The sequence below is a fragment of the Juglans microcarpa x Juglans regia genome, chromosome 4S, assembly GCF_004785595.1.
Source record: "Juglans microcarpa x Juglans regia isolate MS1-56 chromosome 4S, Jm3101_v1.0, whole genome shotgun sequence".
Lineage (NCBI taxonomy): Eukaryota > Viridiplantae > Streptophyta > Magnoliopsida > Fagales > Juglandaceae > Juglans > Juglans microcarpa x Juglans regia.
In genome coordinates, this window is record NC_054601.1 from 22,153,653 (window position 1) to 22,297,831 (window position 144,179).

The following is a 144,179-nucleotide window of genomic DNA, read 5'->3' on the forward strand; positions in this document are numbered from 1 at the left end:
CTCATAGAATCATAATTATAATTTAAGCCCATTAAAAACTTAAAGATATAATCTCCTAGTTGGACCTCACCAACAATTTTTAAAGCATCATAGGTACAGTTTCCACAAGAATAACAAGGAAGAGGTCTGTAACTGTGTAACTCTTCCCAAATAGCAATAAGCTGTGTGAAGTGATCACTTACAGAGACATGTCCTTGGACAATGCTACTGAGTTTGTGTTGGAGGTGATAAATTCGAGCTTCATCAGGTTGAGTAAATCTGTCTTTAAGTTTGTCCCAAACCTGTTTAGCTAAAGTCATGAAAAATACATTAGATGCAATATCCTTTGAAACAGAGTTTAAGATCGAAGCAAGTAAGATGCTGTTGCATCTCAGCCATGAACATATGAGGGATCTGACAACTCAGGAGTAGAAATGGTGCCATCTAGGAAGCCTAACTTGTTTTTGATTGAAATGGAAAGCAAAAATGATCTACTCCAAGATATGTAATTCAAACTAGTTAATGGGGGTAAGAGAATGACAGTGTTAGCATTGTCACTATGATGTAGAAAGAAGGGATTGCTTGGGTCCTCAGAAAGGGAAATAGGAGAAGAAGAGCAGGATGATGTCATGGCTTAGAAAATGAAGTTTGTTTGCAAACTTAAGCAAATACAGCAAGACAACTAGCCTGCTCTGATACCATGTTAGAAGTGAAAATAAGAACTCGAAGTGAAGCCATAATGTGGAGAAAATTTGATTTTCATTCAATTTGATAACTGATACAAAGTTCTACTATATATATATACACTACAGAAAATAGAAAAGGAAGAGTCCTAAAGTTAACTTTTTATCTTCTACTGATTTACAAGTAATCTTCTACAGTCAGTTGGATTAGGCATTGCTTTACATGTCTTTCATCACTTTATCTGCTTTTGTGTGCAATCTGTGCAGCCTTTGAGAGTGATTTGTAGCCACATGCTTTTCTTCTGTTCCCTTGCTCTTCTCTGCCATTGCTTTACACCTTTTAGCTGTTGCATTGTGCTTTTCATCAACTTGGTTGTTGCATTGTATTTTCTGCATGCTGTGGTGTGTTTGTTCAGTGTGTTCTCATGTTTCTTTTCCTTGTACTCACATTTTGTTTCGTGAGATTTATACTTGCCTAATTTGAAATCCAACTTCACCACCAATCACTTCAAAATGATAATAAAATAATGAGCTACTCATTTTTACCTCAACCTAAATATGAAAGGACTAAGTAAAACTATGCTTAATATCAATTAGCTTGCCTTTTACAAAGGTGATAGATTTTTCTTACCACCAATATCAGCCTGGGACCTAGCCATGAGTACACATGACATTTGCTCTATCACAATATTAGCCCCTATGCTTAATCTTCTCCAGTAGTATTATAGCTTCATTTTCAAAATCCTACATTAAATCATACAGTGGATGTCAAAGAAATGAGGTAATAGAGACCCCTTCTTGCAAGCAAGTGGAGTGAAGACATTAAACAACATATGCAGATAATGATATACCATTGAGATAACATGAATTTTGCCTCCCACTTCCATGAAATCTTGTATAGTGATGGGCATCTTAACAACCATCAAAATACTAACCAAAATCCATTGCTTAGCCTTTCTACACTTCCCACATTGCCCGACAAAAGATTTTCCCTGGTTGATACTACACACAAAAATTCCCAAAATGTCTGAATTATGTTTTGAACAATGATGCTTAAGCATCTTCTCGAGTCTCTCTCTGAGACTCCCTGTGGGACTCCAACTCTAACATTCTCATGTTCAGTTGTTTCTCATAATCTGAAAAATCTTTCCTAATAGCTACCATATCAGACATTAGTGCCTCGAACTTAGTCTTGTAAATTTCAACATTTGTTTGGTTGTTTTCATTCTTCTCAGCCAAACGTAGAAAATCCTTATTCTTTATAATTGAAGGAGATGATTTGGGAATGATTAAATGCCCTAACCCTTGTGCATAGGCAAATCTATGCCTTCAAACCTCTTTGAAAACTTTTGTAGCTGTATCATCAATATCCTCTTCCTGGTCTTTCTCATTTAACTTCTCAACCATAAGATTCTGAATGCGAAATACATATATGTTAGATTGGACGAATTGCACTTCTAGCAAAATAAATTTCAGTGACACATATAATTATGGTCAGTTGTTGCATTGATAAATTTATCATTCTTCATTGACCAGTGCACTTCTTTTTAAAAAGCAATCAAATTTGATGACGTCTCACGCTTCAAGTGAAAAACAACATTTAAGCAAATCATTTATTACGAGCAAAGAAAATTAAGTTTTAGAGGTGAATTAGAATTTTACTTTCTCTTCCAGCAGTCTGGAAAAGGACTTTCTCCCCTTTGTGTGTTTGACCCTTTGCTTTATCCTATTACTTGTGTTTCTTCAAGTCATATCTTGAAATTTCACTCTATGACCTCATATGTTATAAAAAAGGGCTGGTACAAGTAGATAATTGTAGACTAACATCAGGATACTGTACAAATATTACGTGCCTACCAATTTTGAGTAAACACTAGTGAGCTTACCTTGAAGGTTCTGCTGGCCCACCTTTGACTCAACCATTCCTATACTGGTGGCTCAACCAATGACGTCCCACTAGATATCGCCTCTTCATGTGTGCCATATTTTGAGTACACTTTGTATAGTTCATAGTGAAATGTATTGTACTTATCTGCAAGTGACATTATCACAGTGTCATGATGATTGTGTTTTGTCCAATCTAATACAAAGTCTGTCTGAAATGTGCAAAATTATTAGTGCCCATTTAGTATCATCATATAGAAAAAATGTACAATTAACTAAACATAAACTTCATTAATTCTATGAAACCAAAAATAACTACTCTTGCACGTTTGACCAGCTAATCATTCTCCTTTTCAGGTACATAACTCTGGCTTGCATGCCTCATTTCAACGTGTGTTTTAATAATCCATGTCACTTGACCAGCATAGATCGTCACATTTTCGCACGATGAACCTCTATGGCCATCCTTGATAACTAAAGAAATCTTACCCAACCTTTGTAGAAGTTCAAATTTTGAGCCCTTTGCTAGCCCATGACCACGTTTGTGGGTGGGTGGAACTATATTTAGAAGAAAGAAAAAACATAAATCAATCTTTACAAACCAATGGGTGGAAATAATTTATCTTGACTACAAATGCAAGATATATACAACATAGACACATCAAGCTGAAGTTAGGTGCATTAGCTTCGATAATATTCCCTTCTTGCTCGTGTTCCTCAACAATGGGCTCCATTACGTCCACCTTTGGTGCTGCTTGACTTGAGTCATCACTTCCTACTTCAACCTTGTCTCGTAGGTTCCATCTCTTATGTTGTGCATCTTGGCCTCTACGTAGGGCTTGATGCACCCCTATGGTTCCACCTCGTCCCCTCCTTCCTCCCTTCAGAGTTTGCATCTTACTTGTGTAGATGTTTGCCAAATTCTGAACATGCATAAGCTCAATTTTCTAAAACTTACATGGCTTGTAAATGACATTTGTGAAATTTTCTATTTGTCTGGGCAAACCATAACTGCCAATTAACTAGTTAATAATCTCTATTTGTCTCGACATCTTAAATTCTTTGTCAAAATCTGAATCGATAAGTGTGATTGTGTGAAAAAACGAACGATTCATTGGGAGAAGATAGAAAAAAATATTTCACAGAAAAACTTGAGTTGAAATAAATAAAATTGTTGAGGAAATATTATGTTTTATAGTGGAAGAATACAACTGTTGGAGAAATATAACAGTTAAAAAAAAATATATCCACTGGAAAAATATGACTGTTGAAAAATATATTTGTTGGAAGAATATGACTGTTGTAAAAAGAAGACTATTAAAAAAGTATATCTGGTGGAATAATATGAACGCTAGAAAATTAATGTATACCTTTTTAATAACGAATAAATATTTTAATTACCGTTAGAATTAAAATAAATGAAAATGTCAAAATTAATATTTTAATAGAATATTGATAGATTTAGTGAATTTATTATTTTGTATTGTTAAAAAGTGGCTAGCTAAATCAGAAAAAATGAATTTCCTAATTAAATTTTTATTAAAAAATGCCTAGGCTACTACTAATGCCCTTAGTAACTTAAAAAATAACTAAATTGATATACGTCCTTACATTTGGAAGAGGAAGTGATTCTATGACAGCTGGGAAGAGCTACAACGAAATAGAGCATTAGAATGAGAAAACGTGTCTTTATTCAGCTTATAATTCTTTGAAGATGGACCTCCTGTGTGTAACAAACAGATCTGACCTCTTTACGGTAACAAACAGATATTTCATCCTGATAAAACCACACATGCAAGATCGACCTCTTGTGTGTGTGTGTTTGCAAGTGAATGAAAAAGCTACATATTTCTCTGCATATTTAGTATCTCAACTAGTGCCATTGAAGCCCAGCTGTCCGCGGTTTGTGTTTCCTTATATACGTATGGAATATCCTTTCACAAAGCTCATCTCTTGTTGTTTAGGTGAAGGAAGAACTAAGGGAGTACTGGAATCAATCAAGAATATGGCAAATGCTTTGTAACCCCCCGCTCCCCATATTTAACAATAAATATACTTTTAGAAATTTTCAGGGAAGGCAGAGTGCTACTACTGAATCTGACTTAAAAATATATATTTTTTTAAATCCTAAACGAAGTGCCAGTTACAAAGATTTCTTATAATAAATAGAGTCGTTTTATATTAAAATACTAAAATCATAAATAAGAGTGCACATAAGCATTTATTAAAATTTCTCAAAATCTATGTCATAATTATAACTTAAAATCTCTGTACATGATCTAGGTCACTATTACGCCTCCCTGGACTAAGTCCCGTCTTGAAGCTTTAGTTTCATAAATATTCTGACCTTAGATGATTTAAAAACATAAAAACACACTAAAATGAGTCGATGACTCAATAAGAAATCTATCATAACGTAAACATACTTAAAATTATAAGGTTTTTAATAAAGTTTTCATGCTAAGTAGGGGTGGGTAGCGGGCCCCACCCCCCGCTGCACCGCATTGTTTGCCTTGCCCCACCCCCGCCCAGGCGGGGCGGGGGATCAGTGCCGAAGATGAGGGAGGCGGGGATAGACGGGGCCCAGCCCCGCTATATATATATTGAAAAAAAACTCCCTATTTGCAAAAGGACGGCGTCGTTTTGCCTATGTGGGTTTTGTTTTTTAAAACAACCTAGACGAAACGACTCTGTTTTGTCCTTATAGACAAAACGTCGTCGTTTGGCCTGGGTTAATTAATACCCTCTCTCCCGCGACTCCCCTCCCCCCAGCCTCTTCCCTTTTCGAATATTCTCTCAATTCTTTCTCAGTCTCTCTTCGCTCATCTTCGTCGCTCTCTGTGGTCGCCACCGTCGCCGTCACATCATCTTCGCCAGAGGTAAGCCGCAAATCCCCCTTATTATTTCTGAGGTGGTTGAAGCCCTTATGCTCGTGATCCCCCCTATGGTTTCTTAGGCATTTTCTTCTCCTACCCTGCCAGTCAATGTAGGAAAGGCAAAGGTCCTTACTTCAACTTAGAAGATGTTGGCGTTGAATTTCTACAGGATCTTCTTGGAACACACCTTAAGAGAGTCCAAGATCATTCTCCCCACACCCGAGGTCGATGTCAAGATGATTCCCTCCCAGAGGGAGATGAACGCTTGGTTAGGAGTGAGGGGTCCCCATCTGTTGGGGGGTAGGTACAGGCAGACGAGGGTGTAGACCTCTTCGAGCTTGGCGAAGATAAGGTTTCCATCCCTTAGTCCCCTTTTGACTATTCCCTTGAGCATGAAGTTACTTCGATGGAGATGCCCTTGGCGGTGGCCTTGAAGGGGGGGGGGGGGAGTTTCCTTTGGTGACAAAAATGTGGTTGAGGATGTCTTGGCGGTTTTGCTCGAGGCTGAGATCTTAAAGGTGTCAGTAGAGGCCAATGAGGCTTTGGTGGCCTGCCCTGAGGTTGAAGCCTTGTTGACCTCCATTAACACCATCATGGCCTTCATCGTGGTTCCGTTGAGACCACGATGAGGGTGTCAGCCTAGGTCCCCGTGAAGCTGACAGTGGAGGGGGAAGGAAAGGTCGTTGTTGTCCGCCTAAAGGCTAAGGTGAAGGCTGGTCTAGAAGCAGGAGACAGGGAGAAGGCTATTGAGGTGCCTTAGGATGATGCGACAGGCCGTGCTGGGTCTTTGTCTGGTCCCCCGCCTGAAGGGCTGAGCAGTTCTCCTACCCGGGAGGATTTCCCTTCCCCACACTTGGGGCACATAGGGTTGTCTCATGAGGTATGTGGGAGCAAGGTCCCAAGGGCCGAATCCAGGTTTGAGAGAGCATTTGCCGAGCCCATCCGAGGGATGGTGAGCACACTTAATACATTCTTTTTTGGGGTAAGCTTTGGCTTGTCCTTTACTTTTTCGCTTCCTTTTCTTGTTGTTGACTTGACTTGTGTGTTTGTTTATGGGTAAAACAGTTGGCCACTCTCATCGTGGATGTCCGGGGGGTTTAGAGGAGAAGAACCAAGCCCTCCATTCTCTTTCGAACCTTGTCAAGCTGCATGCCAATTGGCGAGTAAGGAGAAAGAGGAGGTGGTGGAGACCCTTACCAAAGTGGAGTCCAGTTGTCGGCAAAAGCAGAAAAGGATTGACTGGCTCCGTCGTTGGATGACTTGGATGAGGTTTGATCATGAAAAGTCACTAGTAGAGGCCAGCCAACATCGCTTCAAGGCAGCGCTTTGCGGGGAGGCACGAGAGACCCTACAATACTTGTCAAACCGCTAGGCGGAGGAGCTTGATTAACTAAAGGAGGTGGCCTGGGAGCTTCAAGAAGAGAACTTAAAGTTGAGAGGCAACACTACTCCGACATCCAGTCGTACAATTGACGTCACCACCAATACACATCCCTCTCCAAGTCGTTAAAGCTTAAGTCGGATATGCTTGAGTTTAAGGCCCGACAGTTGAAGGACCTAGAGGTCGAGATGGCTGCGACTCGTGCCAAAGTGCAGATGGGGAAATTGTGTGTGGAGGAGTTGGACCTAGAGCATCAGGTTTCCTCTCACGTCTTTATCATCCAGGACTTGAGGTTAGACTTGACCCAGGTCCATTGTTCCTCGACCAAGCTTGGTTCTTAGGTTATCTGAAGGGCTTGGAGAGAATGCAGGACCATGTGTTGGCGAACCTGAAAGATGACCTGAGGTCCCTGAACCTGAAGTTTGTTGCCCCGAACATGGTTGTGCTAAAGCATGGTGCTACTGTGGGCAAGGATCTGATGTCGGATGCCTTCCTTGAAGACCCCTCTGGTTGATCTGTAAGCTTGTGCTCTTTGTACAACATATACAAATGAATGACACTTTTTCTTTTCTTCATGAACTCTTTACCTTCCCCCTCCCTTTGCTACCTTTTCTTTGCTTCCTTTGTAAGGGTGTGCAATGGATTAGGAGTTAAGGCTGGGGTTGTCCCTGCTTCTTGTCTTGTCGTGACCTTTCAATGGAGATGGTCTGTTAGTCAATTGGCTGGACCCGCCCGCTATGTCCAGATGAGGAGTTAGTGTGTCGTAGGGGGGTCGCATAACGATACTTAAATCAACTCAGATTAGTTAACACTGATAATTTCAACCTGCCTCCACCGCGATAGAGGTCGGGCTATCTGGAGACCCATCTTGCCTCTTTGAGTCTCACTGAGAGGTAAATAGAAGACGCTTGACCGTGCCGTAGAAGCAAAACTGTTAGCATAAATAATCTCCAATGACAAGTGTTAGATTTGCAAACCTAAATCGTCTTGCTGGAGTCTGGTGGAGGTCTGAGGCAATGGTTATGGTGCAATTGTATTGTTTGGCAGTGGAAAGACTAGACTCGCACATCACCATGAGAAAGGTCAGGCAACTTGGAGACTAAACCCTCCTTGTTGAGCCCCTCGGGTAAGTAGTTAGGCAATTTGATACTGGACCATCACTTCACCGTGGCGAAGGTCGGGGTAAGCAGTTGGGCGGTCGAGAGGCTAGACCTGCACTCTAACGTGAGGCCTAAAGCAGCCCTAGGGCTAGACTTGCCCTTTTGAGCCTCATGAGAAGGTAAGTTATCGGGCAGTTTCAAACTGGATCTACACCTGCCTGTTGACGCCGTAAGGAAGATAAGTTTTGGGTAGGTTGGAGATGGACCCACTTTTTGCTGCGAGAGAGGCCAAGCTGCCCGTGGACTAGACTTGTCTCCTTACAACTCATGGATAGATAAGTTGTCAGGCAGTTTAAGATTGGACCCGCATCTACCTGTTGACACCTATAGGGAAGGTAAGTTGCAAGCAGCCGATAAACTGGACCATCACTCCACCGTGAGAGAGGTCAAGCAATTCGGGGGCTAGACTTGTCTCTTTGTGCCTCACAAGGAGGGACGCTTTTGAGTAGCCACAAGCTGGACCTGCACTCCATTACGAGAAAGGTCTAGCAGCCTGGAGACTAGGCTTTCCTCTTTGAGCCTCGTAGGGAGGTAAGTTGTTGGGTGAGACAAGACACATTCTTGAGAGAAAATCACAGCTTTATTTATCGTTTGTACATTCCTTAATAAGAAAACATAACTTACACATTAAACAAAAGAATTCCTGCAAGTGCTTAGCATTCCATGGATGTGGCAGCTCTTTTCCTTGGGAGTCTCGGATTCGATAGGAGCCCAAGCGGTTGTTCGAGGTGACTATGTAGGGACCTTTCTATTGTGGCCCTAGCTTTCCTTCCTCTCGGGTAGTCGTCTCTGTCTGTCTCAATACCATGTCTCAATCCTTGAAAGATCTTGGCTGGACTCGCTTGTTGAAGCAACGCTCGGATTTCCTCTTGTTGATCGTCGTCCCTACCCCCGCCTCTAGTCTTCTTTCTTCCAGTAGGTCGAGCTGTTCTTCTAGCCTCTCATAGTTGGAGCCTTGATCAAAGCGCTGGATCCTATAAGTGGGCAATCCTACTTCAACGGGTGCCACTGGTTCATGTCCTTAGGTGAGGGTGAAGGGAGTTTCCCCTATCGGAGTCCTGACCTTGGTTCGGTAGGCCCATAGTACCCCTAGAAATTCTTCTGCCCAGGTACCTATTTTTACATCGAGTCTCTTCTTAAGGATTTCAAGCAGTGTCTTGTTGGTTGCCTCGATTTGTCAGTTAGATTGTGCATGTCCAATGGATGAACACTTGAATTTGATTCCCAAGTCTTTGCACCAGTCACGATAGTGATCCGAGTCAAATTGTCTCTCATTGTCTAATATGAAGAAACGGGAGATGCCGAATCTACAGACAACTATCTTCCACTAGAATCGAGTGATGTTGCTCACTGTTATTATCGCTAGGGCTTCAGCTTCTACCCAATTAGTGAAGTAGTCCACCACCACTAGTACGAACTTTACTCCTCCCTTGTCTGAGGGCAGGTTGACAGCCTATTGTGCAAAGTGTGACAGTGACGTGATTGATGTCAGTTCCTTTGGCGGATAGTGAGGTATTGAAAAGATTTCTTGACATTTTTGACATTTTCAGACAAACTTCTCTTTGTCTTTAAGGGCGTGTGGTCAGTAGTATCTCGCCCTCACTACCTTGCTCGCCAATACTTTTCCTCTAGAGTAGTTACTGCACACTCCCTCGTGTACCTCTGCCAATAAGTATTGTGCTTCCTCGAGCGAGACGCATCTTAGGAAGGGCATGGAGTAACCCCGCCTGTACAAGACTCTGACGATCAGGGTGAAGTGCACTGCTCTGTTATTGATCTTCTTCGCTTCCCACATGTTGTTAGGTACTTGATTATGTCCACAACTCGTTTTGGAGCTCTTGGCCTTACTAATGAGACCTTTGACCCCTATCGCAGGCATTTCCACGGTCCTCACCACTATCTGATCAGATAGGGGGAGTCCTCTTGTCCGGACGTAGCTCGCACCAACTTGTCAACCTTCTGGTTCATGGCTTTTGGTATTTGTTGGATTTGGAAGTATCGGAAGTGGCCGCGCTTATCCCTCACCAATGTCAAGTAATTCTTTAGATTTTTTCTCTTCGTGGTAAACTCCCCCTGCACCTGATTGACGACCACTGGGGAGTCGGCCCTCACTTCCACCTTGTCGGCGCCCAGTGACTCGGTGATTGTTAGATCGACCAACAGTGCCTCAAACTTTGCTTCGTTGTTGGTGGTTTTAAATGCCAATCTGTTTGGGGAGTTGTACTCCTTTTTGGTGTCTGTAAAAATATGCACCTCCACTCCCCTTAGCCCGGCAGGTTGAGCTATTGACGTAGACCTGCCAAAGCTTCACGGGAAGAGCATCTCATACTTCTTCTACGAAGCTAGGGAATGCTGCTACAAAGTCTGCCAATAGTTGGCTCTTAATAGTATTTCTACGTACGTATTCGATATCAAACTCTCTTAGCTCCACCACCCAGTTCATTAGGCGACTTGAGATATCTGGTCGCTGCAAGATCTTCTTTAGGGGGCTTTGATTAGGACTCGTATTGGGTGTGCTTGGAAATACGATCGAAGCTATCGAGCAGTCATTACCAGGGCGAAGGCGAGTTTATCCATGAGGGGATACCTTGCTTATGCTACTAAAAAAGCGTGGCCGATATAGTATACCTACTTTTGGGTCCACTTCAAGTCACGTACCAAGGCCGAGGCAATCACATGCAGAGAGACCGACAGGTACAGATTTAGGGCTTCTCTGTGTTCAAGTTGGCTGAGGAGTCATGGGTTGGTGAGGTATGGCTTAAGAGTCTCGAACGCTTGGTTGCACTCGTTGTCCCAAGCTTGCACCTTCTACAACACTTTAAAGAACAACAGGCACTTGTCCGTCGACCTTGACACAAACCGATTAAAGGCCGCCACTCGACCGGCAACTCGCTAAGCATCGTTAATGTTCTGAGGTGGGGCAAATTGAGTATGGCTTCCACCTTCTCTAGGTTGGCCTCTATTCCCTGCTTTGAGACCATGATACCCAAGAATTTTCCAGACTCGACGTCAAAAGCACGCTGTGAAGGCTTCACGCAAGTCAACTAAGTGATGTTCAAGGATTCTACTCTTGACGCGTAGATCATCCACGGAGACTTCCATGTTTCTCCCTATCTTCTCCTTGAACATGCGGTTGACTAATTGATGGTAGGTGGCCCCTGCATTTTTCACGTTGAAAGGCATGACTGTGTAGCCATATAATCCCCAATCTGTGATGAACAACGTCTCTTTCTCGTCGTCAGGGTTCATACGGATTTAGTTGTACCCTAAGTAAATATCCATGAAGGTCAACATGGGATGGCCTGCGGTGGAGTCCACTACTAAGTCAATACGAGGAAGGTGGAAACTGTCTTTTGGGCAAGACTTGTTCAAATCTGTAAAGTTGACACACATTCTCCACTTACTATTGGTCTTCTTCACCAGTACAACATTGGACAACCAATTCGGATAGTGTGCTTCTCATATAAATCCCGCTGCGAAGAGGCAATCAACTTCTTCAGTGATGGTGGCGCATTTCTCGGCGCTTAAGCTCAGGCACTTCTACCTAATTTTCTTGGTTCCGGGTCCATGCTAAGGTGGTGCTAGATTATGTTAGGATCGATCTCGGGCATGTCCTCGTGGCCTCAGGTAAACACATCCTAGTGTTCTGTGAGGAGTTACTTCATCGCTTACTGCATGTCAAGTGCCTTTCTGCTACCAATTCTGGTTGTGGCCTCGAGGCGACTATGGTCCAAGGAAGCCAACTTGAGTGCTTCATTTGGCTCCACTTTTCGGAGGGCTTGCTCATCCTTGACCTCTTCTTCTGCTATGGCATACTCGGGAGGGGGTGGCAGAATGTGGTCAATGTCTGGGACTTCCACTACATTGATCTCGCCCCATGCTCGCCCCGGACCTCGCTTACTCATGGTAGTTGGGAATTTAATCTTCAGGTGGAAGGCTGATGTCACCGCTTTCATGCTGTTGTGGGTGGGTTGCCTCAGTATGGAGTTGTATGATAAGGGGGCTTGCAGTACTATGAAGTCGGCCATAGTGGAGGATGTGTAAGTGGCTTTGACAACTAAGACTAAGAGGGAAATGGTTCTCACTGACTGAAACATTTCCCCAGAAAACCCTTTCAACAGTATGGGTGTCTGTCGCAAGCGGGTGGGATCAATCCCCATTTGGGTGAAGGCATCCCAAAAGAGAATGTTTGCAGAGCTGCCATTGTTGATGAGGATTCTCCTAGTACTGAAGTTGGTGACCAGAATGGTCACTACCAAGGTGTCATCATGGGGGGTAGAGGACTCATTCCTCATCAGCTTCCCCAAAAGAGATGACCAACGTGGGCTCGCCTATTCTCTATTTGGCTAGGCAGTGATCTGCTAAATAAATCTCCTAGTATCGTGCCCTCTTGACATGTGCTTTCTTACTAAATGAGGTTAAACCACCACTGGCAAACCCCCTGGTGATGGTCTTGATCTCACCCAAAGGAGTGCCCTCACGGGGTGGTGTCCGAGGGCGATTATGAGGAGGCTACCACTCCACCAACCTCCTTGTCAGACTTTTGCCGCTCATTGGCCTACTGAACCTTCCTCGACTCCTCTCCAGTCCTTTTCTCCAATCGGTTTGGTGCTGGGTGCTCCAGCTCCCTCCTTTCTCCTTTGAGTGAAATACTGTCTATTGTGTTATGAGTTGTGCATCGATGGTAAGTGCAATAAAGGTGGCCGCCGCCCCAGCGGTCGGTCCTCCTCCTGTATAGATAGCGTGACTATGTCGAATCGGGGTCCTAGGCTCTTTGAGGGTGTGCTTCCTCCCGCTTGTTGTCTTATCGCCTTCTCATTGTCTTCTCGAGGGCTTTAGCCATGCCTGATGTCTGGGCCTTCTATCGACCTATTCAGTTCTTTCTTCCTAGGCTCAATCAAGGCCTAGTCCATGAATTCCCGTAGCATAGTTAGAGTTCTTCTTGCCAACTCTACCATGAACGGGGTCAGAGGCCATACTCCTCCAGGAGCACCGCCAAAGTGATCTTTTCATCTTGGTCATATGTCATCATCTGCTCCTTGTTGAACCGGGACAGGTATGCCTTTAGAATTTTTTCCTCCCTTTGCTTAATGATTAAGAGGTATGCCGCAGGACGTCTTCTCCTGGCCATGAACTGCATGAGGAATACGTAGGCTTACTCTCCAAAGCTATATATCAACCCAGGTATCAATGACCTAAACCATACTCTCGTAGGTCCCTTTATGGTTAGTGGGAAGGCCCTACAAGTGATTTCCCTAGGAAAGCCATGCTAGGTCATGTGAGCCTTGAAGCTCTCCAGGTGCTTGAGGCGATCCCTAGTCCAACCGTACATCTCCATTGGAGGGACCTTGAACTAGGGTGGTAGCGACATAGCCATAATCCCTACGCTCTAAGGTAGTTCGGTGCTAGTGAGTAGCTGGTCCACCGATGATGATGTGCCCATTTTCTTTACCATCTCCTTGTTCTTGACCTTGAGGTTGCATAGCTTGTTTAGCATGTATTTCCTTTCCTCGTCGCCGACATCCACTCCTTTAGCACTTCTAGATTCAACATGTTTGTTATGGCTCAGCTCGACATTGCTCACTACCTTGTTCGTATCTATTCTCAGGGTCGCATTCTCCTTTTGGAGCGTCTCCTTTTCTACAGTTAGCTTTCCTAACACCTGTGTCATTACTGCAAACATTGCTTCCATATTTGTTGAGGTCACTTCTTGTTGTCAGCGTACGAAAGACATGCACATGAGATGTTGTGCTCATATTCTAAATCTTGTCGTGAATGAGGGTCTTAAGGAGTGTGATGATGCCATTACAATGGTTAGAAATGCTGTTAGATATGTGCGCTCCTTCCCTGCAAGATTAGACAAGTTTAAGAGATGTGCAGAAAAGGAAAAAATTGATTGTAAAAAAATGTTGTGCCTTGATATACAAACCCGATGGAATTCAACTTACATGATGTTGGAGGCTGCTGAGAAATTTGAAAAGGCTTTTAGGCGAATGGAGAGTGAGGACTACAATTTTCTTTCTTACTTTAAGGATGGAAACATTGGGCCTCCTAGAGCTGACGAGTGGGAGACAGTGCGGGTTTTTGTAAAATTTTTGAAAATGTTTTATGATGCCACTTGTCGATTTTCTGGTTCTTTACATGTCACGGCAAACACAAGTTTTTTGGAGATTTGTAGGCTCCAAAAAGAGTTGGTTAGACTGTGTGAGAGTCAGAATACTTGTTTGATGAGCATGGCCATAAGCATGAGAATGAAATTTGATAAGTATTGGGGTTCATTGGATAGACTGAATTTGTTGTTGTTGATTGTAGTTCTCCTTGATCCACGTAGTAAGTTGGGGCTTCTTACTTTTCACTTGAAAAAAATTTATGATCATAATTGGGCTGAAGATTTATTATCGAGGGTGAGACAATTATTATCAGACATGTATGAGGAGTATAATACTACGTTCGGTTCTTCCTCGAGTAGCAGAGAACATGTTTCCCTTCCGTCATCTGCACCTCCAGATGATGTTGAAGACAATCTTGAGTCACAACTTTTTTATGAGTGGTTGCAAGCATCGACTGCCTCTGGATCTACATCTACCAAAACAGAGATTGATCGGTATTTATCAAATGGTTGTGAGGCATTCAGTCAATCTTTTGATTTGTTGAATTGGTGGAAAGTGAATGAGCCTAACTATCCTATACTTGCGAGAATTGCACGAGACGTGTTAGCCATGCCTGTTTCCACGGTTGCATCAGAGTCCGCATTTAGTACGGGAGGTCGGGTACTTGATCATTTTCGGAGTTCCTTGGCTCCAAAAACTGTTGAGACACTTATTTGTACTCAGAATTGGTTGCGACATCCGTCAATGCCAATTGATATTTGAGACTCCATGGATAATGTTGAGAGCTTTGTAGTAGAATCTGGTAATATGTTTTTAACTTTTTCTCATTCAATTCCATATTCATTTATTTTTATTATTTAATTTAATTTGTTTTCATTATCCTAATTTATTAATATTGATAATTTGATTATTTGGTGTTTTCTTATAGAGTTAGGAGCATCATACATCACAACTATTGATAATTGAAGAGTCGAAGACTGCAGACTGAAGAATGAAGATTTTTTGAGTTTTATTCAAAAACAATTGTTATTTGTTGCTTAAGACAATTTAATTTTGTTTGTAATGTGTATTAAACATCTAGTGGAGTTTTTTTTTTTATTTATCTAGTAATTAATAATTTAGTATATAAGATAATAAGACTATAAAATATAAGTAGTATATATGTAGTAGTTACTAGTTAATAGTTATTAGTTACTAATAATATATGCATGGCATGATTAAAATTAAAAAGAAATTGATTTAATTAATTAATTTTAAAAATTATGGGAAAAAAAAGTCTTTGTAGTAGATGATTTTGAATAACAAAATGAGCTCAAAAAGAGGTTGAATTGGGTCTTAAAATGGCCCAAACAGTGCCAAAACAGGCCCAAACACAGTGGCCCAAACCGGCCCAAACCCGACAAACCGACCGTAAACCGGCCGGTAACCGAACCGGTCGGTTTTCATACCCTGATTCGGTCGGTTTCGGCCGGTTTTGAGGCTCTAACAAAACCGACCGGTCGGTCTCGGTTTGGGCTCAAAACCGAACCGACCGGTTGGTTTTTCAGCCTTAACCACGAGCTCCTCAAAGCCGCGGCATTCCTTGCACCGCCGTCGCGCCACCTCCGACCACCATTTCTTCACCACATCATCATCGACCTCCTAACAACATAACCCACACATCCCCAGCTCCGATCCTTCACCGGTGAAGTACATTCAACTTCATTTTTGTTTTGGACATTTTTTGCCTAAAACCGCATCCTACGCCGCCGCCCACGGAAAACCACCACCACCACTAGCTTCACCGACATCTCTAAGTCCTACCCTATCAATTTCGGGTCTTGGTTTGTCTACATTCAAAAGTGAGTTTTTGAGACACATGGCCACAGTGCATTTTGCACTGTTCTGCAGCTGTGTTGCCACTTCTTGCAGCTCTGTGATCCTTCAAAAATTATAATATAGCGCTGTAAGTATTTTCTCAAAGAACTTTCGTGATTTAAATGTATTTTTACACTAACTCATTTTATCTGTGAACTGGTTGGTTATGCCGGACTGAGTCCGAGGAGTTCGGGGGTTGGATGGATTGTGGACGGAGTTGTTGTGTGTTTGGTTTGCATTGTTGGTTGTTATGGCGTTGTTCATGTACAAGGGATATTGCACGCATGATCATGTTTATAAATGAAACTGAGTTTTCGTATACATACATTCATGTTCATGTGTTTATTGAAAACTGTGTTTTTATGTATTTATTTGAAAATTAGATTTTCATGAGAAATGATTTTAAGTGTGTTTGAAACGACTGGATTGACTGGTTTGAGAAAAAAGAAAAAGACTATAGGGATGGTGGTAAGCAGGGATGGTGGTAGAGTCCCGCCTGCGATTCCCGCCTACGGTGCACGCGGTAGGGATGGTGGTTTTGTCCCGCCTGTGATTCTCACCTACGGTGCACGCGGTAGGGATGGTGGTAAGCAGAGATGGTGATATAGTCTCGCCTGTGATTCCCGCCTACAATACTCTGATAAGTATTCATTGTGTGGAAATGAACTGTAGGGATGGTGGTAAACAGGGATGATGGTAAGCAGGGATGATGGTTGTGTCCCGCCTGTGATTCCCGCCTACGGTGCACGCGGTAGGGATGGTGGTATAGTCTCGCCTGCGATATCTGCCTACAATGTCCGATAAATGGTTGATTTTTGTATGAATCATTTTCAGGGAAAATGACGGATTATATTTTTGGGCCAAATTGGGATTTTGGCATATGTTGGAAAATAATCATTTTCGGAAAAATGAGATTTTGGGATGAGTTTGTTGGTTGCATTAATGCGTTTTTATCCTGAGAGTTATTTGGATTATTACTTACCGTGGTACCATTTTATGGTATCGCAACTTTTGATGCAGATGTAGATGACGAGCTTTAGCTTGGCTCCGTTGGAGGAGTGATCTGGGATTACTCCCATATATCGAAATTTGTTTTATCAATTATTTATGTATTTACTTTCGTAAAATATTTTGGGATGACTGTATAACTTTTTAAAGATGATTTGTTTTGAATTTTTGTATTTAAGCTTCTGGTACTTAGATGACTTATTTATACTATCCGCTACGATTTTTATTGTGCACTTTTGTATGTTGCACATACTTGAGCACATTTCATTGGGATGCATGACTCGTGTTGTCATCATCTTGATGTCACGATTCCTGTATTTTTGTACGTGGGAGTTGGAGCGTCACACTATTGGGCTTCTTCACCAATACAACATTGGACAACCAATCTGGATAGTGTGCTTCTCATATGAATCCCGCTGCTAAGAGGCAGTCAACTTCTTTAGTGATGGTGGCACATTTCTCGGCGCTTAAACTCAGGCGCTTCTGCCTGATTTTCTTGGTTCCGGGTCCATGCTAAGGTGGTGCTGGATTACGTTAGGATCGATCCCGGGCATGTCCTCGTGGCCCCAGGTAAACACATCCTAGTTATCTGTGAGAAGTTACTTCATGGCTTACTGCATGTCAGGTGCCCTTCTACTGCTGACTCTGGTCCAGGGAAGCCAACTTGAGTGCTTCATTTGGCTCCACTTTTCAGAGGGCTTGCTCATCCTTGACTTCTTCTTCTGCTATGGCATACTTGGGAGGGTGTGGCAGAATATGGTCAATGTTTGGGACTTCTACTACATGGATCCCGCCCCTTGCTCCCCCCGAACCTTGCCTACTCATGGTAGTTGGGAATTTCATCTTCAGGTGGTAGGCTGATGTCACCGCTTTCATGCTGTTGAGGGTGGGTTGCCTCGGTATGAAGTTGTATGATAAGGGGGCTTGCATTAGTATGAAGTCGGCCATAGTGGAAGATGAGTAAGGGGCTTTGACAACTAAGACTAAGAGGGAGATGGTTCTCACCGGCTGAACCATTTCCCCAGAAAATCCTTTCAACAGTATGGGTGTCGGCCGCAAGCGGGCGGAATCAATCCCCATCTGGGTGAAGGCATCCCAGAAAAGAATGTTCATAGAGCTGCCATTGTCGATGTGAATTCTCCTAGTCGTGAAGTTGGTGACCAGAATGGTCACTACCAAGTCGTCATCATGGGGGTAGAGGACTCCTTCCTCATTAGGTTCCCTAGAAGGGATGACCGACGTCGGCTCGCCTCTTCTCTATTTGGCTAGGTAGTGATCTGATGAATAAATCTCCTAGTATCGTGACCTCTTGACATGTGCTTTCCTACTAAATGAGGTTAAGCCACCACTGGCAAACCCCATGATGATGGTCTTGATCTCGCCCAAAGGAGTGCCTTCACGAGGTGGTGTCTGAGGGTGATTATGGGGAGGCTACCACTCCACCAGCCTCTTCCTCAAACTCTTGCCCTCATTGGCCTACTAAACCTTCCTCGACTCCTCTCCCGTCCTTTTCTCCAATCGTTATGGTGTTGGGTGCTCCAGCTCCCTCCTTTCTCCTTTGAGTGAAATATAGTTTGTTGTGTTTTGAGCTGTGCATTGATGGTAAATGCAATAGCGGTGGCTACCGCCCCAGCAGTCGATCCTCCTCCTGTATAGATAACGTGACTCTGTCGAATCGGGGTCCTAGGCTCCTTGAGGGTGTGCTTCCTCCCCTTGTTGTCTTATCGCCTTCTCATTGTCTTCTCGGGGGCTTTAGCCATGCCTGATGTCTTGGCCTTATGTCGACCTATTCAGTTCTTTCTTGCTAGGCTTGATCAAGGCCTGGTACATGAATTCCTGTAGCGTAGTCGGAGTTCTTCTTGCCAACTTTGCCATGAACGGGGTCGGGGGCCATACTCCTCCAGGAGCACCGCCAAGGTGATATTTTCATCTTGGTCATATATCGTCGTCTGCTCCTTGTTGAACCTGGACAGATATGCTTTTAGACTTCTGTCCTCCCTTTGCTTAATGGTTAGGAGGTATGCTGCAGGACGCCTTCTCCTTCTCCTGGCACTGAACTACTTGAGGAATAGGCAGGCTAACTCTCCAAAGCTATATATCTACCCAGGTATCAATGACCCAAACCATACCCTCGCAAGTTCTTTTAAGGTTTGTGGGAAGGCCCTACAAGCGATTTCCCTAGGGAAGCCATGCTAGGTCATGTGAGCCTTGAAGGTTTCTAGGTGCTTAAGGGGGTCCCTAGTCCAACCGTACATCCCCATTGGAGGGACCTTGAACTAGGGTGGCAACGACATAGCCATCATCCCTACGCTCTGAGGTAGTTCGGTGCTAGTGAGCAACTGGTCCACCGATGATGATGCGCCAATTTTTTTTGTCATCTCCTCGTACTTGACCTTGAGGTTGCATAGCTTGTTTTGCATGTATTTCCTTTCCTTGTCGCCGACATCCACTCCTTCAGCACTCTGAGATTCAACATGTTTGTTATGGCTCAGCTCGGCATTGCCCACTACCTTGTTCGTATCTATTCTCAGGGTCTCATTCTCCTTTTGAAGCGTCTCATTTTTTGCAATTAGCTTTCCTAACACTCGTGTCATTACTGTAAATATTGCTTCCATATTTGTTGAGGTCACTTCTTGTTGTCAGCGTACGAAAGACATGTTGTGTCTAAAGACTATCCTATAGACGACACCACTGTTAACGTTGTGTTTTATATGCTTAGGCAAGGTTCTGGCAACCCAAGTCAAGGTTTTCCTACTTGTAGACACAAAAAAAGAAGAAAAAAAGGTAGCTCGATGGTGATCTGAGATACCTCTGATGCGTAAGTCAATAAATTTTCTTAGCAAATTACGGGAGAATAATAGAGTTCAGATAAAGTTCTTTGTACCTAAGGCGCGGTTTTTATATAAGGTTTCGGGGGACATTTCATACCCTATGTCAGGGGATTCACATCACCCCCACAATAACCTCAGTCAGGGCCTTTAATGTGGTGTGGAGTCTGGAGTGAGACCATTAATGCAACGTGGCTCCCCGGATGGAGCCTCGGCGGTGGATGATCAGTGCTGCCACTTTTCATATCTATCGTCAAAGAATAGAGGTGTATCTATGCTTCCCATTCACTTGCCGGCATAAATCTTTTAATGCTAAGTGTCACAGGGGGACTTCAAGGTTGGCATGTCCCATTTGTCCCTCTCAATTTGGTCTCCCATGCAATTTACTCTCTTTTAACTGGCACAATTCAAGAGCTCATGAACTACTTCGGCTATCCCGAAACCACTAGAGGATGAGGCCTGGGCCGGGAGGGAATCCCCCCTTCCAATATATATATATAAAGATCAATCAATAACAAGATCAATCAATCAATCATGAATTGTCAATGATGATTAACTGATCTATACTTACTTTCCGATCGATATCTAGGCAAACATAAATTAATATAAAAGTCAGCGCGCCAACAATATTAATAAAGCTAGCTCCAATAGTACAAGTTTCATCTCTTAAAAGAACGCACTGTTACCCAGTTATAAATAATAATAAGTACCTATACCTTAAATATCTTCTAATTTTGAGCAAAAAATGAAAGGTAGTAATTAAACTATAGAAATAATAAAAGTTGCATAATTCATATTGGCGATCGATCGAGACTACATTTATAGATAGCACCAATATTATTTTCGACTTTAAACCCTGTACGTGAGGGGATACCAGCTTGACAATGATCGATGTTGTTTAAAACATGATCTCCAACAACAAAAAGAAAACATGAAAAATAATTAACCCAACATAATTATTTATAACTCCCAAAGCTGCTTGTTGAGGAACTTCTGTAAAACTTAATTTGCATAATCTTAATTATCACTTCCTGTGGTTCTCAAGCAATTCAACAAATTTGTCCACGTATCGGTGCTGGAGTTCCATATTCCCAATTATGGTGGCCATTTCCTTGGCTTTGTCCCTGATTATCTGGGCCTTTGCATCCTTCATTGCCAACCTCAAAGTTTGTGCCACCGAGTCCCTGGTAAATGACCCATCTTCTTCATTCCTGGGTATTTCAACTCCTATCTGCTTCTCTTCCAAGAGCCTAGCGTTTAATCCTTGGTCCGCAATGAATGGCAGCATGATAAGTGCACGTCCAAGCTGCAATGCCTCTATTACTGAACTCCAACCACAGTGAGTCACGATGCCCCCAACTGACTCGTGGCCTAATATCTTGGACTGAGGTGCCCAGCCCGACCAAACAATCCCACGACCTTTGGTTCGCTCCTCGAACCCTGCCGGTAGCTCAATCGAATCCCCATTCCCATCAGCTGACAGGTTTCTTATAGCCCAAAAGAATGGCAGCCTCGATTGCTCTAGCCCCAGAGCCAACTCATTGAAGTTTTCTTGACTCGGTCGGACCTCACTTCCGAGTGCTACATATACCACTGACCCTTTCTCTTTCTTGTCCAGCCAATCAGAAATTGTATCCCAAGTGCAATCTTTGCTGCCATTGTCTTCATGTGGCGAGGGTGGCAATAAGCCCACAGGAGCCACAGGTATATGGTGAAGCTCTCCCAAGAGATTCAACCACTCAGCTTCGACTTCCATGCATGTTCTGACAGCCAGTACATCGGTGGCCGAGTACATTGTCATGAAACGAAAGAAAAGGTCTGTAGCACCAGAGTCATTCTTTCCAGCGTTGATATCAAACATTTTTTTTACCTCGTAGCGTCGATATGCTATTTTGGTTGGAAAGGGGACCCATTTGGGAGGGACAAGGAAATGCTCGAGTTCTGTTCGTGTGCTGGGGTCGGGCACTTTTGTTGTATCCGACGACGTTGACAACGGCAACTTTGGTGGGGGATCAGCGAAACATAAGGATGATGAGTTGGAACCAGAGAAGAAAGCCTGCGAGATGCCAAGTCTAGCTGCAATTGGTGGTAACCAGTAAGGGGAAAAGTCATGGATGATCCAATCAGGGCTCGAAGTTTCCAAAAACCTAGACAAAGGTTCTTGGAGACCATCGTGAGCCTTCATAAGATATGGCATTACGTGCTCCGGTACGTCCATGGTCGACTCGGCATTTTCCGGCATGTTGTCAACATGGGGTAAGGGAAGCTTCACCAGTGTTATCAAAGGTGCAACATTTGGAGGGATCTTGGGCAGGCGTTCAATATTTCTAGGTGTTGATATGAACGAAATACGATGACCCTTTTGCCGGGCTATGAGCTTGGCGAGCTCCAGAAATGCGAGTAGGTGACCAAAGGCTAACCATGGGAACATGGCTATGTGAAGCTGCTTCTTGGGCTCGGCCATGGCGACTTGCTACTTTTGAGGTGGTGGTATTCCGAAATATATACACACACATACAAGGGCGTACCTTAACCACTCTAAAATAAATACAAAACTTGCCCGCTCTAAGGGTTGTTTGGGAGATGGGATCTCATCTCGGGTAGGTACGAAGGAATTTTGGTAGGGAAATATTTTAGTCGGAAAACGATTATACAAAAATAAATTAACAAATTGATGTAGATTGATCTAATACATCAGATTATAAAGTTTTTTTTAATATAAAATAGATCAAATGTATCACGTGAATTTACGTCAACTTGTGATTTTTTTTTATATAATCTTTTTGTGTTTGTTGCAGTTCTCATTTAAGTCGTGGATTGGGTAAAATCATTTTTTCCAACCATTGTAGGCAAGAGAGCAATTTTTTTTGGCAAAGTTACACATGTTTTTTCGATAGCTAATTGAACAAGCACGAAAGTGAGAGGGAAAAAAAAAGATACCATATTTAGCGGGAAGTTCTGAGGAAGAGGTCTGCAAGGGATTGAAAAAAGAAAAATGATAAATTAACAATATTGTATATATAATTTGCAAGGGATTGTATAGATAATTTGTAAAACAGGACTAGATTGTTCCAGACCGGATCGAAATTGAAAAAATCAAAAATTTCAGTTTTGGTAGTGAATTGATCCGGTATCAATTCTTAAATTTTAAAAAACAGTGTATACTAATTTAGTTCTAAAAAATATACAAAATCAGATCGAACCGGATCGGTTACACTCCTATCTATTACAATAATTTAGATAATTATGTTTTAAAATTATGGATATATTATAAGAATAACTGTATTTGAAGAATTTTACATCACAAATTATTCATGTTGCATATATAATTTAATTTAAAATATGAATGTTATGTACTGAATCAAAAGTATTGACTACTGTATATTAATGCCACCTGGCCCACTGCTTTATTAGCGGATGCCATTGGGCACCCGTTAACAAGCCCATACAACTGTAAAAATTCTTTATTTTTCTCCTTGTTGGACCGCAAGCCGTTTTAGGTGCATTCACGCGCATTGGGATCCTAAAAAAATATAAATCTCTTTAATTGTTGACCACATGGACGGACCATGCTACAGGCTCCACCATCAGTCACTACTGGGAGTGGCCGGGAGTTATAGTTAGTTATGATTTTATTTTATTTTTTTAAATTTTTTATATATGTATTTTTTAATATTTTTAAAAAATTAAAAAAATCTTAATATTATTAGCGAGGGCTTTCTTAATTACTAAATAAAAAAAATTAAAAATAAAAAAATGAAAACGGTAGAATAGAGCATTTATTTTCTAATTCAGATTCAGAATAGTATTATCCCCACATAGATATTGGCACGATTCGAATTCAGATTCTAATAACACTTGACTATTATTTCACTTAAACCCAATGAGCATTCATATTAGATGGGTCATTCTAATCTTTAAAATTTTAAAAAATATGTAATTTCTTAATTTTTACTTAATACTTAAAATTTAGATTAGATTAACATTACATTCTTTATAATAATAAAATATTATTATTTTTTATTTATATTTCTTTCATTAACTTTTATTTTCAATTACTTTTTCTTATCTTATTTTCATAATCTTCAATAATCTCTAACAATTATATTCATTTTCATTTTCACAATCCAACAACCTATAATATAATAATTTCATATTTATATAAATAAAAATCTCATATATACAATTCATAAAAATGTCATATCTATAATATAAGGATAATACTATTCTTTCCACTCAAATCTACCGCTCCACTCTACTGTTTTCATTTTTTATTTTTTTTATTTTTATTTTTTACTTAGTGATTAAGAAAATAGTTTTTAATAATATTATGATTTTTTTTAAAAATATTTAAAATTATTAAAAAATACATGTATAAAAAAGTAAAAAAAAAATAATAATAAAATCCTATAACTAACAATAGCTCCTAGCGGTGGCCGGGAGCGAGGCCTGTAGCATGGTCCATAATATAATAATCTCAAAATATAACAAAATAACATATGAGAAAATCACATATGCGAAAAGAATATAATAAAAAGAATGATAGAAATTATAGAAATATAATTAAAAAAAGACATTTAGAATTGCTACAGTACTTTTCAAATATGAAGATAATGATAGAATTACTGTAACTCATATTTTAGATAAAATTAGTTTGACTAATTCAATATGGGATAAATGTGGATGATATTAACTAAATTTAAAGATGAAAAGACATTTGGCTACGTCAATACTAGTGCTCGTATTAAGAAAAACACTGTTGAGCCAAATTTTCTCCAAAGAGAGTTGGGCTGGGTCACGAGACCCAAGCCTAATCGAAGGAGGCTAAGATCGTGAACTGCCGAATACGGAAAGGTATAGAATTAAAAAAATAGTTGTCATTAATAGAGGTTTAATGAGGAAACAGCCCAATCCAAATTTGGTTTTTTTTTTTCCAATTTCAATTATTTTTAGCCCATTTCATGTTTTGTACATTTTCAAGCTAAAAAATACTAAAAAAATTTGCTCTTGAAAAAAAGAAATGATAAAAGAAAAATAATCGATATAAAAAAGTAGAAAAAAAAAAGATAATGCAGTTTGCAAAAGTAGATTCCAAGAGTCCAAATAAAAGAAAAAAGAAGTTACAAAAAAAAAAAAAAAAAAAAAAAAAGGTTATTACAAATTACAATCCAAAACACGTTCTCTAAGATACTGTAGTGTCCACATGTAGACACTAATATTAAATAAGATGAGTTAACAACTTAACATAACTAACAACTAAAAAGAATATAATTATAGGATGATGCAAGCAAACTCAAAATGCCAAAAGACAAGTCCCTTAGCAGCCTATTTGCAAAAACCAAGCTAAGTCAGATTCAACGAGTAAAAGAAAAATAAATCTATAAGTAATTTAATTGATCAGATTATATTGGAACCCATCGACTCTTCTTTCTTTCTAATAACCATGCATGATCACTGATAAATGTAAAGTTTCTCTTTCTCCTTTGGGGTGGATGCGCATATCAGACTTATAATTCGGTTTACAATTACATATGTTAATTAATACTGCTGTTGATGATCTTACTATATATGATTGTCAGACAACAGTATAAATAATGATGATTCAATACATATGATTAGAGTTTTAAAACTGGGGATAAAGGTAATCATAATGGATTAGAAAATCAACAATATCATAAACCATAACCAACAATCTTCTCACCTCTTTAGTCTTTAATTAGCATTGGGTGTAGGGCCAGTAGACATTGAATTTGACGCCTCCACAAAACTAGCAAAGTCCTCAACAAGTTCTATCTATAAAAATTTAAAACAAAATAAGTTAAATAAAGTTACATAACATAGAAGATAAAACAAATTAAATCACAAAAGATATCAAAAATAAATTTATTACATACCCACATCCAACTGCTTCTCAAATTCCTCCACTTCATCCATTAAAGTCCTATGACTTATTGGAGTATAAGAAGAATAAAGCTAATTTTGTGCGCATATGAGACCCTCAACCATCATCAGATTTAAACAATTTTGGAAAAGGTCAAATACACGACTTGCAATGCTAAATTTAGATTCAGAGGCTATAGTGGATACCTGTATTGCAAGTACATTGCGTGCACCCTTTAAAAGTACGTGATATCTAACTAAATTCACCTTCCACCAATTTAAAAGGTTAAAACTATCATCTTGATCCTCACATCTTTCATCTAGATATCGATCAACCTTTGATTTGCTTTCCAAATTATCTTCTGACAGCAACTGTTGCTTAAATTGGGCCATCAACTATGCCTCTCCAGATACAAACTTACCAACTGAAAGACTTACATCTTCATGTGGGGAACTTGCACGTTGAGGAGAACTCCCTTCTTCGTTTTCCATGTATGCCTCATACATGCGGATAAATGCATTTTTCACTTTCCAACTCGAATCAATTGTGTTTGTATGATTATGTGCATACATTTTTCCCAACCTAAACTAAAGATATCGCATCTTGTAGGGAGGATCAAGAAGAATCTTAACATACAGCAATATATTCTGCTTATCCAAGTACTTCCAATATTTTTCAAACTTTCTCTTCATATTTTTGGCCATTAATCCTACCATGGAGCTTCCTTCTTCATACTCCATGCTAATGACATTTTTATAGTAACCAACCCCGAAAAGAAAAACATTGCAAGTTACATATTCACCCCTCGAGAAGCATAAAGTTGCATTATGAAATAATTGAAGAAACTTTACAAACAACTTTACATTTTCCCAATCATATGCATTGGAAGGCCCTAACTTCTTTGACTTTCTCTTATTCACCACATCATCTTCATCATCGTCATTTCTAATACTACCAAAGATGCCCGGATCTTCTTCCTCCAACCGATCAAAAGCCTTTCTAAATTTTGAAGCCCTCTTGAAAATAAGATAGGTGGAGTTCCACCTAATCGATATATTTAGTCAAACATGGCTTTTGGATTGAATCTCTTCCAACCCCACACATTTCTTAAATATACTCCACCTTTAAAGGGAGGATTTAACATACTTCCCAATACCTCTCACCTTCGCAATAGACTCCTCATATTCTTTTAACCCCTCACGGACGATTAAGTTTAAAATATGGTCACAACATTGAACATGCAAGAATTCATGTTTCAAGATAGTGTCCCTTCTATACTCTTTTTTTTTTTAAATAAGAAACAACCCCATTATTAGAACTTGCATTATCAGGAGTGAGTGCAAGTAATTTCAGTCACCCCCCAATCATGCAAATAAATCTCTATGCCCTTACCAAGTGTATCACGCTTGTGATTTTCAATCAAAGAAAAAGATATAATCCTCTTGTGTAACTTTTAGTCATCATCAATAAAGTGTGCTATGAGACACATATAGTGAGATTTTGCATGGATGTTCATGTATCCGTGGTGAGGGAAATTCATTGCCCACGAAAAGTATTTGTCAAGCTATTTTTGTCCCTCATAAACATATTAAAACAGTCTTAGGCAATCGTCATACAGGATGTAATCCCTACTCACTTAAGGCAAACCACAGGCATAAACTTATTGAAACCCTCTCCTTCAACAAAACTAAAGGCCAATTCATCAAAATAATGATCTCTACTAAGGCTTGTCGGCAAGCCTCATCATTAAATACAATGAGCACAAGTCCCGCACTACCACTTCCTCTCTCCACCTTTCAACTTAGAGTTGTCTGATATTTATCCGTCTTCTTAAACAGACATTTCTCACATTGCTTCTCAATGTGATATTTCATGAACTTCATACCGTTGGTCTTCATATCACATGTATACGAAGCGCTACAATAATTACATGCAACCCTAGGTTTAATGGGATTGCCTTTTGGTATTCTTGTAAAGTGATCCCAACCCATTGACCTAACTCTACCACTTTGTGACCCACCAACCGGTGATTTATTACTTACCTTGGATGGGAGTGGGAGTGGAGGCATATCTTGACTTTGTGTTGACTCTTGCACATCATTTGTAGAAGACTCCATCTAGAAAAATAAAAAAAATAAACAAGCAACAATTAAATGCTGGGGGTGGCACCTTGGCTGCAAAAAGAGTACTTGGAAAGGGATAAAATTCACAAGAAGTAGCCAATTTATGCAGCCACTACTTGGCACCTAAAAACCTTCTTACAGTACTCAGAAAAAGAAATATTTAATGCATAAGAAAATATTGGAATGTACAAGAACCATTGTCGTGAGTTTTGTGCAAGAACAATTGACAAGTACGTTTCTACCAATTTCAGCTCAGTAGACTTGAGTGTCTCATCTATGAGCCTGATCTTAATTAACAAAACCTATTCCCTTTGACTTAAAAAATTGAATATGTCAAACTTCCTCCAACCCTAACCAAAACTCTATTGTTTTAACACTATCATTTGGTTTTACAAGTATAAATTAACCAACCACATTTATGCCTAAGCTATGTGGGAAGTCTTTTGTCTTCCTAGCCAACCAGATTCACGAATGAAAAAACAAATAAAGTGATTGATACTAAACAATCAGTTTAAAAATACAAAATAGATGTGCCCAAAAAAATCATGAATGGAAAAAAAGATTGAAATGTATAAATAAGCAGATGAAAAAAATACCTAAAAACAATAAAAACTACAAAATAAAATCGAGGCATATGAAGTAATTTTTAGATTGATGCCAGGAAACGACATAGGCACTGGAAAGGGCAACCTGGTAGGGTCTGCGAGTCGTGATGGAGGGGTTGGCTTGTGAAAGGGATGCGACGGAGCAGCTGGTTTATGGGAGGGGATGCGACGGATGGGCTGGAGAGGGGAGGGTATGCAACGGAAGGGTAGAGAGGGGAGTGCATCCGATTGATGAACGGAGGGGCTAGAGAAGGCAGCCTGGCAGCAACAGAGTCATGGAGGGGCTAGGGTTTCAAATCGTTTGAGAGAGGTGATAGGTCTGATTAGGGATTATAGGTTGGAATCAGTTGGGGTTAAAATAACCCGTAACGACGTCGTTTCAACAAAACGTAATTAAAAAATAATAATAAACTGGGTTGCGTGACCTAGTAATAAATTTCCTTCCCACCGGACCTAAACTGCGTCATTTACGTCTGATTTTACCCTAAACTATGTCGTTTTCTGTAATGACTAATATCAATGTGTGATTTTCAATTCTTTTATCTTTTGGCACATAAATTGATAAAAATTTATTTAAATTAATAAAATTAAAATTGAGTAAACTATTTAATGTGGATTATTTAATTAACTCATTAAGAAATAATTAATTAAATTATATTGATGATGTTAATTGCTAATTTATTACTAACATAGTGTATGCCAATGTATTAATGAGTTATATTAAAATTTTTACATTTTGTATATGAAACATAAATAATTGAATTATCCATAGGTCCATAAATGCTTTATATTTACTTCCAACTTAGGTATTTTACAAAAAAATTATCTAGTAACTTTAATTATATCATAGATGTAGATGTTAATAATTAGTTAATGATGAATTGGTAATAGTTTAGTTAGTTGATATTCATATTATACATTAGTTAATTAGATTAATACTCACTTGCTTTATACTCACTTGCAAGTTCCAACTTAGATATTTTACAAAAATTTCTCTAATAAAAATGTGTAAAAATGTATTTATCAAAATTAATATATATTATAATACTAAATAAGTATAGACTATACCAATACTAATACTATATACTATACTAATAGTGATATTAATACTATAACTCTTATATTATATTAATATATACTAATACTATATATTATACTATTATAGTGTTACTACTACATATAGTGTGTGTGTGTATATATATATATATATATATTATAATGATATAGTGATATTAATACTATATGTTATACATTATGGAATATATATTATATATTATATAATAATATATGGTCATAGACTAATAGTGATATAGTCATTAGTCATAATGATATTAGTTATAATTATAGTTATAGTGGTTTAGTTTAGTTATAATTATATTGATGATGTTAATTGTTACTTTGTTACTAACTTAGAGTATGTCAATGTATTATGATAGTTCTAAGTTAATGCATAATGAGCCATATACAACTTTTTACATTTTGTATATGAAACAATAAGTATAAATTATTTAATTATCCATACATCCATAATTGAAAAAGATACATACTTAACATACTATTATAGATAAACATAAATTATTTAATTATCCATACTATTATAAATTTATGAATATATTATAATTAATACTATAACTCTTATAATATGTTAACATATTAATATATACTAGTACTTTATATTATAGTTATATAGTACCAGCTGCCTCTTTTAGAAGGGATTGGAAACTTGATCATAGAATTGTATCATAGCTCTTAACCTTGAGGACAAGGTTTTTTAAAAGAGGGAAAATTGTTATGAACCAAATTGAGATGGCGTCGTTCCTGGAGTTCTGCATGGTGTCGTTTAGTAATTAGGGGACTGGCCAGTCCTTTATAGGCTTCTTTTATTTAGTTGTCATTTTTCTAGTAACTGTATAAAACACAACATTTGGATGTTATAACCAAACGTGCGTTTTGGTGCCTGTTAATCTTGCTAGAGCATAGGTCTATTAGCTAATCAATTACAAGAGTTAATTACAAAGAAATGCCAATATAGCACAGAAAGGGGGAGAGGGAGAGGCATCTGGAAAATATTCTGAATGTTTGTTATTTTCTTTTGGGAGGAATTAGGGACCTCGAATAACTCAAGGCATAGCTACTATCATCATCTTCCTTATTCTTGATTCTTTATATTACTGTTCTTTCACTGGATTTATTACAATTGATATCTAGAGCCACTAATTCTTCCGTGGACGGAATAACCTTCAACAACCAGCAAGTAAATTTGCTGCCATTGATGGAAAAGGCTCTTGAAAAAATGTTGCACATCAGAGAATTACTTGATCGAATACAGGCAAATTACAAGGTTTTCAAGCAACAAGTCGTGGAATCCTTCTTGGTCTAGGAAGACCAAGCTGCGTAGGAGCGAGTAGAAAATGGAGCTATGGATTCAACCAAAGAAATACAAAACTCAGTACTACAGATGGCAAATGAATTGACATATAAAGATGAACTTGTAGGGAGGGGAAAGAGACGGCAGACAAAGGGGAGAAACTAATAGAGTCAATCGATCAAAAAAAAATTTGGGCACAATCAGCCATCGATACATTCCCATACTGCAAAGGTGCCATCGCCACATCACCACCACCTATCTTAGCCATTCACTTTCATCATTTTCTCAGATCGACATTATGTAAGTGTGGATGTGCATGCACAGAATGTCATGGTGTTCAATTTTGAGAAGGAGACAATCCTGAGAGGTAAGAATTTTTTGGCTCAATATTTATTTGATGTATTGCTACTTAAAGTGATTTTTGAACCCTTTGATAGAAGAAGAGATTACCTGGTTGATGTGTGTACGGGAATGAATGTTTTTGTGGCATCTAAGAGAGTAGTTGTTGGGACTCCTTTGTATTTCTGAGGGGAGGAAATGGGAAGTTGTGCATGGGGGTGAGGCGTCTGGCCTGTCAACAGAGCAGCACGCCATCATCTGTGATTTCAAGTCAGAGCATGCACTTTGGAGTGCTTGCAACTACATCTCATGCTGTTGTAACCCAAACTATGTTTGTAGTATCTTACAAGACAAGGACAAGCCAGTTCATAATAAGCTTGAATAAATATTTAGAATTTATAAGTAAACCCAACTTGTAGAACCAAGAACGCGGGGTGAATGGGAAAAGGGAATGTCTGCAGCAACAGACCAGTCAGTCCCAACATTGTCATTTTCTTTCGGTCTTTACCCGTTTAGTAATTAGGGGATTGACCAGTCGTTTATGGGCTTCTTTTATTTAGCTGTCATTTTTCTAGTAACTGTATAAAACGCAATGTTTGGATGTTATAACCAAATGTACGTTTTGGTTCCTATTATCTTGCTAGTGCATAGGCATGTTAGTTTATCAATTACAAGAGTTAGTTACAAAAAAATGCCAATATAGCGCAGAAAGGGGGAGAGGGAGAGGCATCTGGAAAATATTCTAAATGTTTGTTGTTTTCTTTTGGGAGGAATTGGGGACCTCGAATACCTCAAGGTGTAGCCATTATTATCATCTTCCTTGTTCTTGATTCTCTTTTATTGTCTATATTACTGTTCTTTTCATTGGGTTCGTTACAATGAGAGAATATGGATCTGTTGAGCAATGACTGGAATGCTAAAAGGTGCGGCCATTTTCCACAACCCCCTAAAACGAATAATATGTTAGTTTAAAAAATGAGTTTTGCAAATCAAAACCGTAGGAGAAGACCGAAGGCCCCCTCCCTCCTCCAAGATCTGAAACAGACGCTGCGATCACCATTGTCACCAAACAAGAACTCACATATCAGGTAGTTGTATAGAAAACAATACTTGTGAATACAAACAGAGAGATCTGAGAGGTTGTGATGCTTTATAGCAATAGAGAGAGAGAGAGAGAGAGAGAGAGAGAGAGATTTTGCGGAGGATTTTTCTCCACAAATTTTGATTCTGCTGGGTTTTTATGAGTTCTTTGTGCTAAATCCAGTTCTTTTTTTTTTTTTTTTTGTTCACTACTTTTCTGTGAGCTTAAATATTAAATTAAACTGAATAAACAAAAAATTATGCCAAGTCTCGTAATTCTCTCTTTACACTATCTTATCCCTCTGCCCCCTCCTTTTATCATAGAGCACTTTCTATTAATCATCCTTACACCACATATCACACTTAATTTTTTCTTTATTTTATTTTATTTTTATTTTGTTCTTATTTTTATATCAAAGACATTTCATTCAATCAAAATCATTAAATATGTTTATCAATCCATACAACTTGTGAAATAAAGTTTGGAATGTAATTTCACCAAATTGAAATATCCTATACATTCCAAGCATGTTTTGCAAGTCTATGTGTAGCTTCATTCCCTAATCTCAAGTGTGTTGTACTATGTAGAGATGGACCTTCTTCATCAAATCTTTTATTTATTGTATCAGGTTACCCAGTTGTGATAAAGATTCTCTAGCAGCTTGCAATTCCTTCACCATTAACAAAGAGTCACTCTCCAAGATAAGCTCATGTAGGCCCAAAGGAACACACAGTTGCAACCCTCTAAAAATTGCTAAAAGTTCAATCTATGTAGGATCATTGACTTCATTTTATGTTGGCCCACCCCTGCTCTGTGTTGATCACGAAGAACAGCCCCATCCACATTCAGTTTCATCACCCATGGAGAAGGAGGCACCCAACAACACTTTAGTTGATTCCTTTACTTTGGTTTTCCTTGAGCTTCATTACTTTCCTTTTGTAGAGATAAGGCATGTTCCACCACTTGCTTGGGTTTTAGGTCTTTCTCCTCATGAATTCTCTCATTTCTTCAATGCCACATCCCCTAGGCAATGAGAAATAACTTTTACAGATCCTCTTTACTGCCCTTATTCATAACTTGCCTTGCTAAACCCACAAAGTCTTCTTTAGTTTCAGATGGTGGCAGACAAGTTCACTGCTTTTTCCAACACCCGCTTATTGATGGGCAATAATAAAGAGCATGTCCAACATCCTCTGCTTCCTCACTATATAATTGACAGCATTCCTCCAAAGTAGTTTCCTGTTTTTTAAATTATGCAAAGTTGGCAGTCCATTTTCGCAAGCTTTCCATGCAAAAACTTTCACCTTGTTTGGTAGCTATAACTTCCATAGTCCTTTCTAGTTTTCTGCATTAGAGCTCTCTCCTTCTTGTTTGGTTTTTCCAATTCACTGAAACAATCTGTATGCACTCTTCACACTGAATTGACCATTCTTTTCATATTCCCATGTAAGTTTGTCCTCTCGATCTCCTGGTGCTATAATAATTTTCAAAACTTCTGCTGCAACTCTTGGTTGTAGAACGCTTCTAACTTCCTCCACATCTAACCATTTAGTAGTTACATCAATGAGGCTTGCCACTTTTTCCTCATTTTGATTCCTGTGCTCATTCGTACCTTATGGAATGGTTTTATTTTCTGGTAGCCAATAATCTGTCCAGATATTAATCAATTTTTCATTCCCCACCCTCCATCTGAAACCCTGTAACAGTCTTTTCTTAGCCTCCGATATTCCTCTTCAGGCATAGGACGACGAGATGCCTTGCTTGGAATCAAAGAAACTACCTTGTGCAGCAGTGTGGATTCCTCATCAGTATTCCCCATCCCTGTTTAGCAAATAATGCCATATTTAAAGTCTTTAGGTCTCTAAAACTCATTTCCCTCTCTGCTTTTCTTATCACATATTCTTCCAGCTTACCAATCGGATCTTGTTCACATTTTGTCTTTGTTTCTACCAAAACTATGGCATCATATTTTTCAAATCAGAACAAAAATTCCCAGGTAACTTGAAACAACTCATTGTGTGAGTTGGTATTGACATAGCCACTACTTTGATAAGAATTTTCCCTCCTTCCTTGAGAAAGTAATCTTTCTTTCCAACTCTGGAGCTTCTGCCATACTTCGTGTTTCAAATTAGAGAAAGCCTTGTTCTTTGCTTGACCTATCACAGGAGCCAATCCCAAATATTTATCATATTGCTAAAATTTTTTGATACCCCAAAAAGCCTTGATTTCCTCTTGTTGCATTGTGTTTACATTCCTACTGAAGTCCATTGAGGTTTTTCTCTATTTACCTTCTGAACAAAAGCTCTCTCATATGTCTCTAGTAACAGTTGAATTCTTAGACTCACTTGCATACTAGTGTTGCAAAATAAAACATTGTCATTTGCAAACAGTAGGTGATTTATTCTTAGGGCCCCTGTACATTTTTTTAATACCTTCTATCAATTTATCTACACCTACCTACTGTAAAAGAGTTATCAAACCTTTAGTACACAACATAAATAGATAAGGGGATAGTAGATCCCCTTGTCTCAAGCCTCTAGTTGGTATCATGGGTCTTTTTGCTTCACCATTAATCAGTATAGAGAAAGTGGCAGTTTTACACACAACATGATCAACTTCACCCACTTTTCGTGAAAGCCCAACTTTTGTATTACCTTATCTAGAAAACTTCATTCATTTCTACCATAACTCCCACTCATGTCAAATTTCATAGACATATAGCCAGATTTACCCACTCTCTTTTGCCTTAGGAAATGGATCAACTCATAGGCTACTAGAATATTGTCAGTGATGAGCCTACCAGAGACAAAATCACTTTGTGAAAAGGAAATCACACTAGGGAGGATAGCTTTAGTCTATTTGCTAGGACCTTTGAAACCAATTTATACATCACATTACATAAGCTTATGGGCCTATAATCAAAAACTAACTTAGGCTTTTTCTTTTTGAGAATCAAAGTAATAAAAGTATGATTAGTGAAATTTAGGAACGTACCACTGTTTAGAGCAATCAACACTACTGATACCACATCCTTGCCAACATTATCTCAATATTTTTGGAGAAATATGGGTGCCATACCATCAGGTCCAGGTGCTTTTATAGAGTTTATTTGCTGCAAAGCCAAATAGACTTCTTCTGCTGTAAACTCCTAAGTAATCTCCTTATTCATCTATGTAGTAATTCTTCCAACAAGGCATTCCAAGAAATCCGTATTCCCTCTTTGATCTGAGGTAGTGAAAAGATCCTTGAAGCAATCTAGTATCACATTGTCTCTTCCTTCATCTACCTACCAATTTCCTTCTTCATCTCTAACCTCTTTTATGCAATTTTTCCTCTTCCTTTGAGAAGATTTATTGTGAAAAAAAAACTTTGTGTTTAGGTCCCCTTCTTTGAGCCATAGGGCCCTAGATCTTTGCCTCCATATTATTTCTTCTCTTTCCAGCTATTTCTATACCTCAGTTCAAGCTTCTTTGTGTTCTTTAGTCCTTAAGCAGAGAGGGTCATTGTTTTACAATAGTTGAAGGTTTGTTCTAGAGTTTTGTATATTCTTTCTCATTGTTCCAAAACTTATTTTGTTCCACACCTCTAATTTCTCATTGCATTGTTGAATTTTACCCATCACAGTGTTTAATTCTTTGTTTCCTGAAACTCTTTTCCATGCTTCATTGATAACTCTTTTACAATCTGTCGACTCTACCCACATGGGCTTGAATCTAAACAGTCTTTTTCCCCTTCCTTGATAATTACCACTATGTAGAATCAACTTGATTGGAAGGTGATCTAAGTAAGTTGCTACCCCATGGGTGACACTTGCTATTGGAAAAAGAGCACATTGCTTCGGGTTTGCTAAGTATCTATCAAGTCTTTCACTAATGCTATGCTAAATATGGCATCTATTGCACCATGTATACTGAGCTCTTATATACCCCAAATCAAGCATTTCACAATCATCTAGTATAGATCTAAAATCAGTCAGTTGTCTTTATGGTCTAGCCCTTCTTCCCATCTTCTCTTGATTACTCAAAATCTGATTGAAATCACCAAATATTAACAAGGTGGATTGTTGGGCACTTGTAAGGATCTAATAAGATTCCACGTTTCATACCTTTTAGTAGAGTCAGGATGTCCGTAAACTCCTATTAGGATCCATACATCATCAGCTCCTCCTTCTCCATTTACACTAGCATGTATATAGAATTTAGAGAAACTTATTACTATGACCATAATGTTCTTCTTCCATAGTCAATACCCTCACTCCTCCCTTCACATCTCATAGCCATATAACGTTCCAAACTCAAACGAAATTTGAGATGTTCCATTCTTTTCACTACCAGTTTTGTTTCTTGTAAGAACATAATCTCGGGACCTTCCTTTTTGACTATGTCATGGGGAGCTCGAATTCCCTGTGGGTTCCCAAGTCCACAGGAATTCAAACTTAATATTTTCATTGGTTCCTGTAAGGCTGGTGACTCCCTTTCTCTATACTTCTTAACCCCATTAGACCGAGAGTTCAAAATGCTCTTTTCTACTAGAGCCCTTTTCTTTCCTATTGCTTTAGAGTGGGAAGTAGAATTCCTTCCTGTAGCTCGAGCATTCTTCTTCCAGTTTCCTCGGGGCTTAGTGCCTGGGCTTTTCTGGTGTTGCATGAATCCTTGATCATCTTTGAGTTGAAAGTCACAATTATTCAGCAACATCAGTTGATTGAGATGAAATCGACTCCCAGATGCCAATAAATGGGTTGGACCACTTTGGTTAGGCCTAGTAGACTTAAGCCCAACAAGGTGCTGGCCCTCAATAGAAGAGTGTTGTCCCATGGATCCAGATATAACGTACCCTTCTTGTACATGACTTTCAAATGCCCTTGGATCTCTACCTCTGTTTCTTCTCGAGCATTTTCCATAGTTTGAAATTCATTAATTTCCTTTTTGAGAATTTCCTTCCTGAGCTTCCTTCATCATCGTAGATTCCTTGTGAATTTCTCCCTTTCCACTATCACCTCCTGATTCCTACATAGTCAAAGTTTGACTAGTGCTCTTGTTGCCACAGTCTGCAATCATGTTCTGATGGCTCTCCCTCATACTGCTCCTTCCCTCTGTATTGCTTCTCCATTTATGGTTATCCAAACATCGTCCTCCACCTGATTATGCTCGAAGCCATGGCCCAAATTGACCCGCCTTTGTATTCTGTTGAGCATTGTGCTGCCATCCTTTCACTTCATGGAGGATTCGACCACATTTGAAGAAAAGCCGAGACAATTTTTCATATTTCAATGGTATCCTGAACTTTAAGCCATTAACCATAGTGTGGCCTCTCACAATTGCTTTTATCAGATCCAATAAAATTTTCACCCATAGAAAGTTGCCCCAACCCACATCATTGTCTTCCACATCCACCTCTTTCATAACACCGATTGATCTTCCAAATCTCTCCACCATCTTGATTCATGCCAACTAAAGGCATATTGTGCAGTTGAACCCATAAAGAGGCTTTATAAAATTTCATCATTCTGGGTTGTCTGAACCCATCAAAAGGTTTGATGATAAACAGATTATTGTAAAAAAAAAAAACATGGTCGGCCCTGTTCTACTCTCTATTTGGTTGCATGAGTGGGAAAAGTGATGATAAAAATGGTCAGCCCCACTTCTTTGAAAATTTTTTCCTTACTCAATCTCCAAATTTTTGCCAATGTGGATCTAAGATTGCCCTGCCTATCGATTGTTCAAGGTAGACTTTCCCAATCAAACACCTTTTCCCTTTTCGTTGAACATCTTCCACTATCTCCCCCTCCAGATCTATCTGAACATCCACTTCTTCTGTAAGTTTCGGTTTCACCACAATTCTTCAATCCTTTCCATTGCTATCAATTGGAAAAGCTTTAATCTTCTAACACTGTTTTAGACTAAACCACACGACTTCCTTACAGTATCATTATTCTCTCCATTGAGAGAAAGAGAGGAGACTAAGATTTCTTAATAAATATTATAGGTTGAAATTTGAAAAATATAGTTTATTTTTATTTTTATTTTATTCTTGTTAAACTAAATGAATTATTCTACTCATTTTTCATATACTACACATTTGGAAAGGGAAAAAATAAAACTAAAAATAAAAAATAAAAAATCATTTATGGTGTGTGGTGTAGATATAATGAGTAAAATTTTTCTTTTTCTCAAAACCATTTTTTGTATATATTTCCATTATTTAAAGGGAAAAAAAACAGGAGGTTCCGGTTCAAAATTTTACCAATTAGTTGCCTTCCCATATCCCAAAACTACATTGATTGTTTCGAGATTCATGAATAAAATGTTTGGTCTATAAAAAATAAATTTTATACTAGCATAATTTAATATGATTTATAATTAATTTGCTCTAATATTGGGAAAGCTTTATTAACACTACAACAAATACTACTTTTTTTTTTTTGGAGGGATAGTGGTCGGAAAAGATATTACCCTAGTGGAGAAAACTCTTTTCTCACCAAATTCTACTGTGGGAGCCTCGTGGCATATTATTGGTGACATAAGGAGTTTTTTTGACCAAAATATTAACTTGTGGGAAAAAATCACCCTTTACCCACTATCAACTTGGCAGAGAAATCATCTATATTTGGCTACAAATAATTCATGATCTACACTAGTCTCGTGGAAAATAAACTTTTTCCGATAAAATGAGGTGGTGGATTCCTGTTATTCCCATGATCAATTTCCGTGGAAAAAATTATTTTCCAACAAATATTACACATCCATAAAGGTGTGTGAAACATCTATTCACACTAACCTTATTCGTTGGAAAAGTCTTTTTCCATGAACCTATGTTCGGCGAAAAACTTCCTACCCATTGTAGATGAAACTTATTTCTGAACACATCAACTCATGGTAAAAAGTTTGTTCTCACAAACAATGCACATAGAAAAAGCTTGATTCACAACACTTTTCCCCTAAAGTGTTACAATCAGAAATATTGAATTAAAAAGTAAGTGACTGTCAGAAAGATTGCAGAAAAAACTATCAACTAATTGGAAAACATTCTTTGAAATATTGTTCTAAAGGCCATTCTTGAAATTGTACAATAAATGACCCTTCTTGCACAAACCAGCACCTGAAGAACTTCAACCAAAAATATAGTTCACCTATATATATAACAGATCAATTAATACTAGTTTTACACATCTTAATTTTCCTTGGGTTAACAAGTCAATCAAGGCCATGGAAACACACTTGCAATGTTTACAAATAGGGAAGTACTATAGGAAGGAAGCCTATATGGCCTTCAGAATGTTCATAACAAACCGTTGTTCCTAACTACATCATGTGTACATATTTTTAGTTCTAGACACATTACTAAAAACAATTCCATGCTGCTTTAAATTTCTCCATTTCATCTCCCCAAAATCTAGAAGAAAAGCCTCTTCATCCACAAATACTAGAGGCTCATAATTACCTGACAAAACTATGTAGTTAACTGTATTAGCCAATAATAAACATTTTTTACCTAGCTACTAGGACATTACTACATATGTTGAATCAAAGGCTTAAACAAACAAGGTATATGGGACATTATAATGGCTAATTAAAACTTCCCCATATCCAATCACTTTGATTTGACCAGTTTAACACCTCCCAAAACACATGCATATATTTTTTGTTCACATATTTGAGACTAAGCATTGCCATGTGGTTTAAACCACAACTTAGGAGCTATTGAACAAGATTAGCTAAGACCTCAAACTAAAACTCTAGTATCATTTTTCACATAAAACATACAAGACCACAATAACCAACCATATGAAGTCTAGACAGCTTCTAATTCATACAAAGCCATCTGAAAAAATACATACTTGTAGCCGTATAATTTCCGTAGGAAAATAAAACTATACATACCTGAAACAATAACTAGTGATATACATTCTTACTGCATCTATCTAAGGTGCACCATAAGTTTTTAATCCAAGCATACTCCAACCACTACATGCTATATATATATATATATATTATATATATATAGCTATTTATATTTATAACAAAACTACATAGAAAATTAACACCTTCTTGAGTAAGTCATAACTATCTAAGGTGCACCATCAGTTTTTATGTGCAAACAAAGACATAGTAGGATAATTAAGCTCATAACTTTGTATTTTTTTAATAACTAGAATGTGTGCAAAGCCATGTTTTATGCTTACTCCTGTCCAAGGAATCTGCTGGTCCATTATCTCCACCAACTCTCAACAAATGACTTCGATGATGACCCCTAATTAGTTTGTTGAAACCACGGTCATCCTTTCCTGTTACATGCATGTTGGTTATTGCAGTGTGGAACCTGCATAGGATGAATGATGCTAAATTTAGAGACTTAAAGTATGTCATAATACACAAAGTCTACAAACCAATAAGTGGAAATGTGTCCTAGAAGTGTTGATGCATGAGAGGCCATTTTTTGAGGATTTTAAGGACTCTTTTTTGGAGATGGTTTTGGGGTATTCCGACTGTTTTGGAGTTGCTGTTTTTGGCAAACAACCATAGGTTTGGTAGGGTTTGGCCATAGGGGCCCCGCCCACTCCTCCATTGGCAGGAGTTGCTTCGGTGGTGCAGGCTATGAAATCGTTTTCTCAAGCGGTTTCTAATTCGATGGTGCAATCTTCTTTTAGGCTGCCGATGAGATATCTTGTGGAGGTTAATGGAGAGTAAGGTTTTCTCTTTTCGGAGGTGGAAATATCTAAGGCTGCAGAGGATTTCAAGTTTGCTTTGGTGCTCAAGTTCTCATATACGAGACCGTCTATTGATGATGCGCGATCGCATGTTACAAAATCGTGGGGTTTGTTAGAGGTTCTGGTGGTTAGCTTTATGGATGATCTGTATGTTCTTGTCCAGACAAGAAGTGAATGCGATTTTTTGCATGGATGGGCCAAGGAAGGGCGTATGATAGGTGGTTCGACTTTTCAGTTGTTTAGATGGACGGAGGATTTTGACCTGTTGAAGGAATCTCCATTAGCGCCTCAGTGGATTTTCCTGTCGGGACTACCACTGGATCTATACCGAACGGACTGTTTGTAGATTCTAGCATCTCAATTTGGCCTATCTGGGAACCGATAATGCTATGATTGATAGAACAAGGGCGTTTGGGGCTAGGATGTGCATCGAAGTAGATTTATCGTAGGAGATGGCGCAGGGATTTCCTATTGTTCTATCTGCGACAAGGAAGATATGGCAGAGGGTGAGATATGAGAAGCATGGTTTCTATTACACTAAGTGTCACCAGCAGGGCCACACGCCAATGGTGTGTAGGATGGGTAGGGAAAAAACAGAGGAAACCAAAAAGGAGAAGTGAGTCCCAAAGCTAACTTGGAAAGGGAAGAATAAAAAAAAGGAGGTGGATGTCGTGAAGAATGATGGAGGGGTTTCGAAGAAGCCAGGGGATTAGATGGGGATAGTGCAGAATCTGAATGGCATAGGTTCTTCTATGGTTGTTGTTGTTGATACCGGTCAAAGTCAGAGGATGAGTTGGTAAATGAGATTCGGTTGGGTGAGAAGGAGTTAGAGATGAGGAGGTTTTTGAGGAAATGGAGGGTGATGCTAGCCAGATAGATAGTGAGCATGTGGGAGGTGTGCTGATGGAAAATACTACGATGGTTATTGCTGGGGACAGGGCTGAAGCAGTATCGATTCCTGAGTTAAGGGAAGCCAGCAACAGGGAGGTGTAAATCAGTGAAGACCAGGTGGGCGTGCAAGTGGCTCATGCATGTCGGGGGACTCTGTCTAGACTGAGAGGGAGTGCGATTTGCAGGCAACGATGGTGCTGATGGAACCTGTTGATGTTTTACTGAGTACTAGTGAACATGAGATGGAGCACTTGGCAATGGTAAATGAAACTCTGGCATTGGAATGTTAGTTGCATGTGAGACCAGTAGCAAAGTCCCTGGGATAGCACTGGATTATATATCTGAACAAGAGCATGAAGGACCTTTGAAGTCGCTATTTGGCAACAAGTTGTATTATTCGGACACTGAGGTGCTGGTGAGCACCAAAAAATCCAAAGAAAAAACTAAATAGGGAACTAGGTAGTCCATGCGGGTGTCCACCTATACATCCAAACTTAATTAATGATTGATACAATTTTAGTGTGGAATGTGAGAGGGTTGGGTAGGTCTTATAAAAGGTTGAGAAGGTTGGTCCGGAGGAAGAATTCTTTTTTGGCTGCTGTTTCGAAACCATTTACAAATGTCGATCGAATGCTTAGGTTAGCATCTTTCTTGAACCTACCGTTGTATTCCTCGAATGTGGATATAGGTGGGAAGCTTTGGTTGTTTTGGAAGGAGAATACGGTCTTTGATGTTGTGAAGAAAATGGCTCAAATGATAACCAGGTGGTTTTTCCTTCTCGGAGTTGAAAGTTCTGGTGACTTTCATATATGCTAAGTGTACCCAAGTGGAGCAACGTGATCTGTAGCAATCTTAAGTGGACATCGAAGTCGGTAATTGTCCTTGGTTGGTTGTAACTGATTTTAATATCATCAGAAATGATGACGAGCGGATTGGTGGCCTCCCGAGAGCCCTTTCGGTAATGGAGGAGTTCAATTCTTGTTTGGAATCCTGTGATTTGTTGGATCTTCCGTGCACTGGCGCTAGAGTGTTTTGGTGTAACGGCCAAGAGGGAGCTTCTTGGAGCTGGGCTAAATTGGACATAGTTGTTAGCAACTCTGGTTTCTCTAATGTATTTCTGGATGCTTGGTATGAGTACTTGCCAAGAAAAACATCGGACCAATGTCCAATAGTTCTTCGGTTACGTAGGGATTGGCAGTGGTATGACCCTTCTCCCTTTAGATTTTAGAATATGCGGTGTGAACATGACTCCTTCAGGTAGTGTGTAGAGATGGTTTGGCGTGCACCAGTACAGGGTTCTGGCCTTATAAAGCTAATAGCCAAGTTGAAGAAGTTGAAGGTGGCTTTGCGCACGAGGAATAGATCGGTGTTTGGCCAGGTGGGGGTTCACATAAAGGATTTAGAGGGCTGGTTGGATGAGCTGGAAAGGCAATTACAGGATGGCTTTTCTATAGAATTGCAGGCTGTTTGCTTGGTGACGAAGGTCCAGTTGGACGATTGGGTTACACAGAAGAGTTGCGACTTGCTCAAATTGCTAAGAAGGCCTAGATGGTTAATGGTGCTCAAAACTCCAAGTTCTTTCAGCTTTTATAAACCAATGAAGAAAGTCTAATTTTATTTCTTCTATGACATTGGTGGATGGCATGGTCCTTAGTACTTCGGAACAAGTTCATGATGGTGCGGTTTGCTATTTTCAAAATTTTTTGTCGGGGGTGGCTGCTTGTGAGGAAGCCAATCTCTCATCTCTCTTGGATAAGGTAATTGAGGAAGATGATAATTTTTTTCTTTGTAAAGAGCCCACGAAATTAGAGGTCATGGAGACTTTAATGTTTATCCTGAAGCACAGTAGTCCCAAACACAATGGTTTTGGTTTTGGTTTTTTAGTAGTTGTTGGGAGCTGGTAAATGACGATTTGGTTAAGGCAGCAAAGGAGTTTTTCTCAAGGTCCTTTGCCCCGGTTTTATACGTCGTCATACATTGTCCTTATTCCAAAGATCCAAGAGCCAAAAAGTTTTGATAAATTTCGACCTATTAGTTTATGTTCTGTCACTTATAAAATTTTTTCTAAGATCTTGGTTTGTCGATTGATAAAGTTTCTACCGTTGATGGTCTTGTAAGAGCAAGGTGCCTTTATTCCGGGGAGAAGTATTTTTTAGAACATCACTGGCGCATGAGATGGTTCATTCATTGAATAAAAAAACAAATGGTGGCAACCTCATAGTAAAGATGGATATGTCCAAAGCATATGATCGGGTTGATTGAAATTTTATTTTACATGTTCTTGAGTGCTTCGGATTTTCTTCTCATGTTCGTGGATTGATGGGTAATTGTATGTGTTCACAATGGTTTTTGATTATGATGAATGATTCATACAAGGGTTATTTTCAGTCAACCCGGGGGCTTTGACATGGAGATCCTCTATCTCCATATTTATTTATCATCATGGAGAAAGTTTTTTCACAGCTTCTGAGAAGAAATTTCGAGAGTGGAAGGATTAAGGCTTTTTCTCACCCATCGAGGGCGCCTTTGATTTCTCACCTCCTTTATGCTAATGATCTTTTGATCTTTCTTAATGGGGAGAAACGGTCTTTACAAAGGCTTATTGAGGTATTGGGATGCTATGAGAGGTGGTCGGGTTAGTTGATAAATAAGGAAAAATCAGTGTTGTTCTTCTTTGACCATATCACGAGGGAAGAAGAATTGCATTGAAGAGATTATCGGGTTTTGTACAGGGAAAATTCCCGGTGGTTTATCTTAGTGTTCCCCTAGTGGTGGGGTGGCTAAAGGTGCAGGACTTGGAGCCTTTGTTAGATAAAATCAGGAGCAAAGTGGCTAGTTGGAAGTATAAGTTGCTTTCACAAGGGATTGTCTTATGCTCCTTAGACACGTTCTATCGAGTATGGCTATGCATCTTCTACCAATGCTCAATATTTCGAAAGCAATGCATCACAAGATCAATTCTATGTTATCATATTTCTTTTTGGGGAGGGACATCGCGTTCTTGGGATCATTTATGTAAACCAACCAGAGAAGGGGTTTGAGTTTGCGGAACTCGTCGGAGGTTCAAAGGGCCTTTCATATGAAATTTGCATGGCGTTTATTGTCTGGAGACAGTCTGTGGATTAATTTTTTCCGAGCTAAATACGTCAAAAAGGGTCATGTTGTGCTGGCTAGTAATAATGGTTCTCGTTTCTAGAAATCTGCATTAGGAGTTTTGCCAGAGGTACTGGACAACATTCGACTGATGGTTAAGAAGGGTAAGGGGTCATTCTGGTATGATTGGTGGATAGCTAGTGGACCGTTAGTCTACCTGATAACTTGGATAGGAATCCAGCTCTACGTATCAAGGATTTATGGGTTGAGAACAGATGGGACCGAGACAGGTTGGTGGAGTTAGTGGGTGTTGCCAAAACAAAGGAGATAATGACTAAAGCAGTTTGTAGATGCGGCAAGGATGTCCTAGTATGGATGCCGAGTAAAGATGGGAAGTTCTCTTTAGCATCTGTTTGGGAACATATCAGAGTCAAAGCCCTTAAAGCTCCTAAAAAGGCATGGATTTGGCATGGTTTGCTACCTAAGAAAGTATCAGTTTGTGTTAGGAAAGCTCGGTACAATTGTTTGCTGGTTGATGAAAATATTTGTCGTATAGGTATCCCACTTGCCTCCAAATGTAATTGCTGTGTTTCAGGGCAAGAGCGAACGCGGTACCATGTGTTGAGCTCCAGTGAGTTTGCAGGTCAGTTGTGGGCACTTGCAGAGGCAACGTTGGGGATTCAGATAGTGCCGCATTCTTGGTGGTCGAGAGTTTCTCAATGGTGGGCTTGTGCGAAAAAGTCTTCTACATAAGGCATTCTCCTGGGAATCATACCTTGCGTGATCACATGGAGGCTTTGGATACATAGATGTAAGGCACGAATGGAAGGAAGACAAGAGATCGTGGAAGGTGTTTGGCTTACAGTAAAGACTTGGTTTAGAAGCATTTCAGAAAGAATGAAGAAAGGGGGAGCGGTTTCTAGTGTGGGTTTGGGATGTTTGAAGTAGGGGTGTGCAAAATTCTGAAAATTCCGACTCCGTCCGACTTCCGCTCTGACTCCGACTCCGACTTCGTCGGATTCATCGGAATTTAGAGTCGGAATTCGGAGTAGCTCCGAATATCTATTAGGAGTCGGAGTCGGAGCTCCAAGAAGCTCCGATTCCGACTCTGAAATTTTTTTTATTGTACACTTGAGCTCGAGCGAGGTGTCAAGTGCAAGTCGAGCACACGTTGTATTGAATATTGGCTCGATCGACATGTCGAGTGGAAGTCGAGCAAACCTCTTCCAGAGAGGTTCGCTCGAGTGACATGTCGAGCGGAAGTCGAGCGAACCTCTCTGAAAGAGTTCCGCTCGAGCGCCACGTCGAGCGTACGTCGAGCGTCGATCTTATGTCGGAGCTCCTATAGGAGGTCGGAGCTCCGACCTCCGATCAGAGTTGGACTCCGACTCCAATTCGGAGTCGGAGTCGGAGCTCCAATTTGGCTCCGACTCTTGTCGGAGTCGGAGGTCGGAAATGAGCACTCCGACTCCGTCGGAGTCGGAGCCCAGCCCTAGTTTGAAGCACTGGAGGTTAATTGTACTTGGGTTGCTACACGTAATCCTCAGCTGGTAAAATGGAGGAGACCTATGGCAGGCAGAGTGAAGTTAAATGCAAATGGCAGCTGCAGAGGGAACTTGGGGAGGATGGGTGGGGGGGGGGGGGGGGGGGAGTTATTCGTGATTCCAATGGCCATTTTTTAGCCGCATTCTCGAAATAGTTCGGTCACGACACTAACAATGAAGCCGAGCTAAGGGCATTGACGGAAGGAGTGAAGCTCTGCATGGAGCTAGATTTTACGAATGTTGAGATTGAATTTGATTCAAAAATTGTGGTTGAGTGGGTACAAGCCAAGCATTGTACACTTTAGTATTTGTGGGATTTTTGGAAGGAGTTAATTGCTGTAGCTAATGGCATTTCCTTCTCTATCTCTCACCAATTTAGAGAAGTGAATATGGTAGCCAATTTTCTGGCATAGGGTGGAGAGGCAGGGTATTGTAGGAGGTATGAGGTATATGACTTGCTTCCTAGAGAGGTAAAGGGAATTTTGTGGTTGGAAAGGTTGGGTTTGCCACATATTTATGAATAGGCTGGGAGGGTTCTTATTGTTTTTTATGATTTAGTACTAAGGTGCTTTGGGGATTGAGTAGTGCTATTTTTTCATTTGTTTACACAATTTTCCTCTGCCAAAAGTGAGAGTTTTTAATAAATTGAGATGGGTCACTATTGAACAAGTGACTGCTTGCTATATTTTCATTTGTTTACACAATTTTCCTCTGCCAAAAGTGAGAGTTTTTAATAAATTGAGATGGGTCACTATTGAACAAGTGACTGCTTGCTATTTTTTTTTTTAAAAAAAAAAAAGTGGAAATGTATAAGATAATCACCCCTTCATAATATCCATAAGTCTACAAATCTTTCAATATATTAATGCAATATATAGTCCAACAAAAATTAAATCAAATCCAATTAAACTCACATAATTGTGTTCAGTTGTGGCATTGATAAATTTGCCCTTCTGCCTTGACCAGTGTGTTTTTTTATAGTAAATTTGGTGTTGTCTCCTGCTGCCACACATCATTAACAGTTAAGGCTTAAACAACAGAGTTTTACTATATATATTATACACCAAAAATGCTCTTACCTTCTCTTCCAAAATACTAACAAAAGATTTCCTCCTGCCTGTATGTTTTACCTTTAGTTTTTTCCTATTCATACTATTTGTTCGAGACTTCTCCTGAATTATTATAGAAGATATGAATGGACCATTTATTCACTTACTGCTAGGAATTAAAAGGGCAGCAAAATAAATTTAATAGCATCTACAGATATATAGAAACAAATGCCAAGTGAAAAGCCATAATGGTTGCTTAACACTATTACCCATTTACCTTGAATGTTCCGCTAGCCTACCTTTCACATAGCCACTGCCAAACAAGTTTGTGTAGTTCATAGTGATATACATTGTACTTATCGGATAGATAAGTTATCACCATTTCACGATGGTTGTCTTTTGTCCAATCCAACCAACGTCTACCTGCAAGTTGACAATTTAATCCCCACATATTGTCATCAACTGCACATTAAGATAAATGAAGTAAACTACGACAGTTGAATATGCATATATAATAAACCCTTACCCTAACATGGTCAACGAACTCTTACTTCTCCTCCTTAGGTACAGAACTCTAGCTTGCATGCCTCATTTCGGCATATACTTTTTAATGATCCACGTCACTCGACCAATAAAGATGAAGGCATTCTCGCATGATGGACCTCTATGACCATCCTTTATAACCAAAGGAATCTTACCCACCTTTTGGAGGTGTTCAAATTGTGTGCCCTGCGTAGGCCCTCAGCCTCGTTTCTTAATGGGGGGACCTATATCTCTACAAACAAGGGGCAATGAGTCAGGAAAATACTGTGCAATGAAAGAAATAAATGTTCCAAGTTTACTTGTATAAATGATGTATAACATTTATAAGAATAGCTACCATACCCGTAGTAATATTTCCCTCTCCACCCTATTCTACATCCATTGAGTCTTGTAAGCCTACACCTGCTACTGCTTGAGTCGAGTCATTTGAAAGTGGGTCCTGCTCATTTCTTAAATTCCAATTATGAGGCAATCCTTGTGCATCTGGGCCGCTACGTGCAGATGATGGTGCTCTACTGTGTCCACCTCGCCCCTCCTTCCCCCTTTACAGATTGTCACATCCTTTCCTATACTAAAATTCAAGAATGGTGTATAAGTTAAAAATTATGCAAACTTTGTAAAATAGTGTCTAAATGTAGTTACCATAACTCCCTCATGGTTGAATAGAGTAATTGTTATTGCTTTCAGAAATGAGTAAGCATATCATTCTCAGTATGTGTAAAACCATGAAGAATTTTCCTCAGTTGAAAAGTTAGAGAAAACTTACCTAAAAAAGCCTTTGAAGGAAAATAAATAGTGAAGTGATGTCTGCAGTTATATTTTCAGATAGCTCAAAGTGGTGAAACTAGTGATTGAATCTGGTTTTCCCACGACTCACAAGACTTATCACATGTAGAGTATAAGTACCTTGAAAATAGAGTTCAAACCTCTACTTAAGTCTCTGCATAATCATTAAACCATGTCAGAAAATAGTAGTTGTTGTATTGAACCCAACTAAAGAGATCATTCATTTTGTGAATAAATTTACTTATGCATGATGTGTGGTTGTCTCTTTGCGAGAGCTGTGAAGCACTGATTAACCAACAACTTGATTAATTGATCATATATTATCCATCAAGGTGTATAGGTTTGAGTAACTACCAGCTGTGAAGCATGATTGATTGTTTGCAAGAGCTATGAAAGCACTGAATTATACTATCTTTGCAAAAGCTAGCCTTTTTTAAACTTAATATTAAACTCACAAAAAACATAAATACAAGCAATTCTCTTGACCATGCAAACATAAGTTCATCATCAAGTTCTCAACATTTTCCTCAGTGTCTTTTGCCCATATGATTGTAATTTTAAATAAACATAGTCCCCCACTTCAAAAACAACCACACGTCTTCTCTCATCATAATATTTCTTCATTCTCTCTAGCTCATTCTTTACCTTCACCAGGACTTCATCCCTAGTAATCAACTCTCTCTCAACTTCATCATTCCTTGTCGTTCCCCTTTCATAATTTACCAATATTGGTGGAAGTCGTCCATAAACCACCTCAAATAGACTTTTTTGAATGGAATCATGAAAAGAAGTGTTATACCAATATTTGGCCCATATAAGATAGTCCCCCCATTTTACTTGTTATTCATGACAATAGCACCTCAAGTATTGTTCAAGAGTCCTATTAACCACCTTGGTTTGCCCATTGGTTTATGGGTGGTAAAAGGAGCTTGCTTTCAACTTGCTCCCTTGCAATTCAAAGAACTCTTTCCAAAAGGTGCTCAGGAACACCCTATCACGATCCTTCACAATACTCTTGGGAAACCCATGTAGCTTCACCACATTATCAATAAAAGCTTTGGCCACACTCTTGGCCGTATATAGGTGTTTGAGAGGAATAAAGTGTGCATACTTGCTAAGCCGATCAACAACCACCAATATCACCTCATATCCTCCACCAGTCAGCAATCATTCTACAAAATTCATTGTCAAATCCTCCCAAATTTTGTTTTGAATTGGCAATGGTTGCAACAACCCAGAGGGTGGTCTTGTGTCATATTTGAATTTTTTACACATATTACACTCGGTTACTAACTTCTTTACGGCCTAATTCCTTCCTAATAGAAAAAATGTTTCACTCTAATGTAGGTTCTCAACCAACCCGAATGACCACCTTCTTTGCTATTGTGAAAGTGGTCAAGGATCTTTCTTCTCAAATTTGGCACATTTGGTACATAGATATAATCTTTGTAATAGATTAGGCCATCTCTTTGAAGCCCACTTCTCATCCTCCTTTAGCTTCTAGTAATTCAATGATCTCCAAGGCCTGAGCATCAATAAGTGTAGCTTTCCAGATTCTATATCACACTCTCCATTCGGCCTCACCCAAGACCATCATAGTGGAATCATCTTCTTCATGTACTATCCACAAAAGTGAACTCCCCTCATGCCTACTCAATGCATCCACAACCTTATTCTCTTTATCCTATTGGTAGATAATGTCATATTCAAAACCAAGTAACTTCACAAGGAATTTTGTTGCTTGGGAGTCACAATTTTTTGTTGCAACAAGTGTCTCAAGGCTTGTTGGTCGATTACAATGACAAACTTGCGGCCTAAAAGGTAAGGCTGCCACACTTTCATCACATAAACAACCGCCAACATTTGTATAGCATAAGTGTTCCAAGCCTTCTTCATTGGCCCAAAAGCTTTAGAAATAAAATCCAATGGTCTCTTTCCTTGAACCAAAACAGCCCCTATACCTTCTCCCACTTGCATCGGTATAAATTTTAAATGGCTTCTCAAAGTTGGGCAAAGTAAGCACGAGTGTTAGGGTCATGGCTCTCATCAAGTCTTCAAATGCTTCTTTTGCTTCTTGGGTCCATTCAAAATTGTCTTTCTTGAGTAGAGAAGTAAGTGGCTTAGCTATAAGCCCATAATTATTCACAAATCTTCTATAGTGGCTCGTCAAACCCAAGAAACCCCTTAGAGCTAAAATATCTTTAGGTAATGGCCAATCAACCATTGCTTCAATTTTTCTTTGGTCCATCTTCACCCCTTCACCCCAAATGAAATGCCCCAAGTATTCAAGTTATTTTTCCATAAAGACACATTTAGAAGCCTTTATGAAAAAATGGTGCTCTACCAAGATTCTCATCACAATTTTCAAATGCTCCTTATGTGCTTCCACAGATTTGGAATAAATCAAATGTCATAGAAAAAACACAAGTACAAACCTCGTCAAAAGCGGCTTAAATATGATATTCATAGCGGCTTGAAATGTAGAAGGAGTATTACAAAACCCAAACAGCATCACTAGGTACTCATAATGCCTGGAGTGAGTTCCAAAACTCCGTCTTGTGCACATCATCTTCTCTCATCTTTATTTGGTGGTACCCGACCCTCAAATCAAGTTTAGAAAATACCCTTGCCCCATGTAGCTAATCAAGCATCTTATCAATCGTAGGGATAGGGAATCTATCTTCAACCGTTGCCATTTTTCTTTCTCACCAACAAGACCGGTGAAGAAAAAGGACTAGTACTCGGCCTTATCAAACCACCTTTCAACATGTCATCAACTTGTCTCTCAATCTCATCTTTTTGGAAGTGGGCATACCTATATGGAGGTACATTAACCAGCTTGTACTTATCAATCAACACAATTTGATGGTCGAAGGGCAGCACCTCTAGAACCCCTTGATGGTCCTTCAAGACCTCTTGAACTTCCATAGGCAGCAAGGAGAAGTCATCATGCTTGCTCCCATCTTTTACCTTTTCAACCTCAAAAACCAAATCTTCTTTGGCTAGAACAATGGCAAAGCAATGAGCTCCACCCTTACACAATTTCTCGAACATCAAAGCCTCACAAGACTTCACTTCTTTTGATGTCAATGCCGTCCATGTCCTCTTCTTAGACCTAAGCTTAAACTCCATGGTCATTTTGTGATAGTCTAGCACTACTTTCCCAACGCCTCTAAGCCAAGCGTTGCCCAACACTACATAAAGTCTCACTAGTGAAAGGACATGTAAATCCGCCACTATACGCACTTCTTGAATGTTCATCTTGACTTTCTTTATAAGCCCCTCACACTTTAACTTGTCTCCATTAGCAACTTTAACCTCAAGAGGGTTTAATGACATTCAGCTTCAACCTTACTTTGGTGACAATATTGGAGTTAATGAAGTTGTAGGTAGAACTACTATTTACCAACAAAGTGATCTCAAATTTTCCAATTCATGCCATAACTCTCATGGAAGTGAGTTTTTGTACTCCTGACATGGCATTGAGAGAAAGTTCGGCATCTTCATCTTCTTCACTAGGTTCAGCCTCCTTGTTTGGACTCATGACTTGACGACTCATCATGATCATCCTCCTCAATCATCACATAGGCTTTACCCGCCTTACACGTATGTTCTTTATTCCACTTTTCCCCACACTTAAAGCATAAGCCTTTCTTAATCCTCTCTTGGACTTCCTCCCGTGAGAGCTTCTTCACTTCATATGGCTTGGGTTTAGAAGCCCCAACTTCAACCTCTTTACCTTTCCAAGGAGTTTTGGTTTGCAAAGTTTTATTGAACTTGCTCCCTATATCTCTAGATTGGCATTTCTCAAAAGAGGTACTTTCTTCTAAAATCTCAGTCATTCTCATCACTTCTTGAATCATGGTGGGTTGCTTCAATTGGATTTCCTTGGCTAACCAAGGCTTCAATCCGTCAATAAAAGTGCCCACAAGGTCCACCTCGGACCAACCTCTCACGAGTGTTTGAAGTTGTCTAAATTCTTCAATGTAGACATGCACCTTTCCTTCTTGTCTCAACTTGGCAAGTTAGCCATGATGGTTAATAGTAGGGGATGGCCCAAATTGCATAAGAAATTCTTTCTCAAAAGTCGTCCATCCCATTCTCTTTCTTTCTTTCTCATATTGGTCCCTTATTCATCTCCATCACTTACTTGCTTTTCCTTCTAAGTAAAAACAAGTCGTCGATACTCTCTCATGTCTTGGCACTTAATATGCATGAAAAAGAATGATCCACTTTGTCAAGCCACTCATATGGATCCCCCCATTGAATTTTGAGAAATCCACCTTAGTCTCTTTAGTCCCCAGTCATAAGCCCGGTTTCCTCTTCTATCATCATAATGGACATCTTCATACCTTTGGCCACGGTGGCCTCTCTCTCTATCATGGTGATGGTGCCTTCTACCAACATGGTCATCATGACCATTTGGTTTCTCATGATCATACACATACTCGACCTCTTGGTACTCTTCACATGTTGGTGGTTCAAACCTCACGTCTTGAGGTTCTCTCAACATACTCAGACTTCTAGAGTAGTTGCCTTTGTCACGGATCCATCTCTCCACGGTCACATGGTTATTCTCAGCACAACCTCCTCTTCTATATTCGGCCCTTGGTGGTTCATGCATGGAGCCCGTCACACTTGTCTTGGCTCCATCAACGAAAACATCATGCCTTTTCATATTTGGACTAGGTGGTGGCCTTTGCCCATTATTCTCCACAACTCTTCTCTCAAGCCTCTCAAGGCTTGCATTTGTGTCTCGTCTCATGGCATCCACAATCCTTTTATTCTCTTCCGTCTCACGGCATGTGGCATTTAAGGCTACCCTTAACTTGGCCAATCTAGTGGTGACCTCGCCAAGGATATTGTTGAACCTTGTGGTTTGCCCTTCCAAGGTTTCAAGGCGTTCCTAGTTGGAACCACCTTGTTCTTCGGCTTCTAACACGTCATGGTTCATGATTCTTCAAATCTTGCAACTGGTTGCAAATTGGGTTTCGGTCTATCACTTGCAAACTATCTTGCAAACTGAGCTTGCACACGTCAAACTTGGATAGCAACTTGGCTTGTGGAGCTTGTTCACGACTTCACAAATCCAACCTTGGGTCCCCCACCTTCAAAGATGGTCGACTCCTCTTGCACAGTTGTCTAATCTCGGATCCCCTACCTTCAAGGGTGGTAGAACGATGAGAATTAAGATTCTGCAAAGAATTTTTTCTTATATATAGAGATAAATGTCTGGTCGGCACTATATATATGCAAGCACTCCCAAAGTCAAATTTGGACTTTATTTTAAGAAAAATTGTTCTTACCATCTCATAGAAATGATATCTACACTCATAAAATCCGTAAGTGTCGCACAGCTCTTTTAAAAAATATGAGTTAATATTACATTCACAAAAAAAAAATAAATTTTTTTAATTATCGTTGTTGGACTGCAAGCCTTTTTTAAGTGCATTAACGTGGACTAATATTATGCGTACAGAGTCCGGCCTGATAATATTCCCTTCCAATCCAAACCATGAACTTCCAATATTGACCTTCCTAACGCCAATAATAAATATAATTGTATTAAGAAACATATCTACATTCAAGATCTTTTTTTATAAAGATTAATTGAATCATACCACGCAAGCCTATTTTGTAAACGGTTGCAACGACATACTCAGGTACATGAACTATTTTACATTTTTAAGGGTGACTTTCAAAAAATTAATATTTTTTTCTAAATTTAAAATATCCATTAAATTTAAAAAAATTCAAATAAATAGAAGGCGGCTTGAAGCCGATTTCTTTCCTTAATATGTTGTGCCGCGGTTGGAGCTCAACAGTAGAAGGCGGCCATTGTGGCACGGACGCACGTGCTGTTATTTTATGTTGCCCTTCCTTTGAGAACAAGGGTTAAAAACTTGGCTTCATTTGGTTCTTAAACACATCACAATTTATCTTTACAATTTTTTTAAATTTCAATACAAAATATAATAAACAATTCAACTTTTTTAAATTTTAAAATAGTAATAATATTAAAAAATAATATTCTAACAATATTTTATCATCTCAACTTAATTTAGTTCAACATTCAAAACTCAATCTAAATGTCTAGGTCTTCAAGGAGAAAAGTATTGGACGTTGAATGCATCCAGCTGCATGCTAGCTATAGCTACGTGACATCTTCAGCCAAGAGAGTCTTCAATGGAAACATATATACATCTAGGGGTGCTACTCGCACCATACCGTGCGGGGTAGTCCCCACCCCCTTGCATGGGGTGGGGGGTGGAGTTTTCTCCCTGCACCCCCGCACCCACCTACGAGACGGATTTCCAATTCGCCCCGCCTCATGTTTACTTAAAAAATGAACTATATTTCACTAGATTTAAAAATTATTTCTAGGTCTAAAAGTGATTAAAAATACATTTTTGAATCCAAATTGTAAATTTAAATTTTATAGATATAACTATAATTTAAAAATTATGTAGTTTTAAAATTTGCTGGTATATACTTTGTTAAAAAATCTAATAAATTATAATATATATTTATATATGTACACCTTTTGTAAAGTATAAATATATTTTTATGTTTATATACATATATATATTTACAAATATATAAGCGGAGGTGGGAGAAATGCGGGACGGGGTTAGGCCCTCTCTGCTACCTGCCCCCGCTAGGGGTGCTAGATGCTGGGTAGGGGCTCCCACCCTTGCATGGGTGGAGTGAGGTTGCCCGCCCCACCATGCTGGGCGAGGCGGACGGGGTGCGAGGCTCCGCTACCCACACCTACATACATCCGCCTGTGCACAGTTTAGTACCAGCTAAAAAAATGCATGCAAGAGAAACTATATATGTACATACGTTTTTCATTTTAGAAAACAGTAATTCTATATATAATTTAATTAGATTGTGCAACTTCCGTATATTTTCTTTAAAAAGAGTGAAGTCTATTATTTAAAAAATAATTTTTTCATATGAGTCTTAAATTTACTTACTTTTTTTTTTTCAAAATAAGTATGCAGATTAGCTTATACACTATGATTTTTCTTTGAAATATATATAATTAGAATATAGATTATATATATAAGTGGCACAAATAATAATGGCGATGCAGGCTATTAATAATATGTAAAAGATAAAAAAATTGAATCGGTTACCATTTAGTCTATATATTGTGAGTTAGAGTATGCAGCATGCTGCATGCTGCATGCATTTTCCCTGAGACCATGTCCCTTTCGTTGCTTATAAAAATAAGATCAAACGTCGCATGCATGCAATTTATATACAGGATCAGAATATTTAATACGACGTTTGTAATTATTCCTTTCGTTGCTTATATAAACAATAAACGCAAGTCGACAGATCATGATCAGCTGATAGCGTCATTGCTAACGCTATAGAAAGAGAATTATATATAATTTTATAATAAATTGATCTAATTTATCATTTGAATATTTACTGTATTGTTTTAGGGAATTTTATTAGCTAGGGATCATATGCACTAGAACAAAAACTGCCTTTTGGCGCCGAAGATTTTGGCAGCAAAAACCCCAAATCCGGCTGGGAAAAACACATTTCCAACAAAATCTCCTCTATTTACTGCCGAAAATAACTCATTGTAAAAAGTAATATTTCCTACAAATCGCACGTGTTGTGTCCGTAGAAAAAAAATATGTAGATTCGTGGGAATAGTAGATCCGATTGGTCATGTTTCGCGGGTAAAAATGATTAATTTCGACCATCATATAATTGTTGCTCATTATTTGTGATACACTTCATTGGTGCGAAACAAGCTTTTGCTGCGACTTGTTTTGGCCACAATTGTAAAAGCATTGTCTATGGATTAAAGCCTCAGAAAATAACAATTTGTAGAATAGACGGCTTTATAATGATCGAATTTTCTAATTGTTCAAATTATAATACTTTTAAGCCTTTTTCTCAAAGCTTACTACCAACAGCAATTGCTACCATAGATTATAATCTCTTTTATTGCAATTCCTAGGAGTTTATCGCTTAAAAATCAATGGTGTTCTATTTTTTTTTTCCCACGGAAATTCACATAAGAATATAAAAATTTAATTTGGTGGACCTTATAAGTTTATAAATAATGACTCTATACGATCCAGAGATTTTTAGTGCCATACATATATATATATATATATATATATATGTACACATGATCACCCTAATTCTGTGAGCAATCCCACTTACTTTATACTTACCTAATTTGAAATCCAAGTTCACCACCAATTAACACTTGATCAGAATGATAATCAAATAAAAAGCCACTCATTTTTACCTCAACCTAAATATAAAAGGACCAAGTAAAACTATGTTTAACATCAGTTAGCTTGCCTTTTACTAAAATGGAGAGATTTTACTTACCACCAATATCAGCCTGGCCCATGGCCATGAATATGCTGACATTTGCTCTATCACAATATTAGCCCCTTTGCTTAATCTTCTCGGGTAGTATTACAACTTCAATTTCAGAATCCTGCATTAAATCATACAATGGATGTCAAAGAAATGAGGTAACAGAGACCCCTTCATGCAAGCAAGTGGAGTGAAGACATTACATATAACATGTGCATGCAGATAATGATATACCAACGAGATAATATGAACTTCGTCGGCCTCCGACTTCCATGAAATCTCGTATACTGACGGGCATCTTAACAACCAAAAAAATACTAACCAAAATCCACTTCTTAGCCCCCTCTACACTTCCCACATTGCCCGACAAAAGATTTTCCCCTGTTGATACTACACAAAAAACCCCAAAATTTCCAAATTATGTTTTCAACAATGATGCCTAAGCATTGTTCGAACGCTGATTTACGCTTTTGAACTAAGTTCATATTGTTCAAACCAAACACTTCCGTTTGAACAATATCGATTCAAATTCTCGCCAATTTTTTTTTTTTTTATTTATAATTTCCCACCAAACAAATCGTTTGAATGAATAAATGTGGTGTTCGAATTAGCTCAAACCCAATTTTTTTTTTGCGTTCGAACTGTCTTGCAACCATTCCACCAGATTTCTCTACCAAAAAACTCTCATTCAAACATAAAATTTCAGTTCGAATAGATTTGAACTTCTCCCGGCAAGATTATATGTACTTTCCCGCCAAGACTATTATTTGAACAAAGACTAAACCATTCGAACAGACGTTAACTCTCTGTTCGAACATATATTTACCCGTTCGAACGTATTTCTATTTTTGAGACCAAATATTTCATCACAGAAGAAATAGTTCAAACATCTTGAGACTCTCATCCATGATTTGAGACGAAATTTAAATTTCTTCCTAAATAAGTACTTTTAAGTATGAAATTAAATTCATCCCTAATAAATTTCGTCTCCAAAAATTAAATTTGTTGTAGTGATAGAAAGCTGCAATATTATTTTCGACTTTAAACCCCGTGAGGGGATACCAGCTTTACAATGATCGATGTTGTTTAAAACATCTCCAACAAGAAAGAGAAAACAAGGAAAATAATTAATTACCCAACATAATTATTACTCCCAAGCTGCTTGTTGAGGAACTTCTGTAAAACTTAATTTGCATAATCTTAATTATCACTTCCTGTGGTTCTCAAGCAATTCAACAAATTTGTCCACGTATCGGTGCTGGAGTTCCATATTCCCAATTACGGTGGTCATTTCCTTGGCTTTGTCCCTGATTATCTGGCCCTTTGCATCCTTCATTGCCAACCTCAAAGTTTGTGCCACTGAGTCCCTGGTAAATGCCCCATCTTCTTCATTCCTGGGAATTTCAACTCCTGCTTGTTTCTCTTCCAAGAATCTAGCAATTAATCCTTGTTCCACAATGAAAGGCAACATGATAAGTGCACGCCCAAGCCGCAATGCCTCCGTTACTGAACCCCAACCACAGTGAGTCACGATGCCCCCAACTGACTCGTGGCCTAATATCTTGGACTGAGGTGCCCAGCCCGTCCAAACAATCCCACGACCTTTGGTTCGCTCCTCGAACCCTGCCGGTAGCTTAATCGAATCCCCATTCCCATCAGCTGACAGGTTTCTTATAGCCCAAAAGAATGGCAGCCTCGATTGCTCTAGCCCCAGAGCCAACTCATTGAAGTTTTCTTGACTCAGTCGGACCTCACTTCCGAGTGCTACATATACCACTGACCCTTTCTCTTTCTTGTCCAGCCAATCAGAAATTGTATCCCAAGTGCTATCTTTTCTGTCTCTGTCTTCTTGTGGCGAGGGTGGCAATAAGCCCACAGGAGCCACAGGTATACGGAGAAGCTCTCCCAAGAGATTCAACCACTCAGCTTCGACTTCCATGCATGTTTTAACTGCCAGTACATCGGTGGCCGAGTACATTGTATTGAATCGAACGAAAAGGTCTGTATCACCAGAGTCATTCTTTCCAGCGTTCATATCAAACATTTTTTTTACCTGGAAGCGTCGATATGCTATTTTGGTTGGAAAAGGGATCCATTTGGGAGGGACAAGGAAGTCCTCGAGTTCTGTTCGTGTGCTGGGGTCGGGCTCGTTTGTTGTTTCCGACGACGTTGACAACGGCAACTTTGTTGGGGGGCCAGCGAAACACAAGGATGATGCGCTGGATACATAGAAGAAAGCTTGCAAGATGCCAAGTCTAGCTGCAATTGGAGGTAACCAGTAAGGGGAAAAGTCATGAATGATCCAATCAGGGCTCGAAGTTTCCAAAAACCTAGACAAAGGTTCTTGGAGACCATCGTGAGCCTTCATAAGATATGGCATTACGTACTGCTCTGGTAAGTCCATGGTCGACTCTGCATTTTCCGGCATGTTGTCAACATGGGGTAAGGGAAGCTTCACCAGGGTTATCAAAGGTGCAACATTTGGAGGGATCTTGGGGAGGCGTTCAATATTTCTAGGTGTTGATATGAACGAAATACGATGACCCTTTCGCCTGGCTATGAGCTTGGCGAGCTCCAAAGATGGGAGTAGGTGACCAAAGGCTAACCATGGGAACATGGCTATGTGAAGCTGCTTCTTGGGCTCAGCCATGGCGGCTTGCTACTTTTGAGGTGGTGGTATTCCGATATTACTTTTATCTTGGCCTGCAGTACTACTTTCGTCTATTGGATACACATATATATACACACACGCACATGCGAAGGCGTATGTTAACCACTCTAAAATAAATACAAAACTTACCTGCCGGCCTAAGGGTTTGGGAGATGGAGTCACATCTCACGTAGGTACGATGGAATTTAGGAAACGGCTAGAGTAAAGTCGTTTTTTCTGCCCATTGTAAGTAAGAGATCAATTTATTTTCGCTAATTAAACCTGCACGTAAGGGAGGGGGAAAAAAAAAAGTTACCATATTTAGCGGAATAGTTCAAAGAAAGAGGTAGGGATTAAAAAAAGAAAAATGATAAATACACAATATTTTTTACTAGGGGTGTAAAAAAAATCAAAAAATCGGTTGAATCAGATTGAACCGATTTGTAAGTAGTCCGGTACGTTACCGATTCTTAAAAATCAAAACCGACCCTAAATCGGTACGGTACCATTTTTCATATTTTGAAAACCAGATTAAACCAAACCGAACCAGTATATATTTTATAATTGTTTATATTATATTGTGTTAAATTGCTAATTAATATAACATGGAATTCTAACGTTATTATTCAAGTCTATTATTCTTATAACATAAAATTAATATCACATGTCATATAATATAAAATTAATCTTATAATTTTTTATATAACATAAAGTTTTAACCTTAAACATAAATATTAATATTAAGTTATTAATATAAACTTACTTTTGATATATATATAAAATGTATTTATACTATAATATAAATAGACTGATAATTTATTATATGTAAACATCATATTATTACTAACATGTAGGTAATCCATAAAACCAAAAAAATCTGGCCAGACAGGATCAAAACTGGAAAAACCAGAAGTTTAAGTTTTAATAATGAATCTGTCCGGTATCGATTCTTAAATTTTTAAAACCGGTGTATACCAGTTTGATTCTAAAAAATATACAAAATCAGACTGAATTGGACTAGTTACACTCCTATTTCTTACAATAATTTAGATAATTAAGTTTTAAAATGATGGATATATTATAAGAATAATTGTTTTTGAAGACCTTTACACCATATATCATTCATATGACATATATAATTTGATTTGAAAAATAAATTTTAAAATTTGAATCTTACATACCAAATTATAGCAATTCTTGTTAAAAAAAGAAAAAGAAAAAGAAAAAGAAAAAGAAAAAGGAAAACTAAGTGGATAAGGTTTACAAGAAAGTAATTTTTCTATTTCCCTGTATTGCGTACTGTATATTAATGCCGCACGGCCCATTGCTTTATTAGCGGATGCCCTAAGGCACCCGTTAACAAGCCATTATTAATTAAAATTCTTAATTTAATTATTTATTGTATTATAGCCATAGACATGTCCAAGAACTATCAAAATTCTTTATTTTTGTTCTTGTTGGACTGCAAGCCGTTTTAGATGCATTCACGCACATGATTGGGACCCTATAAAATATAAGAATAATGCTACTTTGTCCTCACATTTTGATTACTCATGTATTTAATTTTTTTTTAATTATTGATTAAAACATAAATGTCTTTAATTGTTGGGCACCTCAATACAGGCACAATTCAGATTTGATGAACTATTAACTATTATTTCACTTAAACCCACTTAGTATTAGGAAAGACACTAGTGGGCCGAATATTCTCCAGAGAGCTGGGCTGGGTCACGAGACCCAAGTGCCCATGGGCTCAAAAATCACAAGCCTGACCGAAGAAGGCTAAGATCGCGAGCTGCCGAATACACAAAGGTATAAAATTAAAAAATAGCTGTCATTAATAGAGATTTAGTGAGGAAATAGGCAATGAGGGGTGTCAATGATACTCGCCTACAATATTCGCCCGCTGGATTAATGTCTCCAATACATGGGCGGCTCTCTCGCATAAGAAGCATTAAAGTCTTAACAATTTGCATCCCAAGAAGGATCATAGGAAAACATGCCGAAAGGCAAGCTTAACTAAAGTAGAACACTCATCTCATATAAATAAAGATCGAGGTAGGTACTAAAAGAACTGACTTGACAAGAAATTCTTGAGAATCAACTACACATTCCAATATCGCTTACTTAGGCATCGAATGTATCCCTCACCACTCCAAGTCACCTTCATCCTATGGTTCAAGTTGCGAAGGACTCGCATTCCCTAGAGTATGAAACACATCCACAATAGCGCGTTCAATTTTTATTTTTATTTTTTTGAAAAATTGGACCTTGCAAACCCTTTTTATGAATGGTTGCAGCCAGACACAACTATATGTTTATAATTTTTGCGCAACTTTTTATTAAATTATTACTATTTTTTAAATTTATATCTATCAAGTTAAATAATATTCAATTAAATCCAGAAACCGTGTAAAAGCTGTAAAATAGTTATATTTCAATGTTTTGTTACTATCTTGGACTCCAAAATTGATAGCTTAGATGTAATAATTATTCTCGTCATTGAATGAGAGTATTACGTATACGTATTATTTGTATTGGTAAGAGCTTCCGAGGAGGAAATTAGAGGATGTTTAGATGTATCCAAAAACAATTCTAGACGGGTGATCTCAATATTCACAAAGCACGGACAACTTTTTGCTTATCTATGACACCACAAACGTAGTAAAGGGCAGTAAGTCCGGTATATATGTACTTAAAAGAATAATTAAGTGACAAAAAATGTCAAATATACTGAAGAAAAACTTTCAAAAAACTTATACTACAAAAAAAAAATGACATTTGGGACCGATTAGCTTCGACGAGAATGATCATTTCGGATAAAAACAAACTCATTTTAACAGGAAATAGCCAAAAACAAATAAACAATTTTCTTGTATTATTACTTTTTCACATGTCAGTTATTGATAAAATTTGAAATTCTAAATTTGAATTTACAAAAAAATAAAATTAACAAAATGAGAGTTATAAGTAAAATTATAAGTACATATAACACTACTCTTAAGTTAATTAATCAAAATTAATGTCATTAACAGCTCTCAAAGTTTTGATTTTAATGAGTTTTCCGGCCATCATCACTTGTGTCTTGGCAGGATATAGTTTCACACACCTTTTAAGACCGTTTTACATTTTACTTTAATATTTTCTTGTCACATCGTTGTGTTTCACATTCTTTTAATGGAAATTAATCTTTTTATTAATACACCTAATACAATTATATTATATTATATAAAATATTAATATTTTGATTTTTTTGGTAAATATAACGGGTCCTACCTAAATAAGTAGTGTGTTGCACTATATGCTTGTAAATGATATAATTACTTTAATATATATTATTTTGACTTTAATGTTTTGAATTGGTAATGTGTTTTCATCCTAACTCAAGTAGAAGTAAAGCAACAAGAAATATGAGTTTTTGCCATGAGTTTTATTTCCAACACTAGTGGTGGGAAATAGCAACCTTGTGCCACAACACAAGCGCCGAAATAATATTATGCAATTACTACTAGATTTTGAGCGTGGAGTGAAACACGGCGGAGAAAAACATGTATTACGACAAGAAAACAGTTGTGATAAAAGGATTTTGAAAAAATAAATTATTTATTATATTTTGTGTTGAAATTTAAAAAAATTATAATAATGAGTTGAGATGAATAAAAATGAGTTTGTTTTCGAAACGAAGCCTTAATTTCTCATCACCGCTGTTTTCTTGTGCTTTCTATTTTCAAACAAGAACCACTCAATTGTTCGCCGTCCTTCGAGGCCCAGTCATTGTCGCTAGGTGCCACCACGTTCAACCTCACCAGACTGCCAATTAACTCCAATACCAAGTAAGGTAAATCTCTTTCAAATCTCTGCCTATTGGTCATACTGTCTTCTGAAATCTCTCTCTCTCCCTCTCCCTGTTGGTATATCTTTGGCCTATTGGAGTACTAGAGACAATGGACAGAAGGATTTGAGATAGATGAGAGAACAGGGACCTGTTGAGCAATGACCAGAATGCTAAAAGGTGCGGCCATTTTCCGCAACCCCCTAAAATGACTAATATGTTAGTTTAAAATAGGATCTTTCCGAATCAAAACCATAGGAGAAGACCCAAGGCCCCCTCTCTCCTCCAAGATCTAAAACAGACGATGTTGCCACCATCGTCACCAAACAAGACCTCACATATCATGTAGCTACTCGCAAATAGAGCATGTATAGAAAACAATACTTATGACTACAAACAGAGAGATCTGAGAGGTGGTGGTGCTTTATATATATATATATATAGAGAGAGAGAGAGAGAGAGAGATTTTGTGGAGGATTTTTCTCCACAAATTTTGATTATGCTGAGTTTTTGTGAATTCTTTGTGCTAAATCCAGTTCTTTTTTTTTTTTCATTATTTTCCTGCGAGCTTAAATATTAAATTAAACTGAATAAATCAAAAATTATGCCAACTCTCGTAATTCCCTCTTTACACTATCTTATCCCTCTGCCACTCCTTTTATCGTAGATCACTTTCTACTCATTATTCTTAAACAACATATCACACTTAATTTTTTATTTATTTTATTTTATTTACTTTTATTTTATCATTTATTTTATTTATATAAATAAAAAAAGTTGCAATATTCATATTGGCGATCGATCGAGACTATATTTATAGATAGCTCCAATATTATTTTCGACTTTAAATCCCGTGAGGGGATACGAGCTAGGCTTGACAATGATCGATGTTGTTTAAAATATGATCTCCAACAACAACAAGAAAAACAAGGAAAATAATTAACCCAACATAATTATTAATTACTCCAGTCCAAGCTGCAGCTTGTTGAGGATCACTAACTTCTGAAAACGTAATTTGCATAATCCTAATTATCACTTTCCTTGGTAATCTTCCTGTGATTCTCAAGCAATTCAACAAATCTGTCCACGTATCCGTGCTGGAGTTCCATATTCCCAATTGTGGTGGTCATTTCCTTGGCTTTGTCCCTGAATATCTGGCCCTTTGCATCCTTCATTGCCAACCTCAAAGTTTGTGCCACTGAGTCCCTGGTAAATGACCCATCTTCTTCTTTCCTGGGAATTTCAACTCCTATCTGCTTCTCTTCCAAGAGCTTAGCGTTTAATCCTTGGTCCAAAATGAATGGCAACATGATAAGTGCGCGTCCAAGCTGCAATGCTTCTATTACTGAACTCCAACCACAGTGAGTCACGATGCCCCCAACTGACTCGTGGCCTAATATCTTGGACTGAGGTGCCCAGCCCGACCAAACAATCCCACGACCTTTGGTTCGCTCCTCGAACCCTGCCGGAAGCTCAATCGAATCTCCATTCCCATCAGCTGACAGGTTTCTTATAGCCCAAAAGAATGGCAGCCTCGATTGCTCTAGCCCCAGAGCCAACTCATTGAAGTTTTCTTGACTCGGTCGGACCTCACTTCCGAGTGCTACATATACCACTGACCCTTTCTCTTTCTTGTCCAGCCAATCAGAAATTGTATCCCAAGTGCTATCTTTGCTGTCATTGTCTTCTTGTGGCGAGGGTGGCAATAAGCCCACAGGAGCCACAGGTATATGGTGAAGCTCTCCCATGAGATTCAACCACTCAGCTTCGACTTCCTTGCATGTTCTGACAGCCAGTACATCGGTGGCCGAGGACATTGTCATGAAACGAAAGACAAGGTCTGTAGCACCAGATTCATTCCTTCCAGCGTAAATATCAAACATTTTTTTTACCTCGTAGCGTCGAAATGCTATTTTGGTTGGAAAGGGGACCCATTGGGGGGGGACAAGGAAATGCTCGAGTTCTGTTCGTGTGCTGGGGTCGGGTTCGTTTGTTGTCTCCGACGACGTTGACAACGGCAACTTTGGTGGGGGGCCAGCGAAACACAGGGATGATGCGTTGAAAATAGAGAAGAAAGCCTGCGAGATGCCAAGTCTAGCTGCAATTGGTGGTAACCAGTATTGGGAAAAGTCATGAATGATCCAATCAGGGCTCGTAGTTTCCAAAAACCTAGACAAAGGTTCTTGGAGACCATCGTGAGCCTTCATAAGATATGGCATTACGTGCTCCGGTACGTCCATGGTCGACTCTGCATTTTCCGGCATGTTGTCAACATGGGGTAAGGGAAGCTTAACCAGGGTTATCAAAGGTGCAACATTTGGAGGGATCTTGGGGAGGTGTTCAATATTTCTAGGTGTTGATATGAACGAAATACGATGACCCTTTCGCCGGGCTATGAGCTTGGCGAGCTCCAAAAATGGGAGTAGGTGACCAAAGGCTAACCATGGGATCATGGCTATGTGAAGCTGCCTCTTGGGCTCGGCCATGGCGGCTTGCTACTTTTGAGGTGGTGGTATTCCGATATTACTTTTATCTTGGCCTGCAGGACTACTTTCGTCTCTTGGATATATATATACACACACAAGGGCGTACCTTAACCACTCTAAAATAAATACAGAACTTACCCGCTCTAAGGGTTATTTGGGAGATGGGATCTCAATTCTTAATTCTTTATTAATTAAAATTCTTAATTTTATTATTTATTGTGTTAGAGCCATAGATATGTACAACAACTGTAAAAATTTTTTATTTTTCTTCTCGTTGGACCGCAACATTCACGCGCATTGGGATCCTAAAAAAATATAAATCACTTTAATTGCTGACCACATAGATACTGGCACGATTCGAATTCATATTCTGATAACAATTAACTATTAGAAAAATGATAATTGTATTGAGTGCGTAACAGGGTAAGCGTTGCATAATTACTATGTAATTATTTTAAAAAAACAAATAAATACGAGATTATGTGAAAAGAATAATTTTTTAATAATAGATTATATTTTTTTTTAAAGTGACTGCATGATAGTTGCACTTTTCACGACTGTATCTAACATTACTCTTGTTTAACTTTTAGATAATCACTTAATATTTAAAATCTATTTAGGATAAACATCATATTCTCTATAATAATAAAATATTATTATTTTTTATTATTTATATTTCTTTAATTAATTTTATTTTTTAATTATTTTTTTATTTTATTTTTATAATCTTCAATAACCTCCAACAATCATATTCATTTTCATTTTCACAATCTAACAATCTATAATATAATAATTTCATATTTACATATTTGTGCATTATCTCATATGTAAATAAAAATCTCATATATACAATTCATAAAAATGTCATATTTATAATATAATAATCTCAAAATATAACTAAATAACATATGAGAAAATCACATATGTGAAAAGAGTATAATAAAAAAATTATAGAAATATAATAAAAAAAGATATTTAGACTTTCTACAGTACTTTTCAAATATGAAAATAATGATAGAATTACTGCAGCTCATATTTTAGATAAAATCAGTTTGACAAATTCAATATGGGCCAAATGTGTATGATATTAGCTAAATTTAAAGATAAAAAGAGATTTGGCTAAACTAATGTCAATGCTCGTATTAGGAAAGACACTGGTGGGCCTAATATTCTCCAAAGAGAGCTGGGCTCGAAAATCAGTTTGACTAATTCAAGTGCTCATGGGCTCGAAAATCACAAGTTGGCCTGATCGAAGAAGGTTAAGATTGTGAACTGCTGAATAAGCAATGGTATAGAATTAAAATAAAAAAATAGCTGTCATTAATAGAGACTTAATGAGAATACAGGCAATGAGGGGTGTCAATGACCCCTAATGTAATACTCGCCTACAATATTTGTCTGCTGGATTAATGTCTCCAATACATGGGTGGCTCTGTTGCATAAGAAACGTTAAAGACTTAACAATATGCATTGCTGGAAGAATCATAGGGAATCACGCCATTCCAGTATCGCTTACTTAGGCATTGAAGGTGTCTCTCACTATCCTAAGTCACTTTTACCCTCTGGTTGCAGGTTACTAAAGACGTTCCCTGGAGTATGAAATACGTCAACAATAAACACATTCGATTTTTTTTTTTTGTTTGAAAAGTTGACCTTGCAAACCCTTTTTATGAATGTTTGCAGCGAGACACAACTATTTTTTAAATTGATGTCTATCAAATTAAATAATATTCAATTATATCCAAAAACCTTGTAAAAGATGTAACATAGTTATATTTCAATGTTTTGTTACCATCTTGGACTGCAACAACTCTCTTGCCAAGAGTTTCACCAAATCTAGAAATTGATGGCTCAGATGTAATAATTATTCTAGTCATAGAATGAGAGTAATATTACAATATATCGGTATTATTAATTTGTATTGGTCAGAGCTTACGAGGAGGAAATTAAAGGATGTTTAGATGTATCCAAAAACAATTCTAGACGGGTGATCACAAACGTAGTAAACGGCAGTAAGTCCGCTTGCACGTACAATAACTAAAAATAATCAAGTGAATTACTCAAAATTAATGTCATTAACCACTCTCAAAGTTTTGATCGTAAATTGTAATGAGTTTTCCGGCCATCGACCACTTGTGTCTTGGCTGGATATGGTTTGATACACCTTTTAAGACCATTTAATTTACATTTTTGGCTCTGTTTTGATTCGGAAAGGATTTCATCTATCTTATTACATCATTATAACTTTTATAAAATCTCACATGAATTATAATAAACAATTCAATTTTTTCAAATTTCAACTCAAATTTTTTAAATTTTAAAACAATAATAATATTAAAAAATAATTTTCTAACAATATTTTTTTTAACTTCATATTTCATTTAGATCTATTTGATCTAATCTCTGAATCCAAACTAGCCTATTTAATATTTTCTTGTCACTTCCTTGTGTTTCAAATTCTTTTAATAGAAATTAATCTTTTTATTAATTAATACACCAAATACATTACGACACGAAAATCTATTATATTATATTATATAAAAATATTAATATTTTTATTTGTTTGGTAAATATAACGGGTCCTACCTAAATAAGTAGTGTGTTGCACTATATGCTTGTAAATGATATAATTACTTTAATATATATTCTTTTGACTTTAATGTTTTGAATTGGTAATGTCTTTTCATCCTAACTCAAGTACAAGTAAAGCAACAAGAAATATGGATTTTTGCCATGAGTTTTATTTCTAACACTACTGGTGGGAAATGGCAGCCTTGAGCCACACAACACAGGTGTAACGTCTCGTTCTCGGAGGTCTGGAGAGTTAATTCTTACTATCTAAAATCAACTTAAATAACACAATTATAAAATCCAGAAAATTTCATAAAAATTAATCCATTTAATAAATCCAAATATCTAAGTTCCTTTATACAGACAATAAAAAAAATCTCAATAGCATAAATTAAAAACTCTCCAAAGCTCGAAATTATCCTTAATTCATCAAATCAAAATACCCGAAAAATAAAATTAGTTTACTAACTACGACTCTCAAATAAGCATTTGTACCTTCAGGCACTTATTCCACTTCGATCATCACACCTTGCAAAAACTTCCTACTCTTGTTCTTCAGCTGAACCATCAAAATTATCTGAAAAATATATGGAGATAAGGGGTGAGTTATCAACAACTCAGTAAGCAGATGACATATACTAGTGTGTAAACATGAGCATTTACAGAAATCAGAATGCAGAACAAAACATTTTTATTTTCAGAGTGCGGAAGCAAAACATGTTATCAAAATATCAGAGTGAAGATTTAGAAATAATTTCATTCAAAAATATCCTTTTTGGCATAGCATAAATGATCATCATCATCATCAGAACATCATATCAAAACAGAAACCATGTATAACCCCCCGTGGTAGGGTTGTGTAATCTGTGGATAGCCAAGCAGAACATAAATCACTCTGTCACCAAGGTGTACACTCAAAACAGAGACCACTACTATAACCCGTGGCAGGGCCGTATCCACTATTATAACCAGTGGTTGGGCCGTATCCACTATTATTACCCGTGGTTGGGCCGTATCCACTATTATAACCCGTGGCAGGGCCGTACTAAACAGAACGGAAACATAATCAAATTCAGAATCAAAGAGTCATGCCAAAGGTTTTCAGATATCATATCTTATCCAAACAGAGTACTAAACAAAATCATATTATCTTCGTAATCAAAACAGATCCAAAGCATATTTACAATGTTTATGCACAAATTTTTATATTCGCTCTCTTTTTCAAAGTTCAGAAACAGAATGTCAAAAATAAGCTCATGTCTACACCAGTCATAAAAGAAAATACTTTCTTCTTAAATAGAATCTCATGAGTAGTGCAAAATAAATAACTGAAGTCGCCTCAGATTTCTTTTCGTAACAATACATGCACATTTTCCAAAAAGGACCTCAGTTCATTTTATTTCAATGCAAAGTCTAGCATAGGAACCCTACTTACCTGAACTTCTTAGTTTTTTTGGAATTTTCCTCAAAAATGTCGAACAATAATTAATCGTCACCTATAAAATAATCACATACTTCTCGTAAATTTTCAATTAATCTCATATTTCGATATTCAATCCTAGGCTTCTAAAATAGCCTATTAAATTCCTCAAAACCTAAAATTAAAAAAAAAATCACTTTCTAAAATCGTCACTGTTGATTTAATAACAATGATTAAAACATTTAAAAGTTTGATCTATTTATTATTGAAAACAAACTATAAAGTTTAATACTAGATAATATAATTATCCCAAAATATTTTAAAAAAAACATAACTATTTTTAAATAGACTAAATCATATCTAAAGTGTAAAAATAACATTACTCCAATATTATTTACTCTTAAAATAAATCTCTACCTAATACATGTTAAAAATATACTTAAGTGATTTTCTGTAATCATAAATATATAAGAGTGTACTAATACGTAAATAAAAAAAAATTAAAAGCACCTTAATAAAACATTTAGTAAAAGGGCACTCATGTAATTTCCTTCATTTCTTTGAAAACCAACCATGACCTACGTAAACAGATGCCATGACCTACGTAAACAGATATCTTGCATGGTAGGGGCTTACACACGGAGGAATCACGCGGCAGCAGCGAGGGGCTAGAGGCTTAGCAATGTAGCGGCGGTGATCTCGGCGGAGAACTGGAAGTGAGAGAGAGTGAGAGATAGAAACACAGTGAAGGTGTGAGTGAGGGACGGAGAGACTATGGCGTTCGGAAGGGGAGAGAACTCACCGAGGGACAGCGAGAAGGCGTGCGACTGGTTGGGAGTTACGTGCGGTGGTTTCCGTCATGTAACGTGGCTGAAAAACCGAGTGGCACAGGGAGAGGGAGAGGCTGGCAGAGGAGCTCAGTGGAATGGACTGCTCTGTTTTTCAGACCCAAAACAGAGGAGTTTCAGATCACTCCGTAGATGGTTATTCTCGACACTCTGGTGGTGGTGCAGCGGTGTACGGCGGAGAAGCTGGACTACCAGTGATGGTCAAGTGGAGGTGACGCACGGCGAGGTGGAGTTGCGATCGTGGAGATGCAATGTATGCACGGTTTTGTTGATATTTGTATGGTGGGCAGCGTGAAATCTGGTCAGTGCACGGTGAAGATGGGTTGGTTGATCAGAGGCTTACGAGGGGGGTGCATTGGTGGCGGCAGTATGGACGACGGAGGGCTGGCTTATGTGGGGTGACTATCGGTATGGAGTTGCATGAGGCCGAAGGGATGGAGGCTGGGCTTGCGATTCTAAGGTGGTGCGGCGGCTAGCGTTTGGGTGGTTTTTATAGCATAGAAAAACATATGCATCTATATATATGTGAGGTGAAACCCTAGAGAGACGAGAGAGACGTGTGTGTGCATGGAGCTTCTGTGCGTGCGGAAACTAAGTCGTGCGTGTATATGCATGCCGTGAACGAATCAAACACTTACGGGTGAAAAAGAAATATAGACGGAAAGAAAGAAAAAATAAATAAATAAAACATGCGGAAAAAAATATTTTACGTGTGAAGAAAATAAAACAAAATAAAATGAACAAAATAAATAAATAACAAAATCAATAAATAAAAAAAATAAGTTTGATTGGGTCCGGGTGTTACAACAGGTGCTGAAATTAGGGGTGATTTTGGTCTAGTCCAATCAGTCCCCAGGGGGTTTTGTGGACTGGACCAGACCTATTCGATTCAGGGTTTTTCCACTCTGGGCCGGACTGAGTACTACATAGGATTGGACCAGACCGGACCAAAAGACTGGTCCCTTTTGGTCCAGGTCCACTCGGTCTGGACCCTGCCCAAAGTGGGCCACTCAGCCCAATCCAAATCTAGTTTATTTTTTGGCCCAATTTTAATTATTTTCGGCCCACTTCACAGTTTGTACATTTTTAAGCTAAAAAATACTAAAAAAATCGCTCTTAAAAAAAATTGATAAAAGAAAAATAATCGATATAAAAAAGAAGTAGAAAAAAAAAAGATAATACAGTTTACAAGAGTAGATTCCAAGAGTCCAAATAAAAGAAAAAAGAAGTTACAAAACCAAAAAAAAAAAAAGTTATTACAAATTACAATCTAAAACACTCTCTCTAGGATACTGCAGTGTCCACATATTGACACTAATATTAAAGACACTAATATTAAATAAGATGAGTTAACAACTTAACATAACTAACAACTAAGAAGAACATAATTATAGGATGATCCAAGCAAACTCAAAATGCCAAAAGACAAATCCCTTAGCAGCCTATCTGCAAAAACCAAGCCAAGTCAGATTCAATGAGTATAAAAAAATTAAATCTATACGTTGTTTAATTGATCAAATTATATTGGAAACCATCGACTCTTCTTTCTTTCTAATAACCATGCATGATCATTGATAAATGTAAAGTTTCTCTTTCTCCTTTGGGGTGGATGCGTGAAGATCATACCTATAATTGGGTTTACAATTACATATGTTAATTAGTACTGCTGATGATGATCTTACTATATATGATTGTCAGACAACAATATAAATAATGATGATTCAATACATATGATTAGAGTTTTAAAACCGGGGATAAAGGTAATCATAATGTATTAAAAAATCGACAATATCAGAAATCATAACCAACAATCTTCTCATATCTTTAGTCTTTAATTAACATTGGGTGTAGGGCCAGTAGACATTGAATTTGATGCCTCCATAGAATTAGCAAAGTCCCTAACAAGTTCTATCCATAAACATTTAAAACAAAACAAGTTAAATAAAGTTACATAACATAGATGATAAAACAAACTAATCCACAAAATATATCAAAAAAAATTTATTACATACCCACATCCAACTGCATCTCAAATTCCTCCACTTCATCCATTAAAGTCCTAAGGCTTATTGGAGTAAAAGAAGAACAAAGCCAATTTTGTGCGCATATGAGACCCTCAACCATCATCGGATTTAAACTATTTCTGAAAGGGTTAAGTATACGACTCGCACTACTAAATTTACATTTAGAGGCTACAGTAGATACCGGAATTGCAAGTACATTGCGTGCAACCTTTGAAAGTACGCGATATCTAACTAAATTCACCTTCCACCAATTTAGAAGGTTAAAACTATCATCTTGACCCTCACATCTTTCAGCTAGATATCGATCAACCTTTGATTTGCTTTCCAAATTGTCTTCTGATTGTAACTGTTGCTTAAATTAGGCCATTAACTATGCCTTTCTAGATGCAAACTTATCAACTGAAGGACTTACATCTTCATGTGGGGAACTTGAGCGCTAAGAAGAACTCGCTTCTTCATTTTCCATGTATGCCTCATACATGCGGATAAATGCATTTTTCACCTTCCAACTCGAATCAATTGTTTTTGTATGATCATGTGCATACATTTTTTCCAACCTAAACTCAAGATATCGCATCTTGTAGGGAGAATGAAGAAGAATCCCAACATACAACAACATATTCTAATTATCCAAGTTCTCCCAATACTTTTCAAACTTTCTCCATATTTTTGGCCATTAATCCTACCATGGGGCTTCCTTCTTCACACTCCATATTAATGGCGTCTTTAATAGTAACCAACTCCGAAAAGAAAAACATTACAAGTTACATATTCATCCCCGAGAAGTGTAAAGTTGTATCATGAAATAATTGAAGAAACTTCACAACAATTTTATCTTCTCCCAATAAGATGCATTGGGAAACTCTATTCATAAGAACCACTAGGGAAAAAGGAAAGTCTGCAGCAACAGACCAGTTAGTCTCAACATTATCATTTTCCGATCTTTATCCATTGAAGAACAACCAAAGCAAATTATTGTGACTCGTAAAGGAATGCTGGATCCTTTGGAGGTTCACTTGTTTAACTTTCCCAACATAGTTATTAAAGGAAGTGAGCCACAGCTTCCTTTCCAGGCATGCTTGAAGATTGAGAAGTTTGGTGACTTGATTTTGAAGGCTACAGAGCCACAAATGGTTCTTTTCAACATTTATGTTGATTGGTTGAAAAGTGTTTCATCATACACTGCATTCTTCCAACTCATTATGATCTTGCGTGCACTTCATGTGAATAATGAGAAGGCAAAGATGTTACTAAAGCCCGACATAACATTCCTTACCAAGCCTCCCCACAAATGGTCTTCTCTCAATGATGATGCAAGGTACACTTCTCTTGCAAAAGTAACTGAGTGTGGGAAGGTGGGTAGAGTAGAGAATCTGTTTGAGGAAATGCTTGAGAAAGGGTTAAGAACTGACAAGGTCATCTTATCAATCTTACTTGGGTTATCTGTTTGGACAATTGTCGGTAGCTTTGTAAAATGGGACACAACAGATGATAATGTTGAGAAGGGGTACATGGACCCAATGACATTCTCGACACTGATTACAATGTATTGTGACTGGAACACTGATGAGGTGCTGGAAGTTAATGAATTCTCTATATTTCATTGTTCAAGTTTGAGACCAAATGGAGAAGCCAAAGGAGAGGTAGAAGACTCTGCAAATGAGAAGGTAAGTGAAGATGAAGTAGACAAGCTTGGAAAGTCTGCTCTGGATAAATTGGAGAAAGCTAGTGAGGATTCATTCTTTGGTCAAGGTTGGAAGGGTCTTGATAATTATGTGGAAAACTTACCATAAGAACATAAATTTGTCGTGGATGGGAAGCTAAAACAGGTCCAACAATTTTTCAGTTTGAGTACTGAAAGGGATGGAAGTGAGTCAAATGAAAAGGGTTGCTACTGAAGAAGTACTTACGAAAGTCCTTGTAGATGTTGATAAGCTTAAAAGTTATATTAGCTTACTTACAAAAGTGTAAGAATATCTCATTAATTTTGAGAAGATAACTGATGTGTCATCTGCTGCACAACCTAATACAACCTTTTATGGGCAAGGTGGGTCTTTAAAGTCAAATTGTCCTCTCTATCAATATCCACATTTTCAAGCATGGGAAATTGGATACCACATAAGTCAAGCATTGTCAGACATGGTAATAATGTTGTCCCACCAGCTTTGGGACACCTTGGTAGCTTATCAACAAATAATGTTAGGAAGGAATGGACCTCGAGTTATGTTCTCCTCGGCTCCACTAGCTGCCTCTTTTAGAAGGGATTGGAAATTTGATCATAGAATTGTATCACAGCTCTTAACCTTGAGGACAAGGTTTTTTAAAGGAGGAAAAATTGTTATGAACCCAACTGAGATGGCGTCGTTCCTAGAGATCTGCATGGTGCCTTTTAGTAATTAGGGGATTGGCCAGTCGTTTATGGGCTTATTTTATTTAGCTATCGTTTTTCTAGTAACTATATAAAACACAACGTTTGGATGTTATAATCAAATGTGCACTTTGGTGCTTGTTATCTTGCTAGTGCATGGGCATGTTAGTTTATCAATTACAAGACTTGGTTACAAAGAAATGCCAACATAGTGCAAAAGGGGGGAGAGGGAGAGGCATCTGGAAAATATTCTGAATGTTTGTTGTTTTCTTTTAGGAGGAATTAGGGACCTTGAATACCTCAAGGTGTAGCCATTATCATCATCTTCCTTGTTCTTGATTTTCTTTTATTGTATATTTTACTGTTCTTTTCACGGGGTTCATTACAATGAGAGAATAGGGACCTGTTGAGCAATGACTGGAATGCTAAAAGGTGCAGCCATTTTCCGCAACCCCTTAAAATGACTAATATGTTAGTTTTAAAAATGAGCTTTGCAAATCAAAACCGTAGGAGAAGACCCAAGGCCCCCTTCCTCCTACAAGATCTGAAACAGACGTTGAGGCCACCATTGTCACCAAACAAGAACTCACATATTGGGTAGTTACTCGTAAACAAAGCATGTATAGAAAATAATACTTGTGAATATAAACAGAGAGATATGAGAGGTCGTGATGCTTTATAGCGAGAGAGAGAGAGAGAGAGAGAGAGAGAGAGAGAGATTTTGCAGAGGATTTTTCTCCACAAATTTTGATTTTGCTGGGTTTTTGTGAGTTCTTTGTGCTAAATCCAGTTTTATTTTATTTTTGTTCACTACTTTTCTGTGAGCTTAAATATTAAATTAAACTGAATAAACAAAAAATTATGCCAACTCTCGTAATTCCCTCTTTACACTATCTTATCCCTCTACCCCCTCCTTTTATCGTAGAGCACTTTCTACTCATCATCCCTACACCACATATCACACTTAATTTTTTCTTAATTTTATTTTATTTTATTTTTATTTTGTTCTTATTTTTATATCAAAGACATTTCATTCAATCAAAACCATTACATATGTTTATCAGTCCATACAGCTTGTGAAATAAAGTTTGGAAAGGAATTCCACCAAATTTAAATATCCTATACATTCCAAGCATGTTTTGCAAGTCTATGTGCAGCTTCATTCCCTAGGCGTCTTGTGTGTTGTACTATGTAGAGATGGATCTTCTTCATCAAATCTTTTATTTCTTGTATCAGGTTACCCAATTGTGATAAAGATTCTCCAACAGCTTGCAATTCTTTCACCATTAACAAAGAGTCACTCTCCAAGATAAGCTCATGTAGGCCCAAAGGAACACACAGTTGCAACCTTCTAAAAATTGTTAAAAGTTCAATCTATGTAGGATCATTGACTTCATTTTCTGTTGGCCCACCCTTACCCTGTGTTGATTATGAAAAACAACCTCATCTACATTCAGTTTCATCACCCCTGGAGGAGGAGGCACCCAGTAGCACTTCAGTTGATTCCTTTGCTTTAGTTTTCCTTGAGCTTCATTACGTTCCTTTTGTAAAGATAGGGCATGTTCCACCACTTGCTTAGGTTTTAGGTCTTTCTCCTCATGAATTCTCTCATTTCTTCTATACCACACCACCTAGGCAATGAGAAATAACTTTTACAGATCCTCTTTACTGCCTTTGTTCATGACTTGCCTTGCTAAATCAACAAATTCTTCTTTAGTTTCAGATGGTGGCAAAAAAGTTAACTGCTTTTTCCAACACACCCTTATTGATGGGCAATAATAAAGAGCTTGTCCAACATCCTCTACTTCCTCACTGTATAATTGAAAACATTCCTCCAAAAGTAGTTTCCTTTTTTTTAAATTATGCAGAGTTGGCAGTCCATTTTTGCAAGCTTTCCATGCAAAAACTTTCACCTTGTTTGATAGCTGTAACTTCTATAGTCTCTTCTAGATACACTTCTAGATTTTTGCATTAGAGCTCTCTCCTTCTTGTTTTGTTTTTCCAATTCAATGAAACAATTTGTATGCACTCTTCACACTGAATTGACCATTCCTTTCATGTTCCCATATAAGTTTGTCCTCTCGATCTCTTAGAGCTATAATAATTTTCAAAACTTTAGCTGCAACTCTTGGTTGTAGAAGGTTTCTAACTTTCTCCAAGTCCCACCATTTAGTAGTTACATCAATGAGGCTTACCACTTTTTCCTCCTTTTGATTCCTCTGCTCATTCATACTTTGTGGAATGGTTTTATTTTCTGGTAGCCAATAATCTGTCCAAATATTAATCGATTTTCCATTCCCACCCTCCATCTGAAACCTTGTAGCAGTCTTTTCTTAGCCTCCCATATTCCTCTCCAGGCATAGGATGGCGAGATGCCTAACTTGGAATAAAAGAAACTACCTTGTGCAACAGTGTGGATTCCTCATCAGTATTCTGCATCACTGTTTAGCCAGAAACGTCGCACCTGGCGTCGGCAGAGGGCTCCCCAGTGGCATGTGAGAGCGAAGCACCGAACGTCCCAAGGAACTTCAACCCCCTAGGGAACTTCAACCAACGCGTGTGGGCTACTTGCTGCTCCCTTTGGAGCCGCATTCGCTGGTCTTGAAGATCGACTGCTGGGCAACACCATGGAGGGGCGCGTGCTGTCCTATGGTCAGCGAAAGGACCCAGATATGCGATTCTCTCTTATTTGGCCTGAAAAAACACAAAATACAAAACAAAACACTATACAGAGGAGGAGGAATGGGGAAGGGAGCCGAAACTCCCAGCCCCTCTAGCCGAATTTGTGGAGAAATTTTAGAGAGAAGGGAGAGTGTTTTGGTCTAGAGAGAGAAGGGTCAAGGTTATTCTAGTTAAAACAGCATTGGGTGAGAATAAAGGCAAGTCCATATAGAAATGAGTAATGTTGTTGGACTCGAAATGAAGGAATGAAATGGGATAATCATTCTACTTCAATTATGATTTTGAAATACAATAAATGTGGTCGTACATTGGGGGTCACACACGTCCTTGTATTTCTACAATACCTTTAATATAATAGCCATCATTTCTCAAGTGTGCCCCTGTTTAATTTACTTGTAAAAAAACAGTGAGATATACTTCCTCAAAAGGAGTCAATCATTTTGCATATCTTCGAGACTATGCTTTAAAAAAGATATTCAGGTGCACAAATTATAACTTCTCGATGCCATTACTTTATGCAGAGTGAACCTGTTGGCACATCTCATTAACAAAATCATACAACACCAAAATATTCAACGAAAGGATTGAAATTTTGTTTAAGTTCAGCTACCTAACCTACATACACTTGCTCTGGATCTGCAAGTAAATATAATGTTCTACACTAAAATCATATGGCTCTGGCATCAAACTAAAAAAAAAGGCCAATAGAAGTAGGTAAACTCGCACGATGACAATTAGGAAAGTAAGAGACAAAAGTAGACCAATCAATGCAACTATGGGGGAAGAACAAAGCCATGACCCTTTATCTGATACATCAAAGAAACCATGTTCTATAATTCCACATCATCTGAATACATCACAAGTAGTCCAGTCAAAGACTAAACTCACATGCATTTCCAAGGTTCTCAAGGACTGTCACCAAAACATACACAAAACCCAACACATTGAACAACCCCTTAAAGCAAAACCCCATCCTGACAAATACCCAAACTATAAAAGACATTGAGCTGAAAGGATCCGTCCACACTAACCTTTGTACAACTAACCAAATGGTTAGATACTTTAGAATTATGATAACAAATGACACCATCTGGCCAATGCATAGGAAAATTGAACATTTGCCCCCACAAACAACCATATATAATTTCAAACATATAACCATGAAGCACCTGCAATGCTTCATGGCCCAACTGGAATAGGGTTCGAGACGATACCTACTGATGTAAACATGCATGCATGCTTCACATTTGGCATGTCATGATTTAAATCCTAGATAAGTCAAGAAATTTTAGTTCCGGTCTCAAGTTTACACGACAACAAATTAGCATTTTTCCCACGAGTAATTTTGTCGCAATTAGTCTATATTTTTGTCCAAAATAATTTTTTTCCCACCATTTCAAGTTGTAGCTGACTCTTCAGAAATGCGTGGCAACTTATAGTACTTAAAGCTATGAGCGAAATATATGTCAGAAATACTCTTTTTTCTAGCGATTCTTTTCCTTGCAAAAAGTATGTCAACTTTGGTTAACTGGGGTTAGAAATACTTATCTGTCGCGGTTGAAATTGTGGGAAATATGCATTTGTGACCAAAAAAATATTTCCGGCAGTTATGTTTGCCGGAAATAGTATTTTATGAAATAAAAAAAAATACTAGTAGAACAGTATCAAAACCTTATACCTAAAATACAAAAAATGTGAATAATATATTACCAATACACTAACGTCAGTAATAATATGCAAAATTTTTCTGATGATTTTAATTGGTTGAAAAAAGTCTTTAATTTTCATAAATTAAAACTCATGACAAATAAAATTTGGTCCAATATAATTATTTGCGGTGAGAATTTTCTAACAACATGAATTTGGTGGCAAAATATAATTATTTGCTACTAAATAGTATTTGCAGGAGCTATAAATTTTTTGTCACCAACCAGTTCCTTCACGAATGAATGCATATGTTATCGCAAAAAAATATTACCTGAAAACTTTTTTATGATGAGCTTAATTTTGTGGGAAAAAGTCTTTAATTTTCACAGATTGTAACTCGTGACAAATAAAATAGTCTAATATAATTATTTACGGCGAGAATCTTCTGACGACGTGAATTTGGTGGTAAAACGTAATTATTTGTTACCAAATAGTATTCACGGGAAAAATTTCTGTCTCAAAAGCCACAATTTGTTGTAGTGTTATTAGTGGGAGTCAATTACCAGAATATGCCTTTGGATTGAATCTGCCTTTGAATTATGTTGAGCACATCACATGATTAGTGGAGATAAACTGCATGGCAAAAATAACTCGGTTAAATTAGTTCACAAAAATAATACATGTAACTAAGTAAACACACCTCGAGCCATCATATATACAATAAATATAATCTTTAAAAGTGTCCCAATGCTAATACTTGCATCCATTTCAGAAATTAATTTAGTTGAGCAATAGACTTTTCTTTTTGTTAATTAGTTATAAACATGTCTTTTGTGTTACACATGGACAACCATGTAAACATGTACGAAACGATCATATATACTAGTAGAAATGAAATTTGAATTTGGACAGCATTATTGCATTCATAAGTACTATATGCTACCTATGTCTATATATATATATATATAGATCATGACTTGAACCATATATAGTTTGCATTTGTTCAATAATATGTGGTATTATTAGTGATGGTGGAACACTTAGAACTAGAGAGCTTATAACTTGGATCACTACTAATTTAAAAAAATATATATGTGTGTATATATATATATATATATAATATCTTTCAGCTAGTTATAAGTAACTTGTAGCATCGATCTAGAACTAGAACATCTTTCAGCTATCTATATATATGATTGTTCATGAAAATGTTATGGCTAACTTGTGACCCCCCCCCTCTCTCTCTCTCTCTCTCTCTCTCTCTCTCTAAGAAAAAATAGATTATATATAGTATGTTGAAAAAGTTTCAAAAGAATAAAACAAATTAATTCAATGGAAGCTAGGTAAGTTTTTTTTAGCGACAATGCCCTTACTTAAAGATGTTGCATTGATCTTATGCTATTATACTTTGGACATATAACAAGAAATCCTGGAGGAATCACAAAAACTATATTATGTCATAATTCACAATTAGATGACCAACTTAATTTCCTTCAAAGGTCGACTCGAAACAGAATCTCTCATCAGTTGCACACGGCCAATATTTCTCGTCAATGGACATTAATGGTATAACTTACACCAGTGCTAAACTAAAGCCATCCCCATAGTTATAGACATATATATATATATATATATATATAGCCTTTAATTTTGTTATAATATTCCAAGTACAAAAAGTGGTGATTCAACCCCATACCTATACATCATTTTTCTTTTCATTTTATTACTCCTACCTACCTTCACCCCTCTCTATCTTAATTACCTACTCACTTCTACAACATCACCCCCTACTACTATTACCATTATCAGCCTTCAAATTCATAACTTCCACGGCTCTCAAGCAAACTCAAGATGTTAAAACACATAGATTTTACACAAACTCATCAATTGCAACATCCATCCTATTATAGTTACACATATTTTACACAAACTCATTTACACAAAATTATACAGATTTTACACAAACTCGTCAGCACAAAATTACACAGATTTTACACAACCATATCATCACAACATTATACAGATTTTACACAATCATATCATCACAAAATCACAAAATTTTTACACAATCATATCACCACAAATTACATAGATTCACATTTTCTATTTTCCATTTTCACTACCAAATTTCATAGAAATAAACTCAGATATAGAGAAAAACAGTGTCTAAAACAGACAGAAGACGAAAGGAGAAGAGAGAGAGGCTTATCGTGTCTCCATAATTTTGAGAGAATGTGTACTGGACTGCGGCCTGTGGAGGTGGTTGGGGAAGGGTGGCTGACTGGGTGAGGTCGTGTGGGGGGGGGGGGGGGGGGGGGAGGCTCGTAGTTGCCAGGAGAAAGAGGTGAGGTCACGGCGAGGGGGAGAAGCTCGCAGTCGCAGGGAGAGAGAGGTGAGGTCACGGCGAGGGGGACAGTTAACTCGCAGTCACCGAGAGAGAGAGAGGGAGAGAGAGAACAGAGACGAGAGTATCGCGGGGTGAGGGAAGAAATGAATAAGGGGAAAACACAAGTTTTATTTTATTAGCTTTTGCGACGGGTTGTTATTGCCGCAAAAGCGGAACAAGTCGCTGCAAAAAAAAAAATAACCTAGGAAACTAAAAAGAATTCAGGTAAAGGACAATTTGCGGTGAGAAAAAGTCGCCACAAAAATCTAATAACGTCATCGCTAAAACTAATAACTCACGAGAAGTTAATATTTCGGATAAGACTATTTGTGGCGAGAAAATGTCACCACAAAAAACAATTTTTTCGCCGCAAAAATATTTTTCACAAAGTTTTACTTACCAACGTGATCTCTTGGTAAAAAGCTAGTTTTTTTTTTCTTCTTTTTTTTTCCTACGAACAGTTTCATGCCATGAGCAAATTATTTGCCACGAATTTATATCTTGGAAAAAAATTTGTGGGAAAAGATCATATTTGTTATAGTGATTTTGGCATTAGTTCAAAACATTGTGAGGGGATTTTGTTCCAAGGTGGTCCCAACTCTAATATCTTTCCCACATGGCTACACATGGGGTTGAAAACCGTAGAGGAAAGAAAGAGATTTTTCATTTTCTGGTATGTTGGAGTTAGCCTTGAACTTAATTCGAACATCAATGGAATATACAACCATTATCAAATACTCTCCGTTTCCTCTGTACTTAAATCAAATAAATTTGTGAAACTAGTACTGCTGGAACAACAAACATATAACTCTTATAAGGAAAATGATTAATTGTGTAGTTTTAGAAAGTGCAAGACCCTTGTATTTCATTTGAACAAAATTGTGAAATTTAAAACTCACAAAAAAAAAAAAAAAAATCAACTTTTAATTGGCATGTTTTTTTTTTTTTTCAATGGAGTGACTTATACGTCCCTTCCTCCTTTCTTGTAACTCGCAAGGACTGAGACACCGAATTGGTGGCGCTTTTGTTCTTGACAAACTTGCTGAAGGCAGCGGGGGTGGCGTAGGTTCCATGGCCACAAATCATTTGGCTTCCATTATCAATGGCCTATTCGCGTGCCTTGCTTCAAAAAGTCAGAACAGTCCTATAGCATATGTGATGGACACTAGTCTTGCAGCCTGCACATCCGTGCATATGGGCCCCTTGAGTCTACTGATAAAGCACCCCAGTTGGTGAGTGGAAGCCAGACCTCCAACTCGACTTAGAAGCTACTCAACTTGTAATTGGTATTCTCGAACTGTTCCATTTTGGCGCAGCTTGCTCAAAGTGCCGAAGTGATCTTCAAACAAGGTGGGTTCGTAACGAATACGGAGTCCCCTTTTTAGTGCCTTCCAGGATATGATTTCTTTGGTATCTTTAAATAATTGGTACCACATCTGCACCTCTCCCTCCAAGTGATACACGACTAACGGTAATTTTTCATCCTTGTTCGTTTGTTGATAGTCGAAAAACTGCTCCACTCGATAGATCCAACTGGTCAGATTGTCCAGGCCATTGTACCTCAGAAAGTCCAACTTGGCCAATTTGGGGCTTCCTTGGTCAAGAATCCACCTTTGTACTTGTCTCCTCAAATTTTTTCATTAGGTGCTTCATAATGCTCTCAACGTTAGCCATCTATTGTTCGTAACACTCAACTCGAGAGTTCGCCATGACCTGCTTAATTTGATGCCAAAATTTTACGAATTCTAGTGACGGAACGTGTGACTGGCAAGTCGATTGGGAAAGACGCCGGATTGTGTTTGCGTGCTTTTCCTATGTTGAGAAATTGTAAGAGTAAAACGTGGGTTTTTAGGATGAACTCGCCTCTACAAACAATAATTTGCAAATAATTCACTGATGGCTTTATTGATAGCAAAGATTACATACTTATAGTCAACTTGTTTCATACAACGAAACATGTAAAATAAATGATGAAATAAAAGCTAATTTATTGTCCGAAATAAGGCAAGTCTGCCTCTTCACCCAATTATTCTCTAGCCAAAAATACCCATAGTACTTGCCAGAGACGTTCCTTCCAAATAAGTTCTTTCCAAGTTGGCCGTTAGACTTCCGTATCTCATCACTTTCTAACCCTTGGTAATGATGTGCCTGTTGTTCTCAAACAATTCAACAAACTTGTCGACGTATCGGTGCTGCAGTTCCTTATTCCCAAATATGGTGGTCATTTCCTTGGCTTTGTCCCTGTATATCTGACCCTTTGCATTCTTCATTGCCAACCTCAAAGTTTGTGTCACTGAGTCCCTCGTAAATGACCCATCTTCCCCTTTCCTGGGAATCTCAATTCCTGCCTGCCTCTCTTCCAAGAACCTAGAAACTAATCCTTGATCCCCATTGAAAGGCAGCATGATAAGTACACGTCCAAACTGAAATGCCTCTGTTACTGAACTCCAACCACAGTGAGTCACGAAACCCCCAACTGACTCGTGGCCTAATATCTTGAACTGAGGTGCCCAACCCTTCCAAACAATCCCACGACCTTTGGTTCGCTCCTCGAACCCTTCCGGTAGCTCAATCGATTCCCCACCTGCTGACTTTCTTAAAGCCCAAAAGAATGGCAGCCTTGATTGCTCTAGCCCCAGAGCCAACTCATTGAAGTCTTCTTGACTCGGTCGGATTTCACTTCCGAGTGCTACATAAACCACTGACCCTTTCTCTTGCTTGTCTAGCCACTCAGCAATTGCATCCCAAGTGCTATCTTTATTGTCGTTGCCTTCTTGTGGCGAGGGTGACAATAAGCCGACGGGAACTACGGGTATATGGAGAAGCTCTCCGAAGAGATTCAACCACTCGGCTTCGACTTCGATGCATGTTTTAATAGCCACGACTTCGGTGCCTAAGTACACTGTCATGGCACGAAACAAGTCCGAAACACCAAAGGTATTAACTTCAGTGATTTTGAAGAGCTTTTCGCCTCATAAGGCCGATAAACTATTCCGGATGGAAAAGGGATCCATTTGGGAGGGACAATGAAATGCTCGACTTCTGTTCGTGTGCTGGGGTCTGGCTCGTCTGTTGTTTCTGACGACACCGACAACGGGAACTTTGGTGGGCCAAAGAAACATAAGGTTGATGCGTTGAAAACACTGAAGAAAGCCCGCGAGATGCCAAGTCTAGCTGCAATTGGTGGTAACCAGTATGGGGCAAAATCATGAATGATCCAATCAGGGTTCGAAGTTTCTAAAAAGTTAGACAAGGGTTCTTGAAGACCATCATGAGCTATCTTAAGGTATGGAATTATGTGGTGTGGTACGTCCATGGTGGCCTCTGCATTCTCAGGCAGGTTCTCAACATGGGGTAAGGGAAGCTTCACCAAAGTTATCAAAGGCGCAACATTTGGAGGGATCTTGGGGAGGCGATCAATGTTTCTAGGCGTGGATATGAAGGAAATACGATGACCCTTTCGTCGGGCTATGAGCTTGCCGAGCTCTAAAGATGGGATTATGTGACCAAAGGCTAACCATGGGAACATGGCTATGTGAAGCTGCTTCTTAGGTTCAGCCATGGCGGCTACTTTCAGAGGATCGTGTTCCAAGATTACTTTTATCTTTGCCTTCACTTTCGTCTCTTGGATATTTATATTATTTCCAAGTCAATTGTGGTGTTGAAATCATAGTAATTTTCCTTGCTTGTAAAAGAGCATGTACGATTTGAGCTTTTGGTTTAGATTTGGAGAAATGTTTTACTGATTTCATAAATATAAATTATTTGGTATAAAACATTAAATTATAAATTTTATTATAAAATAAATCTAACGTATCATATTAAATTATGTCAATTTATAAATTTATTTTAGTGAAATTCTTTTATCACTTTATCACTTTTCCAATAATGTCAATAGTTTAGAATGCGTGCAGCTCACGTGCATGGTTAAAAACCAAAATTTAAAAAATATGATTTATAGTGAACAATTAGATTTTTTTTACATAAATCTTAGATTTTCAGAACTTTTTTAAAAAGAAATACAACTTAAGTACCTAGTCTAAAACATTTTACATGTTGAGTAGTGCTACTATGCTTTTTTAATTTGCTGGTGTGCTAGCTTCCAGTATAAATTGTGTTTTTTTTATTTTTTTTTCTTTTTATTTTAAATATTTTTTAAACATGTTTAAATATTTTTAAAAAATAAAATAAAAAATATCAATATACTAATAGTCACTAATTTAATTATAAAAAAATTAAATACATAAGCAATTAAAATAAAAAAATAAAATAAAAAACATAATACCATTATTTTTTTAGAGCTCATTCATTTTGAGTGCTAGTTGTTTTTGTAATTTTTTTTATTTTTTTATTAACAATTTTTGATATATTTAAATATTTCAAAAAATAAAAAATACACTAATATATTTAAATTACTTTTTTAATCATTAAATAAAATAAATAAATTCTAAACGGTATAGAGCGGTAAGAAGTGTTGGACAAATTTTCCTTACTCTTTACATATCGACACATGTAACGTACACCATCAATTTCTGAAAATAAAAAGAAAAGTAATAAAAGACACTGGTCCAGCAAGTTATGTCAGTTGGAAGAAATCGCGCCATGCCCACCCGCCTAAGTGACGAAACACGTGGTGTTGGACCTACGCCCGTACGTCACATTACTTTCAACTGAGAAGCCAATGAGAGCACAGATGCTTCCAGTACTACTTAATTCCAGTCTAAAACGTTACCAAGTTGCCTTCTCATATACCAAGACTAGAATTAATGATTTTTACGATCGGCATTCAAAAGGAAAGCATTTATGAATACTTCAATGTACTAATTGAATATTCTATGAAAAATGCTTCTTGCAATGGACTGTGCAATAGGTGAAAAATCTCCACGTCATTAATAAAATGCAGTATTTCATTTTTACATTACAGTGGATAGCAAGAAGAAAATCTAGCTAACACTGCAAAATTTCATATTTCAAGTAAAATTTTATTTTAAATTTTACAATATCTAGGATGTGGCCGTATTTTTCATGCTAGACAAAATTTCAAAGTGCACTCATAACCCATGATCTAGTTGGATTTATTTTGCAACCATTCGGGTTTGTTGTAATTTCCAGCTAAGTATAACTCATGATATATTATTTTTTAATATTATTCTTATTTTGAGATTTGAAAAAATTGAATTATTTGTGTTGAAATTTGAAAAAGTTGTAATGATTAAATAAGATGAATTGAGATGGATTTTAGATCCAACCGGGCCTAAGTTTAAAACCATCAACTTACTTAGACCATGCATAAACATGTCGCATTTTGTGATGCTAACATTACAATAGCCCTTTGATTAGGCTAATTAACACAAAAAGGATGCAATATGTAGAGGTAAAGATACATGTACACTGGATACATAAATAGTTATCTGGTGCTTGTTGAATATTTGGAGTCTGGTCCACGCCGCTTGAGCGGCGCATCTAGCCGCTCGAGCGAATACAAGTCAGAGAGCTTCGCTCAAAGATAGCTCGACAGACCGTTCGAGCAAAGGTAAGTCAGAGAGTTTCGCTCGACACTACTCGACACATAGCTCGAGCAGAGGGAAGTCAGAGAGCTTCGTTTGAGGAGCCGCTCGACACATGGCTCGAGCAATTGCGGGAAACAGGTTTGCTCGATGCGGGCTCGACACACCGCTTGAGCGAACATCACTAATTCTGCTAAATTTAGGGTTTCCGCCGCATAACATATATATATAATATTATTTGACTTATACTGTAACAGAGTGAACAATAGCCATCCTACACACATTGTATTGTGATTCCTCAAGTAATAAAAATCTTCTGCAGCTCCCGTGGACGTAGACAATTTGCCGAACCACGTAAATACTGTGTCGTGTGTGATTGCTTATTTTCCCGAGGTCGAATTTACTTTATTGTCATCGTTTTACATAACAGTGCTAACCAAAAAAAGTGTTTTCGGATATAATATCGCCATTTACAAGAACAAGCAGCATGTCTAAATGAAAATGATCCCATCCGCTTGTGGAAAAATGCAAGACCCCAGTTGATGGGTGATTAATGGATGCATGGACGTATTGGAGGACAGTTAAGGTATGAAATCCATTTCTGAAACTAGGTTGAGTGGGGATTTTTGTAGTAGGAAGAGCAATACCTTACACAAAAGGTAAGATTAATGGGACGTCGTTAAAGATTGAGCACCAAATCAATTGCAAAAAGGGAATGGTCATCACAGATTTCATAACAGAGCCCTTCCCCCAACTCTTTTTCTTTCATTCACATGAATCTTCATATATGAATAAATTATATATAAATTATATTCTAAACTAATAGTCTATATATTAATAAATTATATATAAGTTATAAACAATCTGGACTAAATTGGAGGTCAAAAAATGAGCTTGCAGTTTGAAGAAATGGAAAACAAAAGAAGAAAAAAGTAAAGGCCGAAATATAGGCCAGGGCCTAAATAGCTAAAATTCTAACTGGAAACTATATCCTTCTCTGTACCAACTACACCACAAATGGTATATTTCGACTGTATCGGCTAGTATAGTACGAAATTCAAAACTTTGGACCCTTTTACGTATTCACTCCCACACAAGTTTACCAAGACCAATATACTTGGGGCTTTGACAAGTATTCACATACGATAAACGTCTTCTTTTTTTCCTGATAGCATCTTCATTGATTCAATCTCGAGTGACTTATTATTAGTCTCTTTTTACAACTATTTCAGTCTACTCTTTTTACATAACTACCTCTATTTAAAATAAAATTATAAAAGGAGTTTAAAAAAGTAATAAACTTACCTATCAGCTTCCTATCAAATGACAAGAATGAATAATCTTGTCCTTTTCATGGATTAATAGTTTATTTTTCCATAAGATGATGCATGTGCCGTCATATCTCATTCATACTCTTCAGTTTGAACAAAATGGAAACCTCGAACCAATCTAGAAAGGAAAAGTCTAAATGCAAGCGTATTGGCACACCCTTGCGCACCAAAACGAACCTCTTGCACATGCATCACTACCACACGTTGTAGAGAAAGGATAGAGCAAGAGAGACATAAGTAACCATGGCGGATTATCATGGGGAAGAAGTGAAGAACAAACAGGTGTTGGCTAGAGAATCGGGCATGTACTTTAGCACTAATACCATATGAGGCATAAAGGAAAAAAACCTAGATCGCCTCTTTAATTCCTTCGCCCCAGATTCAGTAAGCCCCGCAATTATGTTGGTCTCTCTTTTTCTCTTGAATGTATACACATCATCTTCAATGATTCTAGAAACTATTTGCAGACGAACCCTGCCGAATGGTCCTTGTTTATGAAGTTTTTACCTTCATATTTTCTAGTGTTTCTTTTTTATGGGTCTTGCGCGGAGGAGACTGGCCAAGCTACAGTAGAGGGAGGAATGACTAATGAGAGAGCACTACCATGGAATCTTGGGCTTTGTACGAAGGGGAAGTCTTCTTCGGAGGAGGGGAAATGGAGCGCAAACTTCTTCTCTTTATTTTCTTTCTTTCTTTTTATCTTTATCTTTATCTTTTTAAATAACTCTGACAGCAGCAGTCCACGTGAGCTTCGTCTCCCAATTCGTCCACCAACTAGCTTGTACCTAGAAGAACTGATCTAGAAAGTGTTTTACAAAACGAAAAAAATGGGGTATAAATATACATGATGGTCGAGTTTGCATGCATGGACACAAATAAACATCAAGATCAGTTTTCTTCACTATCACGCCCTATCAGACAGGACCTCAGAATTGGGAGTGCTGAAGTACTACATGAAGAACCACATGATTATTTCTAATTTATTGACTGATTTCGTAATAAGTACGTTAGTATTCTAGGCCATTTGATGATCTTTAACATCACAACACTACAAGTAAATGACCAAGCTAGTTTATAGCCAGTAGTTAATTAGAATTAATTTAGTTTTACCAAAATGATTTTTTTCTCTATATTCTAAATTTTTATTATCTCTAAACTGCTGGCTGAGAGCCTATATAGGCTCCGTGGTGTGGATATTTTTGTGGAAATTTTTGTGGAAATTTCACAAAAATATTTTGCATTTTGGGGTTCATTGGTTTTTCTTCTAGTTATAATGTCATGAAACCTATCTTGGTTAATATCATAACAACATTTTTTCGTTTTCCTTAATGTTGTGCAGTTTGTTGATATTGTCAAATACATGGATGGAGAGTATGAGAAGTAACGTGAGATTTACCCCTTCGTGTTTGCTACCTTTCTTGATCGAAGACTTGATGCAGAACTGTGGGTGCTAATGTCGATGATACGGTCCCACTTAAATAGACTTGTTATAATCGTGATAGTTATTTATTTTTCCAGATGTAGCTCAGTTTGTATTTGATATGAGAATATAATACACCACCCCAGTGTAATATTACACCTATATTTAAAGATTTTATTTGAATCATGTGTTTTCGATGTTCAACTTGAATGAATGAAGCAGAAATTTTGTGAATGTTGCAATTAGGAACAATCAAAATCCAGGTCTAGCAAAAAAATTGGTCATTGACTGAATTTAATATTTACAGGCGAATTTTAGGTCTCTAGCGGCGATAATTTTTTCGCCGGTAAATAAATTAAAACGAAATACGCCAATGCCGGCGATGAACAAATCGCTGCTAGAATAATAATATTAGCGATTTCAAAATCGCCGCTATTTAATTAACAAATTAATCGCAAATTACGGAGATTGTTAAATCGCTGCATATTGTTCCCCAAGCAACAACTCAGTTGCAGCCATATAAAATCGCTGTGAATGATCCTATAGCGGCGCTTTTGTAATCGCTGTTAAAAATAATTCTACAATGAAACACTAATTAACAGCGATTTTATAATCGCCGTAAGACAAGTTTTGCATCGAGGTAATGATCGCTGCGAAAATGTTTGACAAACCGATACGCTAATTGACGGCGACTAAATAATCGTCGTTATTTAGTATATCCCAGCGATTTTTTGTTCGCTACAAAATAGTATAACTCAATTGCAGCGATTCTAAATTCGCTGCTATATATAGAATACCAGCGAATGATAATCGCCGTCAAACTTCTTTCAATACCGTTAATTATATTGCAACGATTATAAAACATCGCTGGAATATTTTTAACCCGGCGATTGTATCTATTTTAGCGGCGGAAATTATTCGCCGTTATTAATCTTTCCCAACGTTTAATAACTGACTCCGTTCTTATTCTGCGGCGATTAAATGTGTATATTGCGGCGAATAAAATGCGCCGGTAAAGTTAATACTTACCGGCGATTTTTGGCTTCCGTTGGAGTATATCTAAAGTGGGGCTTTAATACCGGTGAAACGGCGGCAATTTATAAATCGCTGGTATAGATGTTTGCCAGCCAAATCGCTGGTTTTACCAGCGATAATGAATCGCTGGTAAATGTCTTTCCCTTTGTAGTGTATACACCCTTAGTATTAGTCAAAACGATGTTCCTGGACACCCGATGCGGAAAAAAAAAAAAAATATTAGTATCTGATCTATCTTTATCGGTAATATGACATTTAAAGTGGCTCATATTTGAGTGGTTAATAAAAAAAATTACTTGAAATGTTCCAAGTCACCATGTGTGACGAGGGATGTAAGAAAAAATTAAGAATCAAGAATTACTCTATTATTATTAAAGCTATCTAGATGTTTGATATGATTAATTTATTCAAGTAAAAACTTGTAATAATATGCATGGTAAAAACTTGTAATAATATGCATGGTAAAAACTTGTAATAATATGCATGGTAGCTATAATAGAAATCTTAAACGAGTGATCTTGATCACTTTGCACGTTGCATATTGTAGGATTGACGAACCTAAATCCATGCCTTGAAATTCAAATTGACGAACCATCGATTAATCTTGCATGCAAATCTCCATGGTGTTGTAAAAATGTAAAATATAATGATAGGCTTACTTACTACCTTATAGTGAATTTAAAATTTTTATTATTTTAAAATATTTTTTTAACATTCTTAATAATTAAGAAAAAATTAAAAAAATATATAAGTTCACTACGAAAAAATCTACACGCCGCCTCCTACTATTCACACCACCTCTACACACCACACTTTTTTTAATTTTTATTATTTTTTTTATCAAAAATTTAATATATGAATAATGAATAAAAGAATTAAATTAGTTTAAAAAGAATCAACTCAAAAAAAAATTTAAAAAAATATTAAAAATTAAAAAATTAAAAACAAATGTGGTGTGTAGAGGTTGGAGAGGTTGTGTAGCATTGTTCTTTCACTAATAATTACTTTTTTAATTATTAAATAAAAAAATTAAAAAAATAATAATAAATGAGTGGTAGGAATTAATAAGCATAAAAGCAACTGATCAATACTCTCAGGGTTGCGCTAGCTGAATAGACAATATATATGAAGGCGCTATTACCATTCATTCATGGTTGGGTAGATGTAGATTAATGGCACGTGCCCAAGCCCAAACATTCAAGGACCCCCAATACTGATGTGAACCCAATAATCGCATCAACTTTAAACGAGAGGAGAAATCAGAGGTTGATGAGAATCCCGTACGTAACATTTATATGAATGCATTTTAAATATAATCTGCAGAGAAGAAAGAGTGTAGAGAGAAACTCAGAAGACCACGGCTGAACATAAGAAGCTTCACATAGCCATGTTCCCATGGCTAGCCTTTGGTCACATAATCCCTTTCTTAGAACTCGGCAAGCTCATAGCCCGAAACGGTCATCGCGTTTCATTCATATCCAGTCCGAAAAACATAGAACGTCTTCCAAAGATCCCTCCAGATATAGCAACTTTGATAACTTTAGTGAAACTTCCCTTACCTCACGTAGAGAATCTGCCAGAAAATGCAGAGGCCACCATGGACGTACCATACCACATAGTTCCTTACCATAAGATAGCTCATGATTGAAAGTTCGACTCCTGATTGGATTATTCACGACTTTGCACCTAATTGGTTACCACCAATTGCCACTAAGTTAGGCATCCCACGAGTGTTCTTCAGCATATTCAGGGCATCATCCTTATGTTTCTTTGGACCATTAAAGGGCAGCACAGATACTACTGCACGAACTGAGCCAGAGCAATTCACCGTCCCTCCAAAATGGGTACCTTTCCCATCAAAAATAGTGTTTCGGGTCTTTGAGGCAAAGAAACTTCTTGACAACTTTGATGAAAACCCTTCAGGTGTTTCAGATTGGGCTCGTTTGGTGTCAGCAGCCTCAGGCGCTGAAGCCGTGGCAACTAAAACGTGCATGGAGATCGAAGGTGAGTGGGTGAAGCTCCTTAGTGACCTTTATGAAATGGATGTAATTCCAGTAGGCTTACTGTCTCCCTCGACGGAAGAAAGCAGAAACGACAGAGATAGCACTTGGGATAGTACGGTCGTTGAGTGGTTAGAAAACAAGAGAAAGGGTCAGTGGTTTTCATAGCACTCGGAACGGAAGCCCAACCAAGTCATCAAGACTTTATCGAGTTGGCTCTCGGGATAGACAAAGTGACTCAGTTGGTGGGGACTCAGTTGAGCTACCAGAAGGGTTTGAGGTCTGAACCAAAGGTCGTGGGGATGTTTGGATGAGTTGGGCACCCCAGCCAAGGATATTAGCTCACGATTCAGTTGGGGGATTTCTTACCCATTGTGGTTGGAGCTCAGTATCAGAGGCACTCCAATTTGGACTTGCACTTATTATGTTGCCCTTTTGGATCGACCAAGGATTAATTGCAAGATTTTTGGAAGAGTGGCAGCCCAGAATTGAGGTACCAAGAAATGAGCAAGATGGGTCATTTACTAGGGACTCAGTGGCTCAAACATTGAAGTTGGTGATGACAGATGTGGAGGGACAAATTTAGAGGGATAAAGCCAAGGAAATTAGCACTGTTCATCCGGGCCCGATTTTTTCGCAGCCTGGTCCGAAACCAGGACAACCAGATTCCGGTTCCGGGTTCTGGCCCGGATCAAAACGGATCCGAAATTCGGATTGCAAAACCCGAACCAACAAGGTCCGGGTACGGGTTGGGGACCCGGGTACCGGGTTTAAACTCGGTACTCGGGTCTTTTTAAAAAGAATCCCATGTGATTGCCCCCCGACTCACCTCTCTCTCTCTAGTCTCTGGTTCTCTCTCTCATTGCACCGCGGCAGAAGCATAAACCCTAGGTCCCTAGCCACCGCCATCGTGACCCCGTCGTCGCATCTCCTTCTTCATCTTCGCATCTCTGTCGTCGTAGACCTTTGCCTCTAGGTCGTTATTCCAGTACTCTCACTCTCTCGCTCACGCTCTCTCTCTCTCTCTCTCTCTCTCTCTCTCTCTCTCTCTCACTCACTCAATCTGAAGAAACCCTAGCCTCCCTCCCTCTGTGCCGACGAAGAAACCCTAGCCTACCTCCCTCAGTGCTGATGAAGAAACCCTAGCCTACCTCCCTCAGTGCTGACGAAGAAACCCTTGCCTTCACCCTCAGTACCGATCGAAGAAACCCCGTCATCCTCGTGACCCCCATCATCGTCGTTACCGACTCGTCTCATCCTCGTGACCCAAGGTTTGCTCTCTTCAATTTGGGTCTGTTTTATTCCAATTTGGGTTTGTTTTATTAGCTTGGAATGATGACGATGAAATGCTACGGCATGTGTAGCTTTTGTTCATGTAAGATCTGGGCTTTTTTTTTTTTTTGTGTTAAACATGGGTATAAAGTATATGCTGTATGTTTGATAGATCTGAGTTTTTTTGTTATTTTGCTAGTAAAATGGCTTAGATAATGTGTCCTTTCTATAGAAGATTACAGTTTCTCATTTGGCCTTAGATCTTTTTAATGGCCACTGTTAAGAGAGTTAACAAGTTAATTAGTTGTTTATAGCCTTATCACATATAGGAATACTTTTATGTCGACTTATCAAAAAGAAAAAGGAATACATTTCTGTCAAATTAACAAGTTATTCTTTTGATCCCTTGAGTCAATTTCTATATTTTGTGGTGTTGGTAATTCTTGGAATACATGGCATACACAAATTCCTATTATGCCTGCAAGCAAGTTGTTTATAAAATGGAATCACAATTTTTTCTTTGCATTTATGCACAAAAGAATCTCATAATCTCCATACACTTGCCCATATCGTCATTTATAAGAGTTTATTTGTCTTAATGTTGTTTGAAAGCAAACTTTTGTTTTTAATTTATCTGTCTTTTAGGCTTTTGCCAATGGTGATATTGTTTTGGTGTTTGCAGTTAAGTTGCCTGAGCTTTTGGCATATGTGAATATTGAAGAAGAAACGCTGACTCACATGCAGCAAAATTACTTGATTTTATCAAGTATCAACTCAATCCTTACTCTATTGCATTGAAATATTGTATTTGACAGATATAAGTTAATGTAATGTATTATTTATAAAATTTTAAATTTTTTCATGTTTCACTGAAGTTTAAAATTGAACAATTGCATCATCCTACTCATCTTCACAATTTTAAGCAAGACATAGCTCATATCAAGTGTTAGAAAAAAAGTGTCTCAAATCACATTGCATTTTAGTTTCTATAAAAGATGAACAAGTACATTTAGTAACTAATTAATTTTCTTTTTTGGTTCAATTTTGCATTGTCTCATCATTGCTCGGATTGTTGGGTGGGAAGGATGTGGTTTGTATCCCACAAGTCTTGTAAAAACAGTTGGGTGGGTTTGTCGGAGTCATGGGATTGAATTGTGACATTTTCCCTTCCATGATTTGTCATTGTTTTTCAGCTAACATTAGCTTCTTCATTTTTGCTTATAGAATGTTCAGGATCTCTCCGTCAGATCACTTGAAGTTCTACTTGCCGGAATTATTTTGTAAATCATATCTTGTAGTTTTGTATTTTGCAATGTAATGTAATGTGTAAATAACAAAATAGTGTAATATGTAGTGGATTGCAAGCATTTTAGTTTTTCATTTTTATATATTTTTATTATTCTACAAAATGTTAGTACTATGCTTTTTAATGATGACTCTAAAATTGCTTTCATAAAATATTATGCTTTTATAAAAAATTATGATTTTCAACACTTTTTTAAAATTTTTTTTAATAAGTATAGAAGACTTATGCTTTTCAACATTTTAATTATAGGGCTCTATAAAATTAAAAAAAAAATGCTTCTAAACACTTTACATGAAAAAAAAAAAGGGATACAACCCGGAACCCAGATTTTTCGATTTTAAAAATCCGGATTCACACAGGTTCCGACCCGAAACAACCCGATCTGGGTTCCGGCCTGGGTTTGAAACCCGGGTTCCGGTTCGGGTATACCTGGGTTCCCGGGTCGGAACCAGGATGAACACCCCTAAAGAAAATGACCACCATATTTGGGGACAAGGACCTCCAGCACCAATATGTAGACAAATTTGTTGATTTTCTTGAGAAAAATGGGCATGTCTCTTAATCATATTAGATTGTATGGATATCTGTTTGTATTTTAATCACCTTATAACATCAGGTGTTAATGTCTGTTTCAATACTCAATTTATAACGGATCAATGCATTATATATATGGTTTGTATATCTAGCACCTGTCTTTTTTTTAATACGCTGACTTATGCTAACATGATCCGTACTGCCACATTGGTGCGAAAATGACCTTTTGAAAATTAAATTTCCATGTAGCAACTCTCCTTTACATGTCTCACGGATTGCCTTCTATAAGATTACAATTTACAACTTGATCAAGTGTTAGAAACCGAAAAAACACTATATCGATCGATTGCTAGGATAACAAAGTTGAACTTTAATGATTTGCGACATCATGATTATCATATAACATGGTATAATATTATTCAAAAGATAAAGATTGACATGATAACGACGTTGAACTTGAGAATCTACAAATTATCATATATATGCACACTGCACACATGCGAGAAGAATCAGATTAGGATGGTTGATTAAGAAACATGCCTCTTGTTCTCAAGAAACTCTACAAATTTATCAACGTATTGGTGTTGAAGGTCCTTGTCCCCAAATATGGTGGCCATTTCCTTGGCTTTGTCCCTATAAATTTGTCCCGCCGCATCCTGCATCACCAACTTCCGTTTCTTAGCCACCGAGTCCCTCGTAAATGTCCCATCTTGCTCATTTCTTGGTACTTCAATTCCTACTTGCATCTCTTCCAAGGACCGAGCGATTAATCCTCGGTCCACAAAGAAGGGCAACATAATAACTGCATGTCCAAAATTGAGTGCCTCTGATACTGAGCTCCAGCCATAGTGGGTCAGAAATCCCCCTACTGAATCATGAGCTAATATCCTTAACTAAGGCACCCAACTCGTCCAAACAACACCACGATCTTTGGTTTGAACCTCGAACCATTCTGGTAGTTCAACAAAGTCCCCTGCAACTGAGTAACTTTGTTTGCTTAGAACCCAAAAGAAGGGCAATCTCGATTGCTCTATCCCAAGAGCCAACTCGATAAAGTCTTGTTGACTTGGTTGGACTTCGCTTCCAAATGCTATGAAAACCACTGACCCTTTCTCTTGTTTGTCTAACCACACAACAATCATATCCCAAGGGCTATCTCTCTCGTTTCCACTTTCTTAGGTTGAGGGCGGCAACAAGCCCACTCGAATTATAAGCATTTCGTAAAGGTCACCAAGGATCTTCAACCACTCAGCTTCGATCTCCATGCAGGTTTTAGTAACCACAGCTTCAGCACCCGAGGCTACTGTGATGACACGAAACCAATCTAAAACACCTAAAGCATTAATTTCATCGAAGCCGTCAAGGATTTCCTTTGCCTCAAAGATCCAAATTGCTAGTTTTTATGGGAAAGGGACCCATTTGGGGGTGACGGTGAAATGCTCAGGCTCCGTCCGTGGATAACCTTTACTAAGATTTAATGGTCGAAAGAAAGTTCTACGGTATTTACAAGGAACCAAGGATTACAGATTGACCTACAGACACATTGACCGATCAAAGGTGGTTGGTTATTTAGAATCGGATTTTGCCGGATGTGTAGACACTAGAAAATCTACTTCAGGATATTTTTTCTACTTGTTGCGGGTGTTATTTTCTGGAGGAGTTGTAAGCAAACTATTTTGCTACGTCTACTATGGAGGCAGAGTTCATAGCATGCTATGAAACTACTACTCAGGCATTATGGTTGAGGGATTTCTTCAGTGGTCTTTAGATTGTTGATTGAGTAGAGAGGCCACTAAAGATCTTCTGTGATAGTACTGCTACATTTTTCTTTTCCAATAACAATAAAAGTAGTACCAAAAGTAAGCATAGTGACCTCAAGTACCTCAATGTTAGAGAGAGAGCATTAAAAGGAAAGAGGTGTTTATTGAGCACATAAGTACTGAGTTGATGATTGCAGATCCCATGACCAAAGGCTTATCGGTACTGCAGTTCAAGAGTCATGTGGACAATATGGGACTTGTCAACTTATTTTATGTTTACTTTCTCTTTTTTTGGTCTATAGACATACAATATTTATTTTAGTTTTATTTTAGAGAATAAAGTTGTTTTGCGCATATTATTTTTATCCATTAGATAATATAAGTAGGACCCGAATGACTTATTGGAAATTCATTCATAAAGTTATTTGCTCATATCGTACTTATTTATGGGGTATTGTACATGTGATACGTGGAAGGAATGGCTTGACTTTATAAAGGCTTTACTGCCATGATTCGTTTTATGATATTCTTTATCTGAGTAAGAGTGTTCAATAACTAGTTGAAATAAACAATGTTTGGCCATATTTATTTTTTCTATCACCCTATATGGAAACTTGTGTGACAGGAGGGTCAAGTGGGAGAATTTTAGAGCTCTATCAAGAGTGACACTCTTGCCTATCAAGTTTGTTAAGATTTTATCTGTTAGGAAGTTTAATTTAATTTGAACTTGGGTGTTAAGAGTGTCATTTTGAAAAACTAGTAATGGATAAGCCCTATCCTATTCCTTGATGGGAGGAATAGTTCAAGTCTAACTCTGTTAGAGGGTTCTTAGCCTAGCCTAGCCTATAAATAAAAAACATGTGTACACCATCAGTACGACAATCAAAAGGCATAGATTAGAAGATTCTCTTCCTACTCAAATATTTCTCTCTTAAGTAGATTTTGTTTTAGACTCTTGCTCGTTCTTGAATCATCATGGCAGGAGGTATATTCTGTATTTTATGTTATGTATAATACATAGCATATAACGTTGCCAGTGTGCCAAACAATTTGCTTTGATATGCCTCATATCATTATCTGTGAGTACCGGCCGTACGTGTCCATGCTTCAGCCAAATCTTCAGTAGATTGCAACTTTATGAGCTCATCTAACCTAGCGTTATAAAATATTATTCTTTCAATCACATGGGCGTTATGAAACTACCGGCCCAAGTAACTCGTACCAAAGGAAAATCAGCATGTATTGATAATATAATTATAAAGAATCAATAACGGGATATAATCTCATGATCTTTTGATTCTGCTTTGGTAAATAAGAAAAATTCATTTTTACATACAGACAATTCTCAATGATGACGAAGGTGCTGTTTGAAATTTTGAATGTTGAGATGGTCTTAACCCATCTCATATTATTTTATCTGAATATTCGAACATCTAAACATTACTCAAATACAAATATTTTTTAATTTTAAATTTTTAAATTTTTAATTTTTTCATCTCATTATTACAAAAAAAAATCAACTTTTTTAAAATCGCAAAACGAAAATTATATTAAAAAGTTATATTCTAATAATATTTTAACTTTATAATTTTTTTATTCAATTTTTTCTCTCTTTTTTCAAAACTCCATAAAATCTTAACTTAAACTATTTCACTACTATTCATATGATATTTCATTATTATTTATAATTTTCTCATCTAAACATCTCATTTCATCTCATCTTATTTCAACATCCAAACGTGACCTAAACGAACTTTCCGATTGATTGTGCAAAATAATAACTATTTGTACCTTTTCTTTTGAGCAAAAATGGAAAGGTAATATAATATATAAATAATAGTAGGGGCACAAATCATATTGATCGAGACTATTATATATATGTATATATATATATATATACATATCTCCGTTATTTTCTACTATAACCCGTGTGAGGAATACCTTGACAATAAAAAAGAAAAGAAGCAAAATATAAGTGATAAAGTCGAAAATAATGGAGCGCTCATTAGGGTTCGCAGCGGGGCCCTGCCCCGTGGGGAGGGGTGGATTACCCCATCCACCGATGCGAGGTGCAGGGGGACCCCGCCTGCATCTAGGGCTTCAAGCGGAGGTTGGGGCGAGGGCGAGATGGGGTGGAACCCCGCCCCACTCCGCCCGTTAATAATATATATGTATATATTATATATAATACATATTATATAAATAAAATACCCAGGCACAAAACGATGGTATTTCTTTTAGTACCACTACCCATAATCAAAATGACGGCGTTTTGATTATGGGTTAATACCCAGTCGAAGAACCCATCGGCCCTTGCTTCTCTTCTTCCTCGCGATTCCTCTTCTCCTCTCTCTCTCTCTCTCTCTGCGATTCTTGGTTCTCTCCAGTTCGTCGCTTGCCTCACCAGTCACCACCGTCATCTAGAGTCGTCGTCGTGGTCGCAGATTGCCATCGCAGTCTCTTGTAAGCCTCAGCACTGGGCCAATGTAAGTAAGGCTCACTCCCGAATCTCTTCACGAATCGCCCCCAATTTTTTAATTTTTTATTATTATTTGTGAATGGAGATTTGAGGATGAGATTAAAGGAATATGAGATTGTGAATTGTGGAGGATTTGATTGTGCATGTGGTTTCGTGAATTGTTTGATTGTGTTCAATGTGCTGTGAATTGATGCGGAGATTGGAGGGGCAAGGGCGAACGGTTGGAGGTCCAGCCTTGCACTCCCGTCAATAGACGAGGTACATGGATGGGGGTGGAGCCCGGGGGAAAAATACCAACCCCCGTCCATGTTGGGGCAGGGGACAGGATAGGGGTGGCCCACCCCATAGGGCGGGGTAGCACCCCTAGCGCTCATGTAATAGTACAACAGAAAAACAACAAACCAACATGAGAGACACGGCCTTGATGATGATCACATTGTTAAAACATGATCTTCAACAACATTTCCCAACCAATGTTAAAGAACTCAATCCTAAAAATTAATATTAATACTTAATGTTACGAGCTCTAGTAACGGAACGTGTGACTGGCAGGTTGAGTGGGAAAGATGCCAGATTGTGTTCGCGTGCGTTTCCTATGTTGAAAAATTGTAAGAGATAAACGTGGATTTTTAGGAGGAACCCGCCTCTACAAACAATAGTTTGCAAATAATTCCCTGAAGGCTTTATTGATAGCATGGATTACATACTTATAGTCAACTTGTTTCATACAAGGAAACATGTAAAATAAATGATGAAATAAATGCTAATTGATTGTTCGAAATAAGGAGTCTTTACACAATTATTCTCTAGCCAAAAGTACCCATAGTTGCCAAAGACGTTCCTTCCAAATAAGTTATTTCCAAGTTTGACGTTAGACTTTCTTCATTCCTTCCCTCTTCAAAGAAAAATTCTGAAAATTGCGTCTTGATTACTGCTTGGTTTTCCCAGGTAGCTTCTGTTGGGTTGCTGCTGCTCCAATGGACAAGGATCACCGCTTTATTCCCTTGCCCACGATATGATAGGACAGCTTGTGATGCGATGGGTGTTGAGCTGAATACTGGCTCTAGAAGCTCTGTTGAAGTCGTCGCCTTGTTGCCTAATTTTATTTTGAGGAGAGACACGTGAAACACAGGGTGGATGCGTTAACCTGGATGAAATTGTAGTCGATAGGCCATATGCCCAAGACGCTCTAGAACCTTGAATGGCCCATAGTACCTGGCTGAAAGCTTCATATTAGTCCTTCTCTCCACTATATTCTACCTATAGGGCTATAGTCGCACATAAACTAGATCGCCTGGCTGAAAGCTCCTCTCCTGATGGCCCCGATCATACTGAAGTTTCATTCAGTTTTGAGCTTATTGAAGCTTGAGGCGCACCTCTTTGATAAGTTGATCTATGTCCGTAAGTGTTCGAGATACTGCTTACACCTTAGTTGTGCCTTGCACATATGAAGAAGGGCTGAGGTGTTCGGCCATAAACCACTTCATAAGGGGTTCGACCAGTGCTGGAGTGTGCGCAGGTGCTGTAGACGTACTCGACCCTTGGCAACCATTTAACCCACGCAGTTGGGGTGTCTCTGGTGAAGCACGTAAGTACATTTCCAGCGTGCGGCTAACCACTTCGGTTTGCCCATCTGTTTACGGATGATAAGAAGAGCTAAAATTGAACTTGATGCCTTGTAATTGGAAAAGCTCAAGCCAAGATCTGCTAGTAAAAGTTGGATCATGATCACACAAAATTGATGTTGGAAGTCCATATAACTTGAACACATTTTCAAAAAACAATTGAGCCACCATTGTTGCAGTAAAGGGGTTCTTGAGAGGCACAAAATGAGCAAATTTCAACAATCGATCCACCACAACAAAAATAACAGTTTTTCCATGTGAATTGAGGAGCCCAGTTATGAAATCTTTGGATATGTTCAACCACACAACAACCAAAATGGACAATGGTTGGAGGAGACCTACGGGTTTGGTGTGTTCACTCTTGTGTCATTGACATACATCACACTCTCTTATGAATGCCTTCACATGAGTTCTTGCCCCGGGTAAAAAAAAAAACGACCTTGAGCCGCTGCCACATTTTGTGAAATCCCTCATGAGTGCTGGTGTGGAATTCGCTAAGGATTGGTTGTATGAGGGAAGAGTTGGCCTTTAAGTAGATCCGATCCTTGTAAAAAATGAGTCTCGAATAACTCACTTGTCCCTACCCAAACTGACATTTATATTTCCTTACAAACAATTTGTTAGATTGCAATATGCCTAATACAACCTTGAGGTGTGATAAATGGTCCTCCCAATTTCGACTATATATTAATATGTCGTCGAAAAAAACCAGCAAATACCTTCGCAATACAAGCTTGAAAATTTCATTCATGAGAGACTGAAATGTTGATAGGGCGTTGGTGAGTCTGAATGGCATAACGAGAAATTTGTAATGCCCATTGTGCGTGCGGAACACTGTTTTCTCAATGTCCGAAGTGTGCATCTTGATCTGGTGATAGCTCAAGTGAAGATCCAACTTCGAAAAAATTTTGGCCCCATTTAATTCGTCCAATAGCTTGTCAAGGATGGGTATCGGAAGTTTATCCTCTATCGTGATTTCGTTGAGGGCCCTGTAGTCCACTAGAAGCCGCCATGATCCATCCTTTTTTTTTTACCATTAACACCGGCGATGAGTACAGGCTGTTATTGGGTCATACCATTCCCGACTGTAGCAAGCTGGTGATTAACTTCTCAACTTCTCCCTTGATATAGTGCGGATAGCGATAAGGCCTCACATTCACTGGTCTCGAGCCTGGTTCTCCCTCGCTGCTACTCTCCCTTCCACCACCTGATGCGTCAGCCCATTAATCCCCTTCAGTTCCATTCGACTTCCCATGTATTCAAAACTCATCACTAGTTTTGTAAAATCCCACCAAATTGGCCCCAACATGCCTAACCACTGAGTGCCTAGGACAATGTCACACCCTTGAATGGCTAGCAAAAAAAATCAATGGGAAACATAATAACATGGAAAAATATTTGGACCCCATCACAATAACCGTTACAGTCCAGCTTCTCCCCATTTGCAACCATTACCTTCACCCACGCCGCTGCGAAAGAGGTGTTCAAGAAATTTTGGGAACTTCCTGCGTCTAGAAGAGCGGTGATGCCATGTCCTTTTATTACAACTCTAATTCTCATGGTTTATGGTAACGTGGTTCCCACAATGGCGTGCAGCGAGATCACAGGTTCATCCTTGTAATTTGCCGTCTCCACTTCCTCTGCTTTGCCCTTCATTACTTCCTCATCCATATAAATTCCTTCGATAAAAAATGATTTTTTACAATGATGGCCAGGTACAAAATTCTTGTCATAATTAAAGCAGAATCCCTTCCTCCTTTCTTGTAACTCGCAAGGACTGAGGCACCGAATTGGTGGTACTTTTGTTCTTGACAAACTTGCTGAAGGCAGTGGGGGTGGCTTAGGTTCTAGGGCAACAAATCATTTGGCCTCCATTATCAATGGCCTCTTCGCGTGCCTTGCTTCAAAAAGTCAGAACAACCCTATAGCATATGTGATGGACACTAGTTTTGCAGCCTGCACATCCATGCATATGGGCTCCTTGAGTCTACTAATAAAGCACCCCAGTTGGTGAGTGGAAGCCAGACCTCCAACTCGACTTAGAAGCTGCTCAAATTGTAATTGGTATTCTCGAACTGTTCCATTTTGGCGCAGCTTGCTCAAAGTGCCGAAGTGATCTTCAAACTTGGTGGGTCCATAGCAAATACGGAGTCCCCTTTTTAGTGCCTTCCTGGATATGATTTCTTCAGTATCTTTAAATAATTGGTACCACATCTGCACCTCTCCCTCCAAGTGATATGCAACTAACGGTAATTTTTCAACCTTGTTCGTTTGTTGGATGTTGAAAAACTGCTCCACCCGGTAGATCCAACTGATCAAATCGTCCAGGCCATTGTACCTTGGAAAGTCCAACTTGGCCAATTTGGGTCTTCCTTGGTCAAGAATCCACCTTTGCACTTGTCTCCTTAAATTTTTTCATTAGGTGCTTCATAATGCTCTCAAAGTTAGCCATCTGTTGTTCAAAACGCTCAAGTCGAGAGTACCATGACCTGCTCTGATGCCAAAATGTTACGAATTCTAGTGGCGGAATGTGTTACTGGCAGGTCGATTGGGACAGATGCCGGATTGTGTTTGCATGCGTTTCCTATGTTGAGAAATTGTAAGAGTAAAACGTGAGTTTTTAGGAAGAACTCGTCTCTACAAACAATAATTTGCAAATAATTCACTGATGGCTTTATTGATAGCAAGGATTACATATTATAGTAAACTTGTTTCGTACAAGGAAACTTGTAAAATAAATGATGAAATAAAAGCTAATTTATTGTCCGAAATAAGGCATGTCTGCCTCTTCACACAATTATTCTCTAGCCAAAAATACCCATAGTACTTGCCAAAGACGTTCCTTCCAAATAAGTTCTTTCCAAGTTGGACGTTAGACTTTCGTATCTCATCACTTTCTAACCCTTGGTAATGATCTGCCTGTTGTTCTCAAGCAATTCAACAAACTTGTCGACGTATCGGTGCTGGAGTTCCTTATTCCCAAATATGGTGGTCATTTCCTTGGCTTTGTCCCTGTATATCTGACCCTTTGCATCCTTCATTGCCAACCTCAAAGTTTGTGTCACTGAGTCCCTCGTAAATGATCCATCTTCCTCCTTCCTGGGAATCTCAACTCCTGCCTGCTTCTCTTCCAAGAACCTAGCTACTAATCCTTGATCCCCATTGAAAGGCAGCATGATAAGTACACGTCCATATTGAAATGCCTCTGTTACTGAACTCCAACCACAGTGAGTCAGGAAACCCCCAACTGACTCGTGGCCTAATATCTTCAACTGAGGTGCCCAACCCATCCAAACAATCCCACGACCTTTGGTTCGATCCTCGAACCCTTCCGGTAGCTCAATCGATTCCCCACCTGCTGACTTTCTTAAAGCCCAAAAGAATGGCAACCTCGATTGCTCTAGCCCCAGAGCCAACTCATTGAAGTCTTCTTGACTCGGTCGGATTTCACTTCCTAGTGCTACATAAACCACTGACCCTTTCTCTTGCTTGTCTAGCCACTCAGCAATTGCATCCCAAGTGCCGTCTTTATTGTCGTTGCCTTCTTGTGGCAAGGGTGGCAATAAGCCGACGGGAACTACGGGTATATGGAGAAGCTCTCCGAAGAGATTCAACCACTCAGCTTCGACTTCGATGCATGTTTTAATAGCCACGACTTCGGTGCCTGAGTACACCGTCATGAGACGAAACAAGTCCGAAACACCGGAGGCATTGACGTCAGTGTTTTTTAAGAGCTTTCTCACCTCATAAGGCCGATACACTATTTTGGATGGAAAGGGGATCCATTTGGGAGGAACAATGAAATGCTCGAGTTCTGTTCGTGTGCTGGGGTCGGGCTCGTCTGTTGTTTCCGACGAAGCCGAGAACGGCAACTTTGGTGGACCAAAGAAACACAAGGATGATGCGTTGAAAACACTGAAGAAAGCCCGCGAGATGCCAAGTCTAGCTGCAATTGGTAGTAACCAGTAAGGGGCAAAGTCATGAATGATCCAATCAGGGCTCGAACTTTCCAGAAACCTAGACAAAGGTTCTTGGAGACCATCGTGAGCTATCTTAAGAAATGGAATTACGTTGTGCGGTACGTCCATGGTAGCCTCTGCATTTTCTGGCAGGTTGTCAACGTGGGGTAAGGGAAGCTTCACTAAAGTTATCAAAGGTGCAACATTTGGAGGGATGTTGGGGAGGCGATCAATGTTTCTTGCTGTTGATATGAAGGAAATACGATGGCCCTTTCGCCGGGCAATGAGTTTGCCGAGCTCCAAAAATGGGATAATGTGACCAAAGGCTAACCATGGGAATATGGCTATATGAAGCTGCTTCTTGGGCTCGGCCATGGCGTCTACTTTCAGAGGTATATAGTGGTGGTCCAAGATTACTTTTATCTTCGCCTACACTTTCGTCTCTAGGATATTTATATTATTTCAAGTCAATTGTGGTGTTGCACCGAAATCACAGTAATTTTCCTCACTCCCTCATTAGTTATTATACATAGTTAACACTCCACACTCTATAAAACACTACAAAAAAAATAGATTTTTGTAACTAATTTATTGCAACTAGAAGACTATTCATAATCAATTTTAATTACAAATAATCATTTCACTAGAATTAACTGGTCGCAAATAAGTAATTTTTTTATAATAAAAAAGTCGTCATATCTTATAAAAAACATACTTACACCTTATAAAAAAGATATAAGTGTAAGATGTGAAAGTAAATAATAGTTAATACATAATAAATTTCAATTTCCTTGCTTGCAAAAGAGCATGTACGATTTGAGTTTTTGGTTTAGATTTGGAGAAATGTTTTACTGATTTCATAAATTAATATAAATTAATCCAAAACTGAAGTGAAATGATACAGAACGTTAGATTGTAAATTTTAATATAAAATAAATCTAATATATTATATTAAATTATATTAATTTATAAATTTATTTTAATAAAAGCTTTTTATAACTGCATCACTCTTCGAATAATGTCAATAGTTTAGAATGCGTGCAGCTCATGTACAGTTAAAAACCAAAAAATAAAAATAAAAATGATTTATGGTGAAGAATTGGATTTTTTTACATAAATCTTTGATTTTCGAAACCTTTTTTCAAAAAGAAATACAAGTTACCTAGTCTAAATTTTTAGTATTAAATTACGAAATTTTTAGTTAACATATAGTTAGTATAAAATTTAATTTAATACAATAATTTAAATATTAAATTAAATTTTTAGTTAACATATAGTTAGTATAATTGTAAAATACGAAAAAAATAAATTAAAAATATTATTATTAAAAAAATAATATTATATTATTATTTTAACTAATCTAATGTGGAATTATGGTTAGGAAGGTTTTGCATTTATAAAAAATATATACTTTTGATCAAATTTGATGAAACTAATGTCAATGGTCTAAGTTACGCCACCATTGAGATCTCAAAGAAATTTGTTTCTTGATGTCAAGCTTGCTCAGGCCGTGGCTGCACTCAAAGCTATCATCGTTTGTAAACAGTTAAGTATACACAGCGTAATTCATGAAGGGGATACACTCAATGTGGTTCAAGATCTTAATAGAGAGACAAGGGACTCGAGCACAACAGGTTTGATCCTCCAAGACATCAAAGCCGAGCTCAAGAACAGGCCAACTTGGTGATCTGTCATGCATGTCTTCTACATTATGCTTGGATTGTGAGATAAGAAATTTTGGTTTGTGATGAAAGTTTAAAATATTATTTTGTAATATTATTGTTGTTTGGGGATTTTGAAAAAGTTGAATTGAGATTCGAAAAAGTTGAATTGTTTATTATATTTTATGTTAGAATTTAAAAAAATTATAATGATAAAATGAGAATTTTATATCTCATCTTACTGACCAAAAGAAAATGATAGGCTTACTACCCTCCTACTACTTATTTACTATTTATTTTTGTATTTGATTTTTTTTTAATTTTTTATTTTACTTAATGGTTAAAGAAGTGAATATTAATAAAATTATATATATTTTTATTTTTTTTAATGATTAAGAATGTGAAAAAAAAAATACTTAAAAGAAAATGATAAAAAATAAATATATTATAAGTAATAATAAACAATTAACAATCATTACAAATTTTTCAAATTTTAATATAAAATATAATAAATAATTTAATTTTTTTAAATTTTAATATAATAATATTATTATTTTTTCATTTCAATTTAACTTAATTCAGTTTAATATCTAAACCAATATTTTGAATACCGTACCGGATGCCGTACTGATCAAAATACTGGAACAAAATATTTCGATATCGATACCGTTTCGGAATAGTCGATATATGAATAAATTATATATATAAATATATTTATATAAATTATATTTCAAAATAATAGTCTATATATGAATAAATTATATATAAATACATATATATCTAAATTATAAATAACCTAATCTAAATTGAGGGTCAAAAATGACCTTATAATGTAAAAAAAAAAAATTACGATCAAAATATTAATCGGTACATACCGAAATATTAATCGATACTAATCGGTATTTGAATCGATATAGAAATATATATTGCCTGTACTGACTTAATAGCCAGTATTGTAAATATCGACCGTACCAACTGGTACAGTACTGTATTAATAACAGTGGCCTAAACGCAGTCTTAGTAGGTTAAAATTGAATAAGATTGGCTATTCTTTTCAAAAACAGTTACCCCACCAGACGGGAAATAAATCTTTGACCAAAAAAAGAAAAATAATAAAGGACACTGGTCCAGCAAGAATAGTAAGTTGGGAGAAATCGCGCCATGCCACCCACGTAAGTGACGAAACGCTTGGTGTTGGACCCACGCCACGTACGTCTCATTTCTTTCAAGTTTCAACCGAGACGCCAATGAGAGGAGCACATAAGCTTCCGTAATACTTAATTCAAGTAAAAAACGTTACCAAGTTGCCTTCTCATATCCCAAGACTAGAATTAATGATTTTTACGATCGACATTCCAAAGCAAGGCATTCATGAATAATTCAATTTACTAATTGAATATTCTATATGTTTGTCCAAACAATTGAATAATTGAATGCCAAAAATTTAATTAAATTCTGTGTGAATAAGTTCTAAGGGCTTGTTTGAATAAAATTATCAAAATTCTCAAATCTTATCATAATTTTATTTTCAAACTTCACCCAAATATAAAATACTTTTCAATTTTTTATTTTTTATTTTTTTATCTAATTATTACCTAATCATTATTTAAACATAAAAAATTAATATAACTTTTACAAATTTTAAAACAAGATTTATATTAAAAAATCATATTCAATTTTTAGCTTTATAACATTTTTATTCAATTTTTTTCTCCTCATTTTTGAAAACAGAATAAAATATCTTCACTCAAACTATTTCTACTTACAAAAAGATGAGATACTCGAAGGCCCCGTTTGGTTTCACATATGTTCGCAATTCATCTCATCTCAATATTCAAATACTATTCAAACGTAAACACTTTTTAATTTAAAATTTTAACTTTTTCAACTAGTTATTATCTAGTCATTACAAATTTTCCAAATAGAACACAAAAAACAATTCATTCTTTTCAAATCTTAAAAAAAATTATATTCTAACAATATTTTAATTTTATAATATTTTTATTCAACTTTTCTCTCTCATTTCTAAAATCTCGTAAAACATCTTAACTCAAATCATTTCATTACTATTTACAAACTATTTTATTACTATTTCTAGATTTTTTATCTCATCTAATCTCATCTATATAACCAAACGAAATCCAAGTATCCAAGTATAACTTGTTGTATGTAGGGGTGTAACCTAACCAGTCCGGTTCGGTCCGGTTTTAGATAAAATCTATAACCGAACCGGTATGTACCAGTTTTACATTTTTCAAAACAGATTATGCTCCGGTTATCCTCTTAAACCGGTATCTCCGATTTTACCGATTTCTGGTCCGGTCCGGTCCGATCCGATTTTTTGATTTTTTTAAAATGTAAAAAACATATAATAAAGTGTTACTTTTTATGATAAAATGTTATTAGTAATTTAATATTTATATTATGTTTAAAGCATATGATCAATTAAATTTTTATCTTTAAGATTAAATTTGATTTTATAAATTATAATAACTTTATTTTATATATAATTATATTAATAACATATGATCAAACAAATTACAAATGTTCATATTTAAAATTAATATTTTATGTTATGATTTATAAATTATAATATGAAATTATTTGATATATGATATATAATTATATTTAAAAATTTAATATATAATTATATATTATACATAAAACTTATATATATATATAAATATTTTGTATAATATATAAAATTAATTTTTATATATATATTTTTTCCAACCGATTCGGTCCTGGAAACTACGGATCCAAAACCGGACGGGATCCGGCCAGCTTTCATAATATAGGAACCGGTTCAAAATTGAACCAACTGATCCGGTTTGGTCGGGTCCAGACTGATTTTTCGATTTAAATTTACACCTCTAATTGTATGTTTCTTAGAATTAAGCACGTTTTAGTTGAAGGCAATTACTAGTATTCAAGGACTTAGTACTTTCTACTCAAATGTAGTTGTTAATACTCGAGCAATTATAATATAAGATAAGTTTTTGGTCTATATTAGGACTGTTTATCCAGGTTGTGTTCTTTTCTGGCCAGGTTCAAAACCTAGAAAACCGGATTTTGGTTCGGGGCGGGAACCCTTTTTTATTTTCTTCATCTCAATCCAGACTACATACTATGATCTCTTTTGCCAACTCCATTGTACGTTTTAAATCTAAATATGAAATTCAATGGCAATAAAAGAAAAATGAAGCAGAATAAATACGAGAACTTGCTGGTTTGAATTAAGGTAGTCTACGAGTATGGCAGCAAAGCTTACGCATGCGGTTCAGTACTTTGGCTATTAACCTTATTTTGAGATGGGTTGAATTGAGTTTTGAATAATTATATTTTATATATCTTATTAAGATGGGTTTAACTTTTTTAAATTTAAATAATTTTAACATTTTAGATTGAAATATATAGAATAAATTATAATGAATTTAACTTTTTTATAAGAAATTGAAAAAGTAATAGATTTCATCAATAATTGATTTAAAATGAATTAAAATAAATTAAATTGAATTTAATAACCAAACATAGTCTTACCCAACTGTGCAGGCTTCCAAAATGCCTTGGATGTATTTAATAGCAGCAAGGTATATATGAATATGAGCTAAAGAAAATTGTAAAGTTTTTGACTTTCAGAACCATTTACTCAGTTGCAGGCCGATGGTGCCGACCTAGAAATTTCAGAAAGTTGTAAAGGTCCAAAATTCATGGATACCAACTTTCATAGCATTTCGGAAAAATCTAAAGCTGCTTCTCATAGCTACGGAATAAATTTCTTCAAAATCAATAAATATTGTAGAATAAACTCTAAAAGTTCATCGCTCGCTACCTTTGATGATTAGTTCTACTGGCATTTGGAGGCTTTATAGTACCTAGCTAGAGGTTCCCTCTCTACGACGCAAATTCACGAAGGGGAGGGTCTGGAGACAAGTTGAAGCCTGTGCTCAGCCATAAATAAATACAAGCAATAAAAACGATAGAGAATTGTTATAGATATAAAAAAATTACATAAAATTAAATTTATAAACTAACATAGTTTTATGAGATCTATTAGATCTATCTTACAATAAAAATAATTTTATAATATGATATATCACATCAAATCATGTCAGTTTATAAATTTATTTTTGTGTAATGACTTTGTTGTTAAAATATTTCTCAAAATGATAACTTGTGCGTTGCACCTCTATTTTTCAGAGAACTGCTACAGATACAAAAAGATTATATAAAATAAACTCACAAAATGATGTGTCTTCATAGAATTCGTTAGATCTATTTTATAATAAAAGTAATTTTACGATTTGATATATCGCATCAAGCCATATCAATTTATAGATTTATTTTATATAATTATTTTATAACTAAAGTATTTTCCATTTCTTCAACATTCCTGTTGTAATGTGCATTTATGAACAAAATTCAGGTTTTTTTTTTAACAAGTACGTCCCTAGTTCTCTAAACTCTCGAGAGCAGAGGTGGGCCTCGCCTCCCTACATAGATTGAATTCATGAATTCAGATCCAACCCCCGTGGGCACGGCAGGCCCTTTAAGAGGAGTAATTGAGGCCCACCCTCATTAGGCATCCCGTTGAAATAATTTTATATTTTACAAAATCATTTTTTAATAATATAATATTTTATCCAATTTAATGGTCAAAATTAGGAGGGGCAAGGGGGAAAAAAATAAATTAATTAAAATTAGGAAACGAATTTCGTATTGAGTATAGCTTTGGGAAATAATTGACAATAAAATGTTAGTTTGAGAGGAAAATACGTTAATATTACCTTCATTTAAACCTTATAACATAAGCCGGTCTGCAGAAGGGCAATACTAAAATCAAGACCTAAGGTAGGCCAACTAATTCTAATGACTATTCAATCTAAGAAATTAATTATTTTAAAGAAAAAATATATAAAATGTAGTGAAAAATCACACCTATAGATTATAGAAGAAAAATTCTTCTCATCAGTTACTATTTACTATCCCACACCTCTATAGTATCCTATGAAAAACACATTTACATTCTATGAAAAATACCTCCATACTTTATAAAAAAGTTATAAGTATAGAGTGTGAAAGTGAATAGTAACGAATGCATATCAATCCTTAAGGACTTAATTGTGCTAAATTAATTGAGTAATGTTAAATATTCATTATAATGGAAGCACAAGAAGTAGAAAATTTCATCAATCGCATGTACGATCACTGCACAAGTTGAAGAGTTTGGTACAAATTGACAAAATTCCTTTAATGTGGGTTGACTTTTTGGTCAAGATTCTAATGTTATAACCTCCTAAGAAATTGAGGGGACTTTGTTTCAAGGTGGACCCAACTCCATCTTCATACGCATGGGGTTGAAAACTGTGAAAGAAAGAATCAGAATTTGAAAAAATTATAATGATAAGATGAGTTGAGGTGAGTTTTTAATTCAAATTGAGGCTAAATCTTTTCAGAATTTTGTGTTAAGGTTAGAATAAGCACTCTCTCAGTTGTTATTTTCATGATCAGATTCTCCTATTTGGATAGACAATTCAGATGAGATGAGATGAGATCATAAGATATTTTGAATAGTAGGTGAATAAAATATTATTAGATATAATTTTTTAGTATTATTTTTGTCTTGAGATTTAAAAAAGTTGAATTATTTATTATATTTTTATATGAAAATTTAAAAAAATTATAATGATGAGATAAGATAAGATGAGATAAGAAAATTTGTGTATCCAAACCGAGCCTTAATCTCTGTATGTTTATATTTCTTGGAATTGGCTATCTTCTTTTATTTCAACTTATCATGATTACACGTTTTGGACTTTTAATATTTTTGACTTCTTCATTTGTTCACAACTTTATATAATTTTTTTAGCATTGAAAATGGAGTAAATTATCCGAATATGAACCATATTAAACTATTAATATTACCCAACCTATAGATTTATTGAATTTTGTAATGGGGTTAGGGTATTTAAGTTATGACTCAAACTCGATTTGAAGAAGCGTATGCTGCTTCCCATAGCTTAGGGTCATTAATCTATATGGTTCTTAGAATATAGGGTGCTAATAGTCATGTTTATGTTAGAAAAGTTACCTTGGTCGCCCCTCCTACCTACGCTTTTAATTGAGCAAAATATCAGAAGAAAAAAAGAAAAGAAAAAGAAAATAGAGATTTTAATGAAAGAATTTATTTTTAAGTCAATAATATGAAAGACACCCTTCCATATCACTGACATGTCAAAATAAAAAATTTAATATTTTAATTTTTGAAATTTTATTAATTTCCAGTAAAATTTTACAATATTTAGGATGTAGTCATATTAAGTTGAACTGAGTTGAATTGATTTGAGTTGAAATGATAAAATATTATTAGAATATTATTTTTAAATATTATTATTATTTTAAGATCTGAAAAAGTTGAATTGTTTATTATATTTTATGTTAAAATTTAAAAAAATTGTATAAATGAGTTGAATTTGATTTGGTTTCCAAACATACCAACCATTAGGGTTTATGGTAATTTGCAGCTAAGTTTAAGTTCCAAATGCACGACGTTGAAAAAGATCAAGGCTGTACTATTCGGACTAATGGAATCAGAAACAGAAATAAAAAAAAAAAATCTACCCAACCTTCTACTATAAGTATGAAAGGGACTAAACTTTATTTATAACATGTAGACATATGTTTATTTTAAAAATATATGTACCTCAACGAATAAATTATATGAAATTATACTATTTCTCAGGTTAGGATTCCAATTAATTTATGTTTTAAAAAAATATATAATTTATATATATTGTAATAAAAATTATACTATATTTTTAAAAATGAAAATCAAAATAGGAGGGAGAAGGGGAAGGGGGCATGGCCCACACAGACCCCGATTATTTCTGGAGTAATGCTACACAACCTCCCAACCTTCACATGCTATATTTTTTTAAAATTTTTAATATTTTTTTAAAATTCTTTTTTGAGTTTATTCTTTTTAAATTAATTCAGTTCTTCTATTCATTATTTATATATTAAATATTTGATAAAAGAAAAAAGTAATAAGAATTAAAAAAAGTGTGGTGTGTGAAGGTTGTGTAAATAGTAAGAGGTTGTATAGATTTTTTCTAATTATAAGCTAGGATTGGACCAAAAATATTAACTCCAAGTCAGATTTCGTTTTTCAACTCATAACTCATTTATTATATATTCCATATCGAAAAATTTTCTATCTTTGAAATTGATGTATACATTCTCGCAAGTCTACGACTAGTTTTTATTATGGATGCTGCTACTCAGCTCCATGATTTTGTCCCCTCAAATTTATTATCAGTGTAAATTGCTCTTTTTTATTTATTTTTATTCTTTTCAAATAGTTTTAACATTTTTAAATACTTTTTAAAAATTAAAAAAAATACATAACTTCATTAATTGTTGTTATTCTAAGGGGTGTGATTACTAAACGGTGTATTACTTGGAATGACACCATCTAACATGGTGATGGTTCCCATGAGAGATGATGTTTAAGAAAGTGTCAAGAGATACAACCTTTTAATTTAGTCAAAAGATTGTGTCACTTCTTAAAGTTATGATTTTGGATTACCATTGGATTACCAATTGTTATGTCATTTGCCAACCGGTGCATAATGGCCTATAAATAGGGGTCATTGGTGCACAAATGAGATCACTCAATTTCCTTTATTCATCACTAACTTATGGGACAAAAACCCTCACAGAAGTGTCACCACATTGTCAAATTTCGCTTCTTGTTGTTTTTCATTATTCTACAATAGTCACTTACTTAACCATTAAGAAAAAATAAAATAAAATACCTAAGCGATAATTTTTAGAGAGCAAACTCATGAGGCCAAGTATCATTTTTCTTTTATTATTATATATATGGCTTTAAAAATTGAAAAATATATGGTCTTGTTCATAGCTAGAATTTTTATGGGAAATGAAATGATGGAAAGAGGAGAGGAGAATGCAATGACTGTTGTACCTCCACCCCAAAAATAAAAGGGAACAGGAAAATCATTTGGTTGAGATAGAGAATAAAATAACAAAAAAATGTAAAATGTTCATTCCAACTTTGCAGCTTCCTCAATTAGGGCTAAACAAAAATTCTAAAATCTTGTTGGAGTCAGAGTCGGAGTTTTTTCTAGTTGGAAAGTCAGACTAGGACTCGAATTCTGCTTCGATCCGACTCTGACATTCTGACTCCAGCTTTGTCTTTCGACTCTGACTCCGATATTGTATATATTTTATAAAAATATATATGTTTTTCAATATGTTAATCATATAAATTTTATATAACTATATCTTATATAGTTTGTTAAATTTAATACTATACTATAAAATAATATAACCGTTGTAACACTATTAAAATATTAAGATATATTAATAAGATATAGTTATATAAGATATATTAATATCATACTATTACAATATTACTACCATATAACACTAATGTATAATAATATGTGGTAAAAATGCTAATTTATAAATTTTATAGCAATGTATAATAACTAAATTATAATAATATATAACAGTAATATATAATAACCAATATATAATAACATGTAATACTAATGGCACTACATGGAAATCGACTTTTACCAGCGCAGTAAAGTCCCCGCAACAACATATATAACTGTTGCAAATACTTTCAACCGACGATTTTTGCCTCGCTTCACGATGGTTGCCAAAAATTCGATGCAGCAAAATATTACCATCGATTGTACATTTTCGACACAAAAAATAGTATTAGCAGCGCTACAAATTAAGTCGCACCAATAAAGCGCCGTAAATAATGCTTCCACTTGATGATCTACGGTGCTGCAAATGCAACTATGTATTAATCGCCGGTGATATTGATGAGTTTATTTGGCGATGACAAGAACCGACGAAATAGATGCTTAATACCCTCGTATAAGTTTGCCTTAAAAGCTTTTGGAATCGCTGGAAAAGCTTTTTATTTTCCAGCAATATAGGATTTTTTGCTGGTAAAGGTTTCTCCAAATGCTGCAAATATGTTTGATTATTTGCAGCATTCTTGAGATGCCGCTGAAAATAATGTATATCACTGACGATTTTGTTCATCGTCTAGATACATAGCAGTTGGCTTCTAATTGTACACTACACACGGATCTTTTGTAGCGAAATTGATATAAATCGCTGCAAATAAAAAATTTCCTGTACTGTGTAAATTACATGCGACTGCTTGATTAATATGGGTGGCCATCCTGTTATGATCATTCCTAATTACCCCTGATTTGGCAACCATCCTGTTACCTTACTGCTCAAAGTGGACCTTGAGCCTAATTAATAACACAAAAAACTCCCACCACAGTAGCATAACTCCATTTATACTTAACACCATTTTTAATAACTGCTACTATATATCTTTGATATAAACATTCCAATATGAGGAAATTTACTCAATTAATTGGATCCACAATAAAAATAATGTAAGTAAACCAAACATTAATTCATCAACTGTTAAAAAACCTTGATCAGTTTTGTCTAGCATAATCTTATCAAGGATTTTTAGTAGGGAGTTCCAAATTTAAAATATACAAAGTTAAGCCATCTATACTAGCAAATTCCACACAAAATACATGGTTAAGTATTACATCTAAGTTAGCCTCCTATATCTATTGGAGATCCCGACCGGTTAGCCCTCACATGGGCCTGGGCCTTTACTATAACCCAAAGCATGTCCCATTACCGAAGAGCCCACTTATATCAGGAGGACTCGATCCATTGCCAATACCGATTGAGTAACCACTCAGCGGTGGTAAAGGATAAAAACGATTATTATTTGAATCTGATAAATGATAAACCTCCATCTCCATATTTGAATTCAAATAATGGATAACTATTATCGTCCAAAGAATGAGGACGGTTCAAAAAGCTCTATATACGGAAAGAAGCCAGGTACATAAAAGGGATCCGATTCTTGAGAATTACACTATTATTATTCCAGTAACTGACTTAAGTATCAGAGGCGTTTCATCGAATCCCTAATTGCCTATTCTTTGGTTGCAATTGATCGTGAAGTGGTGGCGGTGAAATACGTCCACAACAGTTGACGCCGCCTGTGGGATCTTCAAGTCTCACACTTAGCGTGCTTTTCACATGCCCATCACCACACGGTCTCAGGCAACTATAGATCAGGGAGAAATTTCACAAAACATGGAGGAGAGACTTGCAAAAATGAGGGAGATAATAAAAAATCTTACCACAGAGGTTGACTCACTGCGAAAGGAGAATGAGGCTCTCAAGTCACAAAGCGGGCCGTCAGGAGAGGACGCGACACTCAATCAGGTTGACAGGATAGAGATGGAGGCAAATAGTGTGGGTGTTGGCAAAGGTGTAACACCAGAGCCCAGTCAAACCGCTTTACAAAATTGTTTTTTGAGCTTTAGTTATGAAAGAAAAAAAAAATCATTTGGAATTGCAAGTAAAAAATTTTTAGAAGAGAGTTTGGGTTTAAGATATTATTTTAGGCGGAATAAATTTTTTTTTTAGTGGGTTTGATAATTAGGTTTAAAATCTTTTAACGGACCAAGTAGATTTTCACCCGAAATTTATGGGACAAGTATTTTTTTAGGTTGAGTCGAGGCTCAAAATTTAGAGAAAAAACCCATGCAATAATCCCAAACCTGATTTAGTCATGGGCCAAATATTTTTTTTTTTTTAGCTAAAGAGCCCAGGCCTGTGAAAAACAGGTCCAGACTTCATGTCTCGAAGCTTCAAGCCGTTTCCATTTTCATGCACGTCCCTCCCTTCTTCTTCTTTAGGTTTTATCTGTTTCCTCTTATAGCTCTTATATATGTTAAGCATTCTCAACCCTAGATTAAGTGTTGCTGCCCTCTTTTCACGCCTTCAGCCATACAAACTTCTATGAGCATCCATCCTCCTCTGTGAACCACAGCTACCACTTCAACTAAGATACAATCAATCGAAAATCACTCGGTTCCTGCAACTCAAATCAGAGCACCTATTTTCCTCCCCGTCGAACCACAACCCAGCCACCATGGAGCCAGCTCTCTTTGCTTCTTCATTACCACCCCAGCTCACACGAAACTGTCGTCACCTTGCACCAAGCACAACCAACGCCAACCACTGAAAAACCACCAACGGAAACACTTTGTTCTACTTCTCCGAAAACAGAAAAATCCCACATCTTGAACCCGCCACCTCCACACCTCGGGAGAGCCACCTACACGCACGGACGCACCACCAACGAACTCCCCTGTTTTACTGCACCCAAAATAGAGTCAAGTGTCTAACCTCCGCAGCCGACGACCGAAACTTCCCATCCTTTTACCGTTGTGCACCATAGCTCAGCCGCGAGGCACTTCCAGGTCAATCACATTCACTATCGTAAGCCTTTGTTTCCCTTCTCGTGTTCTTTCTTTCCCTCACTCTCTATCTCCCTCACGGTGCCCCCATACCTTTTTCTCTCTCGCTCATCGATTACTCCCGCTCAGTGCGCCTCCATCGGGACAACTCTCATCCACTGCATCCGCCCAGCTCGCTGCCAGCGTGGCTCTATCTCTCTGTAAGTGCTGCTACCGCCGTTCACGCCTTAGCTCACCTCTGTTTTGTTGATAGTTTTCTTAAAAAGGATAACTTATGTTATATATCAGTTAACCTAGTAGGAATGAGAGTGTGTGTTGGTTTTTACCTTTCTACCCCCTTTTTTATTTAAAACATGCTTAAATTTTTGGAAAGGTTTTGTTTTAATGGGCTACAAGACTTATACGTATGGGCTTAGTTTTAACTGGTTGGTGTATTTAGTGAGCTACCTTTCTTTTCTTTTCTTTTTTCTAGTTGGTTGGGCTTGAGATTAATTAGATATACATCATTTTGATAAACTTGTGTATATTTTTTTTCATTTGGCTTGATTTTATTATGTTTAATAAACTGTTTTAGTAATTTTATTGGGCAGAGATTTTTTTTTTTTTTTTTTTTATCAAGCTAAAGTTTCACTGTTATAAATATGAATATTTGGACTCAAATATTTTTGTAATTATATTATCTAGTATTAGATTTTATAGTTGCACTTTGATAGTAAATAAGTTAGATTTTTAATGCTTAAGTCGAAGTTATTAAAGGGACGTTGATGATTTTAGAAAGTGATGATATATTTTGAGGTTATGAGAATTTCAGGTTTTGAGGAATTAAAATAAGTTATTTGAGAAGTTTAGGCTTAAATATTGAAATACATGTTCAATTGAAATTTACGGGAACTACGTGATTATTTTATAGGTGACGATTAATATTTGTTTGGAATTGCTGAAGAGAATTTCTTGGAAAGCTAAGAAGTCTAGGTAAGTGGGGTTTCTATGCTAGACTTTGCAAAAAAATAAAATGGGCTGAGGTTGATTTTTGAAAAATATGCTTGTTTGGTTATGAAAAGAAATTTGAACTACCTCAATTATTTGTTCTGCACTACTCATGAGATTCTATTTAAGAATAAAATATTTTATGGCATAACTGGGGTAGACATGAGCTATTTTAGCATTCTGTTTCTGAACTGTGCAAAATAGAGTGAATATAAGATTTTGTGCATAAATTATATTTTTGTGATCTGACTCTATTCTGTTTTGAAAAATGTTCTGTACTTTGATATGATATGATGTGCTTTTTGAAACCTCTGGCATGACATTCTGTTTCTGTTCTGTTCTGACCTTACCACGAGTGTAAAACCGTGGCCTCTATTTGGGTTGCTACCAACTTTTCTATTTCTTGTGCACCCACTTTGGAAACAAAGCGGTTTTCTGCGTGGTCTTTCCTATGTGTACACTCGGGGCTCCGAGAATGATAATGGGAAGATTCACATTCTGTTTCTGCTCGGTTGGCCACCGGGGTTTGTACAACCCTATCACGGGGGTTAAACATGGAATTCTATTCTGATTTGATGTTTTCAGTTATGTTGTGCCAAGGGAATTTTTAATAAGAATATATTTTTTTTGAAACTTCCGCTCTGATATTTTTTTTATAAGATGCTCTGACTCTGCATTCTGAAAATAAAAAATGTTTTGTTCTGCATTCTAAACTCTGTAAATGTTCATATTTGCATACTAGTTTATGTTCTCTGTTTACTGATTTGTTGATAACTCACCCCTTATCTCCATAATATGTTTCAGATAATTTTGATGCAATAGCTGGAAGTCAGGAATAGGAAGTACTTGCAAGTTTTATTGATCATAGAAGATTATGTACCTTAGGGTACAAGGGCTTTTGGAGAGTCTGTTGGTAGTGTTGATATTTTATGTTGTTTTGATATTTTGAGTAGTGGATATTCCTAGTCTTGGTGGAAATGTTTATGTATATTATTGAGACACCTCTGATGTGCCATTATGTAGGAACATGAATATTTGTGTTGGACAAATAGATTATTGTTATGGAGACTCTAGTTTATTTTTAAAAGTGTTATTGGAGCTTTTGGAAGTATATTAGCAGTGTTGGAGTCGACTATCAGGTAACATAAGTTAACTCTTCGGACCCTTAGGGAAGGGGCGTTACAAAAGGCCACCAGGAGGACGAGGAAAGGAAGAAACCGCACCATGACGTGCACAGCCTGATTGATAAATATGAGGAGATGGCCAAGAAGATAGGAACGTCCTCTTTGGTCGATCAGTTGCTGTCCAGCACAAATCTATCATTTTCTGCGGAAATTATGGCGATGCCTTTGCCTCCAAAATTCAAGGTCCCGTCAATAGACCTATATGATGGCTTAAAAGATCCTGTGAAGCATATTGAGACTTTGAAAACCCATATGACGCTTCAAAGATTCTCGGGAGAAATTGAGTGTAGGGCTTTCCCTTTAGCTCTAAAGGGATTGGCGAGAGGATGGTTCGGTACACTACAACCAAATTCCATAGAAAGTTTCAAAGAGCCAGGCCAACAGTTTTTGACCCAGTTCATGGCGAGTAGAAGACACTAGAGGCCAACTGCGTGCCTACTATGTGACGCCCCGACTCCCACGTACAAAAAAATATGGGAATCGTGACGTCAGGATGATGACAACGCGGTCACGCATCCCAATGATAGTGCCAAGTATATGTACATGCAACAGTGTACAATAAACAACGCAGCGGATAATTTAACAAGTCAACTAAGTACCAAAATTTTAATACAAATATTCAAAACAAAGCATCTTTAAAAAGTTATACAGTCATCCCAAATAAAATATATACAAGTCTCAAACCAAAATAAGTGATCCCGGATCACTTCTCGGGCGGAACCGAATTCTCAGGCTCACCCTCATCCTCCTCTGCATCAAAATCTGTGTTACTAGAGAACGGTACCACAGGTAAGTATAAACCAAACAACCACGAGATAAAAACATATTGATGCCACCAACATGCATGCATATGATGAAATATGCATCAAATCCAAAATATCATTTTCCCCAAAAATGGATATTTTTCCAACACATGCCAAAATCTCATTTTGGCCAAAAAATAGTAATCCGTCATTTTTTCAGAAAATGATCCAAATCAATAAAACCTCATTTTTCCAGAAAATAAATCACATAAAATCTTTTTATTCAACACACGCTATTTTTCCAGAAAACAGCCCATCAATCCATTAACCATATGCACCATGATCTCCCCTAGGGATCATCCGCACGTCCTGGCTTCGTAGCGATGCTCAATTCCGCGCCCAGCGCATTAGTGGCCAAGCACTTACTACGCAACAAGCGATGCCCAGTTCCGCGCCCAGCACGTTCGTGGCCAAGCATCCTCTAGCCCCCGCCAGCAGAGGGGCCACAGAGTCGGCACGAGACCATCTCGTTCGATCCCGTTGTCGCCTAGTTACAACCCAGGGGACGTCACTCAATATATTCCGCTCCCGAGTGACCAGAGGAGCTCCACTGAGATAATACCCCATCTTGGCTTGAGATGGTGAGACACACGCACCCAAAATCCTTTAACACATGAAAACCTAATTTTCATGAAACACATGAACATGAATGCATGTACACGAAAACCCAGTTTCCTTTACAAATATGATCATGCGTGCAATATGCCATGTACATGAACAACACCATACCAACAACCAACATTTCACAATACCAACCAAACACACAACTCCGTCCACAATCCATCCGACCCCCGAACTCCTCGGACTCAGTTCGGCATGTCCAACCAGATCAATAATATGAGTTAGTGTAAAAATATATTTAAATCACGATAGTTCTTTGGTAAAATACTTACAGTGCTATAATATAATTTCTGAAGGATCACGAAGCTGCAAGAAGTGGCAACACAGCTGCAGAACAGTGTAAAACGCACTGTGGCCGTGGGTCTCAAAAACTCACTTTTCAACGGGGATAAACCAAGACCCGAAATTGATAGGGTAGGGCTTAGGGATGTCGGTGAAGCTAGTGGTAGTGGTGGTTTGCCGTGGGTGGCTGCGTAGAGGGCGGTTTTAGGCCAAAAATGCCGAAAATGAAATTGTGGATGGATGTGCTTCACCGGTGGTAGATCGGAGCTAAGGATGGGTGCGTTAGGTTGCTATGAGGTCAAGGATGAAGTGGTGAATAAATGGTGGCCGGAGGTGGCGCGATGGTGGCGCTGGAGTGAAGAGAGCGCCGTGGCTTGGTGTGGTGCGTGGGGGCTATCGACGGCGAGTTAGGGGCTGAGATTGGTGGGGTGGTGTCGCCGGCCGGTGGGGGAGCTGAAGGGAGGGGCGGTGTCGCGCACGGCGGCGCAACGACGGTGGGCTGGGAGAGGCGATGCGGACGCACGGGGAAGGGGAGAGAGGCTGTCGCACGCGCTAGGGAAAAAGCAGAGAAAAGAAAAAAGAAAATGGGAGAAAGAAAAGAAAAGGAAAAGAAAAAGAGAGAAAGAAAAGCAAGGGGAAAGAAATGAGATCCAATCCTCACATCTTGGGTCACAAAAATGATCAAACGAAAATAATTTCAAAACAGTAAGTTAAATAAAATAATTTAAACGTAATCATAAAATGAAGATAAAATAATTAAATCTAAAAATCAATTAATTGAAAATAAAGAACAATTTAAATGCATCACAATAATAAATATTAAGAAAATATAACAAATTAATTTTCACAATTTAAAGATCATAAAATAAACTATTTAAAAATATCCGATAATTTTAAAACAAGAGAATAAATTTTTGAAAAGAGGTCACATGAACCTCGTGACTGGAGATCGAAAACAAATGACGCCCGCAGAAACCCACCCCTAAGTGAAATACATACGGTCGTTGGTAGGTATGCAGGAGGTGGCCCAATTTCTTCAGGAAGGAAGGTGTATGCTAGGTGGGCGAGATACGAGGAAGTTTTTAATGTGGAGCAACCCCGAGTGCAGATATCCCCCACTATATCTTTTAGCCAAGGGGTCGTATATCCTCATGATGATGCCTTGATGGTAACAATGCTAGTGGCAAATTTTACCACAAGGAGAATATTAATTGACAACGGAGGTTCAACAGACATTCTATTATGGGATGTTTTCAACAAGATGGGAATCAGTGCAGATCGATTGAAACTAGCACCAACTACATTAAAAGGGTTCATTGGAGATGCAGTACAGCCAATGGAGTCCATTACATTACTAGTATCTGTAGGCACAGACCCTCATGTTGCCATGGCTATGACTGAGTTTTTAGTGGTGAAAACTCAGTCAGCATATAATGCAATCATTGGGCAACCCACGTTGAATGCTTAAAAGGCTATTACCTCGACCTATCATCTGAAAATGAAGTTTCCAACGAAAGCTAGAATCGGCGAGGTACACGGCGAGTAGGTCCTAGCCAGAAAATGTTATGTGCAGGAGCTCTGGCCAGGGCAAGGAAAAGTCAGTGTTGTGGACACTAAGGAGGAGACAATCTTCCCGCTAGCACCCCAGATAATGATGACGGAACTGAAAACTAGAGATGAAAGTACTTTAAAGCAAAGGGAGGCAGATGAGCCCCTAGAGTTGGCCACCCTCGAAAAGGGTCATCCTGAGAGCCATGTGAAGATAGAGACCAAACTATTAAGGGAAGAAAGGCAGCTATTGATAGATTTTCTCCTAGACCATAAAGACGTGTTCACATGGAGTAATAAAGATATGCTAGGAATAGGCGAGGAGATCATCGAACACAAGTTGAGTCTAGACCTAAAGGTGCGCCCAATTAAGCAAAAGAAAAAGAAACTTTAGTACCAAGAAATACAAGGCAATCGCGGAGGAAGTGGACCATTTACTGGTAGAAGGATTCATCAGAGAAGCACAATATACGGAGTGGCTATCCAACGTAGTGCTTGTGAAGAAAGCCAACGGGAAGTGGCATATGTGCATGGTTTTCACCGACCTCAACAAGGCTTGCCCGAAAGAGAGTTTTTCGTTACCACGCATAGATCTAATAGTAGACGCAACAGCAGGGCATAAAATGTTAAGTTTTATTAATGCCTACTCAGGATACAATCAAATCAGGATGAATGAGGCAGATCAGGAGAAAACCGCTTTTATAACTGACCGAGGGTTATATTGCTATAAGGTGATGCCCTTTGGCTTGAAGAACGCTGGGGCAACTTACCAGAAGTTGGTGAACAAAATGTTTGAAGACCAGATAGGAAAAAACATGGAAGTATACGTTGACGATCTGCTGGTAAAAAATATGGAGTTTGCCTAGCATGTGGAGGACCTTAGGGAGGCTTTTTAGGTCTTGCGACGATATCGAATGAAGCTCAACCCAACGAAGTGTACATTCGGAGTGCAATTAGGAAAGTTCCTCAGTTTTATTGTGTCAGGGAGAGGAATCAAAGCAAATTCCGAGAAATTAAGAGCAATAATAGAAGTGAGGTTGTCCACAAACCCGAACGAGGTGCAGAAGCTGGTAGGAAAGATAGCCGCTCTTAATAGGTTCATATCCCAATCAACAGATAAATGTCTTACATTCTTTCAGGTGCTTAAGAAAGCACAAGATTGGGATGCCAAGTGAGAAGAAGTGTTCACCCAGTTGAAGAAGTATTTGGCTAACCCACCATTGCTCAGCCACACCAAGGGGAGCTGTTGTCATTATACCTGGTAGTGACCCCGGACGCTATGTCAGCAACCTTGGTGCGAGAGGAAGAGAAGGAACAAAAGTGGGTATATTACGTAAGCAGGGCCTTGAGAGGAGCTGAAATCAGGTACCCACAAGTAGAGTTAGTCGCCTTCGCCGTAGTGGTAGTAGCAAAGCGATTACGACCATATTTCCAAGCCCATCCAATAAAGGTCATTACATCATCACCCTTACAAAAGGTGTTGCAAAAACAGGACACCTTGGGGCGGTTGGTCGAATGGTCAATTGAATTAAGTGAGTATGATATCAGTTACATACCAAGGAGTGCCGTGAAGTGATAGATCTTGGCCGACTTCATAGCAGAGTTTTCAAATTTTCGGGAAGAAGCCCATAAATCACTAGAGAAGAATCTATGGTAAGTGTATGTGGATGGATCATCCTATCGAACAGGGGGAGGAGTTGGTTTGTACGTGGTGAAAAGTGAAGGGGGAGAGTCGTACCATGCAGTACGATTAGACTTCAAAGTAACAAACAACGAAGCAGTGCTCGCCAGTTTAGCAATAACAAGATGTTAGGGGGAGGAGATTGAAATGAAAGCATACTCGCAGGTAGTGGTCGGGCAGATCACAGGGGAATACTTGGCGAGAGGGATCAAACTCATACAATATCTCCACTAGGTTCAGGAACAATGCAAATACCTCAAGTGCTTTCAAATCAAGAAAATACCTCAAGAAGATAATTTCAAGGCTAATCGATCAACACGAGCGGCCTCAGCAAGGCAGGAAGAGTCGTTACCATGGAAGGTTGATCTATGAAGAATAGCCAATCCAGCAGTAGGAGAGGAAAGTTTGCAGACTTTGTGCTAAAAGAAACCGGTGTCACCACGAGAGAAGAAGGGAAATTAGGCCCTCGATGGGAAAACCCTTATGTTCTAGTAGCAAGCCACAGACCGGGAGCTTATCACCTCAAGGATGCCGCAGGGTGTGAGCTACCCCACACATGGAATGTAGAACATTTACAAAAGTACTACATCTAAGGGAAAGATATGTAGCTTCTTTCATTTGTTGATTTACTTATTAATCTTATTTTTTCAATAATAAATACCTGCACATTTTTCCCACATTTCTTTGGCTTTTTTTGACAAACTCAAATAATATGGCCAAAACCTGAAGACAAAAGGTGATGTGGTCAAGGGATCTCCTACTAGCCTAATAATTAATGGTAAAAAGGTCGACGGATCTCCGACTAGCCTAATAAATAAGGGTAAAATGATCGAGGGATCTCCCATTAACACCTTCTCACCAAAAGGTGACGTGGTCAAGAGATCTCCCACTAGCTTAATAATTGAGGGTAAAACGGTCGAGGAATCTCCCGTTAAAACCTTCTCATCAAAAGGTGACATAGTCGAGAAATCTCCTACTAGCCTAATAATTAAAAGTAAAACGATCGAGGGATCTCTCGCTAACACCTTCTCGTCAAAAGGTGACGTGGTCGAGGAATCTCCCACTAGCCTAATAATTAAAGGTAAAACGGTCGAGGGATCTCTCGTCAATCCTCATCGCCAAAAGGTGACGTGGTTGAGGGATCTCCCACTAGCCTAATAAATAAGGATAAAACGATCGAGGGATCTCCCGTTTACACCTTCTCGCCAAAAAGGTGACGTGGTCGAGGGACTCTCCCACTAGCCTAATACTTAAAGGTAAAACGGTCGAGAGATCTCCCGTTAACACATTCTCGCCAAAAAGTGACATGGTCGAGGATTTCTTACTAGCCTAATAAATAAAGGTAAAACGGTCGAGGGATCTCCCGTTAACACCTTCTCGCCTAAAGGTGACGTGGTCGAGGAACTCTCCCACGAGCCTAATAATTAAAGGTAAAACGGTCAAGGGATCTCCTGTTAACACCTTCTCGCCAAAAAGTGACATGGTCGAGGAACTCTCCCACTAGCCTCAAAATCAAAGGTAAAACGATCGAAGGTTCTCTCGTTAACACCTTCTCGCCCAAAAGGGACGTGTTTGAGGGGCCGTCCCACTGGCATAACACTCAAGTTGTGAATGACATAGCCTAATACTTAAGGTATGGATAACATACGTTGATATCTTGATGCGGGTCACCAAGAAACAACAATAAATAACTTAATAACTGATAAACAAAGTTCAATAGCCTCAAAGCGGCTTACAAAATTCAAGAGCCTCAAAATGACTTTCGAAGTTCTGTTGTGTACAAAGCTTCAGAAAAAGTTAAAGCAAATCCTTCATGGGGTGCAAAAACTTCAAAATATACAATTGCTAGGATGGAAGAGGGGAAGCGTCAGGCTTCTCAACTCGGCTGAAGGAGTCACAGAAATGAAGGGCAGCCTCACTAGCCCGAATAGACTTCCACTCCAGAGTATGCAGATTCGTTGTGGGTTCCCGAAAAAGAAGCTCACGGAGCTGTTTGACAACCAACTTGAATCCTATACCCCAAGCTCGTAATCGAACGTTGGGGCAGTAGCTAGTTGGGGGAGAACCCGATTGAGATTATTCTAAGAACTCTCCAAAGCAGGGGCCAACTCGGCCAAATTTTTCTCCAGGGTAGCAATCTTTTTCTTGGCAGACTTCACAACTTCATCAAGCTGAAGATATTGATGGTCGCTGTTTTTGAGAAGGCTCTTCACCTCGGCCAAGTTTTTCTCAACTTCAGCTTTCATCCCTTTGGCCACCCCCAGCTTTATGAGTAGCTATCATTGTTCATTTCCGAGAGAGGCCAGGTGAGAAGCGTAGTCGGACTTGGACTTGGTTAATTCTTCAATCTCTACGTTTGCACGATCAAAGCTGGCGGCCAAGTCATCCCGCTCTTTTAAGGCAAGCTCCACCCGAGCAGCCAACTCATCTCATTCTTTGTTAAAAGCATCTACCTGAGCAGTTAAGTTGTTCCTTTCTTACACAATTCCCTATGTTTGATTTAGGCAAGTGGCAAGATCATCTCGCTCTTTCCCGATTGTTGCTACTTTTTGACGATAGTAATTGGCATCTGCGGTAGAATTCGCCAACTCCTCCTAGAATGAAGCAACTTGGGCATAAAGGATAACCAACTCGCCCTCGAATGAGTGAAAACGAGCCTTAAGCTGGGTCAACTCGTTGGCGAGTTGGTTCTTCTCATCCTCCAATTGTAGCCTGTCGTCCACCAAGTCCGCGGCAAGGCGATCGACTCCCTAAAAAAAAAAGGGGAAATGCATTTAAGATATGCTCTTTAGAACTGATGATCAAAGCATTAAGAAAAAGGAAAACGAGTACGAAGGGAGTACTGGCGCAAAAACACTACGAAGCTGTTGAACGAAAGCATTGATAAGATCCACTCAGTGAGTATGTAGGGATGCCAAGAAAATTAATGGATGAGAACTTGAGGAACCTCTCGGGTTGATGGCTGGCGATAAGGCAGTAGCAAAACACCCTTGAGGAAAAGTAGCTTCAGTCAAGACAAATGAAGGAATGCTGACAGGTGGATCAACATGAAGACCAGAGTAGGTTTCAGCATCATTTCTCGCCCAAGTTTCATCTTGAAGGGGAACAACCCGATCAGTTCCAAGATCCTCCTCGGGAGCTGTCAAAAATGGCTTGCCGCTTCCTCCGGGAGAAACGCTGAATGGTGAAAAAGGAATCGAAACCCTATTGGTACTGGCGAGGGAGAGTGCTGGAAACATGAAGGGCTAGTCAGGGGTAACCCCACCTAAGATTGTCGAGGCGAAGGGGAACTAGACGCCGCTGCTATCTCTTCAACACTCCCCTCCTTGCCATGTTCCAACCCAGGAAACATTAGAGGGCCTGTCAATGACTAGTGGGGGCAAAATCAATAAAGGCATAGAAGCCTCAAAGGGTTGGAAGTTCGCAGAAGTAGATGGAGGTGTTGTAAGGAGGTCGGGATTCAAAATCACAATGTCCTCTTCCATGTTCCAACCCATGTTCAAAATCACATTATCACCTCTCTGCTGCAAATCTTCAAATGGTGCCAATGAAGGCTCAGTAGCAACTTCGGCGGGACTCAAAATCACAATGTCCTCTTTCGATGGAGTGTTATCACCTTTTTGCTGCAAATCTTCCACTGGTGCAGATGAAGGCTCAGCAGCAGCTTCGGCGGCCATCTCCGCCGTGATTATGTCTTCAAGACCTTTTTCGGCGTAGGACATGACTTCATTTAGAGAAAGAGTCAGTGGATCCACAAAAGTGGCCATAACACTCGTTTTCTCTCGAGAAATAGCCAGCTTGGTGCTTCCACCTGCGTGAGAAGTTGTTTTACCCTGTGTTTCCTGAGAAGAAGTTAACTTAACATTAGCTACCTGAGATGCTGCCCCACTTAGTTTTTCTTGAGGAGTTGCTAATTTTATACCACCAATTGGCTCAAATGGACGTAAAGAACCACACCCTTGGAGGATATGGACTAGTTTGAGCGAGGCGAGATACGAGCCCTCTTAAGTTTTCTTTTCTTTTGCCCACCTATGCCAAGACAGTTTTTCCTCTTCAAATTGGCCGCGGGCGAGGGGGCATCCAAAAACTCCCGAGCGGATATATGGGCCCAGCTAGGAACCATCAAATACTTCTCAATATTACTAGGTGTTAAAAGGGCATTCGAGAAGCATAACTTGAAATGAGCTTGAGCCCAAGACTCTACTAGTTTCACATGGGCTCCTTCACGTGGGGGAAAGGATAACCTCAATATCATCTCCGTTGGGAACAGGAGACCAACAGGCCTTAACAGAAAATTCCTGAGTGGAGGCTTTGTCAGTAGGGAATTCCCAGCCTGAGCCAGAAAGAAGGAAAAATTTGTTGGTCCAATCTTTTGCATGAGAGTACTTATGCTCTAGCTCAACCAATTTACTACGAGATGTAAAGCTGCAAAGGTTCCCCTCCAAACGCCTAAACCCGTGTAGGGACAAAAATTCTCAAGCTGTTAGGTTAGAGTATTCATCGCCCACAGATTCTAATACCCTTCACCACAGGACACAACAGACCATCAAAATTCTCCAGGTATTGAGCACCAACTGAGTAGGGCAAGCCCTAACACGTCGCAAACTGGTCACACAAAGGGCAATCAAAGCCCCATTGTAAACATGGCAAAGTAGAGGGTAACAGAGATAGTCATACCTTTTGCATCAACAACTCTTTGGTTTGGAGTAGGGGCCCTCAATTCTACAGAATCTGGGATGTTGAAGTTATTTCGAGCATTCTCTAGTTCGCGAGGAGAAATAGCTAAAGACCAATGAGAACCAGCGAATATGGACGCCGGAGGAGCAACGACAACTCAAAGAGGAGAGCCACCGGGTGGTGAAGAACCACGAGCAGAAATCACAGCTTTGCCTTTAGGAGAACAAGAAGTCATGAAGGAAGGAAGGAGATTGCAAGAACTCGGAAATGAGAGCAAGAAACGCGAAAGAAACAAGAGTGCAAAAGATGAGGGAAAAGCAAGAACTCGATGGGCATTAAGTAGAAAACGAAGTGAGATGACGGTTGGCATGCCTAAGGAATATAAATGAAACGGCATCCTGACACACCTCAAAGAATGAAGCGACGTTCAGATTCAAGTCTCATCACACCGTGATGAGACTTCATGGGGGTGATTGGAGAGGATGTCCCGACCGGTTAGCCTCACATGGCCTAGGCCATTACTATAACCCAAAGCATGTTCCATTACCGAAGAGCCCACTTATATCAGGAGGACCCAGTCCACTGCCAATACCGACTAGGTAACCACTTAGCAGTGGCAAATGATAAAAACGATTATTATTTGAATCTGATAAAGGATAAACCTCCATCTCTAGATTTGAATTTAAATAATGGATAACCATTATCGTCCAAAGAATGAGGACGGTTCAAAAAACTCTATATAAGAAGAGAACTCAGGTACGTAAAAAGGATCCGATTCTTGAGAATTATACTATTATTATTCCAGTAACTGACTTAGGCATCGGAGACGTTCCATCGAACTCCCTAGCCGCCTATTCTTTGGTTGAAGGTGATCATGAAGTGGTGGCGGTGAAACACGTCCACAACACCCATATTTTATGAATATAATACGACCACAAAATGGCTATAATCACTTGTACTGTAAAAGGTAATAGCAATGTATAGAATGCAAGTGCAAATACCAAAAATGATCCCAGAGTATCAACCGTGGGATACATTTTCTGAATGTGGTGTTAACAATGACCAACAACCCTTCAAGCAATTCATATAAATGTAACTTGTTCTGAAACAAAAATGCATGCAACGGTAGCATGTTTGTTAGCCTTTTTTCCCAACAAAATGTGTAAATTTTATTCATATCCCCAAGCATTAATGTTCTACAAAATTTGATTTCTAATAATAAAAGAACCTTCACAAACACGTCATAGCGAAAGACAATTAAATCGACAAAAATTTAACAAAGAGGCATAGGTTGCCTGAAGAACTTGGGCCCAAATATTATGACACTGATGAACTGCTTCAAACAGTCTAAGTTTATGGTTTTAAAACCATCAACTTAGACCATGAAAAAACATGTCGCATTCTATGATGCTAACATTACAATAGCCCTTTGATTAGGCTAATTAACACAAAAAGGATGCAATATGTAGAGGTAAAGATACACACTGGATACATAAACAGTTATCTGGTGCTAACCAAAAAAAGTGTTTTTGGATATAATATCGCCATTTACAGGAACAAACAGCATGTCTAAATGAAAATGATCCCATCCGCTTGTGGAAAAATGCAAGACCAGTTGATGGGTGATTAATAGATGCATGGACGTATTGGAGGACAATTAAGGTATGAAATCCATTTTTGAAACTAGGTTGGGTGGGGATTTTTGTAGTAGGAAGAGCAATACCTTACATGAAAGGTAAGATCAGTGGGACATTGTTAAAGATTGAGCACCAAATCAATTGCAAAAAGGGAATGGTCATCACAGATTTCATAACAGAGCCCTTCCTCCAACTCTTTTTCTTTCATTCACATGAATCTTCATATATGAATAAATTATATATAAATTATATTTCAAAATAATAGTTTATATATGAATAAATTATATATAATTTATAAATAGTCTGGACTAAATTAGGGGTCAAAAAATGAGCTTACAATTTGAAGAAATGAAAAACAAAAGAAGAAAAAAGTAAAGGCTGAAAAATAGGCCGATACAGGCCGAAATATCGGCCAGTACGAGCCGAAACAACTGAAATTCTAACCGAAAACTATATCCTTCTCTGTACCGGCTACGCCACAAAAAGGGTATATTTTGACTATATCAGCCGATACGGTACGAAATTCAAAACTTTGGACCCTTCTGCATATTCACTCTCACATGCACAAGATTACCAAGACCAATATACTTAGGGCTTTGACAAGTATTCACATACGATAAACGTCTTCTAGGATTTTAAAAAAGTTATAAACTTACCTATCTTCCTATCAAATGTTAAAATAGTAAAATAACTATTTATAACTAAAATTGATTGCAAATAATTTTTTAGTTGCAATAAATTAGTCATAAAAATCGGTTTTTCTTGCAATGAAAACGAAAAAAAATGGGGTATAAATATACACGATGGTCAAGTTTGCATGCATAGACACAAATACACGTCAAGATATGTTTTCATCACTATCACGCCCTATGATGCCCCGATTCTCACGTACGAAAATATGAGAATCCTGATGTTGGAATGATGACAACACGGGTCACACATCCCAATGATAAGTACTCAAGTGGGTGTACATATAACAGTGTACAACAAAAGTCTCAACGGATAATTTAAATAAGTCAACTAAGTACCATAATTTTTAATACAAATTAACATACGTAAAATGATTAAAAATAATTATACAGTTATCCCAAGATAAAAATATAATACAAGTCTAAATATAAAAACGAGTGATCCCATATCACTCATCGGGCGGAGCCGAATCCTCAGACTCACCCTCAACTTCATCTACATCAAAATCTGTGTTACCATAAAACGGTATCGCATGTAAGTATAACCCAAACAATCACGAGATAAAAAATATATTAATGCAACCAACATGCATGCATATGATGAAATATGCGTCAGACCCAAAATATCATTTTTTTCCGAAAATGGATATTTTCCAATACACGCCAAAATCTCATTTGGCCCAAAAATAATAATCCGTCACTTTCCCAGAAAATGACCCACACGAAACCATTTTATCAAACACACGCTATTTTTCCAGAAAATAGCTCAAATAACCATTTATCCAAAAACTCGCCATTTTTGCAAAAAATGACCCATTAACCAATTTTACCGTATGCACTATGATCTCTCCTAGGAATCATCCGCACACCCTAGCTCTCATCGTCATACCACAGGTAATGAACATGCGAGTAACTTCGTAACGAGCGATGCCCAGTTCCGCGCCCAGAGCGCTCGTGGCCAAACATCCTCTAACCCCCGCAAGCAGAGGGCCATGGAGTCGGTACGAGAGCGTTACCATCCCGTCCGATTCCGTTGTCACCCAGCGACAACCCAGGGAACGTCACTCAGTATATTCCACTTCTGAATGACTAGAAGAGCTCCACCGAGATAATACCTCATCTTGGCTTGGGGTCGTGATACGCACGCACCCAAAAATCCTTTATCACATGTAAACTCAGTTTTCAATAAACACATGAACATGAATGCAATTACACGAAAATTCAGTTTTATTTACAAACATGATCATGCGAGCAAATATGCAATGTACATGAAACGACGCATTATCCAACAACCAACAACTCACAACACAAACCAAAGACACAAACAACTCCGTCCTCCAATCCATCCGACCCTCTTACTCCTTGGACTCAGTCCGGCATAACCAACCAGATCACATTAAAATGAGTTAGTGTAACAATACATTTAAATCACGAAAGTTCTTTGGAAAAATACTTACAGTGCTATAATATAATTTTTGAAAGATCACAGAGGTGCAAAATGTGACGACACAGCAGCGTAACAGTGCAAAATGCACTGTGGCCGTGGGTCTCAAAATGTAAGATTTCGAACGGGGACAAACGAAGACTCGTGATTGCTAGGGAAGGGATTAGGGATGTTGGTGAAACTAGTGGTGGTGGTGGTTGGCCGTGGGTGGTGGCTAGAGGGTGGTTGAAGGCTAAAATATCCAAAATGAAAATATTGATGTGGAGTTTCACCGGTGGCGGATCGGGGTTAAGGATGAGTGCATTAGGTTACTAGAAGGTCAAGGAAGATGTGGTAAAGAGATGGTGGCCGGAGGTGGCGCGACGGCGGTGCAAAGACTCAAAGAATTCCGCTGCTTGAGGCTGTGCGCGGGGGCTAATGGCGGCGTGGGAGGAGCTGGAAATGGAGGGGGGTGATCGCCGGCCGGTGAGGAAGAAAATGGGAGGAGCAGTGAGGCACACGACGGCGCGTGGCAGTGGCTGGGTGGAGAAGAAGAAAACGCACGGGGAGAGAGAGAGAGAGAGAAAGAGAGAGAGAGGGAGGAAGCAGGAGAGGAAGGAAGAAAGATAAGAAAAAAAAAGAAGAAAAAGAGGAAAGAGAAAAAGAAGAGGAAAAAGAAAAATGATGATGTTCAATTCTTACATCTTGGGTCACAAAAATGATCCAACGAAAAAGATTTCAAAACAGTAAATTAAATAAAATAATTTAAACGTAGTGATTAAAATAAAAATAAAATAATTAAATCTAACAACACAATAATTTTAAAACCTACAAACAACTAATTTAAATTAAAGAACAATTTAAATAATAAATAATTATTAATAACAAAAAAATATATTGAATTAACAATTAAAGGTCATAAAATAATATAACGTAAATCATCTAAAATTTAAAATAAGAAAGTTTATAATCTTAATAAATATAATAATTTACTTAATTAAAATAAACGTAAATACGGTATATCGTACGCCCTATCAGAGACAGGACCTCAGAATTGGGAGTCCTGAAGTTCTTACATGAAGAACCACGTGATTATTTCTAATTTATTGACTGATTTTGTAATAAGTACGATAGTATTCTGGGCCAGTTGATGATACATCACAACAATACAAATAAAAGACCAAGCTAGTTTATAGCCAGTAGTTAATTAGAATTAATTTATTTTTACCAAAATAATTTTTTCTATATATTCTAAATTTTTATTATCTCTAAAGAACTACTTGCTGAGAGCTAATTATGCACTCTTAGAATTAGTCAAAATGATGTTCTTGGACAGCCTGTGTGCTAATAAAAAAAAAAAAAAAATATTATTATCTCTAACTTTATCGGTAATATGACATTTAAAGTGGCTCATATTTGAGAGGTTAATTAAAAAATTACTTGAAATGTTCCAAGTCACCATGTGTGAATAGGGATGGAAGAAAAACTGAGAATCAAGAATTACTCTATTATTATTAAAGCTATCTAGATGTTTGTTATGATTAATATATTCGAGTAAATTAAAACTTGTAATAATATGCATGGTAGCTATAATAGAAATCTTAAACGAGTGATCTTGATCACTTTGCACGTTGCATATTGTAGGATGACGAACCTAAATCCATGCCTTGAAATTCAAATTGACGAACCCAAATCGATTAATCTAGCATATGGTCCCCAAACCCCCATGCAAATCTCTATAGTGTTTTAAAAATTTAAAGTATAATGATAGGCTTACTTACTACCCTATAGTGAATTTTTTTTTTAAATATTTTTAACATTCTTAATAATTAAGAAAAAATTAAAAAAAATGTACAATTTTATTAATAATTATTTTTTTAATTATTAAATAAAAAAATAAAAAAATAATAATAAACGAGTGGTAAAAATTAATAAGCATAAAAGTAACTGATCAGTACTCTCGATTGCACTGGCTGAATATATCAAGGCAATATATATGAAGGCACTATAACCATTCATTGATGGTTGGGTACATGTAGATTAATGGCACGTGGGAGAGGACACCCGATACAGGTGAACCCAATAATTGCATCAACTTCAAACGAGAGGAGAAATCATTTTAAATATAATCTGCAGAGAAGAAAGAGCGTAGAGAGAAACTCAGAACACCATGGCTGAACATAAGAAGCTTCACATAGCCATGTTCCCATGGCTAGCCTTTGGTCACATAATCCCTTTCTTAGAACTCGGCAAGCTCATAGCCCGAAAGGGTCATCGCGTTTCATTCATATCAACTCCGAAAAACATAGAACATCTTCCAAAGATCCCTCCAGATATAGCAACTTTGATAACTTTAGTGAAACTTCCCTTACCCCATGTAGAGAATCTGCCAGAAAATGCAGAGGCCACCATGGACGTACCATACCACATAGTTCCTTACCTTAAGATAGCTCATGACGGTCTCCAAGAACCTTTGTCTCGTTTCTTAGAAAGTTCGACTCCTGATTGGATTATTCACGACTTTGCACCTAATTGGTTACCACTAATTGCCACTAAGTTAGGCATCCCACGATTGTTCTTCAGTATATTCAGGGCATCATCCTTATGTTTCTTTGGACCATTAAAGGGCAGCACAGATACTACTGCACGAACTGAACCAGAGCAGTTCACCGTCCCTCCAAAATGGGTCCCTTCTCATCAAAAATAGTGTTTCGGGTCTTTGAGGCGAAGAAACTTCTTGACAACTTTGATGAAAACCCTTCAGGTGTTTCAGATTGGGCTCGTTTGGTGCCAGCAGCCTTAGGCGCTGAAGCCGTGGCAACTAAAACGTGCATGGAGATCGAAGGTGAGTGGGTGAAGCTCCTTAGTGACCTTTATGAAATGGATGTAATTCCAGTAGGCTTTCTGCCGCCCTCGACGGAAGAAAGCAGAAACGAGAGAGATAGCACTTGGGATACGATTGTTGAGTGGTTAGAAAAACAAGAGAAAGGGTCAGTGATTTTCATAGCACTCGGAACGGAAGCCCAACCAAGGCAGCAAGACTTTATCGAGTTGGCTCTCGGGATAGAGCAATCGTGGTTGCCCTTTTTTTGGGTTATAAGAAAGCAAAGTGACTCAGTTGGTGGGGACTCGGTTGAGCTACCAGAAGGGTTTGAGGTCCGAACCAAAGGTCGTGGGGTTGTTTGGACGAGTTGGGCACCCCAGTCAAGGATATTAGGTCACGATTCAGTTGGGGGATTTCTTACCCATTGTGGTTGGAGCTCAGTATCAGAGGCACTCCAATTTGGACTTGCAGTACTTATTATGTTGCCCTTTTGGATCGACCAAGGATTAATTGCAAGATTTTTGGAAGAATGGCAGGCAGGAATTGAGGTACCAAGAAATGAGCAAGATGGGTCATTTACCAGGGACTCGGTGGCTCAAACATTGAAGTTGGTGATGACGGATGCGGAGGGACAAATTTACAGGGACAAAGCCAAGGAAATGACCACCATATTTGGGGACAAGGACCTCCAGCACCAATAAGTAGACAAATTTGTTGATTTTCTTGAGAAAAAGGGGCATGTCTCTTAATCAGATTAGATTGTATGGATATCTAGCTGTTTGTATTTTAATCACCTTATAACCTCAGGTGTTAATGTGTGTTTCAATACTCAATTTATTACGGATCAATGCATTTATATGGTTTGTATATCTAGCACCTGTCTTTTTCTTAATACGCTGACTTATGCTAACATGATCCGTACTGCCACATTGGTGCGAAAATGGCCTTTTGTAAATTAAATAATTTCCGTGTGGCAACTCTCCTTTACATGTCTCATGGATTGCCTTCTATAAGATTACAATTTACAACTTGGTCAAGTGTTAGAAACCGAGAAAACACTATATCGATCGATTGCTAGGATAACAAAGTTGAACTTTAATGATTTGCGACATCATGATTAGCATATAACATGGTATAATATTATTCAAAATATAAAGATTGACATGATAACGAAGTTGAACATGAGAAGCTGCAAATTATCATACATATATATATGCACACTGCACACATGCGAGAAGAATCAGATTAGGATGGTTGATTAAGAGACATGCCTCTTGTTCTCAAGAAACTCTACAAATTTATCAACGTATTGGTGCTGGAGGTCCTTGTCCCCAAATATGGTGGCCATTTCCTTGGCTTTGTCCCTATAAATTTGTCCCTCCGCATCCTTCATCACCAACTTCAGCGTCTTAGCCACCGAGTCCCTCGTAAATGTCCCATCTTGCTCATTTCTTGGTACTTCAATTCCTACTTGCATCTCTTCCAAAGACCGAGCGATTAATCCTTGGTCCACAAAGAAGGGCAACAAAATAAGTGCAAGTCCAAAATTGAGTGCCTCTGATACTGAGCTCCAGCCACAGTGGGTCAGAAATCCCCCAACTGAATCATGAGCTAATATCCTTAACTGAGGCACCCAACTCGTCGAAACAACACCACGATCTTTGGTTCGAACCTCGAACCCTTCTGGTAGTTCAACTGAGTCCCCAGCAACTGAGTCACTTTGTTTTCTTAGAACCCAAAAGAAGGGCAATCCCGATTGCTCTATCCCAAGAGCCAACTCGATAAAGTCTTGTTGACTTGGTTGGACTTCGCTTCCAAATGCTATGAAAACCACCGACCCTTTCTCTTGTTTGTCTAACCACTCAACAATCATATCCCAAGTGCTATCTCTCTCGTTTCCACTTTCTTGGGCTGAGGGCGGCAATAAGCCCGTTGGAATTACATGCATTTCATAAAGGTCACCAAGGAGCTTCACCCACTCAGCTTCGATCTCCATGCAGGTTTTAGTAGCCACGGCTTCAGCACCCGATGCTACTGTGATGACACGAAACCAATCTGAAACGCCTGAAGCATTTTCATGATCGAAGCCGTCAAGGATTTTCTTTGCCTCAAAGATCCGAAATGCTATTTTTGATGGGAAAGGGACCCATTTGGGGCTGACGGTGAAATGCTCAGGCTCTGTCCGTGCATAACCTTTGCTAAAATTTAATGGTCCAAAGAAACATAAGGATGATGCCCTGAAAATACTAAAGAACACCCGTGGGATGCCTAGCTTAGCAGCAATTGGAGGTAACCAATGAGGTGCAAAGTCGTGAATAATCCAATCAGGAGTCGAACTTTCTAAGAAACGAGACAAAGGTTCTTGGAGACCATCATGAGCCCTCTTAAGGTAAGGAACTATGTGGTATGGTACGTCCATGGTGGCCTCTGCATTTTCTGGCAGGTTCTCAACACGGGGCAAAGGAAGTTTCACTAAATTTATCGAAGGTGCTGTATCTGGAGAGATCTTTGGGAGGCGTTCGATGTTTCTCGGAGTGGATATGAATGAAACACGATGACCCTTTCGGGCTATGAGCTTGCCGAGCTCTAAGAATGGGATTATGTGACCGAAGGCTAGCCATGGGAACATGGCTATGTGAAGCTTGTTAGTCTCAGCCATGGCGATCAATGGTACTAGTGGCGTTCTGTGTTTCTCTTATTATCCTAGTTCTGTGCGGCTAGGATTCTTTTGACATTTGAAGTTCATGCAATTATTGGGATCCCCCACATGACATGACATCTAACCTACCATTGTGGAGCATATGTATATATAGTGTTTAAAATATAAGATCTTTTTTATCATTTCAGATTATTCCGATAGATACGAGTTCATTTTATTTAAAATGAAAAGAATCATTGTCATTTGACAGCATAAAAAAATGTGAAAAATAAAGACAACACTGCAAATACAGAGAAGAGAAGGGGAGATGGAGAGTAGAGGCTAGGGGAGAAGTGAAAGCTATAGCAGTTTTAAAGAGTGTGGAGAGAAATTTTTGGTAGTGTTTACTTATCCATTGTCACTCACTGTTAACATCAAAATAAAAAGTGAATAATATTTACAATTATAAATTGTTCAATTGTCGTATAATTATTTAAAAAAAATAAATAAAATTTAAAATTTAAATAAAAAAAATTAATTTTTTATAATAAATTTTATTTTTTTCAAAATAATTAGATGATATTTACGCGTTTCACAGTTACAATTAAAATTAATGAAAAGCAAATCTGAGTGTGAACGTACAAGACAAAACGCATAAGAACTCCTTATAGCCTCCCTTTCGTTGCTGCAGATTCGTATGCATTTCTGCCGTCAGATTATGGGCGTGCCAAAGATACGACAGATACAGGCAGATTTGAATGGGAGGCATCACGCTATTGCTGGGTGGTGACAGTTGGCTTTTTGTTTTTTATAATCATTCTATAAAGCTGGACCTCGACTTCCATCCGGTTGAAAACAGCTAACATTTAGGTCCACTTCGCCTGCATTTGAATATTAAAATAAATTAAATTAAGTTAGGATAATAAAATATTATTAAAATATTATTTTTTAATATTATTATTATTTTAAAATTTAAAAAAATTGAATTATTTATTATATTTTATATTAAAATTTAAAAAATTATATTGATAAACTCCGATGCGAAAAAAAAAAAAAAAAAAAAAATCAATATCTGATCTATCTTTATCAATAATATGATATTTAAGGTGGCTCATATTTCAGTGGTTAATAAAAAAATTACTTGAAATGTTCCAAGTCACCATGTGTGACGAGGGATGTAAGAAAAAATTGAGAATGAAGAATTACTCTATTATTATTAAAGCTATCTAGATGTTTGATATGATTAATCTATTCAAGTAAAAACTTGTAATAATATGCATGGTAGCTATAATAGAAATCTTAAACAAGTGATCTTGATCACTTTGCACGTTGCATATTGTAGGATTGACGAACCTAAATCCATGCCTTGAAATTCAAATTGACGAACCTAAATCGATTAATCTAGCATGCAAATCTCCATGGTGTTGTAAAAATGTAAAATATAATGATAGGCTTACTTACTACCTTATAGTGAATTTAAAATTCTTATTTTTTTAAAATATTTTTTTAACATTCTTAATAATTAAGAAAAAATTAATAAAATATATAAGTTCACTACGAAAAAATCTACACAACGCCTCCTACTATTCACACAACCTCTACACACCACACTTTTTTTAATTTTTATTATATTTTTCTTTTATAAAAAATTTAATATATGAATAATGAATAAAATAATTAAATTAGTTTAAAAAGAATAAACTCAAAAAAAATTTAAAAAAATATTAAAAATTTAAAAATTTAAAAAAATGTGGTGTGTAGAGATTGGAGAGGTTGTGTAGCATTGTTCTTTTACTAATAATTACTTTTTTAATTATTAAATAAAAAAATTAAAAAAATAATAATAAATGAGTGGTAGAAATTAATAAGCGTAAAAGAAACTGATCAGTACTGTCAGGGTTGCACTGGCTGAATAGACAATATATATGAAGGCGCTATTACCATTCATTCATGGTTGGGTAGATGTAGATTAATGGCATGTGGGTAAGCCTGAGTTAAGTTGAGTTGAGATAATAAAATATTATTAGAATATTATTTTTTAATATTATTATTATTTTAAGATTTAAAAAGTTTGAAACTCGGGTTCCGGTTCGGGTATACCAGGGTTCCCGGGTCGGAACCCGGATGAACACCCCTAAAGAAAATGACCACCATATTTGGGGACAAGGACCTCCAACACCAATATGTAGACAAATTTGTTGATTTTCTTGAGAAAAATGGGCATGTCTCTTAATCAGATTAGATTGTATGGATATCTGTTTGTATTTTAATCACCTTATAACATAAGGTGGTCTGTTTCAATACTCAATTTATAACGGATCAATGCATTATATATATGGTTTGTATATCTAGCACCTGTCTTCTTTTTAATACGCTGACTTATGCTAACATGATCCATACTGCCACATTGGTGCGAAAATGACCTTTTGAAAATTAAATTTCCATGTAGCAACTCTCCTTTACATGTCTCACGGATTGCCTTCTATAAGATTACAATTTACAACTTGATCAAGTGTTAGAAACCGAAAAAACACTATATCGATCGATTGCTAGGATAACAAAGTTGAACTTTAATGATTTGCGACATCATGATTATCATATAACATGGTATAATATTATTCAAAAGATAAAGATTGGCATGATAATGACGTTGAACTTGAGAATCTACAAATTATCATATATATGCACACTGCACACATGCGAGAAGAATCAGATTAGGATGGTTGATTAAGAAACATGCCTCTTGTTCTCAAGAAACTCTACAAATTTATCAATGTATTGGTGTTGAAGGTCCTTGTCCCCAAATATGGTGGCCATTTCCTTGGCTTTGTCCCTATAAATTTGTCCCTCCGCATCCTGCATCACCAACTTCCATTTCTTAGCCACTGAGTCCCTCGTAAATGTCCCATCTTGCTCATTTCTTGGTACTTCAATTCCTACTTGCATCTCTTCCAAGGACCGAGCGATTAATCCTTGGTCCACAAAGAAGAGCAACATAATAAGTGCATGTCCAAAATTGAGTGCCTCTGATACTGAGCTCCAGCCACAGTGGGTCAGAAATCTCCCTACTGAATCATGAGCTAATATCCTTAACTGAGGCACCCAACTCGTCGAAACAACACCACGATCTTTGGTTCGAACCTCGAACCCTTCTGGTAGTTCAACTAAGTCCCCTGCAACTGAGTAACTTCGTTTGCTTAGAACCCGAAAGAAGGGCAATCCCGATTGCTCTATCCCAAGAGCCAACTCGATAAAGTCTTGTTGACTTGGTTGGACTTTGCTTCCAAATGCTATGAAAACCACTAACCCTTTCTCTTGTTTGTCTAACCAGACAACAATCATATCTCAAGGGCTATCTCTCTCGTTTCCACTTTCTTAGGTTGAGGGCGGCAACAAGCCCACTGGAATTATAGGCATTTCGTAAAGGTCACCAAGGATCTTCAACCACTCAGCTTCGATCTCCATGCAGGTTTTAGTAGCCATAGCTTCAGCACCCGAGGCTACTGTGATGACACGAAACCAATCTAAAACACCTGAAGCATTAATTTCATCGAAGCCGTCAAGGATTTTCTTTGCCTCAAAGATCCAAATTGCTATTTTTTATGGGAAAGGGACCCATTTGGGGGTGACGGTGAAATGCTCATGCTCCATCCGTGGATAACCTTTACTAACATTTAATGGTCGAAAGAAAGTTCTACGGTATTTACAAGGAACCAAGGATTACAGATTGACCTACATACACATTGACCGATCAAAGGTGGTTGGTTATTCAGAATCGGATTTTGCCGGATGTGTAGACACCAGAAAATCTACTTCAGGATATTTTTTTCTACTTGTTGCGGGTGTTATATTCTGGAGGAGTTGTAAGCAAACTATTTTGCTACGTCTACT

The 144,179-nt window shown here is 37.7% G+C and overlaps 6 protein-coding genes and 4 pseudogenes across 6 annotated transcripts; 2 read left to right on the plus strand and 8 right to left on the minus strand.

Annotated features, from left to right (window-relative positions):
• Positions 1 to 20,584: 20,584 nt before the first annotated feature.
• On the minus strand, positions 20,585 to 22,264 carry LOC121263873 (putative UDP-rhamnose:rhamnosyltransferase 1). The gene has a single exon (XM_041166957.1). The coding sequence runs from the start codon at positions 22,228 to 22,230 to the stop codon at positions 20,791 to 20,793; it is 1,440 nt and encodes a 479-aa protein (XP_041022891.1). The 5' UTR covers positions 22,231 to 22,264; the 3' UTR covers positions 20,585 to 20,790.
• Positions 20,585 to 106,654, minus strand: LOC121262139 (putative UDP-rhamnose:rhamnosyltransferase 1). Its single transcript, XM_041164551.1, has 2 exons — positions 105,215 to 106,654; positions 20,585 to 20,801 (listed from the first exon to the last, which is right to left on the minus strand). Exon 1 carries the CDS (start codon positions 106,652 to 106,654, stop codon positions 105,218 to 105,220), a length of 1,437 nt encoding a protein of 478 aa, XP_041020485.1. The 3' UTR covers positions 20,585 to 20,801; positions 105,215 to 105,217.
• Positions 58,149 to 59,850, minus strand: LOC121263872 (putative UDP-rhamnose:rhamnosyltransferase 1). The gene has a single exon (XM_041166956.1). It carries the CDS (start codon positions 59,785 to 59,787, stop codon positions 58,345 to 58,347), a length of 1,443 nt encoding a protein of 480 aa, XP_041022890.1. The 5' UTR covers positions 59,788 to 59,850; the 3' UTR covers positions 58,149 to 58,344.
• LOC121263874 lies at positions 58,289 to 85,783 on the minus strand (annotated as a pseudogene).
• On the minus strand, positions 64,409 to 66,180 carry LOC121263871 (putative UDP-rhamnose:rhamnosyltransferase 1). Its single transcript, XM_041166955.1, has one exon. It carries the CDS (start codon positions 66,103 to 66,105, stop codon positions 64,645 to 64,647), a length of 1,461 nt encoding a protein of 486 aa, XP_041022889.1. The 5' UTR covers positions 66,106 to 66,180; the 3' UTR covers positions 64,409 to 64,644.
• On the plus strand, positions 89,133 to 96,603 carry LOC121262138 (annotated as a pseudogene).
• LOC121263877 lies at positions 96,853 to 97,639 on the minus strand (annotated as a pseudogene).
• A 30,311-nt stretch (positions 106,655 to 136,965) lies between the features above and the next one.
• Positions 136,966 to 138,519, plus strand: LOC121263875 (annotated as a pseudogene).
• Positions 138,520 to 138,619: 100 nt separating this feature from the next.
• LOC121263876 (putative UDP-rhamnose:rhamnosyltransferase 1) lies at positions 138,620 to 140,394 on the minus strand. Its single transcript, XM_041166958.1, has one exon. It carries the CDS (start codon positions 140,307 to 140,309, stop codon positions 138,909 to 138,911), a length of 1,401 nt encoding a protein of 466 aa, XP_041022892.1. The 5' UTR covers positions 140,310 to 140,394; the 3' UTR covers positions 138,620 to 138,908.
• Positions 140,395 to 143,015: 2,621 nt separating this feature from the next.
• Positions 143,016 to 143,630, minus strand: LOC121262140 (putative UDP-rhamnose:rhamnosyltransferase 1). Its single transcript, XM_041164552.1, has one exon. The coding sequence runs from the start codon at positions 143,628 to 143,630 to the stop codon at positions 143,016 to 143,018; it is 615 nt and encodes a 204-aa protein (XP_041020486.1).
• Positions 143,631 to 144,179: the final 549 nt, after the last annotated feature.

Excerpts from the sequence above, each read along its gene's own strand:
- LOC121263876 (XM_041166958.1), bottom strand. The coding sequence starts at position 140,309 with ATGGCTGAGACTAACAAGCTTCACATAGCCATGTTCCCATGGCTAGCC.
- LOC121262140 (XM_041164552.1), bottom strand. The coding sequence starts at position 143,630 with ATGATTGTTGTCTGGTTAGACAAACAAGAGAAAGGGTTAGTGGTTTTC.
- LOC121263873 (XM_041166957.1), bottom strand. The coding sequence starts at position 22,230 with ATGGCCGAGCCCAAGAAGCAGCTTCACATAGCCATGTTCCCATGGTTA.
- LOC121262139 (XM_041164551.1), bottom strand. The coding sequence starts at position 106,654 with ATGGCCGAGCCCAAGAAGCAGCTTCATATAGCCATATTCCCATGGTTA.
- LOC121263871 (XM_041166955.1), bottom strand. The coding sequence starts at position 66,105 with ATGGCCGAGCCCAAGAGGCAGCTTCACATAGCCATGATCCCATGGTTA.
- LOC121263872 (XM_041166956.1), bottom strand. The coding sequence starts at position 59,787 with ATGGCTGAGCCCAAGAAGCAGCTTCACATAGCCATGTTCCCATGGTTA.